A 127,500-nucleotide genomic window follows, 5' to 3' on the forward strand; every position below is an offset into this window, starting at 1 on the left:
CCTGAGGACGATAGTATGTCTATTATTCTTGGAAGACCCTTTTTGAATACTGTAGGGGCTGTTATTGATTGCACTAAAGGCAATGTCACTTTTCATGTTAATGGTAATGAGCATACGGTACACTTTCCGAGGAAACAACCTCAAGTTCATAGTATCAACTCTATTGGAAAAATTCCATCAATTATATTTGGAGGTTTTGAATTTCCTCTTCCTACTGTCAAGAAGAAATATGATATTCTTATTATTGGGGATGTGCATATCCCGTTGAGGTAACATAGTGTTATTCAAAATTTCTTCGGTTCCATGTTATTCGAAATGAGTTCGTTAACAAGACTTGATCAACCTTGTTAGTGGATTTCTTTTGATGATCATGAGATGGATGAAACTAGAAGGCACAACCTTCTGTACCCCACTTTTACTCTCTGTTATTTATATTAAATAAAATAAAAATAATTATTTGTCTGTCTGTTATCTGATTATCCATGCAATATAAAAATACATCGAAAATAAAAGTTCTCCAAATTCCCTGAAAATTAAATATGATTTTTTCTAGAATATTTGAGGATTTATGGAACAAAGAACACACCAGGGGGGCAACCACCTTGCCACGAGGGTGGAGGGCGCGCCCCCTGCCTCGTGGGCCCATGGTGGCCCCCTCCACTTATTCCTGCACCCACATACTTCATCTTCCTCCCACAAACACGAATAACCAGCTCAAGCACGAGTTCTGGCTCATCTTGCTGCCATTTTCGATCTCCTTGCTCAAAGCACCTCTCACAAAACTGCTTGGGGAGATTGTTCCTTGGTATGTGACTCCTCCATTGGTCCAATTATTTTTTGTTCTAGTGTTTTATTCATTGCAAATTTTTGCTGCTTAGGTGACCCTATTCTTGAGCTTGCATGTCAAATTTATATGGTCAAAAGTAGTTTTGATGCATGATATAGGCCCTAGGCACTTGTAGGAGTAGTTGCTATCAATATTATTGAGTTTGGTTTACTTTTATTTTGAAGTTACTAAAAAATTTCAGAATTTTTCAGAGGAAGAAAAATGCTTAGGAAAATGTTCCAAGGTGGTTCTTCAAAGAAGCAAGGACCCAGGCTTGCAATGTGTGATGTTGACGAAGAGCCACCAAGAGACGCTCCAGTGCGTCCTTGTGAGTGGCCTTCTGAAAATTTTATGGATCAAGCGGGAATAAAAGAAGAATTCAACGCATATTTGCGTAACACTGATCTCGTGAGCTTCTAGGAAGAGAAGTGCAGTCAGCACCATGAGCTCACTAGCTCCTTTGTGAGGAGGTTTGAATTTTCCACTTCACGTAATTCTCCAACTGTCCTGTTTGATCTTTATGATAAATCTTATACCATGGACTTAGAGGATTTTACCACTGCATGCAAACTTCCACAATGGGGTAGTATAAGGGATCCTCGCAAATCTGAATTTAGAGATCTTCTTGCTGATATAACTGTGGGAGAATCTAGGGATATTACACAAGCTACCATAGGGAGCATTCACTTTCCCTCCATACATTATTTTGCTCTCTTCATAGGTAGATGCATAAATGGTAAAGACGAGGCATGTCACGTGTGTGTCCCTGACCTCAGTATTCTTAGGAGTGATGTGTTAGGAGACAAATCATATAATTTGGGAGCCATTGTTGCACGTAGGTTGCATCTTAATAGACGTAATGAAGATTTCTTTGGCGGAATTTATGCAACCCGCGTAGCTAATTTTCTTGGTATAGATGTGCGCGAAGATGATATTGAATTACCTCCTGCCTATCTAGATTTTAATGCTATGGTTCACCACCAGTTTGTCGAGAGGAACGAATCACCTCTCCAGTATCGACTAATCTTTGACAGATGTCGTGCTGTCCGTATTACTCTCCCTGCTCCTGCTTTCTTTGATTATCAGGCAAGAGGATATACTATTACCAGAGAGGAGGTAGATGAGTACGAGAGGAGAGAGGAGGCTGCTCGTCGCCACGCTGCAGCTCAGCAGGCGATAGCTGCTGCATCACAGTACGACCCCAACAACTATTATTATGGATATCAGCCAGGCCAGCCGTGACCATAGACTAACTTAGGCCAAAAGCCTAAGCTTGGGGGAGTACGTATTTCTCACCGACATTACATTTATGCTCACACACTCATTGCTAGATGTCGGTGCTCATTCTTTTTCATTGTATCATCCATGCTAGTTTAATTTCCTTTTCATGCTTTCTTCTTGTGTGTTTAATAAACCTTAAGAAAAAACCAAAAAAATTAGTTGTAGCTTTTAATCAGTTTAATTTTCATGCTTGTAGTAGTAATTAAAAAGAAAACCCAAAAATATTTCTTGTTCGTCTTTTGCTTGTTGGGAGCTTTCCCGTATAAATAGTTTTATTTTTTTTCTTTTCTTTGGGGGTCGATAGGACAAGACCATAATTAAATTGTTGAAACGGCTCTAATATGCATTATTGTTTATCTGACAAAAGAGCCCATATTGCCTTGTCTTCTCCTATTTATTGAATGCTTGCAGATTCCAGCTTAGTCCAATGCACGTGCACTATTATTATTATTCACATCGTTCCATCGTGCAAGTGAAAGGCAATTATGATGATATATGATGGACTAACTGATATGAGAAAAGCTGGTATGAACTCGACCTCTTTTGTTTTTATAAATATGATTAGTTCATCGTTTGCAATGACAACTAGAGATCATAGTTTCTTGTGCCATGCTTGATTAGCTATGAGTTACTAGTAGAGTGCCCGTGCGTTGCCACGGGCTCTTGAATTTTTTTACAAGAGTTTCATGTTAAACTTCACATGCACAAACAATATAACACAAACACAATTACTGAATAATTGAAGTCCATTTTGCAATGAAAAATGATACCAAAAAGAAAGACTAACAACATTTATCACCTGTCTCGTAGATGGTCTGGAGCAAGCATGCAATATATGTAAGTATATATATATATATTAAAATATTATATTTCGTTGCAATTATTAATTACAAAGTTTATGCAGTTGGTCTTACACCATCGTGTAAGAACATATCATCTTTCAAAAGGCATTCCAATCGTCCGTTGGTAACAAGATGTCCACGAACAAGGTTTTCTTGGGGGCAGACATGATTGATTTGATGACTGAGATATCTCTAGGCGTACAAACATAGTCTGTCGACTTCATAAAAAAGTGAGCCAACTTAGACAACAAAATGAGCCAAATTAGTTGAATACAGAAGGCAATTTCACAAAGAAAATATTGATAATAACATTAAAGAAATACCTTGTGCGATAACATTTAAATTGACATCCTTTTTTGGTTTGTTATGAGATATCACCGCTTCGACATCATTATATTGTAAAAAACTCGGTGAATTTACTGTCCCTTTCAGCAACTTCGCATCGGAACCCTCAATGGATTCTTTTTGTGCATATCCAAAGTCCATATCCATGTCTCCTATATTCTGAAAAAACATTAATATACAAAAATATACCTTTCGTATTTGCATGTACAATATACATACCAAGGAAGGTTAGCTATAAGCACCTCTTCTCGTGGTGTTCCGGTGCGATCTGTCATCGTTACATCAGTGCATATGTCGAGACCCATCACTTTGTATCTACGATGAAATATATATGATCAAATATAAATGATATTTTCTACTGCATAATACTCCCTCCTATTTTTTTAGTCTACGCATAACTCACATCACGCATACCAAGGAGACCTACTTGAAATTGCCCCTGTGCTAGTTGAATTGTAGCGACCAGGAAAGCTGGGAAGCTATGATCACCGGAGCCAGTTATTGGCCCGTCCTCCTCGTTTCCTCTGCATGGCTGTTATTGGCCCATTCTCCTTTGCATGCGCTGCATGCGCGGTCAGTAATTAATGCATAGGAGGAGGTAGCATTGCATGGCGGGCTGAAGATTAGGATAGACTTGGAAGAAACCGCTACAAATCAGGATCGCGCAGCGTATTGCGGAAAAACAAGAAAAAACTTATGCGCGGAGTAAAAGGGATCGGAGGGAATATAATCATATATAATATCTGGAAAAAACAAAAGTGAAACTGACACAACTATTTTATCTATAAAAAACATAGTTGACATTATTAGGAAAATATGTTGATTAAATAATTGTACTAACACAAAATTTGGGGAAAACAACAAACTGTAATGTTCATATATAAGTAAATAGTCATATGAAAATTATTTAAATTATTAATATAGGCCATGGAAAATTGTCCAACAAAAGAAAAAAACATGCAAACAAACCTTCTTCAACCAAGTATATTTTTTCTCTCAATTTTATTGTGATACCCTTAGTATATGAAAGGTAGTTATAAAATATATTTATTTTTATGAACCATATTTCATATATATATATATACACACACACACACTTTTATTGTTTTTGTGAGGTATGTATACTTTCAATATCTATTTTTTTGTCATAAATTCCCACACATGCGAGTTTAGAATTTCTATCGTTGAGCAAAATTTTCACGCAAGGCCCAAATTAGCTATCCACCACGGCCCAACCAGCACCCAAACTTAGCCCCCTAAAAAATAACTATAAAAGAAATTACCTTATACACAGTATATTTTTTTTGAGGGATTACAGTATACCTGGACAAATTGGCCGGCCCGACACGGCCCGGCCCGGCCAGGATTACACGGGCCAAGCACGACACTTCTCGGCCAGGCACGCGTGCTGGCCTCCCCGGCCAAGGCACAGCAAAGTTGCCTCACGGGCCGGCTCAAGGGCCCACCTGGCGCGCTGGCCTCTGGGCTCACTGGCCACCCCTCGCCTTTTCCCCTCCCCCCGCCACATCCCAACCCAAACCCCACTCACTCACCACTCTCCCCTCCACTCACTCACTTCCTCTTGCACTTTACCCTCCCCCGCCGCATCGCCGCGTGCCTCACTCACCGGTCCTCTCCACTCACCCGCCACCTCTCGCCCTCCCCCATCCCCCCACCGCATCGTCGCGCGAGTCGCCGAGCCCGCAACCGCGCGACTCCGTCCGCCGACCACCGCATCAGTCCCATGCCGTGGCCGGTCTTGTGGCTCATTCACCTCTCTTCTCCACTCACTCCAACATCTCGGCCATCTCCCCTCCCCCCTCCGCATCGCCACGCGCATCGACCATGCGACTCCGCCCACCGACCACCGCATCGGCGCAGCTAGGGGCTCCAACGAGCTGTGTGCGGCGCGACCAACGAGGACGGGCGCAGTGAGCTTACTGAAACGGGCGCCGGTGCTCGGTCTGGTCCCGTTCCCCTCGCATCTGCGGCGGTGTTCGTCTCCGGCGAGGTGGCAGGTGGATCCGAAGCGCGACAATTCAGTGGGGAATCGCTGGGAGGGGGAGGAAGGACGAAAAAAACCATGATAGGTGGGACAAAAATTAACCATGAAACGGAGACTACCAACTAAGACATTAGGAGTAGAGATAAACTCTATAAAAATCAATGAAAAAAGTAGCGCGCTATAACAAAATAGGAGCGGCCTTAAAATACGCTATTAGCATGCTATATCGCACTATGGCATTCTATTAGCGAGGCAGTGTACATTGATTTATTTAGCTAGACAATTCTATAGCGTGCTATTAGCGGTGCTTTTTTCAGTGAAAAATACATTACAAATATATTAGTAGTAGACTCAAGGAAGCATCAATACATTTGTCAACATGCATTCCCTTGAATGGTAGCTTAATAACCCATCACAAAATGGTAGTTACGGAAGATGTATACAAGAGGAGACAACAACATGTAGTCAATTTAAAACACAAGTATAAGAATTATACTCTGCTTTAGTGCAAGCCATTCAAAAAGCGTACTTGATTCAAGTTTGGATATGAGAACACCGTGACAAAAGTTTCTCTTTTTAGGATTCGTCGATGCCTCACCGTGCACCTCTCCTAGTCTCCCTTTCCTCCGTACATTTTTCGCATCCTCAATTTCTCCTAGCGTTCCTTCAAACAAGAAAATGAGAAGATATTTTTTTCAAGGGGCATCAACACAGAACCATGACCTTCGCATCTTCTTGAATACTATTGGTGAGTGAACCTTCATGCGGATCCATGTTTTCCATTGACAACGTCCTCCGCCCTGGCCTATATCACACAAGTTCTTTTCCATCAGATCTACAATGCCATATAACAAGATGATTTAAGAATGAACGTGTAAGTATTCCTAGCATGAAAAGCATAGCAAATTCGAGTGCCAAAGCATAACAGTGAAGTTGTACACTTTCATGCGGAGTTGAGCTTCAATACAATGCCAGAGCTCTATCTTCAGCGAACTGGTAATATGAAAATATCAGTACCAAAAATATAATCGTGAAATGGTGAGCACGAACTTAACTTTGGATGTTCAGTGCCAATTATGATGCCCAACTCAGTTGATGTTACCATGGAGAATTATATAACAAGCATTGAGCGTTAAGTAGCTTGAAACCTTATACTTAAGGTCACTTGTCTATCTGATTGTAAATGATAGGATGCAATATTACATTATCATTACTTAATTGAAGAATATAATTATATTTGCGATTGTTATTAAAGCAATCTTCATACACAAATTCTAGAGCATCAAATTTCTCTTTGTATAGAAGGTCCTAAAATCAGTGAGCTCTAGAAACTTCAGCCAGAAAATTATCGCGAGGGCATACAAATTGAAGTATAATTCAAAGAATCAACCCGGGAAACTACAACCAGGAACCATTTTATTTCGGCTTCAGTTCCTAATTTTTTTAATATTGACTATCTAGTGTGGAAAAGAGTGATTTATAACCTCTGTGTCCATATCGGTATGTCCCAGTTTCAGTCGTCATCATTTCAGTTACAGTTTCCTCTTGTGCAAGCCCCAAATCAGTAAGCTTCAGCTTCTTACGGTTTGTAGTAAGCAAAAAATTATCTGCCCACACAAAACTTTTATTAGGACATCATAAAAGCATAAAAAGTGTGACAGAGCAGCTCTAATATAAAGGAAAAAAACAACTACTGGAAGAAGCTACAAGGTAAAGCAAGCAAAACAAAATGGTAAGACTGATAGGGAGAAAGAAACAAATCATGAGTGAACCATGAACAGGTACTAAAGCAAAGCAGATACCATGGATGTGAAATCAGGAACATTCAAGAATATGATGTAGAAACATCTTACTGAAAATTTTAGATGATTAACGGACCAACTACTGAAAATCAAAGAAGCTGAACCAAAAAGAAGAAACTAAAAACAATACCTTCGCAAGTAGTCATTCATTTTTGAAACCAGATCCTATGACGATGAGGTGCAAAAGGTGAAACAAATAGTACTCACACAAATAAGAAAAGAGTGTTTTATTGAAGTGTCGTAAATAGTTAAAAGCAGATGCCTCTAACCCACTTGATTCTACAAGTAAATAAGCAACAGATCTTATTGCTGAATGCAATGGTTGGTATCCAAACGGGAAAAGGGTACATCGTCTTTAACCTGTTGACGCTATGACAGATTTAATCACCATTAGAAATAATCCTGATTAGAAATGCATTAGGATTTCTAATAAACCCCATGATGCAGCAAATTGGTATTATGAATCAAAATGTTTAGAAATCATGTAATTCTACCGCAACAAATTTATTATGAATATTGAACATATTAAGGAGAAGTGTCTTGGCAAAAATAGAATAAAGCACTCAGGATAAGAATCTCATCTGCCAATGGAACCTAATCCAATAAATATAGGTAAAGATGAATAAAAACTTCCCATGACAGTGCTCCAAGTCATCATGATTTGCACACAGAGAGTCGGGCCCATTGCCTCCGCGTCTGCTCCCAGCTCCATCTGCGGACCACCACCATATCCCGCGGCAGCTCCAGCGGCGTCCCTTCCGATCGGGGGCGACCACATCAGCGCCCAGCACAAGCAGCGCACATACGGATGTCCCCGCCACGACGTGCAACAACATCAGCCCATCGGCGGCGGTGCGGGGCCTCCACATTGGCGCGCAGCTCGAGCAGCCCATCCACAACTCGAGCTAAATACACATGCCTTGCCACTTGATGATAAATAAAGTATGGGTTCGTTAGTTAATATATTTAATCAAATACGCCGAGTACAACATATGTTCAGTTTTATCACATCTCATATATACATTATTGATCTCATCAAACATTTTTGAATGTTAACTACATAAACAAAAGGTCATATCGTAACTCCTAACGTACATACATGAATGTTAGCACTGTCACTGTCCTAGGGGTAAAGAATCTGCATTGTTTCGTAACGAGTCTCGCCACTTTCGTCTGTTCTTGTGGTTACTCTCATAATCATAGACAATCTATTTTTGGAAAGATTGGGAGCTGTTGCAATTACGCATGTCAAGAGAAAGCTGATCAGATGCCATAAGCCCATAATCATGTGCGAAGATGAAACTTAGAACGTGCATTGCACTACAGTGAAATTTTTTACCTCTCATATTTGCAGACCCAATGGGTAATAAGTAAGACCATATGCACCCTTTCTCCGAGCCACATCATGGTCGCCCCATCTTATTCAAAAATCCTGAGCAATGAATCAAGCTGAATAATATGCATCTTATTTTACAAACTGAAGGCATATAGCAGCATACCCAAATTTCTAGCTAGCTGACCTTGCAGGTACTGAAAATTAAGTAGACAATGTTAGGAGACTCGAAAGAAGGGTTTAGCCAGCCTATGATCCGTACATTATATGATCATGTGTAGGTTAGTATTTTACGGTTTAAATCATTGGGGCTCTCCTCATCTTGTTTTGAAATAGCTCTGTTAAGACTTCTTCTGTCTATGTACATCATTGATGTATGTATGCAAAAACATATACAACAATGATTATGATGTACAATGTGACAATACAACAGTCAACACTTTTTTCTTCTAACCTCTTCATAGTCTAAGGAAACAAGGTCAAATAAAGATACTTGTGTTGCACAATAAAATAAAATAATTTGGTAGAACCAGAAATCACATTTGCTTCAGTCAAATTAAAGAGTCGTTGCACATAGACTATGAACTACATGGCATCTGAACTCACCGTTTCAGTGCTCAAACTTTTGCTCTTTAAGCTTGACGGTTTTTATTACTTCTCTCGACAAATTGTCAAGTTATCCTATGGGGAAAGCATTTGCATCATTTAGTCAAACAAGTGGAGTAACAACATGTACTCTCTCTGAACTATCATTTGGCTGTAGAACTTTAAAATCAAATCCAATTAATTGGAACTAAAGAAATACCGTAGCAAACAACTTATAGCTAGATATGACCTCTCCAATCAGCTTAAAAAAGAAGTGCCAAATCAGACTTGGATGCATCCACTAACATTTCTAAGTAGGTACAATCAGCGCTCTATTAGAAAGAAAAGGAAGAAAAAAGCATGTAGGTGGTGGTGGTGTTTCAAAAAATAATTTGACCCGCCACAATAGAAGGCAATCCAGTTTATCCTCACCGAATTGACTCGCCTTTATTTCCTAGGATGTACTGCAGGACCTCTTTGAGCTGAATAAAAAGTTCTACTAACCTAGAAACAAAATCATAAAATTACAATAAGAGTGGATTAGAGAAATTAGCATGTTGTCCTTAATAATAACAGAAAAATAAAGGTTATGGAAACTAAGTGTCAAATCTGGATAGCAATATATAGAACAGTCTCACTGTTATAGCACACCAATTTCTACAGTGAATCGTCTAAAAACACAATTTATGCACGGAGAAGTTCATATATAGTGAGTCATATATTGAAGATCTGTATATTTGTAGGTTGTAGCAAACAGTGGCAGTTCAACCAGCTTGTACGACCCATCAAAAGTATTAAGTATAAAAGCGATTCGACACGGCCGCAAAACTGCAACCTGATAAATTTTTCCAACATTGGTTGCAAACGTTTGGACAAGTTTCAGTTTAGTAAAGCTTACCATGTAGTTAAGACTGCAAATGTGGTGCATATTGTTGTCATTCTCAGCACACATTGATCGTTGGTTTGGTCCTGGGAGAACAAAGGAAGAACTCTGAAATTAGGCGGCCGCTTTCACCAATGACCGATCCACACACCGGACTCATAACCGTGTAAGATAAACAGCACAACAAAGTAGTGGAGGCATTAGCATTCAAATTCCGACCCAGCATCCGTGACCTCCCATCCATCTTAATCTCAGCACTTGATATAGACTTGCATTTATTTCAGATGTATGTTTGTGCCAAACAATTTAATATGGACGAAAAAATAAAGAGAAAAGAATGCTAGTTCTTCAGAAAGTAGAAAGAACTAATGGTTACTTCTAACCAGGGGAACTTAATTCTTAATATACAAGCAAGAATCAATACTGAAAGGACCATAATCAGAAGAAACAAATAGGCCCGTAGTAACATCATTATTCACGTGGACCATAATCAGAAATAAATGTCTTTTTCTTGTATGTGCAAGGACGGACTATGATGCTGCACCTACTTCAGGCTCTACATGAGGCCCTGCCATGGCTAGGGCTATTGGGGCCTTCTTCTTGGCCTTCGTGGTGCCTCCATTGATGACAAAAGGAGAAGTCGACATGGCATATCTCGGCGAGCCGCTTCTTCTCGTTGTTGGTTTCCCTATGGCCATGATCTAGATTTGTGGGTACGAGATTTGGATCAAGGGAAGGGAGAAGGGAGGGGAATTGGGGACTTACATAGGGGAGTCCGCGTTGATGGGGATCTTCTCAAGGTTGATCGAGTCGCACGTTTTCATCCAAGGCCGCCATTTTCTTGGGGGCACGCGGCGCTGGCGGAGACCATTGGGTGGCGGCGCAGGGGATAAAGCACGAGGAGCCTACGACTGAGGATAGAGATAGTTTGTAGAGGAGCAGGGCGGCCGGGAGCTCGATCAGCCCACGCCCTCCTCGACGTCGAGGGCGAAGTAGCTCCGGGCGGCTGCGTCGAGCCCACATCGGCGACCTCGGTCCGTCGCAAGTGGCAGGTTACGGAGGGGAACCGAGCGGCATCGGTGGTGGCGATTCTGGAGACCGATTTCCCCTGCAACTCACGAGATCGGGAGGGTGAGGGTGGGCGGCGACCAGATCGGGAGGGTGAGGGTGGGAGGCGAGAGAGAAAGAGAGGTGGGCACCCTGGACCTGGAGGCCTCGCTCGTTCCTGCCTGCGTGCGGGTCGTGGAGGGTCTTTTTTCACTGGTTTTTCTTCGGAGGTTTATTTTCGTTAGATTCTGTCGCTTGCGAGAGAACTACGTGAACGTGGTTTTGGTTGGGTTTTTTTGAACTGGGAGGTGGGAGCAGGTACCAATGAAATACCAAAAAAGACCGGGTGAGGTGGGACGAAAATAAAACCTGGAACGCGACCTACCAACTGAGACATTAGGAGTAGAGATAATGGTTTACCTTGCGTGCCGACATGCTATTAAAATGGTTATGATGTGGTATGATAGGGTGGTATCCTCTTCTGAATGATTTAAGTGACTTGACTTGGCACATGTTCACGCATGTAGTTGAAACAAAATCAACATAGCCTTCACGATATTTATGTTCATGGTGGATTATATCCTACTCATGCTTGCATTCGGTGTTGATTAATTTTAATGCATGTTCATGACTGTTGTCGCTCTCTAGCTGGTCGCTTCCCAGTCTTTTGCTAGCCTTCACCTGTACTAAGCGGGAATTCTGCTTGTGCATCCAAACCCCTTAAACTCCAAAGTTATTCCACATGAGTCCACTATACCTACCTATATACGGTATATACCTGCCATTCCAAGTAAATTTGTATGTGCCAAACTCTAAACCTTCAAATAAATATCCTCTTTTGTATACTCGAATAGCTCATGTATCAACTAGGGCTGTCTGTATCTTCCATGTTAGGCGGGTTATTCTCAAGAGGAGTGGACTCCGCTCCTCACTCACGAGATAAATGGCTGGTCACCGGGATGCCCAGTCCCATGCTTTATGCAAACTAAATCAAAATAATTGCAAACAAAACTCCCCCTGGGACTCTTGTTAGTTGGAGGCACTCGTTGTTTCGAGCAAGCCATGGATTGATGCTTGTTGGTGGAAGGGGGAGTATAAACTTTACCATTCTGTTTGGGAACCGCCTATAATGTGTGTAGCATGGAAGATATCGCCATCTCTTGGTTGGTATGTTGACAATGAAAGTATACCGCTCAAAATAGTATCCACCTCTGTTTAAAAACCGAGCTCTGGCACCTCTACAAATCTCTGCTTCCCTCTATGAACGGCCTATCTATTTACTTTTATGCTGAGTCATCATCCTCTTATCAAAAAATCACCAGTTGGAGAGCACCGCTGTCATTTGCATTCATTACTGTTAGTTTACATTGAGTATGACTTGACTGGATCTCTTTTACCATGAATTACAATGTCTAGTCGATCCTTGGTCTTTAAAGGTGCTCTGCATTTATGTTTTGCGGTCTCAGAAAGGGCTAGCGAGATACCACCTTGTTATATCATATTATGATTGTTTTGAGAAAGTGTTGTCATCCGAGTTTTATTATTATGGCTCGCTAGTTGATTATGCTATTGATATGAGTAACTTGAGACCTATGCGTTATTGCGAATGTGGTTAGTTATAATCTTTGCTGAAAACTTGAATGCTAGCTTTACATATTTACAACAATAAGAGCAAACAGAGTTTGTAAAAGTTTTTCTTTATCACTCTCAGTTTGTTAACTGAATTGCTTGAGGACAAGCAAAGGTTTAAGCTTGGGGGAGTTGATACGTAAGAGTCCACTGCAAGGAAGCCCGCGAAGATAAGCTGGTGGCGATCAAGGTCGCCAACACCAAAAGGCATGACTTCCAGTCCTTCATGGAGACTTTCATCGCTGCTTCCACTCGGATCGCTGATGGAATTGACTTGGAAGAATTCATCGAGCTTGCAAGCCCTCCTCCTGCCGAATGAACAAACTTGAGATTTAAACTTGCCTTAAATTTGCCTCGGAATGCCGAGTGGGTTCTGTAACCGTTAAACTCCTTCGGGCCTGATGCCCGAGTACTTTTATCTTCATTTTGAAACTCTTGAGATTTTATCTGATCTTGGTTTATCTTCTACATATGCCTGCTTTCGTCTTCGAGTAGAACTTGTTCTTCACTCGGAATATCCTTCGAGATGCAACTCTGAAGGAGATATCCCAGTCGACCTGCACCTTGCCGTCCTTGCGGATAAGGATGGAGTGCACTTTGTATTTGTGGCGCAGCTCCGAGGAGAGGGCTGCGGTCGACCTGCACCTCGTCGTCCTTGCAGATAGGGATGGAGCGGACATTGTACTTGTAGCGCGGCTCCGTGAGAGGATTGCAGTCGACCTGCACCTCATCATCCTTGCGGACAAGGGTGGTTTTTCGACTTAGGCGAGTACTAGGCTGCAGCTAAGTCCTCGAGTGTGAGGTTTGCTCATCACTCGGTAGGATTTTTGAAACTTAGGCGAACACGGGGCTGCAACTAAGCCCCCGAGTGTGAGGTTTTCCCATCACTCGGTAGGATTTTTGAAACTTAGGCGAGCACGGGGTTGCAGCTAAACCCCCGAGTGTGAGGTTTGCTCATCACCCGGTGGGATTTTTTGAAACTTAGGCGAGTACTAGACTGCAGCTAAGCCCCCGAGTGTGAGGTTTTCTCATCACTCGGTAGGATTTTTGAAACTTAGGCGAGTACTGGACTGCAGCTAAGCCTCCGAGTGAGAGGCCTGCTCATCACTCGGTAGGATTTTTTCAACTTAGGCGAGCACTAGACTATAGCTAAACCTCCGAGTGAGAGGCTTGCTCATCACTCGGTAGGATTTTTGAAACTTAGGCGAGCACTAGACTGCAGCTAAGCCCCCGAGTGTGAGGTTTGCTCATCACTCGGTAGGATTTTTGAAACTTAGGCGAGCACTAGACTGCAGCTAAGCCCCCGAGTGTGAGGTTTGCTCATCAGTCGGTAGGATTTTTGAAACTTAGGCGAGTACTAGACTGCAGCTAAGCCCCCGAGTGTGAGGTTTGCTCATCACTCGGTAGGATTTTTAAAACTTAGGCGAGTACTGGACTGCAGCTAAGCCTCCAAGTGAGAGGCCTGCTCATCACTCGGTAGGATTTTTTCAACTTAGGCGAGTACTGGACTGCAGCTAAGCCTCCGAGTGAGAGGCTTTCTCATCACTCGGTAGGATTTTTTCAACTTAGGTGAGTACTGGACTGCAGCTAAGCCTCCGAGTGAGAGGCTTGCTCATCACTCGGTAGGATTTTTTCAACTTAGGCGAAACGGGTTCGTAGCTAAGCCCCCGAGTGAGAGGTTTGCTCATCACTCGGTAGGATTTTTTTGACTTAGGCGAAACGGATTCGCAGCTGAGCCACCCACTGGGGGATTTCAGAAACAGACATAAACAATCGACAATCTTTTAGGAGACTGTAAAACTCTTGTCTTTGATAAACAAAATACAAAGGTGTTTTTTATTGCATCTCTGTTGTTCAAAATCTCCGATAATGAAGCGTCGCTGACGACTGTAACGGAATGATCAGAGAAATAGTGTGCAACCTTCTTTGTGGTCATGTAAATTCCATAAACAAGCTTCTGATAATGGGGATATCTTTGCTTCGATGGAGTCAGAACTTCAAAAACGTAATATACTGGGCGCTGAACTTTATAAGTTTTTCCTTCTTCTTCCCGCTCGACCGTGAGTACTGTACTGACAACTTGTCCAGTGGCTGCAATGTAAAGCAGTAAAGGCTCTTTGTTGATTGGTGCAGAAAGCACCGGCTGGGTGGAAAGCAGGGCTTTGAGCTCTACAAACGCTGCATCAGCTTCGGGAGTCCACTTGAACTTATCATACTTCTTCATCAGTCGGTAAAGAGGCAGTGCCTTTTCACTGAGACGAGAAATGAATCGACTCAGGGCGGCCAAACAACCAGTAAGCTTTTGAACATCGTGCACACGCACAGGGCGCTTCATCCGAAGAATGGCACCAACTTTCTCTGGGTTAGCGTCGATCCCTCGTTCGGAAACGAGGAAACCGAGTAACTTTCCGCCAGGAACTCTGAATGTGCACTTTGATGGATTAAGCTTGATATCATACCTTCTGAGGTTGGCAAAGGTTTTGGCAAGGTCAGCCAGCAGGTCGAAACCTTTACGTGACTTGACTACAATGTCGTCCATGTATGCTTCCCCATTCCGACTAATTTGAGTGAGTAGACACTTCTGGATCATCCTCATGAATGTGGCTCCGGCGTTCTTCAGGCCGAATGGCATAGTGACATAACAGAAACATCCGAATGGAGTGATGAAAGTCATTTTTATCTCATCGGGTCCATATAGCCGGATCTGATGGTACCCGGAATAGGCGTCCAAGAAGGACAAACGCTCACACCCCGCAGTTGAGTCAACAATTTGGTCGACGCGGGGAAGAGGAAAATGATCATTCGGGCAGGCCCGATTGATATGCTTGAAGTCAATGCACATGAGAAGTGAATCATCCTTCTTAGGGACCATGACAACATTGGCGAGCCACTCGGAGTGGTAAATCTCTCGGATGAACTCAGCTGGCAGGAGCTGAGCCATTTCCTCTCCAATTGATTTTCTCTTCTGGACGGCGGACCGTCGGAGATGTTCCTTGACTGGTTTTACTTTTGGGTCGACTCGCAAACGATGCTCAGCCAGTCCCCTGGGTATACCCGGCATGTCAGAAGGTTTCCATGCAAAGATGTCCCAGTTCTCACAAAGGAACTAGATGAGTGCTTCTTCCTATTTGCTGTCGAGTGTTGACGAGATATGGGTCGGAGCAGCATTGGGGTCGGTCGGGTGAACATGAATCGACTTCGTTTCCCCTGAAGACCGAAATGCGGATTCTGTGGCAGGCTTCTTGGCTCGCAGAAAATCACTCGGATCTGCATTTTTCTGATACTCCTGCGGTTGTACTACTGCCATCTGTGCATCGGCAATTTTTGAGCCCTTCTGGAAGCACTCTTCTGCCTTCCTCCGATTGCCAGTGATAGTGATTACTCCTTTGGGGCCAGGCATCTTCAATTTGAGATACACGTAACATGGTCGAGCCATAAAACGTGCATAAGCGGGTCTCTCCAGAATGGCATGGTAAGCACTCTTGAAATCTACTACCTCAAACATCAACTTTTCCTTGCGGTAATTCTTGGAATCACCGAAAACCACATCAAGTGCGATCTGGCCGAGTGACTGAGCCTTCTTGCCATGTATAACACCGTGGAAACTCATGTTGCTTTCACTAAGCTTGGACATCAGAATGCTCATTCCCTTCAAGGTTTCAGCATAAAGGATATTCAGACCACTGCCACCATCCATCAGCACTTTAGTCAGTCGAGTGCCTTCGACTACTGGGTCGACCACTAACGGTTGCCTCCCAGGGGTGGCTATATGCGCTAGGTGGTCCGATTGGTCGAACGTGATGGCAGTCCGGGACCACTTCAAATAACTGGGTGTTGCCGGAGCAACCATGTTCACCTCCCTGTTAATAACCTTCAATCGACTTTTGCTTTCAACATCAGCAAAAATCATCAGCGTGGAATTGACATTGGGAAAACCATCACCATCTTCTTATCTATCCTCTCCTCTGTCCGACTCCTTTTCCTTCTCTTTGGGTTGTTTCTCTCGGAACTGCTGGATCAGGAGATGGCACTGTCGAGTGGTGTGTTTAGGGTAAATGAGATTCCCCTCTTCATCTTTTTTGGTATGAATATGGCAGGGTAAATCCAACACATCATTCCCATCTTGATCTTTAACCTTTTTGGGAGTCCAGGGCCCTTTGGGTTTTCCCTTGAATTCCCCTTGAGCAACAACTAAAGCTTCACCAGGAGCAGCTGGTTCGGCCTTTCGTTTCTGTTTCCGACTGGAATTCCCTCCTTCGGTTTCTTGGGTGACTGTTTTATGTTTGCCACTCCGGAGTCGGTCTTCCTCTTCACCATTGGCATATTTGGTGGCAATCTCCATCATCCGAGTCAGAGTCATATCTCCTGTCCGACCAAATTTCAGATTCAACTCCCGATACTTGGTGATCTGACACGTTCTCCATTGTATGGTGTAACGTGATCCATCTCTGAATATAATCCCTCAAGGTTTCATTCGGTTTCTGAACACAACACTGCAATTTTGTCAACCCTGCCGGCCTTTTGCAAGTGCCTTCAAAGGTTCTAACAAATACTCGAGCAAGTTCCTCCCAACTATATATGCTGCCAGGAGCCAACTGATTCAACCACGCTCTGGCAGAGCCCTCCAACATCAAGGGGAGGTGTTTCATGGCCACATCATCATTGCCACCACCAATCTGCACAGCCACTCGGTAATCCTCAAGCCAAGTGTCTGGCTTGGACTCGTCGGTGAACTTGCTGACTCCAGTCGCCAACCTGAAGTTGGGAGGAATCACTGCTGCTCTGATGGCTCTGCTGAAACACTCGGGTCCTGAAACGTGTACCCTGCTTCCAGTCGGATGATCTCTATCGTGGCCTTCTCTATGAGCTTTGTTTCTATCGACCAGACCTTGAACGAGGATAGACCTTGCATCAAAGCCTGGCTCTCTAGGGTCGACTGGAATTCTTCGTTCGCCGCTGTGGGGGCGCCTATCATCTTGCCGCCGAGGCACGTATGACCCGCTCCTTGGAGGAGGCGTGGGCACTCAACGACGGTCGTCGTGGTCGAGTCGATGATCATACTGCTCGCGGTTCTTGTACTGATCTTGCTGGTACCCACGTCCCTCACACCGCGGAGGCGATCTTGGGCTATGGGCAGATTGGACAGTATTTGCCACCACAGACCTGCTATGAATCCTATTCCGCGACTGAGATACTGTTGTATTCTGCTCCCCCGCTGCCCGGAGTAAAGCCCAGATCTGCATCAAACCTTGGCCAGCTTCTGACTGGGAAGGTTGAATTGACTCTGCTATTCGAGCTGCAGCTGTGAGATTCTGGATCGGAGTTTGGTATACCTGAGTCGGAGGCGGAAAAAGTTGTTGTTGACTGGACTCGGGGATCCGCTGCTGAGCACGCTCGTCGAGTGCGCGCTGGAGGTTCTCCAGTCGAGTGCGCTCAGCCAAGTTGGCCAGGCGCGCCTCCTTCAAGGCCTGGGCCTCAGGGGTTTCTCCAACGATAGGAGTGTGAAGTGCATCCATATTACGGCGGCGAAGATCTTCCCTCCGCTGCGAAGAGAGGGGTTCGGGGCGGTACTCCTCGTGAACACGCTATGGATCGCCGCCGCCATTGCCACCGCCTTCATGGGTGAAGCCAGGAGGAGTGCGTGGTCCATTGACCATCAAGACTTCCGCCGCGGGGTCGCTGCTGTCGCATTCAGACGCAGTCTCGACGGAGCCAGTCGACAGATCGAACAGGCCGTAGAGAGTTTCATCGGGCTCGATCGCCGCGATTTATGGGGTGGACGATTGGCGGGCCACCGCGTGCCTCACCCACCGCTGAAGCCGCAACCGACCGGATCACTAGCGCCGGTGAACAACAGAAAGGGAGGTTGTCGTAGGAGTTGACTAATACGGAGTCGACGGTTGCCGAAGAAGGACGCCGCGAACGCATGCGCGGAAGTGCGTCGCCCCGCGGACGGGGAGCGCCTCGACGTCGAGTGGAGCCTCGTGGAGCCAAGCGGAGTCGTCGGCGATGAAGACGAGCGCGCCGAGACGGATCTCGCGGCCTTCAGCCAATCCTCCGCCAGAAACCATGATGATGGGAATCGGAAGAATCGCAACTTCTCCAATAAACTGCTAAGACACCTGCCCCACGGTGGGCGCCAACTGTCGTGGATCTAAGACTGACAGTAGAATGGGGGGTAAGTATGAGGAGGCAAGATCCTAGCTATGAAGTAGTTCTACACACGAGTTTTACGAGTTCAGGCCCTTCTCAGAGGAAGTAACAACCCTACGTCTCGGTGCCCTGAGGCGGTCGACTGGATTATGTGTGTGTGAGAGTTTACAAAAGAAGCGAACCCTTGTGCCTGTGGAGGAGGGTGGCTTATATAGAGTGCGCCAGGACCCTAGCCAGCCCACGTTACAAAGGGTTTAAGGTACATTAAAGGGGAGACGTTACTGGTAACGCTAGTAAATAAAGAGACATAATGACCATTAAAGCTATGAGGTGATGCTCGACCGTTGCAGTTCGGAGTGACCTTAGACCTTCTGGTGGTCGAGTGACAATCTCCACGGTCGAGTGACTTCAAGTCTTCCGAGTGGAAGTCCTCATGGTCGAGTGGATGATGACTCCTCTTCGAATGCTTCTGGTTTGAGGATGACGTCCTAAGGGAGGGTGTCTAGGTCAGGCCTATGACCCTACCTAGGTACATATCTTCATCACCTACTGTCACTGAGAAAGGACACCGCAAGATTGAACCCAAAGCTAAGCGCTTCTCCCATTGCAAGAAAGATCAATCTAGTAGGCCAAACCAAATTGATAATTCGAAGAGACTTGCAAAGATAACCAATCATACATAAAAGAATTCAGAGAAGATTCAAATAATGTTCATAGATAAACTTGATCATCAACCCATAATTCATCGGTCTCAACAAACACACCGCAAAAGAAGACTACATCGAATAGATCTCCATAAGAGAGGGGGAGAACTTTGTATTAAGATCCAAAAAGAGAGAAGAAGCCATCTAGCTAATAACTATGGACCCGTAGGTCCGAAGTAAACTACTCACACTTCATCGGAAGGGCTATGGTGTTGATGTAGAAGCCCTCCGTGATCGATGCCCCCTCCGGCGGAGCTCCGGAAAAGGCCCCAAGATGGGATCTCCTGGATACAGAAAGTTACGGCGGTGGAATTAGGGTTTGGCTCCGTATCTGGTAGTTTGGGGGTACATAGGTATATATAGGAGGAAGGACTACGTCGGTGGAGCAACAGGGGGCCCACGAGGGTGGAGGGCGCGCCTGGGGGGGTAGGCGCCCCCCTACCTCGTGCCTTCCTCGTTGATTGCTTGACGTAGGGTCCAAGTCCTCTGGATCATATTTGTTCCGAAAATCATGTTCCCGAAGGTTTCATTCCGTTTGGACTCCGTTTGATATTCTTTTTCTGCGAAACCCTAAAATAGGCAAAAAACAGCAATTCTGGGCTGGGCCTCTGGTTAATAGGTTAGTCCCAAAAATAATATAAAAGTGTATAATAAATCCCAATAATGTCCAAAACAGAATATAATATAGCATGGAACAATAAAAAATTATAGATACATTGGAGACGTATCAGGGTATCGTTTTGAAGCTAGTGCTGGTTGGAGGGGACAAGAGGAGGAGCGGTGTTTCATCTTGCCCATTGATGACGGCGGATCTCGGCGGTGTGGCGCAGTGGAGACTCGGCGCCCGATGCGCGGAGATGGACTCGCGCAGGAGGATGACGATGTCTGGTGTCGTGATGGCGTCGGCGGCAGCTAAACCAGGCAAGGTACATGCAACAGTACAACTCTGAAGATGGATTGGTGGTAGGTGGCCGCGGCGGCCTCATACCCGGCAGGCGTGCTGGTTGAGGAACACGCCGGACTGGTGGTCTTAGATGTTAGGTTTGGCCGCGATGTCTGTTTGGTATTAGGCCCAGACTATTAGCGCCCCTTCATCAACTGGATAGGAGTTGCGACAGATGCTGCGTAGACGGTAGCTTTAGTTTTACTGTTGTATGACTTTGTAAGATTTTGTTTCAATAATTAATAAAATAGTTGTATGCATCGTCCAAATGCAGAGGTCAAGGGTCTTCCCCTTTTTCTAAAAAAAAACCTTTGCCATCCCATCAACATGTAGGATAACTGGCATGTGATCTGAATGCTCAAGAAATCCATCTACTACCGTATACCCAAGGAAACGAACACACCAGGTAGGTGTGGCAATAACTCTATCAACTCCATCGGACCCCCCTTGAGAGACAAATCCTCTTGATCTAGGGTTCTTGGCCATGCGTGGTAAACCCTAAAACTATGATCCTAGGATCTTCACCATCATTGTTGTTTTCCCGCTGCTTTCTGCTATGATCAATGAAAATGCCAGTAATTGCTGGATCTTTCAAGACATTCCCGAATATAACCATCAGCTATGTAGTTACTATTCCTGCAAGTAAAAATATCATCCCCGAAATAGAGGTCCTGCAAATGACAAAACATAAGAGCATCACAAAAGTTTTGCATGTATACATGATTACGGGATAACCCCCATGTTTTTCATAGTTGAGCGTCGATCCATGGCAAAGACTCCTGCATGCGCAACGTCCGCATCAGTTTCCACGTATTTGTCGTCTTTTCTATTTTCAACTCCCCATAGATTCATGTGAGATGCCATTTAAAACCGAAAGTGCCATTCTACACCCAGAAGCAAATGCTCCTGGTGTGAACAGTAAAATAAAAAAAATGCAAAAAAAATTGAAAAAAATTTGGCATACTTTCGCAAATGTTTGTCGTGCATGCAAAATTTCATCGCGAAATTACATTGGTGGAAGTCGTGCCAAAAAAACAAAATCGAAGCTCGAAAATGCTTTTGTAAGTAACATTTTCATAGCATCAATTTTGTTTTTTTACCATGCCTTCCATCAATGTGATTTTCCGATGAAATTTTGCATGCATAACAAACATTTGTGAAAGTATGCCACAAAAAAAATTCAGATTTTTTTGATTTTTTTTTATTTCACTGTTCACACAAGGAGCATTTGCTACTGGGAACGCCTTCCGAGGGTTAGGAATGCCTTTGGAAGTTCTTCTTCTGCTTGGGCAGGCCTCACGGTTGGGCTTCTCGGCGAGGGCGAGGCCTTTGGAAGTTCTTCTCGCGCTTTTGGGCAGCTCCGTTTCTCCCTCCTCGGCCCATCACACTCTTTGGGAAAAAAAATGTATAGCCGGCCGCACCGCGGGCCCATATTTCAGTTCAGCAGGCTAACTACTGTACCGGCAAAGCCAGCTGATCCCTTCCCCAATTCCGGCCACTCGAAAAATGGCGGAGATCGCCGGCGACGAGACCCCACCGCTACCTTCGTCTTCCGGCGCCGAGGAATCCTCTCTCCTCTCGTCCCCTCCCTCGCCCACCGCCACCAGCGGGGACGAGCCACCGCCGCGCACGAGGAAGCCCGGCACGAAGCGTCTCGTCCTCACCGCCTCGGTCCTCCTCTCCTTCCTCGTCGGTACTACCCCCCACCTCCCCAAATCTCCATAGTTCTAGGCCTTTTTTTTTCTCTTCTCTTCTTCGTGTAACCCGCGCGCATCTCGCTTTCTCTCTCCGTAGGACTGCCCTTGCTGCTCAAATCCACCGAGATCCACCGGTCGCCGCTGCCCTCCGATGCAATCGCCGACCTGTCCCGCCGCCTCCAGTCGCACCCTCCCTCCTTCCCCTGCGGTCTCCACGCGGTCTTCCTCCGGTCCGGCCCTGGCTCCCCCGTCGCCTCCCTTGCCGATCAGCTCGAGCGGGCAATCTCGACCCAGCACCACCTCCTCCCCGCGTCTTCTACTGCCGGGAACATCTCCGTGTCAGTCACCGTCCAGTCGGACGGTGGCTGCACCAGCAGCGCGGCTGCCGCTTCGCCTTGGCGATGCGGCTTGGTGAGCGCTGCAGACTCGTTCCATGATGATGAGGTGTTCGATGAATTGCTGCACTCTGCATTGGGTGGTGGTGATGGGGATGGGATGAAGGTTTACACTATTGTCATTGCTGAGGATGATGATGGAAAGGGGACGAGGGTTGTGATTGGAAAGCACCGTCATGCTTGGGTTGTTGGGAAGGTCGATGAGGCCGAGGCTGTGTCACTTATTAGCAAGGTGTTCATCAAGTATTTCATGAATGGCGGTATTGAAGAGGGTGAGACAGGCATTGGGAAAGGCGAGTTCATGCCAGTTGGTTCAGATGGGAATGTTGTTCTTTCATTCAGCTTGTTGAATGCTGATCCAAATGATTGGGTCTATGATTGGTAAGAACAGAAACATTACATTATGTAATTCAAGTTATTGCTGCATGTCTGCTATGGGTTCAAATATAACTTTGTCCTGTGATGTGATACATTTGTTTAAATAAAGTACAATGACAGTAATATTACTGAGGAATTATGGGAACATATGTCAGCACTGACTATAGACATCTGTTAGCTCCCTCGTTTAGAATCAATTGCAGTTTATTTGGTTGTAGTTAGCTAGTACTCCCTTCGTTCCATAATTCTTGTCGTGGTTTTTGTTCAAACTAGTACATGCTATTATTGCTGCTGCTGTTAGAAACTTTACTTTACACTTAAGCCTCCCACATGCAGGGAGTTCAAAAATATTGGCGAGAGAATCCTTACTCCTGTGGTCGAGGCCCTGCGACCAGTTGCTGATATCAATATAGAGAGTCAGGTGCTTTTTTGCCTTGTTTGGGCCAAGCTTGCCTCCTCTATCTCTTCTAAAGGTGTCAATATTAATAAGTACTATACAACTTCCCCTGTTCTTTCCAGGTTCTCTACCACACTCCGAAGTCGTCCTATTCTTATTCTGACGATAAATTGGGGGGCAATGTCCTTAGTATGGGAGACATTCCTTTCTTTGTATGTTTCTGACTTAGTCTGCATATGAAATCTAGTCTTGCCCATTGCTTCTTTATTTGCATAACTGCTTGTTAATGCCTGCTTTTTTAAGTGTCAGCTGTACTAATTTAGCGGTGCAATCAAATTGATAGGTAAACTCAAATGAGTGGCACTTGGATACATCGATTTCAGCTACAGGACGATCAAAAGTTCTTCAGTTTGTGGTGTATGTTTATTTAGATCACATCCGCATCCTTGAACTTTTTCTGCTCTTTACTTTGCAACGCATGTCATGATATGATCAATGTTCTTAAACATATTACAGAAAAATACAAGTAGGACAATGCTGGCTTGCTACTCTGAATTTGCTTCATTTTGTGATCATACTCACTTTTCATCTGCCAAACTGCTGGTAGATATATGTGATCCCATTGTCTTTTGATGATGCTCTGTCCCCATTGCTGGATAGTTATTTTTTTTCTGTTTCACTAAACAGCACCCTTTACAGAATATGTCGTATTTTAATCCAGTATTCTGGTTTTCCAAGCATACGCAGACATAGGATAATATCTTAAAAGTTTCTGAATACTAAGTGTAATATATATTTTATGAACTTTGTGGATGGTCATTAGTCATCTGAACTGCTTGTTCTATAATGAACAGGTATATTCCATCTGCAAGGGAATGCCCTTTGTATTTGCAGCTTCCAGATGGGGAGCTTTCGAAAACTAATGCATTTATTTCCCCAGTAAGTACTATGCACCTTTCTTGTGCTGTCCAGCTTACCATTTTTCTTGACAGTGTTATCCTATTATGTAGATGTGGGGAGGTGTTGTTATTTGGAACCCACCAGGCTGTTCACTTGGTTCAAAGAAGGCGCATGGGACTCGGAGACAAATGTCATCACAGGTGTGTAGAATTCATCATCTATTGTCTTTGCCTTCTTATATGTTTGCAAGTTCATTGTACGCTGAAGCATTGATGTGCAACAGGAACTTATGGAGACTCTGGAAATCTTCATTGGGCAGCTAAGACAGTTATTTGGTCTAAAACCAAACTATCATGCACAAGGCATGGATGTGGCAACTAAATTCCTAGTTAGTGAAAAGGGGTTTGCGCAATGGTGAGCATATCACCCTGCTTTTTTAATAGGATACCATGACACAAAATCATTTTGTTATGACAGCACGATTTCACAAAATCCGGATTGCATATTTCGTTTATCTGTAGTCACATCGGACTTGAGAACATATTTGGCATCATTATTATCAAATTCTTGTTAAAACAGTTTTCAGATTTCCAAATCATCGGCATTGTAGTATGCATAATATCAGGGAACACATTCATCAAGTTCAGTGCTTGTCTAAATATCATATCTGGAATTATATGATTACTTTGTAATTGGTGCGGGAAAGTCTGTCTATTTTTTATACTTTATAACTACACGGTTCAAGGTCACAGCCGTTCTAAGTTCAGACACTTAGTTTTTGGTTAACTGTTGAACCTGTTGATCTCTAAGGTTCTTTACAGGAGTTATCTTCGAAGACTCTTAACAATTATTACTGGTTTCTTGTTTCATAACTCTCACAGGGAATTGGATTTACTATACAGACATCATGCATGTTCCAACCTTTTGTCATGTGTCGCCACCTTGGAATCTCTTTCCAGCTTGGTATTACATCAGAATTTCTGAATGAGATAATATAAATTGTTGTTCTTCACACAGATGCCGACGAATGTTGTTTCTGTTGACAGGTCCAATCGCTCCCAAGAATGATTGTTATGGATGAAATTGGGAGGCAGGTTTGTTCCTCTACCACTCTTGCTGAATGGATAGTTCACGGCCATCTGTAGCAGTACTTCTTTATTTATTTTTCTGCTACTGTTTTTGACTCTGGGTAAGCAGCAGAATATTCAGACAAAACTCCACATGCCTCATGACCCTGAACATTCATGGAGTCCATTGTTATTATCTCTAGTTCTTCACGTAGTTATAGTATAAAGACCCTGAACATTCATGGAGTCCATTGTTATTATTTCTAGTTCTTCACGTAGTTATAGTATAAAATCACTTCATAAGTTCATAGTGAGGTCAGGTTTTTTCTGACGTCTGTCAAGTAATGTTTTCCAGGTAGAGCTTTCACTTGAAGCCGCAAGCTTAGCTCAAAGGAACGCCACTCTTGGAATAGGTGACTCTTCTGCAGGCAAGTTTGGCACACATTTTATTGCACATGTTACGTGGAGACTGTAAAGGTTTTATTAACACTATGCTGTTGTGCAGTGTCTGCAACGAGAGCAAGGGCTTTGGCTGAGGACGCATTTTTCCATCCGTCCATTATGTCAATCAGTTATGCTTCCGTGGAGCACTACTTCGCCATTTACATGGTTAGTATTCACTGAACTATAGACCTCACTTAAGTTTACGTTTGGCAGGTTGGTACTTTCGAATTGTTTGTCCTAAACAAAAAAGTAAAAATAAACTAGTGTTATTGCTACATTCTTCAACCTTGGATTTTAAAGCAAGGCTATAGCATTGTAGTCAGCAGCCGTAGCCACCTCCTCTTATGTGAGTCGTGATGTTGAGCGAAAGCTGTACACGGGTAACTCCCATGTTCCTTCAACAGTTCCACCTTTGAAGTGTTGTCTAATAATACAGGATTAGTATAGATTTAACCATGAATGGAGCGTCGTTGAAGACTTGGAAGTCCACACAAGCTGCCCTGTAAATTGACTTTATTTTTAATTTGCAGCCATTCTTTGCGCCAGTGTGCTTGCATGTGCTGCTGGCGGCGATCAAAGAGCTGAAACGCTACAAGGTGGAGCGGGCCAAGTACTCGGCGTTCCTCGCCTCCCAGTCCCAGGCGACGACCTCCTGAAGTCTTTGATCCATCCATCAATCCATCATCGGTGACAGGCTGCAAAGCATCGCTGGCTTTCTTCACGCCTGGTATCGTCATCGATCATCCCACGGAGTTTGACAGGTGACGGAAGGTATGGTAGATAGTGGCATCCTAGGCAGGCGAGTAGGAGGGGGTCTAGTCTACCTGCGCGCGTGTAAACCTGTAACTTATTACAGTATGTGGTAGATCTTGCTTATAGTCCGGGGCCGAGGACCCACATTTTGTTCGTAGAAGAATACTTGCCCTCTCACATGAAGAAATCCGTGTCAATTTCCAAGTTCCAACGGTACCATTTTTTTTTTACCTTTTGGTCGAATCATCAATCATCTCTACTGAAAAGAAACTGGCGCATTTGTTTGGCCGAAAATGGCAAGGCATCTTCGTTATTAGGGGAAAAGAAAAGGAAAATGGCACTGGGCGCCGTTACGTTTTTTTCTTTCTGATGAAAGGGCCGTTACGTATTTCTGTGACTGGGAGGATGCAGTTCTCCGCGAAGGCCCCAACCAACCGCAAGCGAGAAAGAAACCGCGCACGTGTAGTTACCGACTTACCGCGCCACCGGCGCACAGTGGTAAGCCGGTAACCGCAGACGGACGGGCAAACGACCCAACCAAGACTCGAGTCCACAGCCACGACGAACCAACCGCTGCGGTTCGGCAAAAGCGCGCAGGCTTTACTTTGGACGCGCCCTTCCCCTCCCCTCCGCCTTCCTCCTCTGCGCTCCACGCAAACCCCCGGGCCCCAAAACGGCAAAACCTCTCCGCTCCTCCCCTCTGCCCCGCCTCCCCACCCCACCCCAATGCGCGTGTAGCGTCTGAGCGGAAACCGCCCGCCGAGCGCGATGCCGTCGTCGCCGCCCCCGCCGCCCTCGCCCGGGGCGTCGAGCGACGCGGTGCCGCCGTGGCTGAGGGCCCTGCCGCTGGCGCCGGAGTTCCACCCCACGGCGGCCGAGTTCGCGGACCCCGTCGCCTACCTGCTCAGGATCGAGCCCGCCGCGGCGCCCTTCGGCATCTGCAAGGTCGTGCCGCCCTGCGCGCGCCCGCCCCGCAAGGCCACCCTCGCCAACATCGCCCGCTCCCTCGCCGCCAACGACAAGGCCGACGCCGACGACCACGCGCAGCCCCCGTCCTTCCCCGTCCGCCACCAGTACCTCGGCCTCTGCCCGCGCCGCCCGCGCCCAGCGCTCCAGACCGTCTGGCTCTCCGCGCGCCGCTACACGCTCCCGCAGTTCGAGTCCCGGGCCGCCGCCGCGCGCGGCCCGCTCCTCGCCCGCCTCGGCGTCCCCGCCTCCAGGCACCTCCAGGGCGACCGCCTCTCCCCGCTCGACCACGAGGCGCTCTTCTGGCGCGCCGCCTCCGCCGACCGCCCCGTCACCGTCGACTACGCCAGCGACATGCCCGGCTCCGGCTTCCCCCCCTGCGCCGCGCGCCCCGGAAACCCCCAGCCCGCGCACGTCGGGGAGACGGCCTGGAACATGCGCGCCGCCGCCAGGGGCCCCGGATCGCTGCTGCGGTTCATGCGCGAGGACGTGCCCGGGGTCACCACGCCCATGCTCTACGTCGGCATGCTCTTCAGTTGGTTCGCCTGGCACGTCGAGGACCACGACCTCCACAGCCTCAACTACATGCACCTCGGCGCCGCCAAGACCTGGTACGGGGTGCCGCGCGACGCCGCGCTCGCCTTCGAGGACGTCGTGCGCGTGCACGGCTACGCCGGGGAGGTGAACGCCCTAGGTGAGGACAGCCGTTTGTTGTTTCCTGTGCTAGTTCCGCCGTGTCCTCTGTTGCTCTGACTGCATGGTGGTTCCGTCAAATTGCGGTGCAGAAGCATTCGCGACGCTGGGGCAGAAAACGACCCTGCTGTCCCCTGAATTGCTCGTCGGCTCGGGGGTGCCCTGCTGCAGGTGCTGCTCTCTCCCGATTTTGAACGATTTGATCTGATGATACGTGTGTGTGTGTGTGGTTGTTGACGGGGGCCTGGTTCTGTGCATTGGAACAGGTTGGTGCAGAATGCAGGGGAGTTCGTGGTCACCTTCCCAGGATCATATCACTGCGGTTTCAGCCATGGTGAGCGCTCGCACCAGTTAACATCACGGAAAATTCTCCTTTCGTACACTGCATTTCTGGTTGATGCATGCATACGCAATTATGCATGTCCAGTGTGTGCCAAACATCATGTCCAAAACCTGTAGTTGTGTTAAACATAGGTTTGCTAGATGATTTTTGCAAGCACGACCCTGGGTTTATATATAGTTATATTAACGTATCCCTGTCCTGAGTTTGTTTATGCATCTTGACATGGGGCCTTCGTCAATTCATCTCATCTAGGCTGGTGTGCAATATGCAAATGCAGGATGTGTATTTCTAGTGAACACATGAGGGTACTTCGTTCCTCTAGCATGCCATTGGAAAACTGAACTTTAGCTGTTACGTGGCCATCACTTTGTTGGCTCTTGCAATTTATAATAACCCCATGTGGACCAATTCGATTTGGGCAGGTTTCAACTGCGGTGAGGCATCAAATATAGCTACTCCTGAATGGTTGAGAGTAGCGAAAGAGGCAGCAGTCAGGAGAGCCTCAATCAATCAACCTCCCATGCTGTCGCACTATCAACTGCTTTACGAACTTGCACTGTCAATGTGCATCAGGTATTTGACACAAATTGCATGCTTCATGATGCATACTGTTCTTATGAGATATTCTGTTAGCTTCCTGCCTCAATACAGAAAATATGCCGTTCTTATAATTCCTTGTTATTGTCCAACTTATATCATGTTTTCACCTGAAAATAATTGGTCAGCAGGTGTGAAATCTGCAACTTTCATGTATGTTAAATCATAATATATGGTTCTGTGACCAGTGCTTGACAATATTTGATGTTCCACTTTAAGTTTCTCTGACCCAGTCAAGGAAGTATATTTTTCATTTGTGTGTCTTAAAGTAGCCCTGGTTTAATGATATAGTCTGGTAACCATGAAAGGAAGTTGTATATTTTTCCGTTCTGTGTCTTACAGTAGCCATGACTTAGTGACAACGTTTCAATCTGGGAATTTTGTTCACGTATATATCGTTGGAGCTCTCTTTCTGTGCTTGGAATTGGCACCCAGCGCAATGCTTTTTGTATATTTTTGTGGACCTTTTACTTATTGTTTTCCAACTGTTATATATCTAGGGACCCGTCCATTGGGACAATGGAACCACGCAGTTCTAGACTGAAGGAGAAGAAGAAGGGTGAAGGGGGACAATTGGTCAAGAAGTTATTTGTCCAAAATGCTATTCAAGATAATGAACTGCTTAGTTGTCTTCTGAATGATGGATCTTCTTGTATTATTCTTCCTATAAATGCTCATGATGGTCCTGTTCTTTCAGCTTTGCGTTCAAGATCCCAATTAATACCTAAATCCAAGTTGTCAAGATGTACACATGATTCACATAATGCAGAAGGTGACAAGGAGGATGTAATCAGTGCTGCTGGGCTCTTAGATCAGGGCTTATTATCCTGTGTCAGCTGTGGGATTTTAAGTTTCTCCTGTGTTGCTGTCATCAAACCAAGAGAGTGTGCATCAAAATACTTCATGTCTTCTGATTATAATTCGATCAATGATCAGCTTGTTGGTTCTGGTGGGAGTCATCTGGCTAATGCAGCTGGAAGTGAAGGGACCAATGGTGGCATTCTACGTAAGTTACATATTTTACAACATATAGCATCAAGTTTTTATGTTGACTCGTCTTCCCTTTTTCCTGATCAGCATGGGCTTCTTTATTCGCCGAGTTACTGATATTTGCATAAGTTCTTGAAGTAGTCAACAGATTATTTATGATTTTATAATCTCTTAGAAGTTATAACTAGACCATTTGGACTCTCAAAAGTAAATAAATAACTAGACCATTCGGAATTCAGTGGTTAAAATGGATGCAGATTTGGCCTTCTGATTTTATTTTATTGGAAACGTATAACCTTCTTTAAAATTTCACAGCTAAAAAAGAGCATAGCCTTGAAACTTCCATTCCTTGATCATGCTACGTTGCCCACCACAGAATAATGTATGTTATTCTTTCAGAGACGGTATCCAGAATTACAGGATGCATTGCTTATTGCATGGAAAATGTGCCACTTGATAAATTTGATTGCTCATTGCGTAATACTCCCTCCGTTCCTAAATACTCCCTCCGTCCCAAAATAAGTGTCTCAAGCTTAGTACAATTTTGGACTGAAGTTAGTACAAAGTTGACACTTATTTTGGGACAGAGGGAATATAAGTCTTTGTAGAGATTCCACTATGGACCACATACGGATGTATATAGATGCATTTTAGAGTGTAGATTCACTCCATAGTGGAATCTCTACAAAGACTTATACTCCCTCTGTTCTAAAATAGATGACCCAACTTTGTACTAACTTTGTACTAAAGTTAGTATAAAGTTGAGTCATCTATTTCGGAATGGAGGGAGTATTTAGGAACAGAGGTAGTATTAGTTTATGAGCATATCTCCAGGAGACCAATGGACTATCACATTAATTCAAAACAGAGAACAGTCGCAGATGTCTTCGATGCTTGTAGAGACAAACATACATGGATGTAACTTGTGTAGCTCTAATTGGGTTTTTTTTTTGCTCATTTGCTATGCTAAAGTGGATTTCATCTTAGTTTCTTTCTCTTACAACATTTTTTGTGTTATCTGATGCAATGTATGTATTCCTGATCAACATGCAGGACCCAGTTTTGAACCATATGCCAATGATGCTGGACCTGTCACTAGAAATTCTGCTCCTGATCTTCTGGCATCTGCTTATGGAAATCAACCGGACACTGATGAAGATAATCGGAACAAAAAAATTAAGGTCTCTCATGACTCCAGCGAATTAGACGGAACGAAGATTCTCTCAAGTAGCATTAAATGCCAACAAAGGCCATCATCCCAGAGCTCTCAGTGTATTGGTGGCTCAGGTATTTCGAATGGACCAAGAGGTGTTCGCACAAGAAACAAATATCAACTTAAGATGGCACTGTCTCAAGGTTTTCAGCTAAAGAATAATTATTGGACAATGGAACAGAAGGTTCAACCTGAACCGTCAAGGTCAAAAGAGACTGTGAAGGAGCCACTTGATGCCAGCGGTGCAGATAATGATGCTAGATGTAACAGCGCTGCAATCTCTGTGGGTGACCCTAGGATCTCTACAACCACGATGGACAACTTAAATAAACCAATTGTGAAAATTGATAAGGATTCATCGAGAATGCATGTATTTTGTCTCGAGCATGCTGTCGAGGTTGAGAAGCAACTCCAAGCAATTGGTGGGGCCCATGTTATTCTTTTATGTCGTCCAGGTTAGCCATCAAGCTGCTTACTCATCATGATCGAGTGCAATGCACCTTTTTATAAATCTAATGCGTTTTGAACTTGTGGCATCCTCTCTAATGCTTCATCTACTCGGTATGACTGGGCAGTGGCTCATTGTGATTGTACTTGAATATGTTAATGCAGTTATTGTTCAAAAGCACATTATACTCGCATCAACGTTGGTAATGTCACGAATTAAATTTAGACCTGTTGTGCTTGAGGTGCTCATGATACTGATTCTTGGTTCTGAAAGCATAATTGACTTGTTTGTTATGGTTTGTACAGAATATCTTAAAATAGAAGCAGAAGCAAGGTCGTTAGCTGCAGAAATGGAAGTTGAGCATGGCTGGAAGGACATCCATTTCAGGGAAGCCAACATGGAGGACAGGAAGATGATAGAAGAGCTCCTGCAGGATGAGGAATCAATACCAACAAGCAGTGATTGGGCTGTAAAGCTGGGAACCAATCTTTACTACAGTGCAAATCTGGCCAAATCTCCTTTACATAACAAACAAATACCATACAACAGGGTCATCTATAGGGCATTTGGCTGCAGTTCTCCTGACAACTCACCAGTAAAACGGGAAAATTGCGAGGGGAGTCAAGACAGGCAGAAGAAAGTAGTCTTGGCTGGCCGGTGGTGTGGGAAAGCATGGATGTCAAACCAGGTCCATCCATTCCTAGCTCAGAGAATTGAAAGCAGTGAAGCGAAGGAGGCTGACAAGTCTAGTGGAGTGCAAGCCTCGAAAAGAAATAGTGGCACCATAACAGATGTACCAAAATCAAGCAAGAAAAGGGGGAACATGGCTGTGGAGGTAACAATAGACACCAAGAGGCCCAGACTAGCTGAGGGGCACAGCTCGAAACCATTAAAAGGTATTGCTGATGTGTCCCACCCCTCGCCAGCTGCAGTGGTTCCTCGTGTCAGCTCTAGGATTGCCGATAGAGCAAACAGGCTAAAATCAGATATGACAGAGGAGGATGATGGTCATGCTTGCCGTCCAAAGCCAAAGGCTACTTCCCATTCGCGAACAAGGCCACCAAAGAAGATTGAGGTTGAAGCAAAGAAGCAAATGAACATGAGTAAAGGAGACAGCAAGATGATGGCTCCAACTGCTGCAAAGGATGATGAGGAGCACCCATCTGCTACCAAGGGGGGTCCTTCTGTGGGCCCTGCCACTAAGCTGGAGTTTTCTCAGCGTAAGCACAGAACCAGAACCAAAACGATGAAGCTACTGAAGAAAGCCACAGGAGAGGAGAGGACCCCAAGAGATCATCCAATGCACGTCGAAGGGTACACATGCAGCATCGAGGGCTGTTCGATGAGCTTCGACACGAGAAATGAACTGTCCCTGCATGAGCTCGACATCTGCCCGGTCAAGGGCTGTGGAAAGAAGTTCTTCACGCACAAGTTTCTGCTGCAGCACCACAAGGTTCACACCGAAACGACGAAGCAACTGAAGAAAGCTACAGGAGAGGAGAGGGCTTCAACTCCAAGAGATCATCCGATGCGCGTGGAAGGGTACACTTGCACTATCGACGGCTGCTCAATGAGCTTCGACACGAAAAAGGAACTGTCCCTGCACGAGCGTGACATCTGCCCGGTCGAGGGCTGTGGGAAGAAGTTCTTCACGCACAAGTATCTGCTGCAGCACCGCAAGGTTCACACCGACGACCGGCCGCTCAAGTGCCCGTGGGAGGGCTGCGACGTGGCCTTCAAGTGGGCATGGGCCAGGACGGAGCACCTCAGGGTTCATACCGGCGACAGGCCCTACGTTTGCTGCGAGCCAGGGTGTGCAGAGACGTTCAGGTTTGTATCAGATTCCAGCCGTCACAAGCGCGAGACAGGCCACTCAACCAAGCAGACTAAAACCAAGACATGAAGCAGGAGCAAAAGTTATGGTATACTAGAAGCGACAGGGGTAAGTTTGTATATAGTGCACCAGTACCCGGAGCTCACGATTGTCTTCATTTAGCGAATTCTATTAGTAAGCACCACAATGGGTGTGCTTTCCTATGTACGTATCTAATTTCGATCATTGGTCATTTCTATGATTACTGATTTAGCTAGTCTAGCAGTTTAGCACTGATGTTATGTCTGATGTATTGACGTTGTCACTATATAAATGCCATGTTTAATATGATCACCATCTTTTGGCTCCGCTTCTTTGCTGTGTTAACCTTTGTGACATGGACGATAATTTTGCTGCGGTGTTTATTATTTTTTGAATAAAAGAAGGGAAACCATCTGATCCAAAGCCTGATACTTTTGCTGCGGTGATGCCGCAATGGTATGGTGATACTGTAGTTGTTAGTTTTTTTTTGGGTGCCGGGGGTAGCTGTGAGTCACCCTGTGGGTTCGGTTTATTCGGTTTACATGGTTCGGTTTATACGGTTTTTCAGTTTGTACGGTATTAATACTTCGGTAAATACAGTATGAAATTAAAATACGGTTCGGTTTCGGTATATACCAAATTATTTTGGTATGGTTTTGGTATATACCATAAAAACCAAAGTTGACGCGAATTTGAAAATGACGTAATAATAATTTGCAAATTTATGACTCAAAACACATACTATTTTACATAAATAGTATATGACTATATATATATATAAGTATATATGCATGCATTAATTCATCTGTTGATGGTTATGGACGTGCTTAGCATTTTAAAAAGAGAAAAATGACTATGTTACAAGAAAATTTTACATGCTTATTAGTGAATTTGACTCATATACAAGAAAAATGACAACTTGTATGGTTGTTCATCTCAAGAAATATAAATTTATTTTTACTTTGGTTTATTCGGTTAACCGTTCGGTTTTTTGGTATATACCATAAAAACCAAAGTTCAAATCGATATGAAAAGTTCAAACCATACCGAAACCAGAAATCATAAAAATTATAAAATCGATTCGGTTCAGTTTATTTTCAGTATGGTTTTTCGGTTCGGTTTTGAAATGCACAGGGTGAGCTGTGAGCTTATTGGAGGCGGTAGTGCACAGAAGCAAGGCACAGATCCGTTGGCTGTCGTGGATCTGTTTGTGCACCCAGCTTGTGGGATGGCATGTTTGCATTGCTTTTCGGTGCTGTCAGGATTGAGACTTGGGAGTGGGAGTGGAACTGAAATAGCTGCCTGGTGCGTCAGCCACGCAAAGGGTTTCTTCGTTAGAGCAACTTTAATGGGGCGACCCATTTTGTCCACGACCGTTCATTTGGGTCGACGCGGATAAAAAAGCCGGCCCAACGCGCCGACCCAAATGGACGCGCGTCCGCTTTTGTCCGCCTGCCGATCCATTTTCGACCAATTTTTGAGCCTGATTTGCGTCGATGCGGACACAAGACGGACGCGCGCGTTCACCCTCTTTCCTCACCGGGCCCGCTGGTCGGTGGCACATTGGATTCATACCCTTGCCCGCTTGCTACGTCGCCGACGCCGCCGGTCATTTTTTCAGATAAAAATGGATACATATATAATTCTAGCGTACACAAATAAAAAGAAAAGACCACTACTCGTCGATTTCTGACTCCGACTCGGTAATGTCCTCCTCCGATGTCTGAATGTAGGCGTCAGCATACGCCTCGTCTTCAAAATCCCAACCCGTCGTTTCTCGTAGCTTCAGTTTCAATTGAGCTGCCTGCTTCCGCGAACGCTTGTCCTCCCGATAGGCGGCTCGCTCCCTCCTCCTCGCGTCCCTCTCCGATCTCAATTGCTTGTAGAACTGGCGCTCGTCGATGATGTCCTGCGGGAAGCCTCCGCGCCACACCACCAAGGCTTCCACGTCCTTCTCTACGATGGCGAGGCGACGCTGCCGCCTCCGGTGGACACGACGATACTCGTCGGTGAAAAGCCGCGGGAGAGGCGCCAGATCCTGCGCCCGCTGGCTCGACACGTTGAGAAAATTCATATCCCGACGAGGCCTCAGGAGGTGCCAGGTCGCCGCGTCGTGCGCGCGGGCCGCCTCCTCTGCGGTGTCGAAGGTGCCGAGGACGAGACGTTTCTCGCGAAATCAGATCTCGGCGGAGAAGGCGCCGGAGCGGCGCTCGCGGACTCCGCGAAAATCCGAAGCGCACAGACGGCGGATCGACATGGTGGCGCAGAGACGGCGAGAGTGGGCGGCCGACAGAGTGTGGAGGGAGCGCCTTCTTTATAGCGAGCGTCGGCCGCGGCGCGCGCGAACCTTTCCCGCGCGCTGGAGCGCCAAAACCAGTGCGCGCTAGGCCGCTTTCCCCCGAGCGCGCGAGCCTTTCCCGCGCGCTGGAGCGCCAAAACCAAGGCGACGACATGATGTTAAACACGTGCGGTCATGAAATGAGTCGGCCTGTTGGACGCATTGCCAACCCAAAACTAAAAGAGGGCGGATGGCGGGCGGGCGGCCGATCCAAACGGACAAAAATTGGACAAAAACGCCGTCCGTTTGAGTCGGCCCGTTGGAGTTGCTCTTACTGAATCTGAAAGTGCTTGGAGTTGGAGAGCCCGCAAACAGTGTGCACACCGTACCAAATTGAGCAAGGCATAACAAAATTTGCCCAATGCCTATTAATACTCACTTTATAAACATCGGAAAAGAGATCGTATTCAAGCTTGAGCCCAAGCTCACCTCCCCTGCCAAGAACTATTTATTTGTTTTTTTAGAAAAAAAGGTTCAAAAAGAGATTTCTTTAGGAGAAACGTGTGCATGCATATTTTTATGAACGAAATGACATTTGTAGTGCTCCCCGCATCCGTTTGGAGCAGTCATGCATCAACATATACTCCCTCCGTTTCATAATATGCCGTGCACACCTTTTGTTTTTCAAAGGCAAAGTTTGACAAAATGTATGGAATAACTATTGACATCTAAAATACAAAGTAAAATGCAGTTCTTGATGAATCTGGTGATCTAATTTTGAATTTAGATATTGGTATATTCTTTTCTATAAATTTTGACAAATATAGACTTCTTTTACTTTCTGAAAACCTAATATGCAATGCAGCGCGGAACGGAGGAAGTATGAATCTTTTTCTTTTCTTTTTTGAGAACTAGAGTAGGATCTACTCTACAGGAGGTACATATTCAGACACCATCAATGGTCCGAGTCCTTCCGGTACGTTGGCAACTATCTCCTGATCGCCTGCGGTTCTTGTGGCCGCAGCAAGCCCGTGGGCTAGCTCATTACATGATCTTCTCACATGGTTAAAACTGTAGCTCGCAAACACGGATAGAGCTTGTTTAATATCCTTGATCAGAGCGTAGCATTGGGACCAAGGCTGTCCCCGTACTGCTAGTTCTTCTATGATTGCATGGCAGTCCATCTCCAGTATCAGAGGGCCTCTGTAATACTTTGCTAGAGTAAGCAGCCCGGTAAGCGCAGCTTTCGCTTCGGCCTCCTCGACGCATCGGCTAGCTGACAGGCTTCTGCAGAGTGAGACAACCACATGGCCTTTGCTGTCCCTGGTGACTGCTCCAGCAGCGGATTCGCCTGAATCGGCTTGGAAAGCTGCATCGGTATTCAGCTTAACCGTGCCTTGTACTGGTCCCGTCCACTGCATGCTTTGTTCCTGTATGCGGCATGTATTATCCGCCTCTCCAATCCTGGGCACATTATCAGCCATTGCCGCTGTAACTAATTCCCCGGCGTATTTCTTTAGGAATTGTACAGAGCCTAAGATAGATTCTTTGCCGTTGTGTCGTAACATGTCATCTCTCAGGTGCCAGCACCTCCATAACAAGAGTAAGATTTTTGACCGCATTTCCTCATGTTCTCTGTCTAGCAGGACCTGCAGCCAGTCAGTTCTTGTATTTCTGAAAGATTTCTCTGATGGTAGTGTCCACTCCTTCCTCATGGTCTCTCGGAGGGCCCTGCTCTTTGAGCATGTGATCACTGCATGATGTTCATCCTCCGCCGCGTTGCCGCAGATATTACACGTTGAGTCCACCTCGAGCGTCCTCTTGAATTTATTACTTTTTGTGGCTAGGGTATTTGTGGCTACTCTCCACCCAAAAATTATGACCTTCTCAGGCACCTTGGCCTTCCAAATATGATCCCAAATACTCCGGTCACCCGCATCCCTAGTTGAGCTTGAAGGGTTTGAGTTTTCGTTTTGGGATAAGGTTGCTGCCAATTTGTACGCATTTCTGACTGAAAACACTCCATTCTTTTCACCATGCCAATCTATGCAATCTCTTGTGTCCGTCCTTGGGATGGGTATCTTGCATATTTCTTCAGTATCAAACTGGTGGAATATTTGCCGAATCAAATTTACATTCCATTCCTTCCCATCCTCTTCCATGAGTTGGTTCACCCATCGAAGCCGAGACCTTCTAATAAACGCTGCAGTCATAAGGCCTTCTTTTCGAGGAATCCATTGATCTCGTTGAATCTGAATATTTTTCCCATCGCCCACTCGCCAGATTAAACCCTTCTTCAGCAGTTCTAGGCCAAATTCAATTGCCTTCCAAACCGGGGAGGTGTTCGAGGCAAAGACGGTGTCTAGAAGGTCACCATTCGGGTAGTACTTTGATTTTAGGACTCTCGCGCATAAACTATCCGGGAATTGGATTAGCCTCCAACCTTGTTTAGCAAGGAGTGCTTGGTTGAACAGATGCATGTCTCTGAAGCCTATACCACCAGCCCGTTTAGGTTTAATCATGCGCTCCCAAGCCATCCAATGCACCCTTCTATGGCCTTCTTCGTCCCCCCACCAGAAGTCCCTAATCATTCTTTCATATTTCTCACAGAATCCTTTCAAGAGCTTGAACACGCTCATTGTAAAGGTTGGCAGGGCTTGGACAACTGATTTGACGTGGACTTCCTTAGCTGCATACGACATGAACCTCTCAGACCAGTCGTTGCATCGTTTCCCAAATCTATCCATGATGGGTTGGAAGTGTTCCTCCTTCATTCTCCCTTCCGGCGTGGGCAGTCCCAAGTACTTGCTCTCAAAGACCTCCGACTGCACCCCAAGAACTGTCTTGATTCCGTCTCTTGTTTCGGTCGGACATAGTTCGCTAAAAAGGATCGAGCACTTGTTTGCACTTAGCAGTTATCCCGTGCACTTCTGGAAGGTGTCCAGAACCTTCTTGATCGCCTTGGCCTGCTCTACGGATGCCTTGAAAAATAACAAGCTGTCATCGGCAAAGAGAAGATTAGAGATTCCAGGGCTGTTGCGAGCAATCTTAATAGGATTCACCCTTCCGGCCACGATCTCCCGATTTATAAGATTTACCAGACCTTCCGCCACAAACAAAAATAGGTAGGGGCTGAGAGGGTCCCCTTGCCGCAGACCTCTAGACGGGCAGAAAGGTTCCAGAAGCTCACCATTACATCTTACTGAGTATCTCACTGATCGGACACACTGCATCACCCAGTTTGTCCATTCGCTGCAAAAACCACTCGTCCGTAGTACATCTTCCAAGAAGCCCCAGTCCACCCTATCATAGGCTTTGGCCAGATCCAACTTGTACGCACAATATGTATCACGCGTATTTTTGCTATGCTGGATTTTATGGAAGCACTCAAAGGCAATGATCGCGTTGTCCGTAATCAATCTGCCTGGGATGAAAGCGCTCTGGGTTTCTGAGATGATTTCATCCAGGATAGGACGTAGTCGGTTCACCAGGCACTTCGACACCACTTTGTAAATGACATTGCATAGACTGATGGGTCGGTAATCTTTCAGGGACTGAGGGTCCTTTCCTTTTGGGATAAGCACGATAACAGTGTCATTTGTGCCCTCAGGGAGTACCCCATGTTCAAACAAGTCTATTACCGCCTTGGTTACATCATCCCTAAGGACAGCCCAATTCCTTTGGTAAAAACGTGCTGGAAATCCATCCGGGCCGGGTGCCTTTAGCGGACCAATTTGAAACAAAGCATCACTGATTTCCTATGCAGAGAAAGGTTTGGTCAGCATATTATTCATTTCTTGTGTTACTTTCACATCAAATAACTCCATTATTTCATGCGGCGTGACCCCATCCTCCTTCTCATACAGCTCTTTGAAGAAAGAATTTGTCATCTCTTCCAAGCCTGATTTGTCCTCTATCCAAACCCCACTAGAATCTTTCAGCTTTATTATATTATTCTTTTTCTTCCTCCACGTTGCTTTTCTCTGGAACCATTTGGAGTTTCTATCTCCTTCTCTAATAAAGGTCACTCTTGATCTTTGCCTCCACATTAGTTCCTCCCGCAAGAGGAGTTCATCCAAGTCCTTTGATAGCTTGTTTACCTCACGCTGCTGTTCATGGGAATATGGAAGGTTCCACAAGATGCTCAAACGTTTTCTAATTTCTACAGTTTGTTTCAAAACCGACCCGAAGTCCTTCTGCGCCTAGTCCCGCAAATCTCTTTGCATTGTAGAAAGCTTCTCTCCAACTTGCCGCAGATTTCCAGCTTGGCCTCCCTTCTTCCATGAATTCTCTATTGCCGGTTGTAACGTGTTCACCCTTTCCCACATTTGTTCGTATCTGAAAATCTTAGGTCCATTCTCTCTTTTTGGTCTCCATTCCTGCCTCTTACCAAGGCGCAACAGGATGGGCAGATGGTCAGAACGCGATGAGCATATGTGTTCCACCGTGGCGTTCCTGAAGTGGTCAGACCAGTCCGGGGAGGCGACCGCTCTGTCCAGTCTAGCTCTGACATTCTTCCTACCCTCTTGTTTGTTGTTATATGTCCACACCGGTCATTTGAAGCCCAGGTCAAACAAGTTACAGTCAGCAAGAACCGTGCGAAAATTCTCCATATTCTTCTCCGATCTATTTGAAGCAGAGAAGTGTTCCGACTGCCACATGGTTTCGTTGAAGTCACCAATCATGAGCCACGACATGTTCGCTGAATCCTTTATTCTCCGCAGCAAGGACCACATGTGATGGCGCTCATGAGCTTTTGGCTCCCCATAAACAAAGTTGGCCCTCCATTGGCAGCCAAGAGGGTTTAACCGGATCAAAACATCGATGTATCTCGCTCCCACGGCAATCTTTTTATTTTGATACTCTCATCATAAAAGAGGGCAATGCCGGCACCTTTTCCGATGCCGGGTTGCGCGATACAATGCCGGAGGCCCAGCCTCCACTTGAGATTTTTGACGTACTGATTATTTTGCCGAGTCTCGGAAAGGAAGACGAGCTTGGGCTTGTAGGTGTGCACAAGGCACACGAGTTCCTGAACTGTGCGAGGTTGCCCGATTCCTCGACAGTTCCAACTTAGTAGCGTCATGGCTCCTGGCGGACGCCTTCCTCGGCGTCCGCCAGTTGACCGGTAGCCCCTATGCCGGTTGCTTCCTCACCGCCACCTGCTCCTCCTGCTGCACTTTCTTCCTCCGATCCTGCACCTTTGATCTTCGTCTTCTGATCACTGTTTGCCCCATCCTTGTTCTTACCATTTTCTGCCTTCTCTTCCCTCTCACGGTCGCCCCTCTTGCCCAGTACTGATGCTGATTTTTCAGGAGCCTTGACATGCTTCTTTGCCCCCTTCTTTTTCTCAGGGAACACCGGGCCATCCGAGGTGAGGCTCGGTCCAGTCAGTGTAGCATTCTGCATGGCGTTCCCCTCTGACTTTGCTGCCACCAAGTTCAGAGTGGGGGCTACAGCCGCGCCATCGATCGACTGATACCTCGTTTCAAAACCCGGCGGGTACAGTGGGTCCTCAACATGTGTGTCCTTTGCTATCTGCACCTGCTCTGTTGGCTTCATGCTAAGTGGTGGCGTCTGAATTGTGGCATCTGCCCTGTTCTGCTGTAAATCCTTCGGAGGGCTCGGGTCCAGCTTGGCATGTATCCCGGTCCCCTCTCCATTCCCAGTAATGAGAATAGCAGTAGGCGCCACCGAGGACACCTGCGTATTAGTGCAGGACCCGCCATCCAAGACCCGTAGTTTGCTCACTGCAGCAATAGCCGCCTGCACCATTGGGTTCGCCAGGATCTCGTCAGGGACTCTCTCATACTCCGATCTGATGGGGCTGCCTCTGTCTCGAGCCACCTCCTTCCCGAAACTGAGAAGAAGACGAGCACTACTAGCCACCGGGGCAACATATCCCCCTCTACTATTGCTTTTCTTATACGGGGAGGCACGCATTGTTGCGGTGTACCTCATCTCTTGGAGGTCCACCGGCAACTTACAATCGCGTTGTCCATGCCCGAGAAAACCACAAAAACCGCAAAAACGCGGCGCTCTCTCATACTTCAACTCTAGGAAAAACAACTCATTATTTGCCCTATCATGAGAAGTAAGCTTATCTCTGGGAGGTTCATCTACATCATGTTCCACACGAACCTGAATGAAATCACCCCAGACCTTACCACAATTGTCTGTGTCAACCTCCAGAACCATGCCGAGCTTTGCACCCAGCTTCCATGCCACCCCCTCATCCAACATGATCGGGGGGACATCGTGGATGCGGACCCATATTGGCATATAGGCCACCTCCACGTCGCCCGGGGGATGGCCGCCATCCACCGCAACCATCAGGAAAGCATCACCATTGTAGGTCCATGGACCATTGTCGAGGATGAAGCGCCGGTCCCCCCCCCCCCCCCGTTCAAACTCCAGGAGGAAGCGGTTGTTCTTGAGTGGCTTGTAGCTGAGGTGACCACGGAGACCCCACTTGTTTTTTAGGGCGCCGATCAGGCCCTCGTTGTTGTAGGGCAGTGGCGAGAAGTAGAGCCCTACAGTGATCCACCTGTACCGCATGGCCTCCCTCTCCTTGGTGAGGTCCAGCTCGACGACGTCGTCGACCCGAGGTGCAATGTTGACAGGGAACCTTGGGGCAACAACATCGCCGCCAGCCCCGTACCTTCTCATGTTCGCACGACCATCTTGGTTGCGGGAGGATTCCCCTCGGAGGAGCACCCTGGAGATGTTTCCACCACCGCCAGAGTGCGTCCCACCCATGCCGGCCTCCGCAGCGGCCTTGCCCTTCTGGTTCTCCTGGTTTGCCATCGATAGAGCAGGCGCACTGGCAAGACAAGGCTGAAAGGATTGTGTGCTCCTCTCATCTGCCTTGGGGCCTTTTAAGTCCATGATTTCTTGATCTGGATCCAATTGCTTCTCGTCGACTGATTTGATAGCAGTAATTTTCCTTTTATGTTGATCCCTTGTCACCATCTCGGATCTTGAGTGCCCTCCTCCTTTATCCGGTGGATCCTTGTCCGGCGAGTATGAGATCAGCATCCGATTTGGTTTGGCTTTCCTCTCCCCTAGTCCATGGGCCAGATCCTCTCTCATTGTAGTCATCCTATCCCTGATTTTGGTCACCACATCATTTGCTGGATCAGATGGTTTCTCATCAGAAACCTTCCTTGCCCGGGCGATTTGATTCCTTTCCACCGCGATCCGCTTGATCGCTCTCCTTGTCCGCATCCATGCCTCCCACAGGCCCAGGGGATCGCCTTCCTTCTGCATCTCCGATCTTCCATCACGCTCTGATCTCTGTCCTTCCACGTCGTATGATCTTCCGGTCTTCAGGGCCAGCGGGATCTCGCTCGAGAATCGCCTCCCCGTCGTCTCGACAGGGGCTCCGCAGTTTCCGCTCATGTTGAAAGTGGTATTTGCATTTGTGGCTACGTTGAAAGTGGTTGAGTGAATACATGACAAAAATCATGTTTTGCACATAATTTGTTAGCTACATTGCACCATTGAGCAGTTTGATGTCTGGTGTTTGGTTGGCAACATTTCTGGGTTATGGATGTTAACATGCAAAACATGTCGTTTGGTTCTGCATGGCCTATGTTTATGGTCACCTCTTCTCACCGGTGATGATCTTACCACACAACACACATGACAACTTGCTCTTTCATAGAGGTGTGGATGCTATTTTGTAGAAGCCCCCTATTCATAAACGTCTCTGCAAGCATGGCAGAAGGTGATAGTCGCACCTGAAGCATGTTCATAGCCTCTACATCGTTATTGTTGTAGTAGTTCAGATTCTTCATCTTGTCCCTATCTCAGATCATTCAACCATAACGGATGATATACTTATCATTCTGACGAACATCTCTTTTGTTGACCAACATGACCCGGGGCTGAATCACGGCTATCACAACAGTTGCTTGAGCAACTAGCTTCATTGTTTGTCCATAACGACCTAACGGCGATATCGATGTTGCAGTAAGTAATAGCGAAATCGACCTACACCATACCTAACAACCTAACAGAGGAGGGGGAGGGGGGTTGTATGCTGCTTACACCCTTTGGAGTCGACAACCCGTCCATTGTGAATACGAGGATGACGAGGCGAAGGGAGAATAGTATGTCCTGCTGTCGGAGATTGAAGTCACCGCCGTCGCGACCGCTGGTGCCAAGAACCAATGTTGGGTTTGTCCTAGCAGCAGAGATGAGCGAGTAAATGAGTTGCATTTCGCGCTATTGAAATGCCGATGCCATCCGTCGTTGTCCACCGAGAACGACCGCCCGTACACGTACACGCACGGAGTGGCGTGGCTCCTACCACCGCTCGCTCCTCCACCTGCTCGGGCTCGCTAGTACTACAAGACCGACGCCGTGCACGACAGACATGAAAAATATACTCACATACAGTACTTAGCTTGTGTCTTAATTCATGCCCACTCACATTCGATGATGATTCTTCGTACTCACGCGACCAGTACAGTACTCCTATTGGATGCGCTAACAAAAGGGTTAAAACAAGCGAATCAACATATGGTTGAGTTGGTTAGGTGGACAGTAGTATTCCTAACCCACCAGAGTTTAAATCCTGGTGCTCGCAGTATTCCTGGATTTATTTCAGGATTTTCGGCGATGCGCTTTCAGTAGGAGGAAACGTTTCCGTCGATGAAGAGGCGCCTACGGTGACTTCGTAAATCTCAAGATGATATGCCGGCTTAGTCTCTCGGAGATGCTCATAAGAGTAGAATGTGCGTGCGTGCGTTCATAGGGGTGAGTGTATGCGCGTGTATATGAGCGCTTGTGTCTGTAGTGATGCTAAAAAAAAGTCAAAACAAAAAAAACACAAAAGGGCGAGCCTGGAACACACACTCTCTCTCTCTCGGTTAAAGCTGACTTTCTGCCTCCACTCCAAAAAAGGGTCTCCGGAGCCAGAAACGCCCAAAACGAAAGCACGCGCGACGCCACGGACGCCACCCGACCAGCGGCCGCCGCTCATCGCTCCCTCCGCCCGCGGCGCCAGAGCCGGCCCGACCCCCCGCGACCCGGGCACCGCCGCTGGAGGCCACCAGCTCCCAGGGAGCGCGGCCGGCCCGGCCCCCCCGCGCGGCGGCGGCGGCGGCGGACGACGCATATTCCTCTGTTTCTTGGCCGACGGCAGAGGAGAGGGGCGCGGCTCGGTCGAGGCGATGTGGGGTGCCAGGGGGGAGGAGAAGGCCAGCGGCGCCTGCGAGGAATGGAGCTACCAGCTGGGGAACAAGGTGAGATTTGTGAAATCCCTCGTATGGATCCCTCTGGGTTCCCTCCCTTCGATTGAGGGAGGGATTCCTTCTTTTGGGCGGCGTTGCTTCTCCTGCGAGTTCGTTCCGGGCGTCATCTCAGCTGCCCCTTCCGGCGTCTCAGCTGCCCCTTCCGGCGCAGCTCATCATCCGGTTTGGCTGGTGCTTCTTTCATCGCTTTCCTTCCACGCCGCGCCTCTAAACTTCAAATACGGCGGATCTCGGCAGCTCCAAATTCCAAAAGAGATGTTTTTTACTTGACCAGCGCCGGGCGATGCGGTCAGATCCAGAATCCAAATTAGTTCTCCATTCTCCTCCTTTTTGTTTACTTAGTGGAGTACAGTACTACTTTACATAGTATAACACTTGAGCTTTTTCTCCGACATTCCGTTTCTTCTTTTTGGTCCAAGTTTTCTTTCTAGTACAGTAGTATAGTACATCTTGTTCCATTCAATACAGTTATGGAGCGTACTTGATCCGAACGTTTCTGTTGATGAACAAGTTAGGAAGTCTGTACTTCTCTTGTTTAATTTCCGTATTCATTGCACAGGTTAGGAGTAGTTCGGCTGGCTAAAGTAGGTAGTCGTTTATTTTGCCATCCATGGCTATTGGCTGCCCGTTCCTACTTTTAGGTCTGATCTGATTATTCTTTGGGATAATTTTTTTTGGAAAGCTGTGTGTTCTGATGTTGCTGCTTGTTTTCCACTCTTAAATTTTAGTAGCTCACTGCATTTGCTATTTCGATAGCGAACTCGTTTTTCCTAGCTGAAAATGAGTTGGAATAGATCTTCAGTGGAGTAACGCAGTTTCCAGATGGAACATTCAAGATTTGTACTTACTAGTACACAGCAAAGGGGATCTTTGGCTCCTTGTTATATGTTCCATTATTATTGGTGAAGGAACGCAATCATAGACAGTACATGGACCATTTAACCTCAAGACCTGGTAGTACATTCAGTGATTGAGTAAAATTTGTTTAAAACCTTTTTACAGCCAGGTGGAATCGAATCACAGACTCTCTGTCCCTGAAATTAGCACCATATAGTTACCGATCCTTGTCAATCTCGGCGAGGCGACCCTGGTATGCCAAACAAGTTTTACTCCTACAAGGTCCGGATTGACCGGGTCAGGAAGTACACAGTGCTAGTTTCAGGAATTGGGAGTTCAGGGTTTAGAACATATTTTACTCTAGTAGATTTTGTTCAGTATCTTATCAAGCCTAAATTAATGTTTTCCGAGGTCATCATTTTTGTTTATTTTGACTACATTCCTTATTCCTCTGAAGGATAGAGTTAAGGAAAAATGTCAGATTTGGAATTCTAATAGCTTTGATTAGCTATTTAATTTGTTTAAAACTTGAGCTGATTGCAACTTACTTACAGGATACGCTGAGTTTGAAAGCTCCAAAGAAGTCGCCCCTTGCGTTGAGAATGGTTGTTCTCACCATGACTATGATCTGTGGGGTGTTTATTTGCTCAATGTGTATGAAGCAGCTAGGAAGCGACAGCTGGTCAAGGATAGTGAAGATTCAAGTTGCAGAACAGTCCTGCAATAAGTCTTTAGTTCCTCCTTCTGAGGTTCAGTTTGTGCATTATCCGCAACCACTAAATTACAGCAGGTGATATTTGTGCTAAAGCTCGTTTGAGCTATCTACATTTGGCTTGCATAATGATGTCTGATGGTAATTTTATTTTGTAGGAAAGAATGCACCTGTACCCCTGTCCGCTTCTTTGCAATTATCTCATCGCAGCGGTCTGGAAGTGGCTGGTTCGAAACCCTTCTAAACAGTCACATAAATGTTAGCTCTAATGGAGAAATCTTCTCGAAGAAAGAAAGGAGGAGCAACATTTCATCTATAATAAAGACAATGGACATGGTGTATAACTTGGATTGGAATAGTAGCGCTTCCAAGAATGAGTGCACTGCTGCTGCTGGCTTCAAATGGATGCTTAATCAGGTGATGATTTTGATCAGTTCTTTTTTTGCTTCATTCTTTTTATGTGTAGGCATCATTATGAGGTTGCTGTTAAAAGCAATATACACATGTTTTTAGAGCTGTTTAGGGTATTCATATTAAAAGCAATATACTTAGGACGTCTGCTTGCTGGTTAAAGAACTGTCCCTTGCATTCCGTGAATGCTCTGTTATGTTCACATTGTACTCATAATATATTGGTTTTCTTCCTGATTTTTGCATCCTGTTCCTCTTCTCAGGGAATCAGGAATATTTTAACCTTGAATATCATTAGCGCAGTCTCCCTGAGTAATTTTGCCAACTAACATATTTTCTATACAAAAGACAATTGTGATACTAGTTCCTCTTTATTTATTTCCACTACTCCATAGTACCTCGATGGAGCATATCAAATTACATTTTATTTTGGACAGTTTACAATCCTATGCATGGCTACATTTCTATTTGCACTGACTAGATATTGGCAATGCTTATACTGTCCTGTATAGTCCATTTCTTGTATGACTGCGTTCATTTAAATATTGGTCCTTTTTTGTGTGGAACTCTGGATGAGGTCGCATAATTCTGAATTTTTTAAATATAGAATATTTTATGTCTAACTGATTGCAATTGTGATGCTGGTATCTTCAGAATGATAAGAGCGAGCATCAAGATTGCTATCAATTGTTGATAGCATTTTGATTGTCTGTTAACCTTCTGAAGATATCAGCATTCTGAGAATTGGTGTCCATCTAGATCCTCCATGCAAAAAAATTCCAACTACTGTTATCTGAGATTTTTAAGTGGTATGCATATGGACATTCTTACTATCTCCATGGTATCTAATTTCCTTCAAGAGTAGCATATCAGTCCAATTAGTGTTTTTGGGTAGACACGTTAAATTTTGAGTCATGCACACAGCTTAACCCTTAAGCAGAATAAGCATTCTTCTGACTATATATGTCTTCAGGGTCTTGTGGCAAATCACGCTGCTGTGGTTGATTACTTCAACCAAAGAGGAGTGTCTGTGATATTTCTGTTCAGAAGGAATCTCCTCCGTCAGATGGTATCACAACTAGCAAACAATCATGACAGATACCTGAAGCAATTAAAAGGAAAACATAAGGCCCATGTGCACACAAAAGATGAGGTGGTTCTTGATAGCATGTCTTTCAACTTCCACTTACAAATATTTGCAGTTTGTGAGTGTAAGATGTATCTTTCATTTTGCAGGCGAATATACTTGCAAAATACAAGCCTAGGCTCAACACAACAACATTAATGTGGAGTCTGAAACAGGCAGATGACTACACTCGCAAAGCTCTTGAAAACCTAAAGAGCGTCCGTCACATTACATTGTACTATGAGGATCTCATCCAAAACAGAACAGTGAGTTACTCTTGATTAATCTGTTGCATGTCGGTATATGATGTTGTTGTTGCTTATTCATACTACATTGACTTATACTTGCAGATGCTTGGTGAGGTGCTGGATTTCCTCAAAGTGCCAGTGAGGAAATTAGTCAGCCGGCATGTGAAGATACACACGAAACCGCTGTCGGATCAAATTGAAAATTGGGATGAAGTCTATAATGCCCTGAATGGCACCAAGTTTGAAAGTTTCTTGAATGCTGACTACCGAACATGACATTATTCTGTCTGCACGTTTCTTGTTTAGATATTGGCTCCCGTGTGTTTCTTTTATTTATCTATTTAGTTCTTTCTTTTTATTGAAATGCTAGCCTAGGGTGTGCCTGACAAAAGTTTTGACATGGGGAATGGCGGGGTTTGCACGGTGGCTCACAAATCACAAGTTCTTTGATAGGTTCCACTAATTGTCTTGTATGTTCTTTTCAGTTTTCTTTTCTTTTCTTTGAAACTGATCAACAAGCTTCTAACCTCTTGCGTTCCACTGCTAATTATCACTTCTCAAGTCTTGCAGACAGTTCTTTTTACAATTCTCCCTTGCATGGATGTATGTTTAGCAGGTTCTGAAGACATGCATCAGAGAGGTTTCTAACACTGTTTGTTTCTTTTTCACACATTCCCATGTTAATTTAGACATGTTGAAATCTAAATGAGTCGCTTCCCTAAGTCCATTTTGAGAAATACAAGTGCAAATCATTTGAAAAAAAAAGGAATACAGGTGAATACAATTACAATGTAGGCGGTGAATATTCCAGTCTAAATGAGGCACACACAGTGTCAGAATTGGGGTTTAATCGTTGCTGGGCTGGAGGTACAACAACCTCCTAACCATTGGATCTTGATATCCAACTACCTGCTGGTTCTTGATATTTAGGACATGTTTGGTTCATGACTAATTTGCCACAACTAACCTTAAGCAAACTGTGGCCACCACACAAAGTGTGTCAAACAAAATGGCTACCGGGAGTGTACCTTGTTGTTTGGAAAGGAGTTTTTATTTAGTTGGTTTTGAGATCATACTTGCATTTTAACATAGTGGCCTAATTGTGGCATGAACACTATGACCATGTTATTTTCACACACACACATAGACAATATATAAATGTAATACTCCCTCTGTCCGGAATTACTTGTCTTAGATTTGTCTAGATACGGCTGTATTTAGTGTTAGATACATTCGTATTTAGACAAATTTAAGACAAGTAATTTGAGACGGGGGTAATATTTAACAATGTTCATACTGAAAATATCAATACATTTTTTTTTGAAAGATCCAGCTATGCTGGCTTTTCATTGATCATTAGCAGGAAGCAGTGGGGGAAAACAAGGTGATGGGGATCTAGAGGATCCGAGGGTTTGCCACAGACCGGCAATCCTCGTGTGACAGGGTAGCCTAGGGCTTATATTTCATGGCGGTTCCCCAAAGGGGCCCTCGATGCAGATTGCGCCCGCGACGCGCCATAGCTCGATGCAGTCCGTGATACTGAAAATATCAATACATTTTCATCAAAATGTATTTCGGACATATTAGTAAAGAGTTCCTAACAAGAGTGTACAGAATCCATGTATCCTTCGTACTGCAAAATGCACGCCGTCTCCAGGCTGCAAGGCTCCTTGTTGAGTGAAATGTGTCTTAAATAAGATACACCAGAAGAAATGGAAGTAGCTTAACACACAACAATTCTATCAGAGAATAAGAAATGTCGGATGATATCAGGTGTGCAAGAGAACATCAGCACAACGCGGAAACTTCCCAAAAGACGGTTTTGCATTCCTCTGTATGCGAGGAAAACACTCATCTGGCCAGTATTGTTTTTTTTTAATTGTTGGTAGAAGAGCTGCCAAATCCATTGATTAGAAGGGGTTTACAAAAACACCCTCAAAGGAGGAATGCACCGCATGAAGGCAAGTGCCAAAAAAGAAGAAAGGAGAAAGGGTTGCTTGGTTTATTTGAGAAAAACCAGGCGAAAATATAAACAACACATAGCTGGCCAGCATTGTGGTCTTGTGGAAGAGTGATATTTGCCAACTTGGAGAAAATGGAGTAATGTAGCCGGTGAGTGAAACAAGCTTAGACCAAGTGGGCAATAAGATCCCCCTTGCGGAAGATGGGGTGGGCCTCTGTACGAGCCGGATTTTTTTTGGGGGGGCGAGCCGGATTCATTGCCGTCCTCCAGGCAAAGCAAAACCAGAGCTTCCCCTCAAAAGAAAAAGAGCAAAACCAGAGTTAGTGGTTTCAAAAAACCGGAGGCTGCTGCGGAGTACATGTTGGGTTTCGAGTGCATCGGAGTACATGTTGGGTTTCGAGTGCATCGAAAGTTCGCTCTAGAACCTCCGAGCCAGACTCCGGCTTGCATCCGGTTGAGATCAGAGCTATGATCTCAAACAGAGGCTACTTTGAATGTCGAACTGGAGGTCTGGTCTTTAACCTCCAGGAAAAAATATCATACAGAAGCCAACATTCGGTGGAAACCGATAAAAACCACGAGAAAACGATGTTTTGGCGTTTTAAAAAAATCTCAAAAACTCATGAGATGTTAAGAGGGTGATGTTCTATTGCCATGCAAAATTTCAAGTTCAAACATGTTGATGTGAGCGATGCAAAAGAAAAAAAATCAGCATTGGATAGTGCCAACGTCACTATTCATTGTTGAATTTGTCTTTTTCATAACTCACATCCCTTAATGTATTTTTACTTCAAATTTTGTATGGCAATAAAACATCATCCTCTTAACATCCCACATTTTTTTCCATATCTTTTTAAAACTTTCAAACATGGTTTCGACAAAGTTTTCTTTGAATGTTGGTTTCTGTATGATATACTTCCAACCTCCAGATAGGCCTCCTGGATACGGCGAAAAAACCGATGGTTTTATTTTTGGAGTGCATTCTCTTGAGCCGGAGGTAGTTTTAACGTTTGTCAATGGGATAGGATTTCACCCCAAGTTCATCACGTGACCCCTCTTTGTAGTGCTTCCCCATGACTCAATTAATGTAAAAGATGCATAATTTAAATCCACATTTTCCTTCTCTTAAATGGGAGAGGGGAGGAAACACTGCCCATATGCTTTGTAATAATTGTTAGTCCTTTAATCACATGTCATCTATAAACAGGGAACATATGTCCTTTCATCGTGCACTAGGGTTCCCTAAAACAGGTGAGATGTAGACCGATAAATGTGCCCAAATCAATGGGATTTTTTGACAGATTTCATGTACTTCTATTTTACAACTAATTCGTTTCACACATTTCAAATTAGCTAAAACTCATCGAAGATTGGTGCTGATTTAAAGCTCTAAACGTGTTGGATTCAAATATATAAAATGTTTCAAAACATAATTTTAGTTCAAAAAGCATATCAATACAAACTGCAACAAGAAAATAAATAAATCAAATGCTAGTCTTTAGTTTGGAGATCGAGAGAGAGCATGCAGCCAGCGTGTATGCTCTCGATGTTAAATGGGTCCCGCTGCCGCCGGCAGATGTAACTGCGGTTAATGTGGATGCTGCACTCTTCAAGGATTCTCAACGGATGGGAATTGGCGTGGTAATCAAGAACCACATGGGAGATTACTTACGGGCTTGCCGCGAGCGCGTTGATGAGGTCACCGCCCCAGAACTAGCTTAAGCACTAGCGCTACAACGTGCGGTGACTCAGGAAGGCTTTCCAAGGGTTGTTTTCCAAACTGACAGTTTGTCCGTTATCCAGAGAATCAATGCTTAGATGGTTGATTGCTCACTGGCAGGCTCATCACAACTGATATCAAGGAGCTAGTGTCGTTCTTCTCGTCCGTTCACTTTAGTCAAATCGTTTGAAGAATATCGCGACACATATTCTAGCTAGATCATCCAAGTCCTCTAGTGACTCTATTTTTCATGTAATCCCGGATTGTATTCGGGAGGCACTCTTTCTTGATTATCCTTATCAATAAAGCGTGTTATTTCTAAAAAAAAGCTTCATCTCTTTAGGTGTTGATTGTGCTATTTTTTGTCCAATTTTTTTATTAATTAACAAACAACAATCTCTTTCGTAATTAGTGGAACAAATAAAGTTATTTTCTCGGCTCCAAAATGCATAACGGAGCAACGATACCAGAATTTCTGGTCCACGTCCCAGGAACAGCTTCGCTTTGCCTTTTGCGATAGAGCAGTTGCAGTTCGTACCTTCTTTGGACGCCGGCGAGGCAGCGATCTCCACTCCTCTCTGTCTGTCGCTTCAACGGCTGGAGGAAGAGGAGGGGGGGGGGGGGGCTCCTGCTTCATTTTCAGTTAGTCCATAGATTTAGGGCCTTGTCTTCGTCTAGTAGCCCTGTTTCACTGTTCGGTGAGGTTGGTGTTTCGTTGAATAAGATGACTTCGGTCTCTTCTCACCATGGTGACGCTCTCTCCGACGACGCCGTTGAGCCGATGGCCTTGTCTGCTCGCCGTTTGTTCGGAGTGGTGAGCTTTATGTTTCCTGTGTCTGGCAGCTGTTGCCATTCAAGGCAGCATCGGCAAATGGGATATGTAGGTGCTGGTTCAAGGTTGCTGGCCCGATGGGGCGGATCTGGCGTTCTTTCTTGACAACCACGGCGGGATTTATCAAAACTGGATCCATGTTGGCGTGGGGAACATCCTCGGCCGACACGCCACATCGCCAAGTGCCTATTCTGCAGGTCTGGTCTTCGGCTCTCACACCTTCAAGGCTATGGCATTGGTCTGGATTTTGGTTTGTTGGTGTTCCATGTCTTCCTCTGGTGTGCGTCTAATGATGCTGATGGTCGAAGGCGGTTTCAGATCTAGTTGTTTGCATGGACCCCAAAGGACTTATTTGTAATATGTTTCTATTTGGGGTTCTTGAACAAATTGGACACGGTCTTTATGATAGTTTTCACATGTATATACAAGTATACTCCCTTCGTTCCTAAATACAAATCTTTTTAAAGATTTCGATATGAACTACATACGATGATATAAGTCTTTTTATAGATTTCAATATGTGAAACGAACCGAGTGATACTTCGTTTATTAGTAATTACTAATAAAAAAACCCGTGCGTTGCAACGGGAAAGAAAATAACACACGTTCTTAACCCAATAACCACGACTCAAGACCTTAATAGGCCCGCGTCTTTTAGTTTCACATGACATCACATTTGTATTTCCTCTATACTCACACACTCGCTCGAAAAAAAAGCCCGTGCATTGCAACGGGAAAGAAAATAACACACACTCTTAACCCAATAACCATGACTCAAGACATTAATAGGCCCATGTCTTTTAGTTTCACATGGCATCACATTTGTGTTGCCGACAGTGACCTCTGTGCTCACAGAATGAAAACACGTTTGAATGTGGTTAGTCTTAATGTCTCTCTCTTTTGCGCGTGCGCACGTGCGCACACTCGCTTGGAATAAGATAAAAAGTATGTTGTTTTTTTCCCGCAAGGTTTTTCATAGTTGTGTATGCATGGTTCTCGATGTTTTTTCTCTCACTCTGGTTTTAATAGATGTTTATTTGCAATTTGAATCACCGACGGTACAAAAAAACAGACCGTACACTATATATTAAGTTTGCACCAAAAATTATATTTTAGCAATATTTAACAGCTAAAAATAACTTCATATTCAGATTCTACATATTTTTCTAATCAAGTTTCATATATAACATGTTAAAATTTAAGTTACGGTTTAAAAGATATGAATAATCTTATTTTACATAAATTGTAGATTGATTAACCGAAATGTCTAGAGGTTTTCTGTTAAAACTAAAAAAAACATTTCGGTTGACTTAAATATGGACGGCGGGTTGATTGTCTAAAACGTCAGGGGTTTTCTGAGAAAATGAGAAAAAACGGTTCCATTATAACTTAAACGTGTACTGCGGGTTGATTTACAAAAAACTGAGGGATTTATTTGTAAAAATGGTGTGACGGACGACCCGAAACAATCCGCGCTTTATTAGTACTTCCTCTTTTCATCTATATAGGGCCTAATGCGTTTTTTAAGACCGCCTTTGACCATTGACAAGATTAATAGTACATGACATGCACAATGTGAAAATTATATCATTGAAAGCTCCTTTTACACACAGATTTAACAATGTGCTTTGTGTAAGTTGCATGTCATATATTATTGCTCTAATATTTGGTCAAAGTCAGCCTCAAAAAACGCACTAGGCTCTATATAAATGGAAGGAGGGAGTAGGTAAGATAAGATAAGATAAGATAAGATAAGATAAGAAATAGCGGTTCGGAGTAAAAAGAGAGCGGAAAACGTGTAGTACTAGACGGAGCAGCCTACCCACAGTCGTCCGCCTCTTGAGAGTGGGAACAGAGTGAACGCAAACAACCGCCGCGCCGCAGACTACCCCGACGAGCCGCCGGCCGGCCGACCGGTGTAGTTAATACAGTGGCGGAGCACCTCGGACTCCTCCACCGCCATCAATACCGTGCTTGATCCTCTCGACAGACTCAACGGCCACCCCAAGCACAACAGCCGTAGGGGTACGTACGTACTACGCGATGAAGCATTCACCAGTAACTGCATCTACCAGTTCTACGGCGTAGCATCCATGGAACTACACACCTACGATCAGCAGGCTATCACAGCCGGCGGTGATCAAGTGACCCAAACATACGAATGAATCATGCCTGCACCTGGCGATGAATCTGCCGGCCGTGAATCTTCGTCGCCTCCCAAATATCACCGCCGAACGCAACTTGGGAGCAAGCCGCAACCACCTCGAGCAGAGTCTGACACCGCTCCGCTCAGCTTTCTGTTACCGCCATTTAAAGTTTTAAACCTCCTCGTGTCTTTCCCGCCGCAAAGCAGATCGCCGGAGCAGCACCGTTCTGCCTCTAACTCCCTGCTTGCTTGCATGCAAAGCTTCTCCACACTCCTCGGTGCTCGATCGGTCGGACGATCTCCACCTATAAATACGCCTCCTCCCTTCTCTTCCACCATCATCATCTCACACTCGAAGCTAACTAGCCCCCAAGCAGCTGCTAGGTCTGCAGTACAAAGGTAGCCACTACAGCTCGTGGTGTACCGGCGGTAGAGCAGAGCAGCACGATGGGGCAGCTCAGCAAGAAGCTTCTGGTGGCGTCCATGGTGGTGGCGGTGCTGGCCGTGGCAGCAGTGGAGCTGTGCGGCGCCATCCCGCTCGAGGACAATGACCTGGAGTCGGAGGAAGCGCTGTGGGACCTGTACGAGCGGTGGCAGACCGCGCACCGCGTGCCCCGCCACCACGCTGAGAAGCACCGCCGCTTCGGCACCTTCAAGTCCAACGTCCACTTCATCCACTCCCACAACAAGCGCGGCGACCGCCCCTACCGCCTCCGCCTCAACCGCTTCGGCGACATGAGCCAGGCCGAGTTCCGCGCCACCTTCGCCGGCTCCCGCGTCAGCGACCGCCGCCGCGACGGCCCCGCCACGCCACCGTCGGTCCCGGGGTTCATGTACGCCGCCGTGAACGTGTCGGACCTGCCGCGGTCCGTGGACTGGCGCCAGAAGGGCGCGGTGACCGGCGTCAAGAACCAGGGCAAGTGCGGCAGCTGCTGGGCTTTCTCCACCGTGGTGTCCGTGGAAGGCATCAACGCCATCCGAACCGGGAAGCTGGTGTCGCTGTCGGAGCAGGAGCTCATCGACTGCGACACGGCGGACAACGACGGGTGCGAGGGCGGGCTCATGGACAACGCCTTTGAGTACATCAAGAAAAACGGCGGGCTCACCACCGAGGCCGCCTACCCGTACCGAGCTGCCAACGGCACCTGCAAAGCCGCGAAGGTGGCCAAGAGCTCCCCCATGGTGGTGCACATCGACGGACACCAGGACGTGCCGGCCAACAGCGAGGAGGCGCTGGCCAAGGCCGTCGCGAACCAGCCCGTGTCCGTGGGCATCGATGCCAGCGGGAAGGCGTTCATGTTCTACTCCGAGGGGGTGTTCACCGGTGAGTGTGGAACAGAGCTGGACCACGGCGTCGCGGTGGTCGGGTACGGCGTGGCGGAGGACGGCAAGGCGTACTGGACGGTGAAGAACTCGTGGGGCCCGTCGTGGGGGGAGAAGGGGTACATCAGGGTGGAGAAGGATTCCGGTGCCGAAGGCGGGCTCTGCGGCATCGCCATGGAGGCATCCTACGCCGTCAAGACGGACAGCAAACCCAAGCCCACGCCCAGGCGCGCGCTCGGCGCCTGGGAGTCTCAGTGATCGACCCAATCTCTATGCGTGTCTGAATTATTTCTACTATATTCCTAGTTAAATTAGGGTGAAAATAAATTACAGCTGAATCAAGTGCTTCTCCGTCCACACGCAAGAATTAGGTGTGTAGCGTGGGACCAGGACGATCGACATAATTTGTTTGGATTTATACGAATGTAATGTAAAATGTAATAATGCATGCAATGTACCGGTAATGTTTGTAAGTGTAACACCCACGATGCGGCTATATCTCCTACGTGTCGGAGCACGACTTAAAGGCATAACCGCATTGTAGGCATGTCGCAAGAGGGGTAATCTTTACACATCCCATGTACTGAATAAGATAAAGATAAAGAGTTGGTTTACAATCGCCACTTCACACAATACAAGAATATAACATTAGATCATCCAGAATACAATCAAGGTCCAACTACGGAACCAAAATAAAGACAACCCCTAATGCAATAGATCCCCGATCGCCCCAACTGGGCTCCACTACTGATCAACTGGAAACGAAACAACACCACGAACACGAACTTCATCGAGCTCTCACTTGAGCTCAGCTGCGACATCTGCACTGGTATTATCAGCACCTGCAACTGGTTTTGGAAGTAATATGTGAGTCACGGGGACTCAACAATCTCACACCCTCGCGATCAAGACTATTTAAGCTTATGGGTAGGAAAAGGTAGTGAGGTGGAGCTGCAGCACGCACTAGCATATATGGTGGTTAACATACGCGAATGAGAGCGAGAAGAGAAGGCAAAGTACGGTCGAGAAGCTACAAAGATCAAGAAGTGATCCTAGAACTACTTACGTTCAAGCATAACACCAAAACCGTGTTCACTTCCCGGACTCCGCCGAAAAGAGATCATCACGGCTACACACGCGGTTGATGCATTTTAATTAAGTCAAGTGTCAAGCTCTCTACAACCGGACATTAATAAATTCCCATCTGCCCATAACTGCGGGCACGGTTTTTGAAAGTTCAAATCCCTGCAGGGGTGTCTCAACTTAGCCCATCACAAGCTCTCACGGTCAAAGAAGGATATTCCTTCTAGCGGGAAGACCCGATCAGACTCGGAATCCCGGTTACAAGACATTTCGGCAAAGGTAAAACAGGACCAGCAAAGCCGCCCGGATGTGCCGACAAATCCCGATAGGAGTTGCACATATCTCGTTCTCATGGCACATCGGATGAGCCAGACGTCGGGTTGGCATAGACCCTGGTTGCCCAAGGGGCGCCGGACATCGCTCAGGTTGGACCAACACTTAGAGAAGTACTGGCCCGGGGGGGGGGGGGGTTAAAATAAAGATGACTCTCGAGCTCCGGAAACCCAAGGGAAAAAGGCTAGGTTGTTAGTGCAAATGTAAAACCAAGGTTGGGCCTTGCTGGAGGAGTTTTATTCAAGGCGAACTGTCAAGGGGTTCCCATTATAACCCAACCGCGTAAGGAACGCAAAATCAAGGAACATAACACCAGTATGACGGAAACTAGTGCGGCAAGAGTGGAACAAAACACCAGGCATAAGGCCGAGCCTTCCACCCTTTACCAAGTATGTAGATGCATTAATTAAATAAGAGATATTGTGATATCCCAACAAAAATCATGTTCCAACATGGAACAAACTTCATCTTCACCTGCAACTATCAACGCTATAAGAGGAGCTGAGCAAAAGTGGTAACATAGTCAAACAACGGTTTACTAGGACAAGGTGGGTTAGAGGTTTGACATGGCAATATGGGAGGCATGATATAGCAAGTGGTAGGTATCGCAGCATAGCAATAGAGCGAACAACTAGCAAGCAAAGATAAAAGTGATTTCGAAGGTATGGTCATCTTTCCTGAGATCCCGCAAGGAAGAAGAACGAGTACATGAAGAAGACAAACGGACATAGTCGAACGAATCCTCACCACACGACGTTATCAGAACCAACCCGAAGAAGCACACCAGAAAGAAGCAAACAACATAGTAAACAACCACCACATAGACATGGCATGATGCACAAACAATTATGATGCATGTCCGGTTTAATGAAGCATGTCATGGCAAAGTGCACAAACAACACTACAAGTTCAGTGGAGCTCAATATGCAACGAGTTGCATATTGACGGAATACCACATGCCTTATTTAGTTCTCTCTCGTTTATGTACTCAACAATATTAAATGTTGTTTAGCATGGCAAGGGGTGAAGCAAAGTTAAACTAACTATCTAGTCAAGTTTAAATGAGGCCGGAAACAACGAACAACAATTCCGGAAAATCCTCATATGCATATTTTTGGATTAGGTACTATTCTGCCCTAAACATAATTTTAGAGTTATTAAACATGCAAAACAAGTACACCATGTTAAACTAGGCATTTTTTCTACCCCATTTACATATAAAGTTTATTAAAAACCAAGCCACGATTATTTAGTTATGAATAAAATCATTTTAGCATGGCAATAGGCAAACTAAAACAAACAACAAGTTTAAACATTTTTAACATGCATGAAAGTTGCATATTATGAAACTAGACAAAATTCTAAGCAAGTTACATATATAAAATATTTTAATATGATGCACGGTTGATGAGTTTTTATATGCATGAAGTGCAAGGGTTTTTCTGAAAATCTGTAAAACCCTGGTAATTAGCAAATTCGTAGAACCAAAAAAAACATCCACTGGGCTGAAACTTGCTGGCCCAACAGGAATAGGGGATCTGGAGGGGTCTGCTCACATCAGGCCTAGCAGGCCGAAACTGAAGCTGGGCCAGAGAGGAGGCGCACTGGGCCGACGGGGAAACATCACAGGCTGACCCGATCTGACCGATGCGGTCAACGCGGTTGCTGCAGCGCTCATCGTCTCGTTCCTGAAGCGGGGACTGAGCGATGCAGGGGAGCTGGCGCGGTCAACGCCGAAGAAATAGGAGCCTTGGCGCGACCGCGACGTAGAGGACGCAGCGGCGGATGGAGCTTCAACGGGCAGGCGAGGTGGAGGCCGCTGGGAGCGGAGCAGAATGGCGCGGCGCGAGACTTGGCAAGGCGGCGACCTGCGGGGCTTCAGCCGAGGGTGGAGCTACTCCCGCGAGGCACAAGGAGGAGAAGCAGAGGAGGCCGCGGGCTCCTGGAGGTCTTGGACGTGCTTGGGGACTCCTTCCTCGAGATGCTGCCTGGGCACGGGTGGCTACATGCTCGAGCACGGGGAAGCAGGGAGGCAGGGTCTAGACGACGGGAACGGCGCAGAGGAGGTCACTGGCGGCGGGGGCTCCTCCTGTTGACGAACCAAGACAGAGGGAGTGACGTGAGAGCGAGAGAGAGAAAGAGAGGAAAACGCGGGGAAGGAGGACGAGAAGGGCGACGAAGCTCCGGCCTAGTTGCAGCGGTGGTCGATGGGCGTGCTGAAGCGGTGGATCGAGCCGGTGCTCGGGCGGACAGGGTCTCAGGTGGTCGCGGTGGTCACCAAGGTCGATGGCTCACCGGTGAGTCGAGGCGGGGTTGAGGGCGATGAGGAGACACTACAAAAAAAAGACACATCCGTGACATTTTGGGCCGAACAATTTTTTTTTCTGTCATACATATGACACTTCTATGACGATAATTGTGACAAAACCCGGTATCATCATAGATGTGGTGGGCTCCTACTTCTATGACAAAAAATCATGACAGAAAATGGGCTTTTTGTCCTGGGCGGGCCGGAGACGCAGCTGCATGACATTCTTTGGGCCGTCCATGATGGAAAAAACAGTGGTAGAAGCGAGGGCGAGGAAAATTTCGGGGAGTTCCCGGTTACGGTGGGAGGTCGGGGGCCGAGCGATGCGCGTTTCTCTCGTACACGTACGCGCGTGTGTGCGAGGCGTTGGCTCTAACTGAACCCGAGCGAGGCGTTGGGCTCTAACTGAACCCGAGCGATTGCACTGCAGACTACGCGTTACTGAACCCGAGCGATTGATCGATGGCTGTTAACTGAACCCGATCGAGCGATTCCTTCGCTACTGCTGCTAACTGAAGCCGATCGATACTGCCTCTGGATGAACATTGAGCATTGCGGGGGGGGGGGGGGGTTGGATGAACAGTTCCCGGTGGGGGTGGATGAACAGGACCCCGTGGTGTTGCCTCTGGATGAACAGGACCCCAATCGATCGAGCCGGTTGGGGCTGGATGAACAGGACCCTATGGTGGGCTAGATGAACAGGACCACCCCATGGAGGGAAGGATGAACAGTAGATGGTGGAGGGCAGGATGAACAGTAGCCCGTGGAGGGGTGGTTGAACAGGAGCCCATGGAGAGGGCTGGTTGAACAGTAGCCGGTGGAGTAGCGCGCGGTGGAGGCTGGATGAACAGGAGGCCGTGGATGAACAGTCGTAGGTGGAGGCTGGAGGAGGTCGACGGTGGATGAACAGTAGCTCGTGGAGGTTGGAGGGGGTCGACGGTGAAGATGAACAATATCCCGTGGAGTCCCGTTTTGCGGTATGCCACACCCCTCCCGATGAACAGGACCCCCGTTTCGACCGTAGCGCTCCAACACAAGTCCGTTTTCTCCTTTTTGCGGTACGCCACACCCCTCCCGATGAACAGGACCCCCGTTTCGACCGTAGGAGGTCCATTTCCTTCGTTTTGCGGTACGCCAGACCCCTCCCGATCAACAGGATCCCGTTTCGAACGTGGCCGGTCGAACACAAGGCCGTTTCCTCCGTTCTGCGGTACGCCAGGCCTCGTTTCCATCGCCTGTTCCGTCCGAGCCCTCCCGATGAACACGACGCATTCCGTTGCCTCCCCATGAACACGACGCATTCCGTTGCCTCCCCATGCACACGACGCATTCCGTTGCCTCCCCATGAACACGACGACAACGCTGTTTCTCCGTTTCGACCCAGCCATGTACACGAGCCCTCGCCGTACGTATGCGCGAGTAGGCGTTCGAGACCCCGCCCGTATGTACACATACGTGGCCGTATTTTCTTTCTTGCACCATGACCGCTGTACGTACGTGTACATGCTACGTGCGCGCCTCTACTACGACACGTGCGCACCTCTACATCGATCAGTATATATGTACGTACACGTTCGCGATCAGAATGACAACGCTACGTACGCTTCGACCAGGTAGGTCCCGACTATCAGGCACTTCCTTGCGTGCGAAGATGTAGCTGGTGGGTCCCAGCAGTCAGGGGGGCAAATCATTTTGTTTTTTTGCCCGGACGCACTTCCTTGCATGCAAAGGTGTAGCTGGTGGGTCCCAGCAGTCAGGGGGGAAACGTTTTTTTCGCGAAATATGGTGGCCCGTCCGGTGGGTCCCCGCTGTCAGGTGGAAGAATAATTATTTTGCACGTAATAAGGAGGCACTTCCTTGCTGTGGCCGTGGACCCAGCTGTCAGCCTCTCCACGTACAGTCCACGTCCGATGGAAGTCGTTCCTTAACCACGTTGACCACGCCGCGCCGAGAGCACCAGGGCGGTGGATGACGGCGAGGCCTAGGAAGGGGACGAAAGGGAGCCAGGGAAGACGCGGCAGTGGAAGCCCGCGCGGAGAGGAGTACGAGGGTTCACTGGTTCGGCTGCAGTGTGAGGCTGCCGTCGCCACAGGGCCTGGCCAGCGGTGGGAATAGTAGGGGGCGGTGAGGCCTCCGCGACAGCACAACCGGCCACGGGAGGCAGGAGCATGCAGCACGACCGGCGCTGCTTTGGGCGGCTGGAGCAAGAAGACCAGAGGTTGAAAAAGCACTACGGCCGTTGGATGGACATCGTACGGTCACTGGAGCTAGAACCATTCATATTGACTAAAGTTGACAAAGGCCCCCGTCCTAGTCAACTTAGTAGGCCCACAAGTCAGCCTCCCACCATGGTGGGTCCCAGCTAGCAGGGAGAGTATTCGTTTTTTTGTGCGTAATAAGGAGGCACTTCCAGTGGGTCCGAGCTGACAGCGGGGGGAACGTTTTTTTCGCGAAATACGCTGGCCCGTCCGGTGGGTCCGAGCAGTAAGGGGGAAAACGTTTTTTTCGCGAAATAAGGTGGCCCGTCCGGTGGGTCCCTGCTGTAAGGTGGAGGAATAATTATTTTGCGCGTAATAAGGAGGCACTTCCTTGCGGCCGCCTGGACCCAGCTGTCAGCCTCTCCACGTACAGTACTCTTCCGATGAAAGTCGGTCGTTGACCACGTTGACCACGCCGCGCCAAGAGTACCAGGGCGGTGGTCTGGACGACAGCGAGGCCTAGGAAGGGGACGACGCGGAGCCGGGGAAGACGCAGCAGTGGAAGCCCGCGCGGAGAGGAGTACGAGGATTCACTGGTTCGGTTGCGGTGTGAGGCCGCCGTCGCCGCAGAATAATAGGGGGTGTGGGTGAGTGGAGGGATGGCATGGCCAGCGATGGGAGTAGTATGGGGGCGGTGAGGCCTCCGCGGCAGCACAGCCGGCCACGGGAGGCAGGAGCAGGCGGCACGACCGGCGCTGCTTTGGGCGGCTGTACCAAGAAGACCAGAGGTTGAAGAAGCACTACGGCCGTTGGATGGACATCGTACGGTCACTGAAGCTAGAAACGTTTATTATTGACTAAGTTGACAAAGCCCTTGGTATGCTCCAACTTAGTAGGCCCACAGGTCAGCCTCTGAAATGGTGCATCCCAGATGTCAGGGGGAGGAATCATTTTTTGGGCGGCCGAAGCTAAGAATATCCAAGATTGAAGAAGAAGCACGACATCCGTTGGATAGACATTCAACGGCCACTGCTGCTAGAACCGTGTGTTGATTATAATAAGTTGGCAAAGCCTTGCATACGCGTCAATTTATTTATTTAGGGGACGCGTCACTTAATAGGCCCACAAGTGTGTGGCAGAGAACTTATAGCCCATTTGCGTTTTGTAAGAATGTACAGCCCATTTTGAAATTCTAATGGAATTTACAACAACCCATTTATAGTTTGTTAAAAGTACAACCCATTTTCTAGCTAGGACAATGATTAATAATTTCAATCAACCGTTGAAGACAAAATTCAATAAAATTTCCCATATTTTGATGGGTTCCAAAATATTTTTATCCCGAAATTTCTAGTCAGATTAAATATAGATTTGTATTACGTAAAAATCTAATGAAACATTGCGCGCGTAATAATGAAAATTTAAGATTTTCAAAATCTATAAATAATATTTTATAAACTAATTTCATGTTTGGTGCATTTTTTTATAGTTACTGCCCAGTTTTTATAATTACATCTCATTTATTATTTTTAAGTCATTTTCCTGTTAAGCCTAATGCATCCCTCCTAGGAAAGATTTGCAGCCCAGCGGGGCGGAGAATAACAAGTTGACCTTGTCTGGGTATTCCTTGAAAAGACGTATAGCTGGGCTAGCCATTTTCATCTTGAAAAAATTAGTATCTGGGCTGGATATTTGGCCTGGGCTAGACGGGCCACAGCCCGCCCAGTTAATACCATGCTCTCCTATGAACAACAACGAAATCATCGCCAAGAAAAACTCTGGAGTGCTCACGCCTCAAAAACACAAATACTGCTCGAGCTGCTTGGTCCCAGCTGTCGGCCACACCTCACGCTTCAAAAACACAAACACAAATACTTATTACTATACATTCACGTCGATCCATTAGGGCTATTTTCGTTCAATGGAAAAACATCGATCCACTGGTTGTTACCATCACTCTAAATTTCTACATGCTCTCCTTACATAATCTCACCATATTTTTTTCGTATGCATGTCAGATATTGTACACAGTCATGCTGAACATGTAGAGAAAAGGAGAAGAGTTTTGCGTGGCAATACAATGTCATGCAAACATCGCTCCATGGTGGGTTCAATGGCAAACCCTCCCCACCCCTCTCCAGATTGTAATCCAGAGGAAGATATCTGTTCTGAGGCGGATTCGGACGCCGCTGACCACTCCTATTTACCCTCCAAGGTGTTTGCTCTACCTTGGCATGATGATGTTAGTCATATCATGCATATGTTGCCTTGCAGTGCCTACTTTTGACATCATATATGTCATCTGCTTAGTTTAGACATGTTCTGTAATGCCACCTGTTTAGTTTCTATATCATATATGGGAATTATGCAGTCTCATGTCTTTTAGCCAGCCATAATATATGCGAAATGTGCAATGCCATCCTGTTTAACCAGGCATCATATATTTGAATGATATCTTGCCCATCCTTTTCTTCATTACATTTCCATTTGTCGACAATGTTTGTACATTAAACTACTCTTCCTGTGAATCAGCCATTTGGGTGGGAGATGGAAAAATTTGGAGTGAAAACAAGGCCTTCAGAGCAGACAGTGCTACTTGTCGAAGCAGATCTCTTGTTGGGTCCCGATAACTCCTCAGAGATGGATTCAGAGACAGATGACCAGTCCTATTCCCCCACTGAGGTGTATGCTCTAACTTGGCACGGTTATACTGCTCATATCATGCATACGGTGTCTTGCATTGTATAGTTTAGACATCATATACACAATATTCAACACCAAGTTCTTAGTTCAGGCATCATATCGAATGCCCTCTGTTTAGCATATAAATCACATATGTGAATTAAATGATGCGATCCTGATTACTTAGATAACATGTAGGTGAATTATGTCATGCGATCCTGTTTAGTTATTCCTCATATCTTTGAATTATGTTATGCTATGCTATCCAGTTTAGATAGACATCATATATGTGAAATTATGTCATGCTATCCGTTTTAGTTAAACAATATACATGTCAACTATTTCATGCCCTCTTTTTTCCACACTATCTATTGCATCTGTCTCTCATACAATGTCTGTACATTCAACTATGTTTCCTGTTTATCAGCCATTTGAATTGGAGCGGGTGATGCCAGTATCTAGCGGACTAAAAACACGGTCTTCAAATAAAACACTGCTACCTCTTGGTGGAGATAGCATCCCGGTTGTACATGCACAAGAACCAGCCCTACCACACATAACCCAAACTCTCGCAGATTGTACCCCTACTACGATGGACAGAGAACCAGCTTCACCCAATCTAACCCCAACCCCAGCTGATAGTAACCCAGTTCCTGTTGACACAACACCATTTCCACCACAGAGCTCCCAAACAAGAGCAGTTAGTAAGGCAGCTCCAGTGCCCATAGGGCCAGTACTATCACAGCGAACCCCAACTCCACCAGTTAGTACGCCTATTCCTGTGGAGGAAGCACAACCAGCTAGTCATAGTTTAGCATCTATCGCATTTGATGTTGTTAAATCGTATGTGCGTGTCTTCCCATGTTGGAAATATTATACTGAAGATGAAGGAAAATGCCAGTTGCAGGTGTTTGTCCCGGAGTTATGTGTAAGTAATGTTATTCATGGCAATTACTTTGCTTCGTCCATACATCCTACCTCCATGATGGTTATAATACAACAAATTTTCCCATTTTTCTCTATAGAGAAGGACCGATTTGGAAACTCAGGATGAGGTAACCTGTGCTAATACCTCTGCTATCTTCAAGAATGTTTGGTGGGAGTATCGGAATTACCTGAAGAAAACGTACTTCACCGGCAAAGAAACTCATCAAATTCCCTTACATTCTTCTGAGACACATTTACTGGACGATGACTGTGAAAGCCTTGTTCTGTACTGGTCCCAAACCAAGAATGTGGTAAGGTCTATGAGCTCATTTTCTATTTTTAAGTATTATATTCTTGCGTCTTACTATACTCTGTTCATGTAGAACAAGTGCCTAAACCTGAAGAACAACTGTTCTAATTTAAGATTCCATTGCTACCATAGGACATAGATATATGTTTGTTTGATGCTTTTATTATGTACTAGTACTTGGCAATAGAAGACTTGGTAGTTTAATCCTGTCCACCTTACTAATGAACTGGTTCACCGAAATGAGTTTCATATACTCTGGCCATATCACATCACAAAACACTTGCTGCAAAAACAAGTTAGACGTCCTCTAATTGTTGTTGCAAGTTTTTACGTGGCTGCTATAGGTTTCTAGCAAGAACGTTTCTTACCTACGCCAAAACCACAACGTGAACTGCCAATTTCTATTTACCCTTCATAAGGACCCTGTTCATCGAGTCCGATCCAACTAAAGTGGGAGAGACAGATACCCGCCAGCCACCTTATGCAACTAGTGCATGTCAATCGGTGGAACCAGTCTCACGTAAGCGTACGTGTAAGGTCGGTCCGGGCCGCTTCATCCCACGATGCCGCCGAATCAAGACAAGACTAGTAACGGTAAGCAAATTGACCATTTCGACGCCCACAACTGCTTTGTGTTCTACTCGTGCATAGTAACTACGCATAGACCTAGCTCATGATACCACTATTGGGGAACGTAGCAGAATTTTAAAATTTTCTATGCATCACCAAGATCTATCTATGGAGTCATCTAGCAACGAGGGAGAGAGGAGTGCATCTACATACCCTTGTAGATCACGAGCGGAAGCGTTCAACAGAACGGGGTTGATGGAGTCGTACTCGTCGTGATCCAAATCACCGAAGATCCTAGCGCCGAACGGACGGCACCTCCGCGTTCAACACACGTACGGAGCGAGGACGTCTCCCGCGCCTTGATCTAGCAAGGAGGAGGGAGAGGTTGAGGAAGAGAGCTCCAACAGCAGCACGACGGCGTGGTGGTGGTGAAGCTGCAGTACTCCGGCAGGGCTTCGCCAAGCTCTTACGGAGGAGGAGAGGTGTAGGGGAGGGGAGGGGCTGCGCCTTGGATGTTGTATGCAGCCATCCCCTTGCCCCTCTATTTATAGGGGAAGGAGGAAGGGGGCCGGCCGCCTCTAGATGAGATCTAGAGCGGGGGGGGGGGGGGGCCAAGGGGAGGGGGCTTGCCCCCCAAGCAAGGGGGGCGCCCCCTTTAGGGTTTCCCCCCAACCCTAGGCGCATGGGACCAAGGGGGGGATGCGGCCAGCCCATGTAGGGCTGGTTCCCCTTTCCTCTACAGCCCATTAGGCCCTCTGAGAGAGGTGGCCCCTCCCGGTGGACCCCCGGAACCCCTCCGGTGGCCCCGGTACAATACCGATATGCCCCCGAACCTTTCCGGTGACCGTATGACAACCTCCTACATATAAATCTTCACCTCCGGACCATTTCGGAACTCCTCGTGACGTCCGGGATCTCATCCGGGACTCTGAACAACATTCGGTAATCACATACAAGTCTTCCTAACAACCCTAGCGTCACCGAACCTTAAGTGTGTAGACCCTACGGGTTCGGGAGACATGCAGACATGGCCGAGACGACTCTCCGGTCAATAACCAACAGCGGGATCTGGATACCCATGTTGGCTCCCACATGCTCCACGATGATCTCATCGGATGAACCACGATGTCGAGGATTCAATCAATCCGTATACAATTCCCTTTGTCAATCGGTACGTTACTTGCCCGAGACTCGATCGTCGGTATCCCAATACCTTGTTCAGTCTCGTTACCGGCAAGTCACTTTACTCGTACTGTAATGCATGATCCTGTGATCAACCACTTGACCACATTGAGCTCATTATGATGATGCATTACCGAGTGGGCCCAGAGATACCTCTCCGTCATACAGAGTGACAAATCCCAGTCTCGATTCATGCCAACCCAACAGACACTTTCGGAGATACCTGTAATGAACCTTTATAGTCACCCAGTTACGTTGTGACGTTTGGCACACCCAAGGCACTCCTACAGTATCCGGGAGTTGCACAATCCCATGGTCTAAGGAAATGATACTTGACATTCAGAAAAGCTACAGCAAACGAACTACACGATCTTTGAGCTATGCTTAGGATTGGGTCTTGTCCATCACATCATTCTCCTAATGATGTGATCCCGTTATCAATGACATCCAATGTCCATAGTCAGGAAACCATGACTATCTTTTGATCAACGAGCTAGTCAACTAGAGGCTCACTAGGGACGTGTTGTGGTCTATGTATTCACACATGTATTACGATTTCCGGATAACACAATTATAGCATGAACAATAGACAATTATCATGAACAAAGAAATATAATAATAACCATTTTATTATTGCCTCTAGAGCATATTTCCAACAGTCTCCCACTTGCACTAGAGTCAATATTCTAGTTACATTGTGATGAATCGAACACCCATGCAGTTCTGGTGTTGATCATGTTTTGCTCTAGGGAGAGGTTTAGTCAACGGATCTGCTACATTCAGGTCCATATGTACTTTACAAATCTCTATGTCTCCATTTTGAACACTTTCACGAATGGAGTTGAAGCGACGCTTGATATGCCTGGTCTTCCTGTGAAACCTGGGCTCCTTGGCAAGGGCAATAGCTCCAGTGTTGTCACCGAAGAGAGTCATCGGGCCCGACGCATTGGGTATGACTCCTAGGTCGGTAATGAACTCCTTCACCCAGACTGCTTCTTGTGCTGCCTCCGAGGCTGCCATGTACTCCGCTTCACATGTAGATCCAGCCACAACGCTTTGCTTGCAACTGCACCAGCTTACTGCCCCACCATTCAAAATATACACGTATCCGGTTTGTGACCTAGAGTCATCCAGATCTGTGTCGAAGCTAGCATCGACGTAACCCTTTACGACGAGCTCTTCGTCACCTCCATAAACGAGAAACATTTCCTTAGTCCTTTTCAGGTACTTCAGGATATTCTTGACCGCTGTCCAGTGTTCCATGCCGGGATTACTTTGGTACCTTCCTACCAAACTTACGGCAAGGTTTACATCAAGTCTGGTACACAGCATAGCATACATGATAGACCCTATGGCCGAGGCATAGGGGACGACACTCATCTTTTCTCTATCTTCTGCCGTGGTCGGGCATTGAGCCGTGCTCAATCTCGTACCTTGCAATACAGGCAAGAACCCCTTCTTTGACCGATCCATTTTGAACTTCTTCAATATCTTGTCAAGGTACGTACTCTGTGAAAGACCAATGAGGCGTCTCGATCTATCTCTATAGATCTTGATGCCTAATATATAAGCAGCTTCTCCAAGGTCCTTCATTGAAAAACACTTGTTCAAGTAGGCCTTTATGCTTTCCAAGAATTCTATATCATTTCCCATCAACAGTATGTCATCCACATACAATATGAGAAATGCTACAGAGCTCCCACTCACTTTCTTGTAAATGCAGGCTTCTCCATAAGTCTGCATAAACCCAAACGCTTTGATCATCTCATCAAAACGAATGTTCCAACTCCGAGATGCTTGCACCAGCCCATAAATCGAGCGTTGGAGCTTGCACACCTTGTCAGCATTCTTAGGATCGACAAAACCTTCCGGCTGCATCATATACAATTCTTCCTTAAGGAAACCATTAAGGAATGCCGTTTTGACGTCCATTTGCCATATCTCATAATCATAGAATGCGGCAATTGCTAACATGATTCGGACGGACTTAAGCTTCGCTACAAGTGAGAAAGTCTCATCGTAGTCAACCCCTTGAACTTGTTGATAACCCTTAGCGACAAGCCGAGCTTTATAGATGGTCACCTTACCATCCGTGTCTGTCTTCTTCTTAAAGATCCATTTATTTTCTATGGCTCGCCGATCAACGGGCAAGTCAGTCAAAGTCCATACTTCGTTTTCATACATGGATCCTATCTCGGATTTCATGGCTTCCAGCCATTTGTCGGAATCCGGGCCCGCCATCGCTTCTTCATAGTTCGAAGGTTCACCGTTGTCTAACAACATGATTTCCAAGACAGGGTTGCCGTACCACTCTGGTGCGGAACGTGTCCTTGTGGACCTACGAAGTTCAGTAGCAACTTGATCTGAAGTTTCATCATCATCATCATCAACTTCCTCTCTAGTCGGTGCAGGCACCTCAGGAACATTTTCTTGAGCTGCGCCACTTACCGGTTCAAGAGGCAATACTTCATCAAGTTCTACTTTCCTCCCACTTATTTCTTTCGAGAGAAACTCTTTCTCTAGAAAGGACCCATTCTTGGCAACAAAGATCTTGCCTTCGGATCTGAGGTAGAAGGTATACCCAATAGTTTCTTTAGGGTATCCTATGAAGATGCATTTTTCCGACTTGGGTTCGAGCTTTTCAGGTTGAAGTTTCTTGACATAAGCATCGCATCCCCAAACTTTTAGAAACGACAGCTTAGGTTTCTTCCCAAACCATAATTCATACGGTGTCGTCTCAACGGATTTCGACGGAGCCCTATTTAAAGTGAATGCGGCAGTCTCTAAAGGATAGCCCCAAAATGACAGCGGTAAATCGGTAAGAGACATCATAGATCGCACCATATCTAATAGAGTGCGATTACGATGTTCGGATACACCATTACGCTGAGGTGTTCCAGGCGGCGTGAGTTGTGAAACTATTCCACATTTTCTGAAGTGTGTGCCAAATTCGTGACTCAAGTATTCTCCCCTACGATCTAATCGCAAGAACTTGATTTTCCTGTCACGTTGATTCTCAACCTCACTCTGAAATTCCTTGAACTTTTCAAAGGTTTCAGACTTGTGTTTCATTAAGTAGACATACCCATATCTACTCAAGTCATCAGTGAGGGTGAGAACATAACGATAGCCACCGCGAGCCTCAACACTCATTGGACCGCACACATCAGTATGTATGATTTCCAATAAGTTGGTTGCTCGCTCCATTGTTCCTGAGAACGGAGTCTTGGTCATTTTACCCATGAGGCATGGTTCGCACATGTCAAATGATTCGTAATCAAGAGACTCTAAAAGTCCATCTGCATGGATCTTCTTCATGCGTTTGACACCTATGTGACCAAGGCGGCAGTGCCACAAGTATGTGGGACTATCATTATCAACTTTACATCTTTTGGTATTCACACTATGAATATGTGTAGCATTACGCTCGAGATTCATTAAGAATAAACCATTCACCATCGGAGCATGACCATAAAACATATCTCTCATATAAATAGAACAACCATTATTCTCGGATTTAAATGAGTAGCCATCTCAAATTAAATGAGATCCTGATACAATGTTCATTCTCAAAGCTAGCACTAAATAACAATTATTGAGGTTTAAAACTAATCCCATAGGTAAATGTAGAGGTAGCGTGCCGACGGCGATCACATCGACCTTGGAACCATTCCCGACACACATCGTCACCTCGTCCTTTGCCAGTCTCCGCTTATTCCGCAACTCCTGCTTTGAGTTACAAATGTGAGCAACCGCACCGGTATCAAATACCCAGGAGCTACTACAAGTACTGGTAAGGTACACATCAATTACATGTATATCACATATACCTTTTGTGTTGCCGGCCTTCTTGTCCGCTAAGTATTTGGGGCAGTTCCGCTTCCAGTGACCACTTCCCTTGCAATAAAAACACTCAGTCTCGGGCTTGGGTCCATTCTTTGGCTTCTTCCCGGCAGCTTGCTTACCGGGCGCGGCAACTCCCTTGCCGTCCTTCTTGAAGTTCTTCTTACCCTTGCCTTTCTTAAACTTAGTGGTTTTATTCACCATCAACACTTGATGTTCCTTTTTGACTTCTACCTCTGCTGATTTCAGCATTGAATATACTTCAGGAATGGTCTTTTCCATCCCTTGCATATTGAAGTTCATCACAAAGCTCTTGTAGCTCGGTGGAAGCGACTGAAGGATTCTGTCAATGACCGCGTCATCCGGGAGATTAACTCCCAGCTGAGTCAAGCGGTTATGCAACCCACACATTTTGAGTATGTGCTCACTGACAGAACTATTTTCCTCCATCTTACAGCTGAAGAACTTGTCGGAGACTTCATATCTCTTGACCCGGGCATGAGCTTGAAAAACCATTTTCAGCTCTTCGAACATCTCATATGCTCCGTGTCTCTCAAAACGCTTTTGGAGCCCCGGTTCTAAGCTGTAAAGCATGCCGCACTGAACGAGGGAGTAATCATCAGCATGTGACTGCCAAGCGTTCATAACATCTTGGTTCTGTGGGACGGTTGCGTCACCTAGCGGTGCTTCTAGGACATAATCTTTCTTGGCAGCTATGAGGATGATCCTCAGGTTCCGGACCCAGTCCGTATAGTTGCTGCCATCGTCTTTCAGCTTGGTTTTCTCTAGGAACGCGTTGAAGTTGAGGACAACGTGGGCCATTTGATCTACAAGACATATTGTAAATATTTTAGACTAAGTTCATGATAATTAAGTTCATCTAATCAAATTATTCAATGAACTCCCACTCAGATAGACATCCCTCCAGTCATCTAAGTATAACATGATCCGAGTTAACTAGGTCGTGTCCGATCATCACGTGAGACGGACTAGTCAACATCGGTGAACATCTTCATGTTGATCGTATCTTCTATACGACTCATGCTCGACCTTTCGGTCTTCTGTGTTCCGAGGCCATGTCTGTACATGCTAGGCTCATCAAGTTAACCTAAGTGTATTGCGTGTGTAAATCTGGCTTACACCCGTTGTATTTGAACGTTAGAATCTATCACACCCGATCATCATGTGGTGCTTCGAAACAACAAACCTTCGCAACAGTGCACAGTTAGGGGGAACACTTTCTTGAAATTATTACGAGGGATCATCTTATTTAAGCTACCGTCGTTCTAAGCAAATAAGATGTAAAACATGATAAACATCACATGCAATCAAATAATGACATGATATGTCCAATATCATTTGCTCCTTTTGATCTCCATCTTCGGGCCTCCATGATCATCGTTGTCACCGGCATGACACCATGATCTCCATCATCATGATCTCCATCATCGTGTCTTCTTGAAGTTGTCTCGTCATCTATTACTTCTACTACTATGGCTAACGCTTTAGCAATAAAGTAAAGTAATTACATGACGTTTATGTTGACACGCAGGTCATAAATAAATAAAGACAACTCCTATGGCTCCTGCCGGTTGTCATACTCATCGACATGCAAGTCGTGATTCCTATTACAAGAACATGATCATCTCATACATCACATATATCATTCATCACATCCTCTGGCCATATCACATCACAAAACACTTGATGCAAAAACAAGTTAGACGTCCTCTAATTGTTGTTGCAAGTTTTTACGTGGCTGCTATAGGTTTCTAGCAAGAACGTTTCTTACCTACGCCAAAACCACAACGTGAATTGCCAATTTCTATTTACCCTTCATAAGGACCCTGTTCATCGAGTCCGATCCGACTAAAGTGGGAGAGACAGACACCCGCCAACCACCTTATGCAACTAGTGCATGTCAATCGGTGGAACCTGTCTCACGTAAGCGTACGTGTAAGGTCGGTCCGGGCCGCTTCATCCCATGATGCCGCCGAATCAAGACAAGACTAGTAACGGCAAGCAAATTGACAATTTCGACGCCCACAACTGCTTTGTGTTCTACTCGTTCATAGTAACTGCGCATAGACCTAGCTCATGATACCACCGTTGGGGAACGTAGCAGAATTTTAAAATTTTCTATGCATCACCAAGATCTATCTATGGGTCATCTAGCAACGAGGGAGAGAGGAATGCATCTACATACCCTTGTAGATCATGAGCGGAAGTGTTCAAGAGAATGGGGTTGATGGAGTCGTACTCGTCGTGATCCAAATCACCGAAGATCCTAGCGCCGAATGGACGGCACCTCCGCGTTCAACACACGTATGGAGCGAGGACGTCTCCCGCGCCTTGATCCAGAAAGGAGGAGGGAGAGGTTGAGGAAGAGGGCTCCAACAGCAGCACGACGGCATGGTGGTGGTGAAGCTGTAGTACTCCGGCAGGGCTTCGCCAAGCTCTTACGGAGGAGGAGAGGTGTAGGGGAGGGGAGGGGCTGCGCCTTGGATGTTGTATGCAGCCCTCCCCTTGCCCCTCTATTTATAGGGGAAGGAGGAAGGGGGCCGCCCCCCTCTAGATGAGATCTAGATGGGGGGGCAAGGGGAGGGGGCTTGCCCCCAAGCAAGGGGGGCGCCCCCTTTAGGGTTTCCCCCCCAACCCTAGGCGCATGGGCCCAAGGGGGGGGGGGATGCGGACAGCCCATCTAGGGCTGGTTCCCCTTTCCTCTACAGTCCATTAGGCCCTCCGAGAGAGGTGGCCCCTCCCGGTGGACCCCCGGAACCCCTCCGGTGGCCCCGGTACAATACCGATATGCCCCCGAACCTTTCCGGTGATCGTATGACAACTTCCTACATATAAATCTTCACCTCCGGACCATTCTAGAACTCCTCGTGACGTTCGGGATCTCATCTGGGACTCCGAACAACATTTGGTAATCACATACAAGTCTTCCTAACAACCCTAGCGTCACCGAACCTTAAGTGTGTAGACCCTACGGGTTCGGGAGACATGCATACATGGCCGAGACGACTCTCCGGTCAATAACCGACAGCGGGATCTGGATACCCATGTTGGCTCCCACATGCTCCACGATGATCTCATCGGATGAACCACGATGTCGAGGATTCAATCAATCCGTATACAATTCCCTTTGTCAATCGATACGTTACTTGCCCGAGACTCGATCGTCGGTATCCCAATACCTTGTTCAGTCTCGTTACCGGCAAGTCACTTTACTCGTACCGTAATGCATGATCCTGTGATCAACCACTTGATCACATTGAGCCCACTATGATGATGCATTACCGAGTGGGCCCAGAGATACCTCTCCGACATACGGAGTGACAAATCCCAGTCTCGATTCATGCCAACCCAACAGACACTTTCGGAGATACCTGTAATGAACCTTTATAGTCACCCAGTTACGTTGTGACGTTTGGCACACCCAAGGCACTCCTACGGTATCCGGGAGTTGCACAATCTCATGGTCTAAGGAAATGATACTTGACATTCAGAAAAGCTACAGCAAACGAACTACACGATCTTTGAGCTATGCTTAGGATTGGGTCTTGTCCATCACATCATTCTCCTAATGATGTGATCCCGTTATCAATGACATCCAATGTCCATTGTCAGGAAACCATGACTATCTTTTGATCAACGAGCTAGTCAACTAGAGGCTCACTAGGGACATGTTGTGGTCTATGTATTCACACATGTATTACGATTTCCGAATAACACAATTATAGCATGAACAATAGATACTTATCATGAACAAAGAAATATAATAATGACCATTTTATTATTGCCTCTAGGGCATATTTCCAACAGGTTTTCCCCCTTCCCTTGGCCCATGAAGCCCCCCAACACTTGCCGGGGCTCCCGAAACACCTTTCGGTTATGCTGGTCATCACCCGGTACCTCCGGAACACTTCCGGACTCCAAAACCCTTGGTCCAATATATCAATCTTCACCTCCGGACCATTCCGGAACTCCTCGTGACGTCCGGGATCTCATCCAGGACTCCGAACAACATTCGGTAACCGCGTACATACTTTCCCTATAACCGTAGCGTCATCGAACCTTAAGTGTGTAGACCCTACGGGCTCGGGAATAATGCAGACATGACCGAGACATCTCTCTGGTCAATAACCAACAACGGGATCTGGATACCCATGTTGGCTCCCACATGTTCCACGATGATCTCATCGGATGAACCACGATGTCAAGGATTCAATCGATCCCGTATACAATTCCCTTTGTCTACCGGTATAGTACTTGCCCGAGATTCGATCGTCGGTATCCCGATACCTTGTTCAATCTTGTTACCGGCAAGTCTCTTTACTCATTCTGTAACACATCATCCCGTGATCAACTCCTTGGTCACATTGTGCACATTATGATGATGTCCTATCGAGTGGGCCCAGAGATACCTCTCCGTTTACACGGAGTGACAAATCCCAGTCTCGATTCGTGCCAACCCAATAGACACTTTCGGAGATACCCGTAGTGCACCTTTATAGCCACCCAGTTACGTTGTGGCGTTTGGTACACCCAAAGCATTCCTACGGTATCCGGGAGTTGCACAATCTCATGGTCTAATTAAATGATACTTGACATTAGAAAAGCTTTAGCAGACAAACTATACGATCTTGTACTAGGCTTAGGATTGGGTCTTGTCCATCACATCATTCTCCTAATGATGTGATCCCGTTATCAATGACATCCAATGTCCATAGTCAGGAAACCATGACCATCTATTGATCAACGAGCTAGTCAACTAGAGGCTTACTAGGGACATGTTGTGGTCTATGTATTCACACATGTATTACGGTTTCCGGTTAATACAATTATAGCATGAACAATAGACAATTATCATGAACAATAATAACCATTTTATTATTGCCTCTAGGGCATATTTCCAACAGTCTCCCACTTGCACTAGAGTCAATAATCTAGTTCACATCACTATGTGATTGCAATGAATCCAACACCCATGGGGTTTGTTCATATCTTGCTTGTGAGAGAGGTTTATTAGTCAATGAGTCTGAACCTTTCAGATCCATGTGTGCTTTACAAATCTCTATGTCATTTTGTAGATGCAGCTACCACGCACTACTTGGAGCTATTCCAAATAACTGTTCTACTATACGAATCCGGTTTACTACTCAAAGTCATCCGGATTAGTGTCAAAGTTTGCATCGACGTAACCCTTCACGACGAACTCTTTTACCACATCCATAATCGAGAAAATTCCTTAGTCCACTAGTTACTAAGGATAAGTTCGACCGCTGTCATGTGATCCATTCCTGGATCACTCTTGTACCCCTTGACTGACTAATGGCAAGGCACACTTCAGGTGCGGTACACAGCATAGCATATTGTAGAGCCTATGTCTAAAGCATCGGGGACAACCTTCGTCCTTTCTCTCTCTTCTACCGTGGTCAGGTCTTGAGTCTCACTCAATGCTCATACCTTGTAACACAGCCAAGAACTTGGTGATCTATTTTGAACTCCTTCAAAATCTTGTCACGGTATGTATTCATTTGAAAGTACTATTAAGCGTTTTTGATCTATCCTTATAGATCTTGATGCTCAATGTTCAAGTAGCTTAATCCAGGTTTTCCATTGAAAAACACTTTTCAAATAACCCTGTATGCTTTCCAGAAATTCTACATCATTTCTGATCAACAATATGTTAACAACATATACTCATCAAAAATTCTATAGTGCTCCCACTCACTTCTTTGGAAATACAAGTTTCTCATAAACTTTGTATAAACCCAAAATCTTTGATCATCTCATCAAAGTGTATATTCCAATTCCGACATGCTTACTCCAGTCCTTAGAAGGATTGCTGGAGCTTTGCATACTTGTTAGCATCTTTCAGGATTGACAAAACCTTCTGGTTGTATCACATACAACCTTTCCTCAAGAAAAACGTTGAGGAAACAATGTTTTGACATCCTATCTGCAAGATTTCATAAATAATGCAGTAACTGCTAACATAATTCCAACAGACTCTTAGCATCGCTACGAGTGAGAAAGTCTCATCGTAGTCAACTCCTTGAACTTGTCAGAAAACATCTTAATGACAAGTCGAGCTTTCTTAATGGTGACACTTACCTTCGTTGTCCGTCTTCCTTTTAAAATCCATCTGCACCCAACAGCCTTACGACCATCAAGTAGTTCTTCCAAAGTCTATACTTTGTTTTTATACATGGATCCTCTCTCGGATTTTATGGCCTCGAGCCATTCGTCGAAATCCGGGCCCACCATCGCTTCTCCATAGCTCGTAGGTTCATTGTTATCTAGCAACATGACTTCCAAGACAGGATTGCGTACCACTCTGAAGTAGTACGCATCCTTGTCGACCTATGAGGTTTGGTAGTGACTTGATCCGAAGTTTCATGATCACTATCATAAGCTTCCACTTCAATTGGTGTAGGTGCCACAGGAACAACTTCCTGTGCCCTGCTACACACTAGTTGAAGTGACGGTTCAATAACCTCATCAAGTCTCCACCATCCTCCCACTCAATTCTTTCGAGAGAAACTTTTCCTTGAGAAAGGACCTGTAGCGACCCGACCCGAATGGATCAAGTCTTTGTGCTTAAGTGTCATCCCTGGATCGGTATGCTGACACACACAATACTCGAGGATTTATAATAGAGGTAAATCACATGTATAAGTAACGTAAATCCTATTACCTCAATCCAAAATAGCGGAAGTAACAAGGTTGTGGATTCCCATCAACACCAACGGCAAAGTTGAGTGTAGAAATCGTAACCCTAACGTATCACTTATGAAGGAAATATGCCCTAGAGGCAATAATAAAGTTATTATTTATTTCCTTATATCATGATAAATGTTTATTATTCATGCTAGAATTGTATTAACCGGAAACATAATACATGTGTGAATACATAGACAAACAGAGTGTCACTAGTATGCCTCTACTTGACTAGCTCGTTAATCAAAGATGGTTATGTTTCCTAACCATGGACAAAGAGTTGTTATTTGATTAACGGGATCACATCATTAGTTGAATGATCTGATTGACATGACCCATTCCATTAGCTTAGCACCCGATCGTTTAGTATGTTGCTATTGCTTTCTTCATGACTTATACATGTTCCTATGACTATGAGATTATGCAACTCCCGTTTGCTGGAGGAACACTTTGTGTGCTACCAAACGTCATAACGTAAATGGGTGATTATAAAGGTGCTCTACAGGTGTCTCCAAAGGTACATGTTGGGTTGGCGTATTTCGAGATTAGGATTTGTCACTCCGATTGTCGGAGAGGTATCTCTGGGCCCTCTCGGTAATACACATCACATAAGCCTTGCAAGCATTGCAACTAATGAGTTAGTTGTGAGATGATGTATTACGGAACGAGTAAAGAGACTTGCCGGTAACGAGATTGAACTAGGTATTGAGATACCGACGATCGAATCTCGGGCAAGTAACATACCGATGACAAAGGGAACAATGTATGTTGTTATGCGGTCTGACCGATAAAGATCTTCGTAGAATATGTAGGAGCCAATATGAGCATCCAGGTTCCGCTATTGGTTATTGACCGGAGACGCGTCTCGGTCATGTCTACATTGTTCTCGAACCGTAGGGTCTGCACGCTTAAGGTTTCGATGACAGTTATATTATGAGTTTATGAGTTTTGATGTACCGAAGGAGTTCGGAGTCCCGGATGAGATCGGGGACATGACGAGTAGTCTCGAAATGGTCGAGACGTAAAGATCGATATATTGGACGACTATATTCGGACATCGGAAAGGTTCCGAGTGATTCGGGTATTTTTCGGAGTACCGGGTAGTTACGGGAGAAGCAATGGGCCTTGATGGGCTTTAGTGGGAAGAGGAGAAAGGGCCAAGGGGCTGCTGCGCCCCCCTCCCCTCTAGTCCGAATTGGACTAGGGAAAAGGGGGCCGGCCACCTTTCCTTCTCCTCCACTTCCTTCTCCCTTCCTCCCCTCTTGATGGACTCCTACTAGGACTTGGAGTCCTAGTAGGACTCCACATCCTGGCCGCACCAAGTGCCTTGGCCGGCCTCCTCCTCCTCCTCCTCCATCCTTTATATACTGAGGCAAGGGGCACCCCATGAACACAAGTTGATCTTCGTGATCGTTCCTTAGCCGTGTGCGGTGCCCCCCTCCACCATATTCCACCTCGGTCATATTGTAGCGGTGCTTAGGGGAAGCCCTGCGACGGTAGAACATCAAGATCGTCACCACGCCGTCGTGCTGACGGAACTCCTCCCCGACGCTTTGCTGGGCGGAGCCCAGGGATCGTCATCGAGCTGAACGTGTGCCAAGAACTCGAAGGTGCCAGAGTAACGGTGCTTGGATCAGTCGGATCGTGAAGATGTACGACTACATCAACCGCGTTGTCACAACGCTTCCGCTGTTGGTCTACAAGGGTACGTAGATCACACTCTCCCCTCTTGTTGCTATGCATCACCATGATCTTGCGTGTGCGTAGGAATTTTTTTGAAATTACTACGTTCCCCAACAACTTACTCGACGTAAGATAAACCTGCAACATGAGACGTTGCAGCCACAAAGGGTCAGTACATTGAATGTACTGGCAAATTCACATCATAGAGAATGATGAACAATGACTATCACTACATGCATATTTGGCTGGTGGAAAAGCTCTATGATTATAAGGTTTTTGCGAAAAGCCAATTTTTCCCTACTACAAAGGAATAAATTTTATTTAACTATCATGGTGGTTGTTGAACATTGAGAATGGTTGACAGTATTCTCAATCCCAATTAAGTAACATCATTTAACCCAACAAAATTAATTTAAAGTAACATGATGAGATTCACATGATAATCCAGGTACTAGATACTCAAGACGTCCATAACTGGGGACACGGCTAATCATGATTAGTTTATACACTCTGCAGAGGTTTGCGCACTTTTCCCCACAAGACTCGATCGCCTCCGTTTGGTTTCTCGCACTACATGGTGTTTGAGAAGACGGATGACCGAGACATACTCTTTCAGAAGCGCTAGCACCTTACGATGGATAGACCGTTACACCTACTTTCCCCTACATCTACTAGTCTACCCTGTAAGAGTTCGCACGACTTAATCAACTATGCTAGAGCCCATAATAGCTTGTGGCTGCACACGGAAGTTTCTAGTATGAAAATCTCATGATCCCTTTGAGCCTGGGTGGCAGTCCATAAAAAAAACAGGTAATCCTGGTCTACCCAGGTGCCTAGACAGGCAATCCTAGAATAACCAGGTACCTCAATCCACCGAGATGTGTGTTTAAGTTTCCACCTTAAGTAAACCATTAATTAACAATCTCACATCTGTCATGGATACTCTCAAAACCCAATCCACGTCTACGAGCATAGCATGGCACTATAAGCATGACGTAATAGTAACTCCCAAGGTTTGGATGCAGGGCAATAGGTTCCTACCTCATCAACTACTTCCCAATACCCACATGTTATCAATCCTACTCATGCAATGTTTGAGGGTGAAACTAATGCATAAAAACTGGGTATGAAGAGGGATATGATCAAAGTGTGAACTTGCCTGCAATGTTGATGAAGATGATTCACACTCAAAACTCTTGATAGATCTACTCGTCACACTCCGGTCAATCTATCGTAATCAAGCAATAGTAACCGCACATAAGCAATCACTCGAAAGACCAGAAAGATCGAAGAAGACAATTCAGAAAACGTCAAAACCAAGCAAATAACTCTTGCAACATAAAACAATTTCTAACAGTACCAAAATTATGTGAATTTGGCCTTATTAGAATGTTTAGGTCAAGAGCTTCGATTTGCAAAAAGAATCAACTCAAACGGAGTTACGAAACTCAAGTTATGATCAAACGAAGTTTGAATTCAAATCTGATCTAATTCAAATTTTAATACTTTCAAAAACATGTTTAAGTTGTTTTACTGGATAGAGGAGATCGTAACGAAGACGTGAGCGTTGGTTTCATTGGATTTGGACAAACAAGCGAAAAGTTACGGTGTTTTGAAGATCAGGGGCTATTCTACAAATAATTTATTCACAAACGGGTCCCTGGTGAAAAAAAATTAAAAAGAAAAAAAAGAAAAATCTAAATAGCGAACGTTCGTTATAGAACGCTAACGAACGAAATCGTTCGCTAGATCTACCTAAACGGAGAACGATCGTTAAATAACTAAACTGACAAAAAAACTAAACCAAAAGAAAGCCGAAGAAAACCGGATCGGTTTTATTACCGGTTCGGCAACGGTTCTCGACGACGACGGCGGTTAATCCAGCGAGATGGCGCGGGGCTCCGGAGAGGGCGGCGAGCTTCGGCGCGGCGGCGGCAGCGGCGTCGACGGGCAAAGGCTACGCGGGCAGCGGCGGTGCGACGCGGCAAGGCGGCGAGGCGCGGCTGCGGCGTCGCGGCAGAGGCGGCAAAGCGCGGCGGCGAGATGCGGCGCAAGGGCGGCGGCGCGAGGCATGCTCTGGCGAGGTGCGGGCGGGGAGAGAAGAGGAGGCGGGGCCGGGCGCGCTATTTTAGGGCGGCGGAGGCGAGGTGGTGGCGTGGGTGAGGGGGCGACGGGCGCCGTGGAGGCGGCGGACTCCGGCGAGTCCCGCTGGGGCACGCGAGAAGGAAGGCGGCAGCGCGCTGGCTGGGCTGGGCCGTGGCCTGTTGGGGCGGCCCAGTTCGGCGGCGGAGGAGAAAGTTTTTTTTTACATTTTAACAGACAAAGAAAAATAAACAAACAAAATAAATAAAATTTTTATACAGGCATATAATATATCAAAATTTTCAGAAAAATATTTTCTATAACATGAACATTTTTCTTGCGTTAAATAAAATACACATAAATTCTAATAATTCAAACAGTGCTCCTGCTCTAATAAAATCCAATAAAAATCACTTAAAAAAATACCAAAATGATTTCAAATTAATTTTTCTCCAATTTTCTAATGTAGGGAATCATGTTACCCTATTTTCCATATATTTTATTTTTTGGAGAAAAATAATTTGAATAAAACTCAAATAACTCCAAATTGAAAATAAATTCAAAAAGGACTTTGAAATTGATTCTTTGAAACTCCCAACTCATATTTCATATAATTTGAAGAAGTCATTTTATCTTCGCTCTTGAAAATCATTGAGTTGCATAAAGTTTCAGAATTGGAAATATTCTCAAATGAAATTCAAATATTTTTAACACCCCTTGTCATTTAAATAAATGGAAGAAGTCATGTCATCTTCTCTCCAGGGTTTCATGGTGAAAAGAATTTGAATTCCCGGAGATCATAAATGCAAAATGAAAGTTTGGGAAAGTCTTTTTATTCCCTCTCATTTAACTTTCAAAAAGTTTCGAATTCACTCACTTTCAGACAATCAATCAAACAATCAATCAAATCTATCCATTTATTATAACATTCCAAAATTTAGAATTTTGGGATGTTACAAACCTACCACCCTTAAAATGAATCTCGTCCTCGATATTCGGAGAAGCTAGCAAGAAAAGGTTAGGGTTTGGGGGTCTCCTCAAAATCCATCAATCATCACCGGGGTCTGGGTGCTACCACCCTTAAAATCATTGTTACGGTTCCATGAAAACTCATATACTCCATCCTTATTCTTGACAGTGTCGGTCTTCTCAGATCTTTAGTATAATTCCTTTCTCTGGGCTCTTCCGGTAACGGCATAACCTTTTCCTCAATTCTTTTGTCCTTTCATCTTGGTAAGGTTATTCTGAGACTGGGTCTTCTTACCTGACGGGTCTGGCGCCAAAACTAAACAACTATCGATATCTCATGGTGGTCAACAATTTATGGTTTCTCCTGCAGGAAATGGGTCTGGGTTGATCCTCACCGTATAACCTACGGTTGGCAAAGCTGCCTTGTACAAGGGAAAAAATTTCTTATACCATTCTAAGGTTTAAACAGGGTTTTGATCGTCGTATATTTACTATAGGTAAGTCACTCAGATTTACCATCCCACATAGCAAGGCGAATAATAAGAGTAAGTCGGTATGGTGATCAATCCATCCCGCACCCAAATCATTACCCTGTATATGCTTTAGTGAATCTCGCATTCTAACACTCGGTCATCCTCACAAGCATTGCAGAATTTCTCTTGTCGACGAACCAAGGTTCGGATAAATCCATTGATTCTGCAAACCAAACAAACATCTATCGTTCCTTCACAACTCTCAAGTTTTGCGTTACTCCTATAAAATCGTTTGTCGACAACCTCTTCCAGGGTTCTTCCTTTAGCAAGAATGTGCTTGCTTCTTGGCTGGTCCTGGGGCCTGTGTGTTATGGCCCATCTCATCACTTGGAAACCTTGAACTCATCATCGGGGCAACGGATCTCTAATCCAACATCCAACTTCCAGCTTCCTAGTATACTAAAATCCATCCAGTTGTACTATCTTCCTTCCTTCTGTTGGTACCAAACTAGGACATGATTACTCAGACTCATCATGGAATTTCCATTGATCCATATTTCCAACATCATACCTCCTTTATATCCAATGGTAACTCATCTCTTCATCGTCATGGGATATCCCTCATACCGAGATAAAAACTTATACTTATGAAGTCCATATTCCACTTCGTGGAACATCATTATCCTTTCCAGGGTCAAGCGTCTTTACAGGGAAATATTGGCCATCTCTGCATGGCACTTCTTCAACTGGGAAAACGTGAAACACATCATGAACACCTGACAGTCCTTCAGGTAACTCCAACTTGTAGGCCACTTCTCTCATACGCTCCAAAACTCGGTATGGTCCTACAAATCTCGGGGCTAACTTTCCCTTAACTCCAAATCGTTTAATTCCTCACAGAGAGAACACATGAAGACATGCTCTGTCTCCAATTTCATAGACTACCTCCTTGCGTTTTTAAGTCTGCATAACTCTTCTGCCTGGACTGAGCTACCTTCAGTCTATCTCGAATCAACTTAACATTCTCTTCTGACTCCTTGATCACATTTGGTCCAAACAACTGACGGTCTCCAACTTCATCCCACATACTCTTGGGGCATCACACATATCGAGACAAAACTCATATTCATTTTGTCTGAAATCCACCCAGTGGAGTATCCTTATCTTTTCCAGGGGTCAACGGTTCTTATAGGGTACTACCACCCTTAAAATGTAGAAATCTTCCATAGACCATATTTCTCATATCCTCAGAATGGCCAAAATCCTTCTTCATAGAGTAACAACTCATAAAATCCATATCAGTTCCAATGATGCTAACTTTATTCATTCTCAAGTGATTACAATCTCTCGCTTTTCCATTACATGTCTCAACTCAACACCTCAATATAAAAGAAAATGTTCTCACTTCTACTACTCCATTTCTTTTGTTGCAACTCAACTATCTAGCACAAGTTTCCTTCTCCTTGGGGCATTCTCTGGCAAAGTGCCCTGCTCCATTACAACTAAAACATATTACTTCTGGCAAGTATCGAGGTTTCCTTTTTTTGGGCAACTGTTGAGGTAGTGCCCTGACTCCTTGCACCTGTAACAGGTGATATGACTCGGATCCTTCCTGGAATCCACTCTGCTTCTCTTTCTGGACTTTTCCATTTCAATCAGGGCTTCTATTTCCTGTGGGTCAATTCTACTTCCTCTGTCGGGAATTCTACTAGATCCCCATTCAAACAATTTTGGGAGATGTGTCCTTCTTCTTCACATGAATAGCAAGACTTAGTGAAAGGTTTACTCGGGTCTTCTTTAGGTGTGTCCTCCATCTCTTCCTTCATCACGGGTTCTTCTAAAATTTCCATAAGGGCTCCTTTCATTACTTCTTTCTTCTGCTAGATGGTTCATTGTTCCATGGGGTAAATGTGACACTGAGCAGGATAGTGGGTAGTCCCTTCACGCAAGAAACAAGTAATCTGCCTAGTTGGGCATTCTTCAACTGGGTGACTTTCTTCACAATTCGGGCATTCATCCTTGTGATCTTTATGGGTGTGTCCTATTTCTCCACAAATCTTGCATGCACAAGGTTTCTTCATATCCTTTCCATAAGGCTTCAACTTCTGGGACACAAGCCGAGACTTTGGCAGAGTCAACTTAAATTCTTTCCAAGTGGTTACTCCTTGACATCCATTGATGGTTTGGTACATCCTCCACCAAGTAGCAACACCTCTTTCAAAGCACCGAAGAGCATGCTGGGTCATATCCTTTTCGACTATAGGGTTATTCTCCATGTGATCCTCCATGTTCTGTATCCATCGGTCCGTCTCCAACTGACTCATCGGTCCAGAAAATACAAGCTCATATTCATTCATCCTCTATTGGGTCCATGAGTTTGGGGTGAGATAAGAGAGATAGAGAGGGATACACACAATACAAACAAAAGTTTTGAAAAGACAGATTTTATTGTGGCTGTCGGAAAACATCAAACAAATGACAGCTCACAATCATCGCATCTAACATAGGTGTATAACAGGGGTTTGGTATTCTAAAGGTCAATAAATCTTCAAGGTCGTATAACTCTTCAAGTCTTGTTCATGCCTCCAATGGCTTCTTCCGGTCATACTTGTCTTTCTCAAGTCCTTTTGCCAGCTCATCTCTGCTGTAGCAAAGTCTCTGGTGACATCCTTGAATATTCTGGAGTTGCATTCCAAACTTCTGGGTTTCAACATCCTTGGCATGAGCCATGGTCATACTGTCCTTCAGTTCCTGACAAATCTCCGGTATCTCGAGGTTGTAGCTCCTCCAGCTTGGCTACTCTCATCTTCAGGGTCCTGAGTTCCTCATGAAATACTTCCTTGTCAAAATACTGCTTCTTGTAGGTCCATCTTAACTTCTTGATGTAAGACTCCACATCTTGGTGATACACCGGCTAAGGTTAAAACTTCATCTTACTAATAGGTGCTCCATCAGCCTTCTTCCATCAAATCCATTCTGAAGAAATGCATCCTTAACTCAGCACGGGGACAATAGCATCAGCGGGCGATAACATCATGGATAGCCGTGTTTTTGCTCCTGTCATTTCCATGAGCTATCTCTCCATAGTTGATATCTCCTGACTTAGGGTTTTATTTGACAAAACTTCGAGTTCTCATGCTCCTTGTTTCAGTCTTTCTCCGATACACCTTGATCTTGGGTATTGACAACTTCCATAATCTACCAAGTTCCATAAGGGTAGCCTTCCTAGGTCATACAAATCTAGGGATTCTTCAGAGCCTTCAAATTCTACTTGTCTTCGGTCTTCAACCGTTGTAGTTTCCATTATTCAGATGCATGGAAAACACTCTTCATTCCGAAGTGGCCTTAGTTGTCCGATATCTTGTACTTCTTGGAGTGGTCTCATCAGTCGAATATTCAAGTGGTCAAAAGGGGAAAAAGGGGTATGGTCTCACTAAAGGGAATTTTTGAATAAGCTCAGAAGAGAAGAGAGGTAAAAGATCTTTTGAAAGGGAAAGTTGTAGAGAAAATCTTTGCTATGGGCTTGCCAGTTTCTAGGGTCACGTCCTACAGTCAACATGTGCTCTGATACCATCTTGTAGGGACCCGACCCGAATGGATCAAGTCTTTGTGCTTAAGTGTCATCCCTGGATCGGTATGCTGACACACACAGTACTCGAGGATTTATAACAGAGGTAAATCACATGTATAAGTAACGTAAATACTATTACCTCAATCCAAAATAGCGGAAGTAACAAGGTTGTGGATTCCCATTAACACCAACGGCAAAGTTGAGTGTAGAAATCGTAACCCTAACGTATCACTTACTCGTCGTAAGATAAACCTGCAACATGAGACGTTGCAGCCACAAAGGGTCAATACATTGAATGTACTGGCAAATTCACACCATAGAGAATGATGAACAATGACTATCACTACATGCATATTTGGCTGGTGGAAAAGCTCTATGGTTATAAGGTTTTTTGCGAAAAGCCAATTTTTCCCTACTACAAAGGAATAAATTTTATTTAACTATCATGGTGGTTGTTGAACATTGTGAATGGTTGACAACATTCTCAATCCCAATTAAGTAACATCATTTAACCCAACAAAATTAATTTAAAGTAACATGATGAGATTCACATGATAATCCAGGTACTAGATACTCAAGACGTCCATAACCGGGGACACGGCTAATCATGATTAGTTTATACACTCTGCAGAGGTTTGCGCACTTTTCCCCACAAGACTCGATCGCCTCCGTTTGGTTTCTCGCACTACATGGTGTTTGAGAAGACGGATGACCGAGACATAGTCTTTCAGAAGTGCTAGCACCTCACGATGGATAGACCGTTACACCTACTTTCCCCTACATCTGCTAGTCTACCCTGTAAGAGTTCGCACGACTTAATCAACTATGCTAGAGCCCATAATAGCTTGTGGCTGCACACGGAAGTTTCTAGTATGAAAAATCTCATGATCCCTTTGAGCCTGGGTGGCGGTCCATAAAAAACAGGCAATCCTGGTCTACCCAGGTACCTAGACAGGCAATCCTAGAATAACCAGGTACCTCAGTCCACCCAGATGTGTGTTTAAGTTGCCACCTTAAGTAAACCATTAATTAACAATCTCACATCTGTCATGGATACTCTCAAAACCCAATCCACGTCTACGAGCATAGCATGGCACTATAAGCATGACGTAATAGTAACTCCCAAGGTTTGGATGCAGGGCAATAGGTTCCTACCTCATCAACTACTTCCCAATACCCACATGTTATCAATCCTACTCATGCAATGTTTGAGGGTGAAACTAATGCATAAAAACTGGGTATGAAAAGGGATATGATCAAAGTGTGAACTTGCCTGCAATGTTGATGAAGATGATTCGCAATCAAAACTCTTGATAGATCTACTCGTCACACTCCAGTCAATCTATCGTAATCAAGCAATAGTAACCACACATAAGCAATCACTCAAAAGACCAGAAAGATCGAAGAAGACAATTCAGAAAATGTCAAAACCAAGCAAATAACTCTTGCAACATAAAAACAATTTCTAACAGTACCAAAATTATGTGAATTTGGCCTTATTAGAATGTTTAGGTCAAGAGCTTTGATTTGCAAAAAGAATCAACTCAAACGGAGCTACGAAACTGAAGTTATGATCAAACGAAGTTTGAATTCAAATCTGATCTAATTAAAATTTTAGAAGTTTCAAAAACATGTTTAAGTTGTTTTAATGGATAGAGGAGATCGTAACGAAGACGTGAGCATTGGTTTCGTTGTATTTGGATAAACGAGCGAAAAGTTACGGTGTTTTGAAGATCACGGGCTATTCTGCAAATAATTTATTCACAAACGGGTCCCTGGTGGAAAAAATTAAAAAGAAAAAAAAGAAAAATCTAAATAGCGAACGTTCGTTACAGAACGCTAACGAACGAAATTGTTCGCTAGATCTACCTAAACAGAGAACGATCGTTAAAGAACTAAACTGACAAAAAAACTAAACCGAAAGAAAGCCGAAGAAAACTGGATCGGTTTTATTAACGGTTCGGCAACGGTTCTCGACGACGACGGCGGTTACTCCGGCGAGATGGCGCGGGGCTCCGGCGAGGGCGGCGAGCTCCGGCGCGGCGGCGACAGCGGCGTCGACGGGCCGAGGCTACGCGGGCAGCGGCGGTGCGGCGCGGCAAGGCGGCGAGGCGCGACCGCGGCGTCGCGGCAGAGGCGGCAAAGCGCGGCAACGAGATGCGACGCAAGGGAGGCGGCGCGAGGCGTGCTCCGACGAGGTGTGGGCAGGGAGAGAAGAGGAGGCGGGGCCGGGCCTGCTATTTAAGGGCGGCAGAGGCGAGGTGGTGGCGTGGGCGAGGGGGCGATGGGCGCCGTGGAGGCGGCGGACTCCGGGAGTCCCGCTGGGGCACGCGAGAAGGAAGGCGGCGGCGCGCTGGCTGGGCTGGGCCGTGGCCTGTTGGGCCGGCCCAGTTCGGCGGCGGAGGAGAAAGTTTTTTTTTACATTTTAACGGACAAAGAAAAATAAACAAACAAAATAAATAAATTGTTTATATAGGCATATAATATATCAAAATTTTCAGAAAAATATCTTCTATAACATGAACATTTTTCTTGCGTTAAATAAAATACACATAAATTCGAATAATTCAAACAGTGCTCCTGCTCTAATAAAATCTAATAAAAATCATTTTAAAACAATACCAAAATGATTTCAAATTAATTTTTCTCCAATTTTCTAATGTAGGGAATCATGTTACCCTATTTTCCATATATTTTATTTTTTGGAGAAAAATAATTTGAATAAAACTCAAATAACTCCAAATTGAAAATAAATTCAAAAAGGACTTTGAAATTGATTGTTTGATACTCCCAACTCATATTTCATATAATTTGAAGAAGTCATTTTTCTTCGCTCGTGAAAATCACTGAGTTGCATAAAGTTTCAGAATTGGAAATATTCTCAAATGAAATTCAAATATTTTTAACACCCCTTGTCATTTAAATAAATGGAAGAAGTCATGTCATCTTCTCTCCAGGGTTTCGTGGTGAAAAGAATTTGAATTCCCGGAGATCATAAATGCAAAATGAAAGTTTGGGAAAGTCCTTTTATTCCCTCTCATTTAACTTTCAAAAAGTTTCAAATTCACTCACTTTCAGACAATCAATCAAATAATCAATCAAATCTATCTATTTATTATAACATTTCCAAAATTTAGAATTTTGGGATGTTACAGGACCCGTTTCTAGAAACAATCACTTTTGCTTCCGGATCTGAAATAGGAGGTATACCCAACTATTTTTGGGTATTCTATGAAGATGCATTTATCCGCTTTGGGTTCGAGCTTATCAGCATGAAACTTTTTCACATAAGCATCGCAGCCCCAAACTTTTAAGAAACGACAACTTAGGTTTCTCTAAACCATAGTTCATACGGTGTCATCTCAACGGAATTGTGTGGTGTCCTATTTAAAGTGAATGCAGTTGTCTCTAATGCCTAACCCATAAATGATAGTGGTAATTCGATAAGAGACATCATGGTATGCACCATATCCAATAGGGTGCAGTTATGATGTTCGGACACACCATTACACTATGGTGTTCCAGGCGGTATTAGTTGTGAAACAATTTCCACAATGTCTTAATTGTGTACCAAACTCGTAACTCAGATATTCATCTCTATGATCATATCATAGACATTTTATCCTCTTGTCACGACGATCTTCAACTTCACTCTGAAATTACTTAAACCCTTCAATAATTCAGACTTGTGTTTCATCAAGTAAATATACTCAGCATCTACTCAAATCATCTGTGAAGTATGAACATAACGATATCCACTGCGTGCCTCAACACTCATTGGACTGCACACATCAAAATGTATTAATTCCAACAAGTTGCTTTCTTGTTCCATCTTACTGAAAACGAGGCCTTTCAGTCATCTTGCCCATGTGGTATGATTTGCATGTCTCAAGTGATTCAAAATCAAGTGAGTCCAAACGATCCATCTGCATGGAGTTTCTTCATGCATATCTACCAATAGACATGGTTCACATGTCTCAATCTTTTCAAAAATGAGTGAGTCCAAAGATCCATCAACATGGAGCTTCTTCATGCGTTTTATACCACCATGACTCAAATGGCAGTGCCACAAGTACGTGGTACTATCATTACTATCTTATATCTTTTGGCATGAACATGTGTATCACTATGATCGAGATTCAATAAACCATTCATTTTAGGTGCAAGACCATTGAAGGTATTATTCAAATAAACAGAGTAACCATTATTCTCCTTAAATGAATAACCATGTGGCAATAAACATAATCCAATCATGTCTATGCTCAACGCAAACTCCAAATAACAATTATTTCGGTTTAACACCAATCCCGATGGTAGAGGGAGCGTGCGATGTTTGATCACATCAACCTTGGAAACACTTCCAACACATATCGTCATCTCACCTTTAGCTAGTCTCCGCAACCTTTTATTTCGAGTTACTAATGCTTAGCAACTGAACCGGTATTTATTACCCTGGTGCTACTAGGAGTACTAGTAAAGTACACAATAATATGACGTATATCCAAAATACTTCTGTTGACCTTGCCAGCCTTCTCATCTACCAAGTATCTAGGGTAGTTCTGCTTCAGTGACCGTTCCCCTCATTATAGAAGCACTTAGTCTCGGGTTTGGTTCAACCTTGGGTTTCTTCACTAGAGGAGCAACTGATTTGCCGTCTCATGAAGTATCCCTTCTTTCCCTTGCCCTTCTTGAAACTAGTGGTTTAACCATCAACAATTGATGCTCCTACTTGATTTCTACTTTCACGGTGTCAAACATCGCGAGTTGCTCAAGGATCATCATGTCTATCCCTGATATGTTATAGTTCATCACGAAGCTCCAATAGCTTGGTGGCAGTGACTATGGAGAACCATCACTATCTCATCTGGAAGATTAACTCCCACTCGATTCAAGCGATTGCAGTACTCAGACAATCTGAGCACATGCTCAACGATTGAGTTTTTCTCCCTTAGTTTGAAGGCTTAAGAAACTTGTCAGAGGTCTCATACCTCTTGACATGGGCACTAGTCTGAAATCCCAATTTCAGTCTTTGGAACATCTCATATGTTCTGTGATGTTTCAAAAAACGTCTTTGGTGCCATAATTCTAAACTGTTAGCATTACGCAATGAACTATCACGTAGTCATCAAAACGTGTATGTCAGATGTTTCCCAACATATACAGACGACGCTCGAGGTTCAACACACTAAGCGGTGCATTAAGGACATAACCCTTCTGTGCAGCAATGAGGACAACCCTCAGTTCACGGACCCAGTCCGCATAATTGCTACTGTCAACTCTCAACTGAATTTTATCTAGGAACATATCTAAAATAGTAGAACCAAAGCGTGAGCTACGACATAATTTGCAAAGACCTTTTGACTCTGTTCATGATAATTAAGTTCATCTAATCAAATTATTCAATGAACTCCCACTTAGATAGACATCCCTCTAGTCATCTAAGTGATACATGATCCGAGTCAACTAGGCCATGTCCGATCATCACGTGGGACGGACTAGTCATCATCGGTGAACATCTTCATGTTGATCGTATCCACTATACGACTCATGTTCGACCTTTCGGTCTTCCGTGTTCCGAGGCCATGTCTGTACATGCTAGGCTCGTCAAGTTAACCTAAGTGTATTGCGTGTGTAAATCTGGCTTACACCCGTTGTATGCGAACGTTAGAACCTATCACACCCGATCATCACGTGGTGCTTCGGAACAACGGACCTTAGCAACGGTGCACAGTTAGGGGGAACACAATTCTTGATATTTTAATGAGGGATCATCTTATTTATGCTACCGTCGTTCTAAGCAAATAAGATGTAAAAACATGACAAACATCACATGCAAATCATAAAGTGACATGATATGGCCAATATCATCTTGCGCCTTTAATTTCCATCTTCGAGGCGCGGCATGAACACCATCGTCACCGGCATGACACCATGATCTCCATCATCGTGTCTTCATGAAGTTGCCTCGCCAACTATTACTTCTACTACTATGGCTAACGGTTAGCAATAAAGTAAAGTAATTACATGGCGTTTTCATTGACACGCAGGTCATAAATAAATTAAGACAACTCCTATGGCTCCTGCCGGTTGTCATACTCATCGACATGCAAGTCGTGATTCCTATTACAAGAACATGATCAATCTCATACATCACATATATCATTCATCACATCCTTTGGCCATATCACATCACATAGCATACCCTGCAAAAACAAGTTAGACGTCTGCTAATTGTTGTTGCATGTTTTACGTGGCTGCTATGGGTTTCTAGCAAGAATGTTTCTTACCTACGCAAAACCACAACGGTGATATGCCAATTGCTATTTACCCTTCATAAGGACCCTTTTCATCGAATCCGATCCGACTAAAGTGGGAGAGACAGACACCCGCCGGCTACCTTATGCATCAAGTGCATGTCAGTCGGAGGAACCTGTCTCACGTAAGTGTACGTGTAAGGTCGGTCCGGGCCGCTTCATCCCACAATGCCGACGAATCAAGATAAGACTAGTAACATCAAGCAAATTGAACAAATCATCTCCCACAACTACTTTGTGTTCTACTCGTGCATAAAATCTACACATAGACCTAGCTCTGATACCACTGTTGGGGATCGTAGCATAAATTTAAAATTTTCTACACATCACCAAGATCAATCTATGGAGTAATCTAGCAACGAGGGGAAGGGGAGTGCATCTACATACCCTTGTAGATCGCTAAGCGGAAGCGTTACTAGAACGGGGATGAGGTAGTCGTACTCGTAGCGATTCAGATCGTGGTCGATTTCGATCTAAGCACCGAACAACAGCGCCTCTGCGTTCAACACACGTGCAGCCCGGTGACGTCTCCCATGCCTTGATGCAGCAAGGAGAGAGGGAGAGGTTGGGGAAGACTCCGTCCAACAGCAGCACGATGGCGTGGTTGTGGTGGAGGAGCGCGGTACTCCAGCAGGGCTTCGCCAAGCACTACGAGAGACGAGGAGGGAGAGAGGTAGGGCTGCGCCTTGGGAGAGAGAGACTCGTGTGTTGTGCAGCCCCAAAACCTCCACTATATATAGGGGCAAGGGCAAGGGGAGGCGCCCTAGGGTTTCCCCTAGGGGGGAGCGGTGGCCAGGGCAGATGGGATCTCCCCTTTGGGTGACTTGGCCCCCAAGCCAGGAACTGGGAACCTTAGATGGGGCGCCCCAAACCCCCTGGTCACGTGGGAATAGGTGAGGGGGGCGCACAGCCCCTTAGTGGGCTGGTTTGCCCCTTCCCTTGGCCCATGAAGCCCCCCCAACACTTGCGGGGGCTCCCGAAACACCTTTCGGTCATGCTGGTCATCACCCGGTACCTCCGGAACACTTCCGGACTCCCAAACCCTTCGTCCAATATATCAATCTTCACCTCTGGACCATTCCGGAACTCCTCGTGACGTCTGGGATCTCATCCGGGACTCCGAACAACATTCGGTAACCACGTACATACTTTCCCTATAACCCTAGCGTCATCGAACCTTAAGTGTGTAGACCCTACGGGCTTGGGAATAATGCAGACATGACCGAGACATCTCTCTAGTCAATAACCAACAGCGGGATCTGGATACCCATGTTGGCTCCCACATGTTCCACGATGATCTCATCGAATGAACCACGATGTCAAGGATTCAATCAATCCCGTATACAATTCCCTTTGTCTACCGGTATAGTACCTGCCTGAGATTCGATCGTCGGTATCCCGATACCTTGTTCAATCTTGTTATCGGCAAGTCTCTTTACTCGTTCTGTAACACATCATCCCGTGATCAACTCCTTGGTCACATTGTGCACATTATGATGATGTCCTATCGAGTGGGCCCAGAGATACCTCTTCGTTTACACGGAGTGACAAATCCCAGTCTCGATTCGTGCCAACCCAACAGACACTTTCGGAGATACCCGTAATGCACCTTTATAGCCACCCAGTTACGTTGTGGCGTTTGGTACACCCAAAGCATTCCTACGGTATCTGGGAGTTGCACAATCTCATGGTCTAAGGAAATGATACTTGACATTAGAAAAGCTTTAGCAGACGAACTATACGATCTTGTGCTAGGCTTAGGATTGGGTCTTGTCCATCACATCATTCTCCTAATGATGTGATCCCATTATCAATGACATCCAATGTCCATGGCCAGGAAACCATGGCCATCTATTGATCAACGAGCTAGTCAACTAGAGGCTTACTAGGGACATGTTGTGGTCTATGTATTCACACATGTATTATGGTTTCCGGTTAATACAATTATAGCATGAACAATAGACAATTATCATGAACAATAATAATCATTTTATTATTTCCTCTAGGGAATATTTCCAACAGAAAGATATCGATCAGCTGTGCTGCGACAAGAAGCGGAAGGACTACGGAAGTCCCTGGAGCATTCAGATGCATACTTTCTGGTGCAACAGCAAGCGTTGGAGGATTTTAGCGCCAAACAGGACAAAGCTAATCAGCTTGCTAAGCTTATTGCTAGCATGGTGGATACCCAGGATAACGTTTCTTGAGCTCTTCTGAAGTTGTTTCAGTTATGCTCTTGTTTTGCTGCCGCGTTTATTTGCACTGGTGGCCAATTTTGACGGCCAGTGTATATGATATGCTGCTTTGTTCCCTATATTTGCACTGGTGGCAAACTTTGATGCCTAGTGGATGTAATATGTGTAATAGCCGTGATAGCCTAGCGTTAGTTTCTTGCTTATTTATTTCCTTGTTGTCTTGTTTATTTGTTTGCTTGTAGTCATTGTAGTTCTTTTTCCATGGTTAACTAGTGGCTGCAATAACCTATTTTTTAAAACTAGGCCACAATAACCATGGGCTAATATTTACTATAGTGACACTGGGCCTCCTACGGGTCGTAGAAACAGTGGGCCTTCTACGGGCCGTAGAAACAGTAGGCCTTCTACGGGCCGTAGAAACAATGGGCCTTCTACGGGCCGTATCATCAATGGGCCTTATACAGGCCGTATGATCGATTGGCCAAACATGGGCCAATAACAGGCCGCATTATGGCCGTAAACGGGCTAGAGTTGGAATCATCCGTCATTGGGCCAACCGTAACGGGCCATCGTTAATAGGCCGTATTTGATGACGCTATGAAAACAGCCCAACGTATTAACGGACCACAAATGGGCCGACTGTAACCACGGGCTGAATTTGGCCCACAAGCAGAAAATGACAGTAACGGGCCGTAAGTGAACGAATGCTGGAAATGAGCCCAAGAATAAATGGGCTCTGAGTAGGCCGAAAGATAACATGGGCTAGAAACGGCCCAACGGAATAACAGGCCGTTAATGGGTATAAAGTGATACACTGTTCATTACGGGCCAGTTTCACCACGGGCCGTTAATGGTTGTAAAGTGATACACTGTTCATTACGGGCCAGTTTCACCACGGGCTGTTAATAGGCCAAGAGTTACATAGGGCCTCATATGGGCCGAAAGACATCATGGGCCATACATGTGCCAGAAGTGAAAACGGGCTGGAATCATATTGGATGGCCCAGATGACGCTACTGGGCCTAATTCAGATAGGGCGTAGCGGGCCTTGGGTTAGCCGGCTGTAAATGGGCTATATGCGAACAGGCCGTTAACATGCTTTCCATGGGCCGGCCCGCCACCTTTTGACCAAGTCAAACGGGTCGGCCTTTTCACAGGAATGGGCATCTGTTGGGCCGTGCCATGTGTCGACGTATCATAGGCGCCTTCCGTCCAATGAGTGGTTGACATTTGTCCCAACGATGAGCCGACACGTGTTTCCTCCAGCCAATGATGATTTTACACGTGGAAAATCCCCATTGGTCGGGGCTGTTAACGGGTTATCGGATCCAAAACCCGACCCGATAGCTTAACGGCGTTCCGTTACGGTGGATGCCACGTGTCGGTCACCCTTGACGAAAGCACTTCTGTGACGCGCGATTTATCGTCATGGAAGTGGGCACTTCCATGATGATAATTTTGGTAATGTCATGGAACACTTTACGACAGCACAGGTATGACTATCTTGATTCTGTCATAAATTTGTCATGGATGTACATGCATGACAAAAGAAGCAACCTACTATGACAAACACGTATCATCACGGAAGTGTATTTTTTGTAGTGAGAAGCACGAGGTGCTCGGGCGCCTCGAGCACACGATCGAGCAGGGAGGCGCTGCGGCTGGCTGATTTGGCGCTACAGCAGGGTGGGGTTGGATTGGTGGGTGGCTGCAAGATGTGGTTGGATCGGGGTGGATCGAGGCGAGAGAGGTGGTTGGCCCGATGGGGATAACAAGGAAGGAGGCTGGTCGGGTGGCTCGACCGAGAGGATCAGGCAAGATCCCGAGGAACCATGAAGAGTGGGTGGCGGCAGCGGGGAGGATTTGATGGATGGATGGGACAGGGCTAGGGTTAGACTATATATATACCAAATGAAATTAGGTTAGGGGCTAACTCGTCCCTCCGATCAGAATCGGGCGGTCGAGAAAAATATACTAGGAAGTCCAAATAAGAAAATGATGATGTTTTGTAGATGTTTGGGGATGATCCGGATCCAACGGTGACGACTGTCCGGGTCGGGTTCGGGTAAGTTTCGGTCACAGGCGAGGGGTCGATGCACTGTGCAAAGAGGGGTTTTCGGACCGTGCGATCACATCGAACGGCTCCGGACGCGAAGAGGGGTAGGCATGGGCCTAGGTGGACTGTGGAGAGCGGGTTGGCCTGAGAGAAGAGGGGAGAGATGCAGCCCGGCACTGTTTCCGGAGACCGAAAACGTCCGATGAAAAGACCGGTTATACTGCCGCTATAGTTATCCGCTGGGGCATCAAACAGACTCCAAATGCGATGAAACTTGACAGGCGGTCTATCTACACTATAATAAGACCACACACCAACTTTCATCCCATTCTGAGAACATTTTCTGGTCACTTATAAAATAAAATATCGGACATGCCACGGGCGCGTGCAAGTGTGGTTGAGCTCAGAACGGACAACAGAGAGAACGAGGAGACCGGGACGGATGCAAGTTTTGAAAACATGATGATGCAATGCACATGATGACATGATGAAATGCAACACGCAAGCAAAAGACAAGGCAACAATAGCGAAAAACTGGAAGACACCTGGCGCATCGGACTCGGGGCGTCATAGTAAGCTTGCTAATGTGTTGTGTTCTACTCCGAGTTGGTTAGTTCAAATTTCAAATTTGAACTAAAACCATGACAAAAATTATGAAGCGATGGAGTACTTTATTAAGTTAGACGATATGATCCCGCACCTTGCTGTAGAAATGGTATATAGTTTTTAAATGTTATGTAGAATACAAATTCAATCCTTATAATTTGAACTATGTCATAAATTTCTGTGTAAGGGAAAAAAATCTTAATATGGAAAATTATGCACGTCACCATCTAATGCAATGCAATTTAAACCCAACTTAGGATGCCTCCATGGCGATGCACGGATACTAGTGGATCAAGCTAGTAAATTTAATGGCTACAACAATATTGACGATGTGGAAGCACACATGTCAAAATAGTTAGAAGTAGTGGAGATAACTCACTTAGATATATATGATTCTAACTCAATATTATACTACTAAACTTATCCGAGAATCTTGCTAAAGAACTCATCTGACAAAACTCAGTTTGTCAATTTCATCAATCTCAACCTTTCTTTAGTGCCGCATAAGTATTGACTTTTTAAATAGATACAAATACTGGTCATGAAGGCTTCACCCTTCTCAAGTGAGGTGCATAGGAGAAGTCCGTTGAGCAAGAAACCGGCAATCGAATAACATCAAAGTGATACGTATGGTGTTTTAAAAATTAGGCTTGATTTGTAGATATGAATACAATGTTTTTTGCCAATAACATCATATACATGGGTTGAGCTAGAGAGATTGGGTCAGTTCTACTCTTTTTCTTGGAGTTCTTATAGCATTTTAGGCACATTTGTATAATTCCCATTTACCAACCTTGTGCAATTGCCCAGTTAGATGCAATTTATCTAAGGGTTAATTTGGTATAGGCCACTTCAATTCTAGTGATTCATAAAAATGTCACTACGAATTAGTTCTTTCAGAACATGTCACTCCAAGTTTGCAAAACTTCTCTATTTATTGTATTATGCATAATTTTAGACCAAAATGCCCACATCACCCTCTCCCTCTCCCTCCCTCCTCTCTCTCTCTGTGTGTGTCTATGTGTGTGTGTGTGCGCGCGCGCACGTGTGTATCGCTCATCAGACCTTCAAAACTAATGCCTAGAGGGGTCCTCTCTCTCTCCCTCTCTTCATGTGTGTGTGTGCACGCGCGCTGCATGGTCGCCCTTCCCCGCCTCTCCCAATGTCTTCACGAAGGCCATTTTCATGTACCCCTCATGCTCCCCATCCTCCACCTCTATTGTTGGGTTTCCTCCTGAGCTTCAATTCCCTAGGCTATTTACAAAGTCATGTTGCACCCTCCGTCCATCCATATCCGCCATAAAATCTAACGAGAAGCACCACATAATCCTGCATCCCTCCATGCCCGTGTTGTTGGATCTAAAGAAGATGGGGAGACATGGATGTTGTTGAATCTTGCAGCGGGATCCATTTTGACAAACGCCACAATCATCGGTTGTTGGCTTTAGAAGAGATGTGTGTGAGTGCATATAGTGCCCCTAGCAGATTTTTATGATTCAATACAAACAATTGTGGGACTGATGTGTTTATTGGGTATACACATATGAGTAGTCCATGAAGATTTGGTTTAACCAAAGGATGTCGATTGATGAATGGATTTTTCACTCATTTTTACATATGTTTAAATAGGATATTCTCAGATATTTTTGAGATTATATTTTTTATTTGCCAATTAATGACTAATAAATGCAAATGACTGCAAAACTTCTTTTATTTTCTTCCTTGCGTAATTGGGTGATTGTAGATGGAAAATCAAGCCATATATGCGATATTCTAGATATGAAGATTATTCCCATACGATTGGGAGCGCACAAGAGGTTCCATAGGAGAATACGGTGCATTCAAAGGCTAATACTAGTCATACCAGGTGCCCACCACCTTCGTGGCGTCATCCCTAACACCTTCCGTAAAGGTACCCGAGCCTAATTCGCAGTAGAGGCGCCCGAAACCCTATTCTTCATCATTTTCCACGCAGTCGTCATCATCACCATTCCCATCTATGCAGCAGTCATCAAGATCCCATCTCTGTAGTCATTTTAACCACCATAGTCTCGCTCCTCATTAGTTTAGTTACTTGTAATCGAGAATCCGTAGTGATCAGCCGCACTGTAGGATTTTCAACCATACATGTTCAAGTAAATTTCCATATATACAATGTCTATTGCTTGTAGTTCAATCGGGAGTTGCCCTAGGTTCTTTATGGTTTATTATCTTCTTCATCGGAAGTTATAGAACTCTGCTTATGGAGTTGCCCTGGGTTATTTTGGGTTTACAAGTTTTCCCGCGCACTAATTTTGAATTCTCGTGGTTGTTGAAGGACTAGGTTCTTATGTGTCTTTCAAGTTGTAGAACTTTCGACAGAACCGTTAGTTTTCCGTGACACACCTATAAATAGCCCCCAACACCCTTCTGATTTTGGTAGATTCCCAAGTATTGTTTTGCAACATACACTATGACTTACCCATTTCTCTCGGGACAAGAATCCTAAGTGAGGAAAAACCTAAGCGAGAACAATCCGAGTTGTGATTGAGAAGCATAGAAGAACACCTTCGAACCTAGAAATCCCGCTTATTACCCTTGAAAATTTAGCATCTTCGAAATGGTTAGGCATCAATTTGTGAGTATCCAATTTGTGGATTTTTCCACAAACTGGTTTGTGCCGTTGCGGAATTCACTGCAAGTGGAAGTGTAGCTTCCCTCTAAGGAAGTGAATATCAGGAATTCGGGATACATTCTCTGGAGATTTGGTTATTCCTAACCTTAGCTCTTTACTTGTTGTTTAATTTGGTAATTTGATCTTGCACTTATCATATCATATTGTGTTTCTTATCTCACTATATCATTGTTATCACCTTGTTGCTAGTACTTAAATCACCTTAGCAATTGTTTAGGCTCACATTTATATTCTGCATTTGCCCAAACTTGCTGATAAGTAATTAAAATTTGTAATTGTACCTATTCATCCCCCCTCCAGGTCCATCTCGATCCTTTCAGCAAGATCTACCGCAAGTGTTGTGCTAGATATGAGGAACTTAGCCTAAGGAAAATAAGGTGAAGTCCAAGTGACTTTAGAGCATCGAGCTCGGTCTCTCCCATGAAGACGTAGAGTTGTTACCAACAACTTAAACTTCGATAAACAAATCCCGAGTCTCACTACAATATTATTACTATCTCGCCCACTCCCGACATATTAGTTCATATGGTGTTCTTACTTAGTTGATAATATTTTGGCACCGCTTTGGTGTTGAATGTCTCCCGTTTCAGTTTTCAGTTTAAGTAAGTTATGTTATTCGTATGCTTGTACTTGTGCCAGCTGTTATTTGCATGTGTCTCTTCATGTATGTCAGTAGTCAATGATATCTCTCTTACTGATTTTGTTATTATCATTATCTAGACTTTTCATGTTGCTTCAATATGTTTACTTACTTTCAATTCTGGTTAGTCAAATCCTCTGAATACTCTATTTTCAAGTAATTTTTTTATAATCTCCTATTCACCCACTCTAGTCTATGAACCCCGAATTTCAATGTGAGATTGAATTTTCTCTCCACACGTCACATCACTAGTGATTTATTTTTGGTTCACTAATCATAAAACCCTTGCACGTCTCTCCTCCAACAATGGCGTCGACCACACCGACTATCTCCATGACCGCAAGTCATGGTAAGGGATGTGGTCCTCTCGGGGACACTTGATCATGCCACCAACCCACCACTTCTACTATTCGTCGATATACGATGGCAATCATCACTGACTTCTTCGATCAGGACGCCTCTGAAAGGACATGCTTTCCCATAAGTGGTCTTGGTGTTAATGACAACATGATTAGTGATCTAACCGTGTTATTGAGTCTATAAACGAAGTGTTGGCACATTCTAAGGCGAGCATCCATTGGATGGACCCCCCCACTCAAAAAGAGGAAAACGATGGTGCCTTATTGTTTTTATTTATTTTGTTAGTAGGTAGGAAAGTTGTACTATAAATAGGGGTTACGTTGGTGAATTCATGGAAATAAACTCACGAACAATTAGAAAAAATGTATCCACTATCTCACCCATGGAGAGAGAAAGAACCTTAAATTCTTTGTTTCGGATTTGATTTTTGGACCTTGAAACCTCCAGCCAACCTCCAGGTTGTCAAGAAGCTAGAACCTCTTGAGTTATAGCTCTTTCGAAATCTCAGAGTCAGCCGAGAAGCTCTGGGACCGAAGCCTCCAAGCTACCTCTATACAACATCCAGGTCGTCAAGAGGCATGCAGTTAATGAGTTACAACTCTTTGGAAATCCCAAAGCCTACCTGAATGTTGCCTAGAGCACACGGGGCTGATGTGGCTTGAACTACGTCGGTATTTCCCTAAAGAGGAAGGGATGATGCAGCACAACTACGGTAGGTATTTCCCTCAGTGATGAGACCAAGGTTATCGAACCAGTAGGAGAACCACACAACACTATGTAAACGGTACCTGCACCCAAAGAACAAATACTTGCAACCCGACGTGTAAGAGGGGTTGTCAATCCCTTCCGGGTAAAAGATAGATAAATTTGTAGTAGATTGGATAAATAGATCTCGCAGAAACGCGAATCAAAATAAATAAAAAAAGTGTAGCAAGGTATTTTTGGGTTTTTGGATTAACAGATCTGAAAATAAAAGCGAATTATGATAGATCTCGAAGGCAAATATGATAAAGAAGAGACCCGAAGGCCGTAGATTTCACTAGTGGCTTCTCTCAAGAAAAATAGCATACGGTGGGTAAACAAATTATTGTTGGGGAATTGATAGAACTTCAAATAATTATGATGATATCCAGGCAATGATCAATATATAGGCATCACGTCCAATATTAGTAGACCGACTCCTGCTTGCATCTACTACTATGACTCCACACATCGACCGCTATCCAGCATGCATCTAGTGTATTAAGTTCATGGAGAAACAGAGTAATGCAATAAGAACGATGAAATGATGTAGACAAGATCTATTCATGTAGGAATAGACCCCATCTTGTTATCCTTAATAGCAGCGATACATACGTGTCATTTCCCCTTCTGTCATTGGGATTGAGCACCGTAAGATCGAACCCATCACAAAGCACCTCTTGCCATGGCAAGAAAAATCAATCTAGTCGGCCTAACTTAACCAAAGATTCGAAGAAGAAATACGAGGCTATAAGTAATCACGCACATAAGAGATCAAAACTCAAATAACTTTCATGGATAAAATAGATCTGATCATAAACTCAAAGTTCATCGGATCACAACAAACACACCGCAAAAAGAGTTACATCAAATAGATCTCCAAGAGACCATTGTATTGAGAATCAAAAGAGAGAGAGAGGAATCCATCTAACTACTAACTATGGACCCGAAGGTCTTCAATGAACTAATCACGCATCACCGCAGAGGCACCAATGAGGATGATGAACCCCTCCGTGATGGTGTCTAGATTGGATCTGTGGTTTCTGGAACTTGCGGTGGCTGGAATTGTGTTTCGTCGACTCCCCTAGTTTTTTTTGGAATATTGCGGTATTTAAAGAGCAAAGAGGTGGTGCGGAGGCCACCGAGGTGGGCACAACCCACCAGGGCACGCCTGGGCCCCCAGGCGCGCCCAGGTGGATTGTGCCCCCTTGAGGCACCCCTCTGGTACTTCTTTGGCCTATCTTGTGTCTTGTGGCCCAGAAAAATTCTCCAAAAAGTATCACTGCGTTTGGACTCCATTTGGTATTGATTTTTTGCGAAGTAAAAAACAAGCAAAAAACATCAACTGGCACTGGGCACTATGTCAATATGTTAGTCCCCAAAAAATGATATAAAATTTCTATAAAATGATTGTAAAACGTCCAAGAATGATAATATAACAACATGGAACAATCAAAAATTATAGATACGTTGGAGACGTATCAACATCCCCAAGCTTAATTCCTGCTCGTCCTCGAGTAGGTAAATGATAAAAATAGAATTTTTGATGTGGAATGCTTCCGACATGTTTATCACATATTCTTTTCTTTGTAGCATGGACATTTGGACTTTTATATGATTCAAAGCAATAGCCTAGTTCTCACATGAAGATTTCAATACACAAGCATATTAACAAGCAACCATGTCTTTCAAAATATCAACACTAAAGCAAGTTATCCTTAGCCCATTATGCTCAATCATTGATCCATTCATGAAACACACTCGCATATTAGCTATACCCAATGCTCAAGTACGATCATAGTGCCCCTTAGTTGGTGCTTTATAAGAGAAGATGAAGACTCAAACAAAAATAAAATTACATAAAGTAAAAGAAAGGCCCTTCAAAGAGGGAAGTAGGGATTTGTAGAGGTGCCAGAGCTCAAAGCGAAAAAAGATAGAGATAAAACATTTTGAGTGGCATGCCTTTCCTATCAACGAAAACGATCGAGTAGTTCCCAATACTTTCCATGCTAGATATATTATAGGCGGTTCCCAAACAGAAAATAAAGTTTATTTCTTTTTCCACCATACTTTCACATTCCACGACTAGCCGAATCCACGGGTGCCGTCCATACCAACACTTTCCAAGGAATTTATTATTTGACAACATAAAGTAAATTCATTTTTCATTTCGGGACTGGGCATCCCTAATATCTTTGTCGTACTCTCATGCAATGAAAAGCGAATAAACACTCATCTTGAGAATAACACATCTAGCATGGAAAAATATCAGCCACCCCCTACCGTTTCGTGAGAAGTATGAGCACACAAAAGGAATTTTATTTTGAAGATTAGAGATGGCATATACAAATTTGCTTAGAACGGCAAAAGAATACCGCATATAGGTAGGTATAGTGGACTCATATGGCAAAACTAGGTTTAAGGATTTTGGATGCACAAGTAGTAATCATACTTAGTGCAAGTGAAGGCTAGCAAAAGATTGAGAAGCATCCAACCAAGAAATGAAAAATCTCATAAGTGAGCATTAAGCATAACTAACACCGAATAATGCACCACAAGTAGGATGTAATTTCATTGCATAACTATTGACTTTCGTGCTTGCATAGGGAATCACAAACCTTAACACCAATATTCTTACTAAACCATAATTACTCATCAACATGACTCACATATCACTATCATCACATCGCAAAACTATTGCAAAGAAGCAAGTTTATTTTGTCCAATGATCTTCATGAAAGTTTTTATTACATCCTTCTTGAATATCTATCACTTTGGGACTAATTTCATACGTTGCTTTTGATAGCTCAAACAAATCTAAGTGAAGAACATGAGCATGAAATTTTTCTTCTCTCAAAATAATATGAGAGAATTTCTTAAAAAATACCTAACTCTCAAATAAATATAAGTGAAGCATGAGAGCATTTCTTCAATAGTATTAAAGCACACCGTGCTCATAAAGATATAAGTGAAGCACTAGAGCAATTCCATAGCACAAAAAATTTAAGTGAAGCACATAGAGCAATTCTAGCAAATCATAGCATAATTTTGGCTCTCTAAAATAGGCGTGTTCAGCAAGGATACTTGACTTAAACTAAAAAGAAAAACAAGCAAAGACTCATATAATACAACACGCTCCAAGCAAAACTCATGATATGTGACGAACAAAAATATAGCTCCAAGTAAAATACCGATGGTCGTTAGAAGAAAGAGGGGATGCCACCCGGGGGCATCCCCAAGCTTAGTTGCTTGCTTCTCTTTTAGATAATAGCTTGGGATGCCAGGGGGCATCCCCAAGCTTAGTCTCTTCTTAATCCTTATTCCTTCATCCATCGTGATCTCACCCAAAACTTGAAAACTTCAATCACACAAAACTCAACAAACCTTCATGAGATCCGTTAGTATAACAAAGCAAATTGCTACCTCTTGAGCACTGTGTTGGTTTTCCCTTGATGAGGAAAGGGTGATGCAGCAAAGTAGCGTAAGTATTTCCCTCAGCTTTTGAGAACCAAGGTATCAATCCAGTAGGAGGCCATGCACGAGTCCCTCGCACCTGCACAAACAAATAAATCCTCGCAACCAACGCGATAAGAGGTTGTCAATCCCTACACGGTCACTTACAAGAGTGATATCTGATAAGATAATTTTTTTGGTATTTTTATGATAAAGATGCAAAGCAAAATAAAAGGCAACGGAAATAGCTAAGTGTTGGAAGATTAATATGATGGAAAATAGACCTGAGGACCATAGGTTTCACTAGTGGCTTCTCTCATGAGCATAAGTATTTACGGTGGGTGAACAAATTACTATTGAGCAATTGACAGAATTGAGCATAGTTATGAGAATATCTAGGTATGATCATGTATATGGGCATCACGTCCGAGACAAGTACACCGACTCCTGCCTGCATCTACTATTATTACTCCACACATCGACCGCTATCCAGCATGCATATAGAGTATTAAGTTCATACGAACAGAGTAACGTTTAAGCAAGATGACATGATGTAGGGATAAATTCATGCAATATGATATAAACCCCATCTTGTTATCCTCGATGGCAACAATACAATACATGCCTTGCTGCCCCTACTGTCACTGGGAAAGGACACCGCAAGATTAAACCAAAGCTAAGCACTTCTCCCATTGCAAGAAAGATCAATCTAGTAGGCCAAACCAAACTGATAATTCGAAGAGAGTTGCAAAGTTAACGAATCATACATAAAAGAATTCAGAGAAGATTCAAATATTGTTCATAGATAAACTTGATCATAAACCCACAATTCATCGGTCTCAACAAACACACCGAAAAAGAAGATTACATCGAATAGATCTCCACGAGAGAGGGGGAGAACATTGTATTGAGATCCAAAAAGAAAGAAGAAGCCATCTAGCTAATAACTATGGACCCGAAGGTCTGAGGTAAACTACTCACACATCATCGGAGAGGCTATGGTGTTGATGTAGAAGCCCTCCGTGATCGATGCCCCCTCCGGTGGAGCTCCGGAACAGGCCCCAAGATGGGATCTCACGAGTACAGAAGGTTGCGGCGGTGGAATGAGATTTTTGGCTTCATATCTGGTAGTTTTGGGGTACGTAGGTATATATAGGAGGAAGGAGTATGTCGGTGGAGCAACAGGGGCCCCACGAGGGTGGAGGGTGCACCTGGGGGGGGGGGGGTAGGCGCGCCCCCTACCTCGTGCCCTCCTGGTTGATGTCTTGACGTTGGGTCCAAGTCCTCTGGATCACGTTCCCGAAGGTTTCATTCCGTTTAGACTCCGTTTGATATTCTTTTTCTGCGAAACTCTGAAATAGGAGAAAAAACAACAATTCTGGGCTGGGCCTCCGGTTAATAGGTTAGTCCCAAAAATAATGTAAAAGTGTATAATAAAGCCCAATAATGTCCAAAATAGAATATAATATAGCATGGAACAATAAAAAATTATAGATACGTTGGAGACGTATCAAGCATCCCCAAGCTTAATTCATGCTCGTCCTCGAGTAGGTAAATGATAAAAACAAATTTTTTGATGTCGTATGCTACTTGGCATAATTTCAATATAATTCTTCTTACTGAGGCATGAATTTTCAGATTTGATATGATTCAAGATAAAAGTTTAATGTTGACATAAAACGAATAATAATTCAAGCATACTAACTAAGTAATTATGTCTTATCAAAATAACATAGCCAAAGCAAGTTATCCCTACAAAATCATATAGTCTGACTATGCTCCATCTTCCCCACACAAAATATCCATATCATGTACGACCCCGGTTTTGGCCAAGAATTTGGTTCATACTTTTAACATGCTTCAGCCTTTTCAACTCTTACGCAATACATGAGCGCAAGCCATGGATATAGCACTATGGTGGAATAAGGTATAATGGTAGGGGTTGTGTGGGAAGACAAAAAAGGAGAAAGTCTCACATCAACGAGGCTAATCAATGGGCTATGGAGATGCCCATCAATTGATGTTAATGCGAGGAGTAGGGATTGCCATGCAACGGATGCACTAGAGCTATAAGTGTATGAAAGCTCAAAAGGAAACTAAGTGGGTGTGCATCCAACTTGCTTGCTCGTGAAGACCGCGGGAATTTGAGGAAGCCCATCATTGGAATATACAAGCCAAGTTCTATAATGAAATTTCCCACTAGTATATGAAAGTGACAATATGAGAGACTCTATTATGAAGATCACGGTGCTACTTTGAAGCACAAGTGTGGTAAAAGGATAGTAACATTGTCCCTTCTCTCTTTTTCTCTCATTTTTTATTTGGGCCTTTTCTCTTTTTTTACGGCCTCTTTTTTTTTGTCCGGAGTCTCATCCCGACTTGTGGGGGAATCATAGTCTCCATCAGCCTTTCCTCACTTGGGACAATGCTCTAATAATGATGATCATCACACTTTTATTTACTTACAACTCATGAATTACAAGTCAATACTTAGAACAAACTATGACTCTATATAGATGCCTCCGGTAGTGTACCGGGATATGCAATGAATCAAGAGCGACATGTATGACAGAATTATGAACGGTGGCTTTGCCACAAATACAATGTCAACTACATGATCATGCAAAGCAATATGACAATAATGGAGTATGTCATGATAAATGAAACGGTGGAAAGTTGCATGGCAATGTATCTTGGAATGGCTATGAAAATGCCATGATAGGTAGGTATGGTGGCTATTTTGAGGAAGATATAAGGGGGTTTATGTGTGATAGAGCATATCATATCACGGGGTTTGGATGCCCCGGCGAATTTTGCACCGACTCTCAAGGTGAGAAAGGGCAATGGGCGGTACCGAAGAGGCTAGAAAATTGCGGAAAGGTAACTGTGCGTATAATCCATGGACTCACATTAGTCATAAAGAACTCATATACTTATTGCAAAAATTTATTAGCCCTCGAAGCAAAGTACTACTACGCATGCTCCTAGGGGAAGGGTTGGTAGGAGTTAACCATCGCGCGATCCCGACCGCCACACAAAGGAAGACAATCAACAAATACTTCATGCTCCGACTTTGTTACATAACGGTTCACCATACGTGCATGCTACGGGAATCACAAACTCCAACACATGTATTCTTCAATTCCACAATTACTCAACTAGCACAACTATGATATTACTACCTTTATATCTCAAAACAATTATCAAGCATCAAATTTCTCATGGTATTAATTAAAGCAAATTGCCATGCTATTTTAAGACTCTTAAAATAATATAAGTGAAGCATGAGAGATCAATAGTTTCTATAAAACAAATCCACCCACCTAGCTCTAAAAGATATAAGTGAAGCACTAGAGCAAAAACTATAAAGCTCAAAAAAATATAAGTGAAGCACATAGAGTATTCTATCAAATTCCAAATTATGTATGGCTCTCTCAAAAGGTGTGTACAGCAAGGATGATTGTGGCACACTAACAAACAAATACACAAATAACACAAGACGCTCCAAGCAAAACACATATCATGTGGTGAATAAAAATATAGCTCCAAGTAAAGTTACCGATGGAAGTAGATGAAAGAGGGGATGCCTTCCGGGGCATCCCCAAGCTTTGGATTTTAGGTGTCCTTAGATTATCTTGGGGTGCCATGGGAATCCCCAAGCTTAGGATCTTGCCACTCCTTGTTCCATAATCCATCAAATCTTTCACCCAAAACATGAAAACTTCACAACACAAAACTCAGCAGAAAACCTCGTGAGCTCCGTTAGCGAAAGAAAACAAAAGACCACTTCAAGGTACTGTAATGAACTCATTCTTTATTTATATGGTGTTAAACCTACTTTATTCCAACTTCTCTATGGTTTATAAACTATTTTACTAGCCATAGATTCATCAAAATAAGCAAACAACACATGAAAAACAGAATCTGTCAAAAACAGAACAGTCTATAGTAATCTGTAACTAACGCAAACTTATGGAACTCCAAAAATTATAAAATAAATTTCTGGACGTGAGGACTTTATCTATTAATCATCTGCAAAAATAATTAACTAAATAGCACTTTCCAAATAAAAATGGAAGCAATTCTTGTGAGCGCTAAAGTTTCTATTTTTTTACAGCAAGATTAAAAAGACTTCCCCCAAGTCTTCCCAATGGTTCTACTTGGCACAAACACTAATTAAAATATAAACACACATCTAACCAGAGGCTAGATAAATTATTTATTACTAAACATGAGCAAAAATCAAGGAATAAAAATAAAATTGGGTTGCCTCCCAACAAGCGCTATCATTTAACGCCCCTAGCTAGGCATAAAAGCAAGGATAGATCTAGGTAATGCCATCTTTGGTTTTAGGGAAGAAAAGAGCAAACTTGTTATCCATGGAATTAATATTTCTATTTTGATAAAGCACCTGTCCATTAATGGTAGAAGAAAGATTAAGTATGTTGCGGAAATTGGCATCTAGGCTAGCCTTTATCTCTTTGATAGATTCGTTTTGGTAAGAGAGCAAAAGAGATGTGGTTTCAACTTTCTCATTAATGGGGTGCCCAAATATAGTTTTCATCTTTTCATAGGTATCTATGGGGTCCCCTTCAAGAAAACCCTCTTCAAAGATAGAATCTAAGACTTGTTTGAACGAAGAGGGCAACCCAACATAAAAGCTCTTTAAGTAAACTTCAATTTGATATTGGGGTACATAGCTAGCCTAGATCCTTAACAACCTATCCCAAGCATCTTTCAAAGATTCATCGAGTAAATAACGAAAAATTCCAGAATCATCTTCATCAAAATTACTAAGGTTCTCATTGATAATTCCGACAAGTTTTTCCATAGTGTCTCTATTTATGAGTTTGGATAAAATAGCAGGATTGTCTAAAGCGCTAAAACTTGGGAGAGAAACCCCAACTCTTTTTGGTTCCGACATGGCGAGGGAAAAGCGAACGAAAAGAGGCAAACGAAAAAGAGAGGGCAAATAAAACGGCAAGGGTGAAGTTGGGGAGAGGAAAACGAGAGGCAAATGGAAAATAATGTAACGCGGGAGATAAGGGTTTGTGATGGGTACTTGGTATGTTGACTTTTGCATAGACTCCCCGGCAACGGCGCCAGAAATCCTTCTTGCTACCTCTTAAGAATTGCGTTGGTTTTCCCTTGAAGAGGAAAGGGTGATGTAGCAAAGTAGCGTAAGTATTTCCCTCAGTTTTTGAGAACCAAGGTATCAATCCAGTAGGAGGCCACGCACGAGTCCCTCGCACCTACACAAACAAATAAATCCTCGCAACCAACGCGATAAGGGGTTGTCAATCCCTACACGGTCACTTACGAGAGTGAGATCTGATAGATATGATAAGATAATATTTTTGGTATTTTCATGATAAAGATACAAAGCAAAATAAAAGGCAACGGAAATAGCTAAGTGTTGGAAGATTAATATGATGGAAAATAGACCCGGGAGCCATATGTTTCCCTAGTGGCTTCTCTCGTGAGCATAAGTATTTACGGTGGGTGAACAAATTACTGTTGAGCAATTGACAGAATTGAGCATAGTTATGAGAATATCTAGGTATGATCATGTATATAGGCATCACGTCCGAGACAAGTAGACCGACTCCTGCCTGCATCTACTACTATTACTCCACACATCGACCGCTATCCAGCATGCATCCAGAGTATTAAGTTCATAAGGACAGAGTAACGCTTTAAGCAAGATGACATGATGTAGAGGGATAAATTCATGCAATATGATATAAACCCCATCTTGTTATCCTCGATGGCAACAATACAATACGTGCCTTGCTGCCCCTACTGTCACTGGGAAAGGGCACCGCAAGATTGAACCCAAAGATAAGAACTTCTCCCATTGCAAGAAAGATCAATCTAGTAGGCCAAACCAAACTGATAATTCGAAGAGACTTGCAAAGATAACCAATCATACATAAAAGAATTCAGAGAAGATTCAAATATTGTTCATAGATAAACTTGATCATAAACCCACAATTCATCGGTCTCAACAAACACACCGCAAAAGAAGATTACATCGAATAGATATCCACGAGAGAGGGGGAGAACATTGTATTGAGATCCAAAAAGAGAGAAGAAGCCATCTAGCTAATAACTATGGACCCGAAGGTCTGAGGTAAACTACTCACACATCATCGGAGAGGCTATGGTGTTGATGTAGAAGCCCTCCGTGATCGATGCCCCCTCTGGCGGAGCTCCGGAACAGGCCCCAAGATGGGATCTCATGGGTACAGAAGGTTGCGGCGGTGGAATTAGGTTTTTGTCTCCGTATCTGGTAGTTTTGGGGTACGTAGGTATATATAGGAGGAAGGAGTATGTCGGTGGAGCAACAGGGGGTCCGCGAGGTGGAGGGCACGCCTGGGGGGGGGGTAGGCGCGCCCCTACCTCGTGCCCTCATGGTTGATGTCTTGACATAGGGTCCAAGTCCTCTGGATCACGTTCATTCTGAAAATCACGTTCCCGAAGGTTTCATTCCGTTTGGACTCCGTTTGATATTCTTTTTCTGCAAAACTCTGAAATAGGCAAAAAAAAACAGCAATTCTGGGCTGGGCCTCCGGTTAATAGGTTAGTCCCAAAAATAATATAAAAGTGTATAATAAAGCCCAATAATGTCCAAAATAGAATATAATATAGCATGGAACAATCAAATATTATATATACGTTGGAGACGTATTGTTGCAAAGCCATTCATATTTTATTCTTGCATTATATATTATGTATTCCAACTTTACCATGTCTTATACCCTCCAATACAAACCATAGATTCGTCAAAATAAGCAGACAATGCAAAGAAAACATAATCTGTCAAAAACAGAACAGTGTGTAACAATTTGAAAACTTCGAATACTTCTGTAACTCAAAAAATTCTGAAAAATTAGGACAACGTGGAAAATTTGTATATCAATCTTGTGTACAAAAATCAGGATTTTATCGCGCTTCTTTTATTTTTTTTAAAAAAATACTAGACACAAAAGTTTCTGTTTTTCAACAAGATCAAATCAACTATCACCCAACATGATCCCAAAGGCTTTGCTTGGCTCAAACACTAATTAAAACATAAAAAACACAATCATAACAGTAGATAATTGTGCAAACACTCAAGAACAGAAAGAAAAAGATAAAAATATATTTTATTCATTGGGTTGCCTCACAACAAGCGTTATTATTTCATTCCCCTAGCTAGGCATAATGCATAGATCTAAGTATTGTCATCTTTATTTTCATTTTCCTTAGAGGTGTTTTTGTGAGGAGGTTTTGCAAAAAAAACATAGAACACCTTATCCATAGAGACTTTAGCACTATCAAGTTGCTTATCATCATATCCCCTTTGATTTCCGGCAACAATTCAAAATAAGTGTTGATTAACATCATTGAAAACTTGTTGGATTATATCTAAAATAGGGACTTCCTTTTTAATGTTCTCTTCAAAGATTTGATTATCCCAAAGCAAATGTTTTAGCACATAATCACTATTATAAAGAATCTCATCTATCACCGGGTTTTCACGATTCATACCATAGAAATAAAAAAAATCCCTAGCTTCCCGTATTATGTAATCAAATTCATTCATAAGAACAAGGGTGGCCAAAGTTTTAGCTTCGGGATTCTTTATAATGGGTAACTCAAAAAACAATCTTTGCAAGGTAGGATGGGTACAGATAAATTTATTTTCAAGTTACAGAACTAGTGCTGAAATAGCTTCCGCATAAGATTTAGTCCGTTTAAGTATAGGAACATCGTCAAGACATAAATTTCGAGCACAATTGAAGAATTCTTGGATACATTCTTTTCCTATAACATTCCCTTGCCCCAAAACAAAAGTTTTAGCCTCCAGATTGCCAGATCGTCTAATTTTAGGAGTTAGGCCATCATCTGTTTCTGCCATACCAAAATCACTCATGGTGACAAGTTCAAGCAAGTAAAAGATCTGACTAGAAAAATGGCGAACGAAAAAGAGGGCGAATAAAACAACAAATTTTATGAAGTGGGGGAGATGAAAATGAGAGGAAAATGAAATGAGAGGAAAATGAAAAATAATGTAAATTGCAAGGAGATGAGATTTTTGATTAGGAACCTGATAGGTGTTGATGATGTCTCCCCGGTAACGGCGGCAGAAACTCCTTTTGATGCGGCTTGAACTACGTCGGTATTTTCGCAAAGAGGAAGGGATGATGCAGCACAACTACGGTAGGTATTTCCCTGAGTAATGAGACCAAGGTTATCGAACCAGTAGGAGAACCATGCAACACTATGTAAACAGTACCTGCACACAAAGAACAAATACATGCAACCCGATGTGTAAGAGGGGTTGTCAATGCCTCCCGGGTAAAAAGGTAAATAAACTTGTAGTAGATTGGATAAATAGATCTCGCGGAAACGCGAATTGAAATAAATAACAAAAAAGTGCAGAAAGGTATTTTTGGGTTTTGGGATTAATAGATCTGAAAATAAAAGCGAATACAAATAGATCTCGAAGGAAAATATGATAAAGAAGAGATCCAGGGGCCGAAGATTTCACAAGTGGCTTCTCTCGAGAAAAATAGCATATGGTGGGTGATACGTCTCCAACATATCTATAATTTTTGATTGTTCCATGCTATTATATCATCTATCTTGGATGTTTTATATGCATTTATATGCTATTTTATACTCGCTCCGTCCCAAATTAAGTGACTCAACTTATGATTTTTGGGACTAACCTATTAACCTAGAGCTGTTGGGGAACGTATCATGCAATTTCAAAAAATTTATTACGATCACGCAAGATCTATCTAGGAGATGCATAGCAACGAGAAGGGGAGAGTGTGTCCACGTATCCTCGTAGACCAAATGCGGAAGCGTTCGGTTAAGACGGTTGATGTAGTCGAACGTCTGCACGATCCAACCGATCTAGTACTGAACGTATGGCACCTCCGTGTTCAGCACACGTTCAGCTCAATGACGTCCCTCGAACTCTTGATCCAGCAGAGGGTCGAGGGAGAGTTCCGTCAGCATGACGGCGTGGTGACAGTGATGTGATCCGCGCATGGCTTCTCCTAAGCACTATGACGCTATGACCGAAGGAGTAAACTATGGAGGGGGCACTGCACGTGGCTAAGAGAACAATTGATGTGCTTTGGGGTGCCCCTGCTCCCGTATATAAAGGAGGAGGGGAGGAGGCTGGCCACAAGGGGCGTGCCAAGGAGAGGGGAGTCCTACTAGGACTCCAGTCCTAGTAGGATTCGCCCCCCTTTTTTCCTTCTACCGGGGAAAAGGGGGAGGAGAGGGAGTAGGAGAAGGAAAGGGGGGTGGTGCTCCCTTCCCTAGTCCAATTCGGCCTCCTCCCTTGTGGGGGGAGCACCAGCCCCTTGTGGGCTGGTTAGCCTCCCTCCTATGTCCCATATGGCCCATATCTTTCCCCGGGGGGTTCCGGTAACCCCTCCGGTACTCCGGTATGTACCCGATACACTCCGGAACCCTTCCGGTGTCCGAATACTACCTTCCAATATATCAATATTTACCTCTCGACCATTTCGAGACTCCTCGTCATGTCCGTGATCTTATCCGGGACACCTAACAAACTTCGGTCACCAAACACATAACTCATAAATACAAATCATCATCGAAAGTTAAGCGTGCAGACCCTACGGGTTCGAGAACTATGTAGACATGACCGTGACACCTCTCCGGTCAATAACCAATAGCAGAACCTGGATGCTCATATTGGTTCCTACATATTCTATGAAGATCTTTATCGGTCAAACCGTTATGACAACATACATTATTCCCTTTGTCATCGGTATGTTACTTGCCCGAGATTCGATCATCGGTATCTCCATATCTAGTTCAATCTCATTACCGGCAAGTCTCTTTACTCGTTCCGTAATGCATCATCCCGCAACTAACTCATTAGTCACATTGCTTGCAAGGCTTATTATGATGTGCATTACCGAGAGGGCCCAGAGATGCCTCTCCGATACTCGGAGTGACAAATCCTAATCTTGATCTATGCCAACCCAACAAACACCGTCGGAGACACCTGTAGAGCATCTTTATACTCACCCAGTTACGTTGTGACATTTGATAGCACACAAGGTGTTCCTCCGGTATTCGGGAGTTGCATAATCTCATAGTCAAAGGAATATGTATAAGTCATAAAGAAAGCAATAGCAATAAAACTTAACAATCATTATGCTAAGCTAACGGATGGGTCTTGTCCATCACATCATTCTCCTAATGATGTGATCCCATTCATCAAATGACAACACATGTCTATGGTTAGGAAACTTAAACAACTTTGATTAACGAGCTAGTCCAGTAGAGGCTTATTAGGGCACTGTGTTTTGTCTATGTATCCACACATGTATCAAGTTTCCGGTTAATACAATTCTAGCATGAATAATAAACATTCATCATGATATAAGGAAATATAAAAAACAACTTTATTATTGCCTCTAGGGCATATTTCCTTCAGTATCCCACTTGCACTAGAATCAATAATCTAGTTCACATCACCATGTGATTTAACACCAATAGTTCACATCACCATGTGACAGACACCCAAAGGGTTTACTAGAGTCAATAATCTAGTTCACATTGCCATGTGATTAACACCCAAAGAGTTCTAAGGTGTGATCATGTTTTGCTTGTGAGAGAAGTTTAGTCAATGGGTCTGCCACATTCAGATCCGTATTTATTTTGCAAATTTCTATATCTACAATGCTCTGCATGGAGCTACTCTAGCTAATTCCTCCCACTTTTAATATGTATCCAGATTGAGACTCAGAGTCATCTAGATCAGTGTTAAATCTTGCATCGATGTAACTCTTCACGATGAATTCTTTATCACATCCATAACCGAGAAATATTTCCTTAGTCCTCTAAGGATAATTTTGACTGATGTCCAGTGATCTACTCCTGGATCACTATTGTACCACTTTGCCAAACTCATGGCAAGGTACACAATAGGTCTGGTATACAACATGACATACTTTATAGAACCTATGGCTGAGGCACAGGGAATGACTTCCATTCTCTCTCTATCTTCTGCCATGGTCGGGTTTTGATTCTTACTCAACCTCATACCTTACAACTCAGGCAATAACTCCTTCTTTGACTGATCCATTTTGAAGTCCATCAGAATCTTATCAAGGTATGTACTCATCGAAAGTCTTATCAATCGTCTTGATCTATCTTTATAAATCTTGATGCCCAATATGTAAGTAGCTTCACCGAGGTCTTTCTTTGAAAAACTCCTTTCAAGCACTCCTTTATGCTTTCCAGAAAATTCTACATCATTTCCGGTCAACAATATGTGATTCGAATATACCTATCAGAAAGGCTGTAGTGCTCCCACTCACTTACTTGTAAATACAGGCTTCACGACAAGTCTGTATAAAACTATATGATTTGATCAACTCATCGAAGCGTATATTCCAACTCTGAGATGCTTGCACCAGTCCATAGATGGATCGCTGGAGCTTGCACACTTTGTTAGCACCTTTAGGATTCATAAAACCTTCTAGTTGCATCATATACAACTCTTCTTTAATAAATCCATTAAGGAATACAGTTTTGACATCCATTTTCTAGATTTCATAAAATGCGGCAATTGCTAACATGATTCAGATAGACTTTTAAGCATCGATACGAGTGAGAAAATCTCATCGTAGTCAATGATATGTCTCCAACGTATCTATAAATTTTGATTGCTCCATGCTATATTATCTACTATTTTGGACTATATTGGGCTTTATTTTCCACTTTTATATTATTTTTGGGACTAACCTATTAATCGGAGGCCCAGCCCAGAATTGCTATTTTTTTTGCCTATTTCAGTGTTTCGAAGAAACGGAATATCAAATGGAGTCCAAACGGAATAAAATCTTCGGGAACGTGATTTTCTCACCGAACGTGATCCAGGAGACTTGGACCCTTCTCCAAGGAACAAAAGAGGCGGTCATGAGGGTGGGGGGCGCCCCCCTAGGGCGCGCCCCCTGCCTCATGGGCCCCTCGTTGCTCCTCCGGCGTACTTCTTCCTCCTATATATACACACGTACCCCCAAACGATCAGAACAGGAGCCAAAAACCTAATTCCACCGCCGCAACTTTCTGTATCCATGAGATCCCATTTTGGGGCTTGTTCCGGAGCTCCGCCGGAAGAGGGCCGTCATCACGGAGGGCTTCTACATCACCATAGCCCCTCTGATGAAGTGTGAGTAGTTTACTTCAGACCTTCGGGTCCATAGTTAGTAGCTAGATGGCTTCTTCTCTCTCTTTGAATCTCAATACAAAGTTCTCCCCCTCTCTCGTGGAGATCTATTCGATGTAATCTTCTTTTTGCGGTGTGTTTGTTGAGACCAATGAATTGTGGGTTTATGATCAAGTCTATCTATGAATAATATTTGAATCTTCTCTAAATTCTTTTATGCATGATTGGTTATGTTTGCAAGTCTCTTCGAATTATCCGTTTGGTTTAGCCAACTAGATTGGTAGTTCTTGCCATGGGAGAAGTGCTTAGCTTTGGGTTCGATCTTGCGGTGTCCTTACCCAGTGACAGAAGGGGCAGCAAGGCACGTATTGCATCGTTGCCATCGAGGATAACAAGACGGGGTTTATTTCATATTGCATGAATTTATCTCTCTACATCATGTCATCTCGCTTAAGGCGTTACTCTGTTTTTAACTTAATACTCTAGATGCATGCTGGATAGCGGTCGATGAGTGGAGTAATAGTAGTAGATGCAGAATCGTTTCGGTCTACTTGTCACGGACGTGATGCCTATATACATGATCATGCCTAGATATTCTCATAATTATGCTCAATTCTATCAATTGCTCAACAGTAATTTGTTCACCCACCGTAGAATACTTATGCTCTTGAGAGAAGCCACTAGTGAAACCTATGGCCCCCGGGTCTATTCTCATCATATCAATCTCCATCACTTTAATATTATTTTGCTATTTACTTTGTATTTACTTTTTTTACTTTGCATATTTATATCAAAAATACCAAAAATATTCTATCTATCAGATCTCACACTCGTAAGTGACCGTGAAGGGCTTGACAACCCCTAATCGCGTTGGTTGCGAGTAGCTATCGTTTTGTGCAGGTACGAGGGACTTGAGCATGGCCTCCTACTGGATTGATACCTTGGTTCTCAAAAACTGAGGGAAATACTTACGCTACTTTGCTGCATCATCCCTTCCTCTTCGGGGAAAACCAACGCAAGCTCAAGACGTAGCAGTCAACACCTTGAACTTGTCGAAAACCTTTTGCGACAATTCGAGATTTGTAGATAGTAACACTACTATCAGCGTCCGTCTTCCTCTTGAAGATCCATTTATTCTCAATGGCTTGCCGATCATCGAGCAAGTCAATCAAAGTCCATACTTTGTTCTCATACATGGATCCCATCTCAGATTTCATGGCCTCAAGCCATTTCGCGGAATCTGGGCTCATCATCACTTCCTCATAGTTCGTAGGTTCGTCATGGTATAGTAACATGACTTCCAGAACATGATTACCGTACCACCCTGGTGCGGACCATACTCTGGTTTACCTACGAGGTCGGTAGTAACTTGATCTGAAGTTTCATGATCATCATCATTAGCTTCCTCGCTAATTAGTGTAATAATCACTGGAACTGATTTTTGTGATGAACTACTTTCCAATTCGGGAGAAGGTACAATTACCTTATCAAGTTCTACTTTCCTCCCACTCACTTCTTTCGAGAGAAACTCCTTCTCTAGAAAGGATCCATTCTTTGCAAAAAATATCTTGCCTTTGGATCTGTGATAGAAGGTGTACCCAACAGTTTCTTTTGGGTATCCTATGAAGATGCACTTCTCTGACTTGGGTTTGAGCTTATCAGTTTGAAACTTTTTCACATAAGCATCGCAAACCCAAACTTTAGGAAACGACATCTTTGGTTTCTTGCCAAACCATAGTTCATACGGTATCGTCTCAACAAATTTAGATGGTGGCCTATTTAACGTGAATGCAGTTTTCTCTAATGCATAACCCCCAAAACAATAACGGTAAATCGGTAAGAGACATCATAGATCGCACCATATCTAATAAAGTACAGTTACGACGTTCGGACACACCATTACGCTGTGGTGTTCCAGGTGGCGTGAGTTGTGAAACTATTCCACATTGTTTTAAATGAAGACCAAACTCATAACTCAAATATTCACCTTCCCGATCAGATCGTAGAAACTTTATTTTCTTGTTACGATGATTCTCAACTTCACTCTATAATTCTTTGAACTTTTGAAATGTTTCAGACTTGTGTTTCATTATGTAGATATACCCATATCTGCTCAAATCATTTGTGAAGGTCAGAAAATAACGCTACCTGCCGCGAGCCTCAACACTCATCGGACCGCATACATTGGTACGTATTATTTCCAATAAGTCAGTGGCTCACTTCATTGTTCCGGAGAATAAAGTCTTAGTCATTTTTCCCATGAGGCATGGTTTGCAAGCATCAAATGATTCATAATCAAGTGATTCCAAAAATCCATTCGCATGGAGTTTCTTCATGCGCTTTACACCAATATGACCTAAACGGCAGTGCCACTAGTATGTTGCACTGTCATTATCAATTTTGCATCTTTTGGCAATATTGTGAATATGTGTATCACTACGAACGAGATTCAATAAACCATTCACCTTGGGTGTATGATCATAGATGGTTTTATTAATGTAAACAGAATATCAATTATTCTTTGACTTAAATGAACAACTGTATTGCAATAAACATGATCCAATCATATTCATGCTCAACGCAAACACCAAATAACATTTATTTTAGGTTCAACACTAATCCTGAAGGTAAAGGGAGTGTCCGAGATGGTGATCTTATCAACCTTGGAATCACTTCCAACACACATCGTCACCTTGCCCTCAACTAGTATTTGTTCACTTTGCAACTCCTCTTTCGAGTTACAAATCTTCGCAACTCAACTGGTATCAAATACCCAGGGGCTACTATGAAAACTAGTAAAGTACACATCAATAACATGCATTGGATGTTTTATATGCATTTATATGCTACTTTATATGATTTTTGGGACTAACCTATTAACCTAGAGCCCAGTGCCAGTTTCTGTTTTTCCTTGTTTTTGAGTTTTGTAGAAAAGGAATATCAAACGGAGTCCAATTGAGCTAAAAATTTATGGTGATTTTTTATGGACCAAAAGAAGCCCCCGAAGCAAAAGAGTTGGGCCAGAAGAGCCACGAGGCCTCCACAAGGGTGGGGGGATCGCCCTACCCCCTGGGGGCGCCCTCGGTCTTGTGGGCTCCTCGTGGACCCCCTGACTTGTTCTCTATGCCAAATTTCCTATAAATATAGAAACCCCCAGAAATAAACCTAGATTGGGAGTTCCGCCACCGCAAGCCTTTGTGGCCACGAAAAACCAATTGAGAGCCCGTTCCGGCACCCTGCCGGAGGGGTAAACCATCACCGGTGGCCATCTTCATGATCCGGATGCTCTCCATGACGAGGAGGGAGTAGTTCACCCTCGGGGCTGAGGGTATGTACCAGTAGCTATGTGTTTGATCTCTCTCTCTCTCATGTTCTTGATTTGGCATGATCCTGATGCACCATGAGCTTTGTTACTATAGTTGAATCATATGGTGTTTCTACCCCTCTACCTTCTTGTGATGAATTGACTCTTACCTTTGAGGTTTCACTATTATCGGATTGAATACTATTATGGATTTGAGAACACTTAATGTATGTCTTGCGTGGAATACCCGTGGTGACTATGGGGTATTCTATTGATTCACTTGATGTATGTTTTGGCACTCAACTCGCGGATTCCTGAGGTGACATTGGGGTAATCTATGCATAGGTGTTGATGCACATTTTCGTCCTTGTTTCTCCGGTAGGAATCTTGGGGCACTCTTTGAGGTTCTTTATGTTGGATTGAATATTATGAATCTGAAGTTGTTTGATGCACATTGTATAATTGACCCATGGATACTTGTGGTGACATTGGAGTATCTAGGTGACATTAGGGTTGATTGATGTGTGTCATATGGTGTTATTTTACTACGAACTCTAGGGCTGTTTGTGAAACTTATAGGAATAGCTCAATGGATTGATCGAAAAGAATAACTTTGAGGTGGTTTAGTACCCTACAAGCAATTTCATCTTATGTTCTCCGTAATAGGAACTTTGGAGTGACTTTTGTCGCACGTTGAGGGATTGACATATGATCTAATTATGTTATCATTGTTGAGAGAAATGGCACTAGTGAAAGTATGAACCCTAGGCCTTGTTTTCAAGAATTGCAATACCGTTTTTGCTCACTTTTGTTACTTGCTACCTTGCTTTTTTTTATATTTTCAGATTACAAAAACCTATATCTACCATCCATATTGCACTTGTATCACCATCTCTTGGCCGAACTAGTGCACCTATACAATTTACCATTGTATTGGGTGTGTTGGGGACCCAAGAGACACTTTGTTATTTGGTTGCAGGGTTGTTTGAGAGAGACCATGTTCATCCTACGCACGGATTGATAAACCTTAGGTCATCCACTTGAGGGAAATTTGCTACTGTCCTACAAAACTTTGCGCTTGGAGGCCCAACATGAGTCTACAAGATGAAGGTTGCACAGTAGACATCAGTGGGTAATCAAATTACTGTTGGGAAATTGATAGAACTTCAAATAATTATGACGATATCCAGGCAATGATCATTATATAGGCATCACGTCCAAGATTAGTAGACCGACTCCTGCCTGCATCTACTACTATTACTCCACACATCGACCGCTATCCAGCATGCATCTAGTGTATTAAGTTCATGGAGAAACGGAGTAGTGCAATAAGAACGATGACATGATTTAGACAAGATCTATTCATGTAGGAATAGACCCCATCTTGTTATCCTTAATAGCAACATACATACGTGTAATTTCCCCTTCTATTACTCGGATTGAGCACCGTAAGATTGTACCCGTCACAAAGCACCTCTTCCCATGGCAAGAAAAATTGATCTAGTCGGCCTAACTAAACCAAAGATTCGACGAAGAAATACGAGGCTATAAATAATTGATACGTCTCCAACGTATCTGTGATTTTTGTTTGTTCCATGGTATTATATTATATGCTTTGGATGTTTTATATGCCTTAATATTCTACTTTATATTATTTTTGGGACTAATCTATTAACCTAGAGCTCAGTGCCAGTTACTGTTTTTTCCCTGTTTCCGAGTTCCGCAGAAAAGGAATACCAAACGGAGTCCAAATGGAATGAAACCTTCACGATGATTTTTCTTGGACCAGAAGACAACCAGGAGACTTGGAGATGAATTCAGAGGAGCCAGGAGGTGGCCACAAGGACGGAGGGCGTGCCCAGGGGGTAGGGCACACCCCCACCCTTATGGGCCCCCATGCACCTCCAGACCTAATTCTTTCGCCTATATATTCCCAAATATCCCCAAACCACCAGAGGCATCGATGAAAACACTTTTCCATTGCTGCAACCTTCTGTACCCATGAGATCAGGGACCTTTTCCAGCACCCTGTCGGAGGGGGATTCGATCATGGAGGGCTTCTGACATCAACTCTATTGCCCTTCCGATGAAGTGTGAGTAGTTTACCATAGACCTACGTGGCCATAGCTAGTAGCTAGATGGCTTCTTCTCTCTCTTTGATTCTCAATACCATGTTCTCCTCGATGTTCTTGGAGATCTATTCGATGTAGTACTTTTTGCGGTGTGTTTGCCGAGATCCGAGGAATTGTGGATTTATGATCAGCTTATCTAAGAATATTATTTGAAATCTTCTGTGAATTCTTTTATGCATGATTTGATATCTTTGTAATTCTCTTCAAACTATCGGTTTGGTTTGGCCAACTAGATTGGTTTTTCATGCAATGGGAGAAGTGCTTAGCTTTGAGTTCAATCTTGTGGTGTCCTTTCCCAGTGACAGTAGGGGAAGCAAGGCACGTATTGTATTGTTGCCATCGAGGATAAAAAGATGGGGTTTTCATCATATTGCTTGAGTTAATTCCTCTACATCATGTCATCTTACTTAATGCGTCACTCTGCCCTTCAAGAACTCAATACTCTAGATGCAAGCATGAGTTGGTCGATGTGTGAAGTAATAGTAGTAGATGCAGAATCGTTTTGGTCTACTTGACACGGACGTGATGCCTATATTCATGATCATTGCCTTAGATATCATTATAACTTTGCGCTTTTCTATCAATTGCTCGGCAGTAATTTGTCCACCCACCGTATTATTTGCTTTCTTGAGAGAAGCCTCTAGTGAAATCGATGGCCCCTGGGTCTATTTTCCATCATATAAGTTTCTATCTTCCATCATATTACTTTCCGATCTACAATATTAGTTTCCGATTTACTATTTTGCAATCTTTTACTTTCTGGTCTACAAACCAAAAATACCAAAAAAATATTTACTTTATCATTTATCTATCTTCATCAGATCTCACTTTTGCAAGTAACCGTGAAGGGATTGGCAACCCCTTTATCGCGTTGGGTGCAAGTTGTTTGATTGTTTGTTGAGGTATTCGGTGATTTGTGCGTTGTCTCCTACTGGATTGATACCTTGGTTCTCAAACTGAGGGAAATACTTAACTCTACTTTGCTGCATCACCCTTTCCTCTTCAAGGGAAAAACCAACGCAAGCTCAAGAAGTAGCAGGAAGAATTTCTGGCGCCATTGCCGGGGAGATCTATGCCAAGTCAAGACATACCAAGTACCCATCATAAACTCTCATCTCTTGCATTACATTATTTGCCATTCACCTCTCGTTTTCCTCTCCCCCACTTCTAAAACGATTTTCGAAAAGATTTTCCTTTTCTTCGCCCTTCTTTCGTTTGATCTTATGTTTGCTTGTGTTTCCATGTGCCTTTTATTTTGCTCACATTTTTGCTTGCTAAAATATCTACTGATATGGATCCACTCAAAGTTTTCTACCCGGATCATCTTCAATCCATATGTGCTCGTGCTGAAACCCCAACCAATTTAGTTGAGGGAAAATCTTTGGACAGCAGCATACTTCTCGTTAGGGACTTCTCGTTAGGGGTCTTACCTTACCTAAGACCCCTTCGGGATATCTTTTGAAAACCTTTTCTCTGAAAAGAAAAGATGTTTGCGATCCCTTGCCCGCTCGATTAAAGAAAGTGGGATCTGGCCTTGCATTTTTTAGATAGGGCTCCCTCACGGCATTCTTGCTCTTGCATTTGAAAGTCGAATCAGGATTCCATCTAGAGAAAGGTTCCGAATGGAACTAGTGAATGTGTATGCCGAACGTAGGCAGGTATACCTGACCTTTGATATTAAGCTATGATCTCTCTTCTCTCTCTTGAAGTTCCCACAAAGCGACTCTGAACCTAAGACCGGGTTGTGGGATGTCTTTTGATATTCTAAACTAAGAAAAACGCAATTGGATTTCTTTTTATATCCCTATGATAGGAAATGAAAGAAAAGGTCGAGCTTAAGCCGATTCCATTGCGGAAAGAAAAGAGGCTCTCCCATTCCCACCTGATACGTCAAAAGCAATTGACTAATAAGGGGAACCAACCAGTCGAATTCGATTGATTATGTCACTCCGCATTACTAGAAAAGGGCAGCAGCTTTCTACTAAAATGGGCTTTGGCACTCCTTCCGCTATTACTCGAAATAATAATAATAGTGAAAGGGCAGTCGAATTTGTGACTACGTCAAAGGCTCGTTTCACTCGAATTTAAAGGCTGTAACTCCTACTTATTTCTATTAATTAAAGCTTGCCCATGGCTGCTTTCTTCCCATTCTTTCTTCTTTCTCCGTCACTAGATTCCGGTTAAAACGCTTGGTCCACCCATGCTTTTCCTCTCCATTTTTCATATGGAAAGGGAAAGCAGTGCCAACTTATTGGAATTCTGCATGGCATATTTCCCAACCTTCATTCCTGCTATTCCAGGCTCTAGTGCTCAGTCATAAACCTATTGCCCGCTCCGCTTTCCCATTCCTATTGCTTTCGGTATCTGAATCTTCCTGAATTCAAGTAGAGAATACCAGGGCTTTCTTCTTCTTTGATTTTCCTTGGGGCAGAGGATAAAAAAAATGGATTTCCGACATAGCACCTGCGGCATTAGGATTCTAAGATTTAGGAGGGGAAGGCTGAGGAGAGGGATCACATGCATTGAAGCAATCTCAAGATTCAGAAACGATCAAAATAATGGTACGGGGAGAAGAAAGAGAGGAGAGTCACGAAAATAGGGTAAACGCAAAGAGACGATGAAAAGCAATCAGAGAGGAGAGGGAAGAATGACAATGGAAATCATAAAGCTCAGCGAGGAGCACATTACTATGAATAATAATGGAGAGGGACATTAAAGGGGAAAACTGAGCAAAGAGATATAAAAATATATTAGAAAAGCTTTTCACTTCTACTTCGTTTTCTTGTTTAGATTCATTACTTCAGTGATTGAACATGGGCAGATACCTATAAGGACCCCATTTCATTGACCTTCGCCCTTTTATATCCCTCGTTAAGATATGTTATCCGGACCAACTCCCACGTAGAAAACCAAGAGCAGTGAGTTACAAAACCAAGAGCAGTTAGAATCGCGTAGCTGCGTGCCCCTTTTTCTGACTAGCTTCTTGTGAAAAGCATTTCAGGCACGAGCACACCTGATGAACTCAGAAACCTACTATGGAATCAATCAACCCATCGCACCCGAGTGCTCTGCTCTCCAAGCTCTGCGCAGGTGTTTTTACATTAAAATCCCCGAACGATTTTATGCTATCAAAGTAGGTGGATTGGTCTGTGGTGCTCACTAAACCTGCTATTGGACGGGATCAGACATAGGTCTTAGATGATCTCGATCTTGAAGAAAGCATAACTAATGTCATTTTAAGAGAAAGATGGCACTATGGATTGAAGGTAGCTTTTTCTCCATATGGGAAATCAAAACTTCATTTGATTGAGCGCTATAGGTTAAGTTGGTTGGTTAGTGTATCACGACCGGGGACACCTGGCACTGACTCATTCCTGTCTTCTTCAAAACCGAAACGGATAGGTTGTCTTAAAGATCATTTCTATAGCGAGAAGGAGGAACTTTCTTACTAAGGCAACTCGTAGATTTTAAACGCATTCATCTTTCCTTTTTCTTGAACAGCTCA

General features: G+C 44.3%; 3 protein-coding genes, 1 long non-coding RNA gene and 1 pseudogene across 5 annotated transcripts; 4 read left to right on the forward strand and 1 right to left on the reverse strand.

Annotated features, from left to right (window-relative positions):
- Positions 1-8,429: 8,429 nt before the first annotated feature.
- LOC125548958 (uncharacterized) lies at positions 8,430-11,125 on the reverse strand. The gene is made up of 4 exons (XR_015599859.1): positions 10,668-11,125; positions 10,451-10,590; positions 9,918-9,988; positions 8,430-8,533 (listed from the first exon to the last, which is right to left on the reverse strand). It is a non-coding gene; the product is annotated as an uncharacterized LOC125548958 (long non-coding RNA).
- Positions 11,126-21,821: 10,696 nt separating this feature from the next.
- LOC125545631 (GPI transamidase component PIG-S-like protein) lies at positions 21,822-26,639 on the forward strand. Its single transcript, XM_048709643.2, has 13 exons — positions 21,822-22,071; positions 22,173-22,851; positions 23,185-23,269; positions 23,368-23,457; positions 23,589-23,662; positions 24,100-24,184; positions 24,256-24,345; positions 24,429-24,559; positions 25,027-25,108; positions 25,192-25,239; positions 25,568-25,640; positions 25,718-25,821; positions 26,187-26,639. Exons 1-13 carry the CDS (start codon positions 21,885-21,887, stop codon positions 26,310-26,312), a joined length of 1,854 nt encoding a protein of 617 aa, XP_048565600.1. The 5' UTR covers positions 21,822-21,884; the 3' UTR covers positions 26,313-26,639.
- A 132-nt stretch (positions 26,640-26,771) lies between these two features.
- On the forward strand, positions 26,772-33,841 carry LOC125545630 (lysine-specific demethylase JMJ705-like). The gene is made up of 7 exons (XM_048709642.2): positions 26,772-28,069; positions 28,161-28,239; positions 28,335-28,402; positions 28,834-28,984; positions 29,509-30,014; positions 31,052-31,666; positions 31,965-33,841. Exons 1-7 carry the CDS (start codon positions 27,178-27,180, stop codon positions 33,560-33,562), a joined length of 3,909 nt encoding a protein of 1,302 aa, XP_048565599.1. The 5' UTR covers positions 26,772-27,177; the 3' UTR covers positions 33,563-33,841.
- Positions 33,842-44,686: 10,845 nt separating this feature from the next.
- On the forward strand, positions 44,687-48,932 carry LOC125545632 (uncharacterized). Of its 2 annotated transcripts, none has more exons than XM_048709645.2 (6): positions 44,687-45,043; positions 46,444-46,679; positions 46,760-47,018; positions 47,985-48,164; positions 48,248-48,403; positions 48,488-48,932. In XM_048709645.2, the coding sequence occupies exons 1-6, from the start codon at positions 44,972-44,974 to the stop codon at positions 48,659-48,661; spliced, it is 1,077 nt and encodes a 358-aa protein (XP_048565602.1). In that variant the 5' UTR covers positions 44,687-44,971; the 3' UTR covers positions 48,662-48,932. The 2 variants fall into 2 exon arrangements, with proteins under 2 accessions (XP_048565602.1, XP_087369835.1); XM_087513709.1 differs by lacking the exon at positions 44,687-45,043 and adding an exon at positions 45,076-45,340.
- A 5,873-nt stretch (positions 48,933-54,805) lies between these two features.
- Positions 54,806-56,824, forward strand: LOC125548959 (cysteine proteinase EP-B 2 pseudogene; annotated as a pseudogene).
- The last annotated feature ends 70,676 nt before the right edge of the window (positions 56,825-127,500 follow it).

This window comes from Triticum urartu, chromosome 3A (genome assembly GCF_056163025.1).
Source record: "Triticum urartu cultivar PI428250 chromosome 3A, HENAU_Tu73, whole genome shotgun sequence".
Taxonomy (NCBI): Eukaryota; Viridiplantae; Streptophyta; class Magnoliopsida; order Poales; family Poaceae; genus Triticum; species Triticum urartu.

Coding starts and splice junctions, on each gene's coding strand:
- LOC125545631 (XM_048709643.2), top strand. CDS start 21,885: ATGGCGGAGATCGCCGGCGACGAGACCCCACCGCTACCTTCGTCTTCC. Junction 23,458..23,588: donor TGGGAGACATTCCTTTCTTT/GTATGTTTCTGA, acceptor TCAAATTGATAG/GTAAACTCAAATGAGTGGCA. Junction 25,240..25,567: donor TGGATGAAATTGGGAGGCAG/GTTTGTTCCTCT, acceptor AATGTTTTCCAG/GTAGAGCTTTCACTTGAAGC.
- LOC125545632 (XM_048709645.2), top strand. CDS start 44,972: ATGTGGGGTGCCAGGGGGGAGGAGAAGGCCAGCGGCGCCTGCGAGGAA. Junction 47,019..47,984: donor TCAAATGGATGCTTAATCAG/GTGATGATTTTG, acceptor ATATGTCTTCAG/GGTCTTGTGGCAAATCACGC. Junction 48,165..48,247: donor ATGTGCACACAAAAGATGAG/GTGGTTCTTGAT, acceptor TTCATTTTGCAG/GCGAATATACTTGCAAAATA.
- LOC125545630 (XM_048709642.2), top strand. CDS start 27,178: ATGCCGTCGTCGCCGCCCCCGCCGCCCTCGCCCGGGGCGTCGAGCGAC. Junction 28,403..28,833: donor TCACTGCGGTTTCAGCCATG/GTGAGCGCTCGC, acceptor CGATTTGGGCAG/GTTTCAACTGCGGTGAGGCA. Junction 28,985..29,508: donor GCACTGTCAATGTGCATCAG/GTATTTGACACA, acceptor TTATATATCTAG/GGACCCGTCCATTGGGACAA.